This window comes from Bombus vosnesenskii, unplaced genomic scaffold (assembly GCF_011952255.1).
Source record: "Bombus vosnesenskii isolate JDL3184/JDL3185 unplaced genomic scaffold, Bvos_JDL3184-5_v1.1 scf7180000014564, whole genome shotgun sequence".
In the NCBI taxonomy this organism is placed as follows: Eukaryota; Metazoa; Arthropoda; class Insecta; order Hymenoptera; family Apidae; genus Bombus; species Bombus vosnesenskii.
Genome location: NW_022883523.1, coordinates 220,508 through 349,792, shown reverse-complemented (window position 1 = coordinate 349,792; position 129,285 = coordinate 220,508). Strand labels below are relative to the sequence as shown.

Sequence of the window (129,285 nt, the reverse complement as noted above, 5' to 3'; positions counted from 1 at the left end):
GGCAAGTGGGGAAGAGAAAGTTAAGAACGGCTACGCCCATATCTAAATGGTGGAAATCCGTGTCTTCTACTAAGAAGACTATAAGACAAACCTAACATGAAAAAACACATCTCACCGATAAAAATTATTAACAAACACGAACAATAATACATAAATAAAACAACAAACATATCAAAACCAAGCCAACCAACAAACCAAGAACAAGGCTGCTCAGTTACAATCGAAGTTGATATGGAAACCATTGATGTACTAAACAGTACATCAATAACAAATTGTATCATTCGAAATATTTATTAATTGTTTAGGAGTTTCTGGACATTCGTGGAGGAAGTAAAGAAGACACCTGAAAAATTTGTAGAAGAAAAAATACTCGAGATTCAATCGAACGAGGACCCCTTAAGCGACACCGGATCTTGGGGGACCGACTCCGAAGACGAAGCATACGAGGAAAATACCTTAGCAGAAACTCAGAATATTTCTCGATCAAATTATGGAGCCAAAAATAACAACCATAAAGAAAATAACGAGGACCTTAAACAAGAAGATGTCCAAGCAAAGGAAGCAAGGTCTAGGCAAGAGGAAGAAGGAGCTTACGCGAATTGTGGTCCCATGCAGAATGACGAGAGCACGTATGCAAATTGTCAGGAGACAAGCACTGTGCCATTAAAGAATACGTCCAGATTGCATAGCGAAATGGAAAAGTTTCTGGCCGAACAACTTAAAGAATAATTAGAATTTAGAAATACCAAAAAGCCGATGGCGGTACCGAAGTCTGAAGCATTGGAAGGAAAAAACATGCAGGTCACGGTATTTTCTTTTTAATAAAAGTGGAGGAAATCCGCACGGACACCAGGTCGCTTCTGGGGAAAAGCGGCGTGGTAGTGCCAGACTCCAACCGACTAAAACCTCCTCGATGACCGTCCCGGCTGCGATCGAGGAGGGCCCGGGAACCGGTGTGAGCGATACACTCCCCTCCCCCGCGCTCAATACGTCCCCTAATGGAGCGGTGTGCGGCACGTCACACCGCGCCTCGTCACCGGTGTCACGTAAACTTAAGGGTTGGTTGATGAAATAAAATAGCTGAGTCGTAACACAACTATTAATTTTGCTTTAATTAAACTTTATTATGAATTCAGCAATCACAATGTAACACACACTGAATTAACATAAATCACAATTCATTCCAACCACGTTATGTAAAACTTAGTTACACCGATACATTAAGTACGTGACTGTTATAAGGGCAGAGACAGGTAAGGATATGTTGACTATTCTAAGGATACAGAGTAAGTGAGTTTTGCTGACGATACTTTGTCTTAGGAAAGCTAGGGGTGGGTGTGTCTAAGGACACGGGACTATCGGATTTGTTGATGAAAATTTTGGTTAAGGAAGTGAGGGCAGTAGACACCGTCACCGATTGGATAATAAGACGGTTGATGGACCAGGAAGGGTTTTAGCCGCCCTTGTGAGAAAGTTGCTAACGGAACATACCAGACGTGAGGAAAAACTAACTTTCCGTGTTAGCCCGTAGTAAACAATAAACGTTGTGACGGATCGGTATCAACAAGGACGCCGACAGGTCGAGGCGTCAACGCGGTGCAACACCTCCCGGGCGATCCGCGGGTACCAACCGCCAACACCAGAGGACTACGACGACAACGAGTCTGTCTATCTCGCTAGGGGTCGAATATACGGGCGCATGATACAAATATCGCACATAGCGAAACTCCCTCTACGTCTAAGGCAGGGACTACCGGGCATAGCCTTACTGACGAATCCACCGGTAGTCCCGGGATGAAACACAAACTCTTTTCACCTAGCTTCGCCTACACCTCAGCTAAAACGTAAAAGAAAACCTAAGACAAGAGATACTCGCTTGGTCTGAAGGGCCTTAACTATGAAAATTCCAAGACCCCTGGTGGGTATTTAAGACTATCGAGGGTACGAGCCAAGGATGTGCAGATATCTGGGTGCCATCCTGTCCGCGGTGTGTGGCCTGGTCTCTGATGTGAATTGACGTTACAAGAACGTAGATCATAAAAAAGATATGGGAGAATGCAATCAACAGGCACGCGTTGGTTCAACATTGAGCTTCAAAGATGTTGTTACGCCACGAAGCTTACTATAAGCCGTATTTCTAACCGTCGCTCGCGATCCTGCAGTGTCGCAGACGGATCGTCGACGGAGGATATGCAATGTATCGACGAGCGCGTGGTTGTCACCAAGCAGCGAGTTCCAGAAACGTCGATTTCGGTCCGTTATATTTTCCATACAAATAAGGCGGCATACGTGATATCATAGGCGCGAATGGTGGCGTGACCCGAGCGTAGGGGGGGTCGTCCCCCAGAGAAGACGAATACAAAGATCGAAGGGCAATTAGTCCCTTCTGAAGAGTCAAACGTTATATATCGCTTAGTCAAACGCATACATCGAGAGATATAATAAAGTCTGGTCGAATCCTGTATCAAACTAATTATAATTGTTAAACTATTTGTGGCGTGTTCATTACATTATTTTTAAATATTGATAAATATACAAATTTATGTTAACCCTGTTAATTCAGTGTTAAACTTCATTGAACCACCCCTGTTATCGTAACAGAAATCAGGGTATCGATCAGTTCATGGCGTCGATTATCTAATCGTAACGGGAATTTACGACTCCCGTTGACGTGCTTTCTCGCGATCGCGTCTCTCCGTGAACGGTCGAAGAAACATGGTCCTTCCAGCCAGATCACGTGTCAGTGAAAAGTGCACTTACCAGTGACCACACAGTGCCACGTGAATACATCAACCCAGCAGTGGAAGCGTTATCACGACAGTGAAGCCAGTGACATCAGGAGCGTCACCTTCGAAAAAGCATAACCCGTTGGTCAAGGAACGCAACCACGCAGCCTCCCGCCGCGGGACAATCATACGGACAATCACAACGGGAAGGAGCGCCTTCCTTGCTAAGCATACACGCGACCTCACGCCGCACAATAACGAGCAACATTTAAACTCACAACTACAAGGTAAGCTTGTTCATTGTATTGTCTGTACAATCCGCTATACCAATCGAGAACAGAGACAAAATTACCTCCTTGCATCGGAGACGAGACTTTCAAATCGGCCAATTTACTACCTTATCGAAACGACTCGATGAATATAAACAATCCAGCCAACCGAATAAGGCCTCTTTAACAGCCTACACGACACTGCTCCACGACACGTGGAAACAGTACAGACTATTACAGGACGAATTAGAAGATTTAGGCGAGAAAGAAGACGCGCGCGATTCGGAAATAACAAACACATATTACGATCTGGTAATACGTGTGGGAAAGTGTGACGTCAGGGAAGGATGTGGCGTGAGGGGTAATTGTTTATTAGCTTTGTCAAGATATGTTAATGTTGTCAAGGAATGTTGTGAGCGTTACCAAGGTATGTTAAGGGAAAAATGACCATGGAAAATGCTGTCAGAGTTGAATTTATCGTGGTCGTGTGAAGTTCGTTGTGTTGTTGTGTCGTAGAATTAGTGAGAAACGAATACACGAAACGCGGTATTATATTAGATTTCGTGTGAGTGCAACGATATTATATTTATCATACTGATTTCTACAAACTTATAATATAACATTCCTACATGTATATATTAAAAAATAAGATGTTTATTTCTAAAGTAATAAAAACTTCCGAAGAAGAATACTTTCGTTTAGTTATAATTTTCATACATGCATCTCTTCTTTCCCATTCCTTAATGACGTTCCGTAATAAATAAAAAGCCCGAATGATCACTTTTTGACATTATTCAACTGATACTGAATTACCAAATTAGAAAAACATCATTTTTTCATATTTCTTATTACATCATTATGACAGGACTTTAGTCGGATTATCTAGATTCGTACGATAAAATTCGTGGGGTCTGAGAACGTGAACTACCAGTATTCACGAGCAACGGTTATAAAAGCTTGCCGAAAAAGTTTGCTCAAGAACACGTTCGCACATAGTACTCTTGAACACATGACCAGCCTTTGGGGAACGACGTTATCAATAACAGACACAGTAACCTGTATGGACGTTACACTACGTTCCAGGTAATCCAGAACAATCGAGATCTATATAAATAGGACCGATGAAGATTGGATCCACAATAAAACTAAATATAAAGCTCGGGTGTATCTCGCTCGGGCATTCCATTATCGCGTGTTCGCTACTGTAACAGTTCATCTGCGTTTGCTCGTTCGAAGGTTGACAAATCTTGAACAAGTGCTAGACTGGTGAAATTAGTCGTGATGCTTTTACAATTTATCAATTTATCAATTCATTAATTACAATTTATCAATTTGCAATCCGTAGGAAAGAGATAACATGCTCGATATTCTAGTTTGTAGCTGTAGAAAAATAAAACATATATTTTCTATACATCTTCTATATTGCACACCTCATTGAACATATAGAAAATCGCTAGTAGAACATAGATTATGAGAATATATTTAACTCATAAATACGTTGTGAAAATTATAGAGGAAAATATAAATAGAATGTAAGCCGGAGGTAACAAAATTATATGAAACGTTATTTAATATGTGTTGTAGAACGAATATATTATTCGCTATTTATAATATTTCATGTTTTAGTTCCCTTGTAAGATATTTATTATATTTCAATTATATACTTAGTTTTCGAATATCTTTCTGCTAAATTATATTATTTTCCTAGAACTTCATAATTGAATTTAATCTTACTGCTTGAAATGATTGACTTCCTTTTGTGAAAACACTTCTGACTAAATCTATCCGAACACTTTCCGTAATACTCAGATCTGATTAATGTGCGAAACAAATCAGGGTTTGAATATTTTCAGAAAGATAATAGTTTCAGTAAATTTAAGTGTATCGAACATTATCACGTTGAAAGAATCTCTCCATTCAATGTGACTAACATGCTTTTCTTATCTTCCATACATTAAATTGATATATCTATGACTGTTTATAGCACTATATCATTACTAATTCTATTCACTGGTTAAATTAATTAAATTAAATTTTTTTCTGAAAATTGCGTTTTGTTTCATCTCTTACTTGCCACGTTTTCGAATATAAATTTCGTTTAGATTAAACAACGTTTAATTTAACAATGGAGAAGTCATGACACAGGTTCATATATATTCCTGGATAATTTATATCACAGGAAGTTCCTCCTTTCTGAAGTTAAGATCCTGATAAGTATCTGTTCTTGTGTCTGTTCTAATAGAAATAAGTGATCTATGAAATAGTATGCAACGAAATATAATATGGTTAAATACACCAGAATCTGTTACAATATTCTTCAAGGACGGTATAGTTAATCGTCACCCAGCACAGATGAGTGTGATATTTGTGTTCTATCTGTTCCCTCTTCTTTTTCCATCTACTTAGAGCCTCATTTTTGCACTGATTCCCATCGAGCAATCTTGTCCGAACGTGTCGTCACTTTTGCGGAAACTTGTACACGACTTCAATACGTATTCGCCATTCGGTCATTAAAGAGATTGAAGAAATTCTGGTACATTTTCCTTTAAGCATCGTCATCTCAAGAGTATTCCTATTAAAGCGTGCAAATGTTTCATAACGGTAATAAATACATCGAGTTCAGCAGACGTTCATATAGATAAAATTTTGGGCATCTAAATTTACTAGCGTAATGCAATGCAACATTTGTTTAAGTAGTTTCACAAACTGAGTTGAGTTTAAGAAATTGGTAGAACACTTGACAAAAAGCTTCTCGATATTCAGGATAATATGCTCCATATATTATAAGGAAGTTTTTATGAAGCGATTGTTTCAATAGACTCGGATGTTAGAAAGGATATTTTACAGGATCCTTAAATCCAAGCTGAAATTGCACTTATAAGCAGAGTTGTAGTTTTTATATAAGGATTTCATCCTTGAGTGAAAACGCTAAATATGTTTTCACTTAAATGATCTTTTTATTTGTGTTGACTGTGTCAATTTTTTTTTTATTGTTTGTCTTCAAGATTTTCTTTGCATGTTGTCTACTGACAGTCTTGAATGCAGTAATTTCATATTTGCAAATCTCGAAGGATTTGTGAATAAAACTGTCGCCAGAAGCCCGAGAAGAAAGAAGCATTAGATACTTCTATTATTCAATTATAAACTTTTAAAAACTATTTACTTTTTATTTTTATTATTTATATTATTTCTGAAATAATACTGACATTTGCTATAAAATTTGAATGAATTCGACATCTGTGTTTTGGTGAGAAACATAGCTGTTGACAAAGCATCCACTGCATCCGCTGCACTGTATCGTATTGATTGTATTGTCACCTATAATATTATTATAGTTAGTTTCCAACGGTACAAAGATTATTGTATGGAGAAATTACGGAGTGTGTTGTTTGTAATCATAGCGGTGAAATTTTGTGCTCGTGTTCAGCAACTGGAGATCAAATTATGCGAATTGCATTTTTCTATGCAACAAAATGCAAATACGCCTATAGAAAATGTGTCATGAACAACCTACTTCTCGATAAATGTGCGGACATGTTTAAGATATCCAATATTCGAATGTTTTTGAGATGTTCATCAACTTTCTTCCAGAAGCTTTTGCATCTTACAACCTTTTTCCATTGATTGCGATCTCATTGCGTATAGCTTTATTTGTAAGTATTAGGCAAGCAAATGTTTCATTTGTTCATTTATCCAAATTGAAACTTGATATTATTTCTTATTGTTGTTACTATATTACATTGCACAATCCTTGTATCAAGAGAAATATGTTAAAATTCTGGACATATATTTTACAGATAAAGCACAATTCTAGATTCCAAGTATACAAATGTATTCGTTTGTGAAATAATGAAAATCTCCTCTTCATGATTAGAAAATTGATGTGTACTGCATTGTATATCTGACAGCAATAATTGGATCCATTTCCTTCGCGTGTTCTGTTCACGTGGTCATCTGATTTCACATATAATATCGCATGCATCTTCTTTCCGTTTCCGTCTCAAACTTCAAAACGCAAGTTTATCGTTTCTAATCTTTTCACTTTTATGTTTTCTTCGTTTTCTTTTACTAATGATCGTTTTGTACTGCACCATTTATTTTTATTGCCTGATTACTCTGAGTACGAGATCTTCAAACTATTCAAATTCCTCATCGTATAAATAGATATTGCAAGTTCAAAACACGTTGCTGTGTCATTAGCCAATCTGCATAAAGTTCTCGACCAATATCAATATCTTCAGATTTGTTATAGATTTTCCAACATATGTTGATATACGACAAATTACAACATAATATATAGTACATTGTTGGCTAGAAACTTCTTGCATATTCTACAATTCCGTCCATCTAGACGGATTGCTTTTTCATCGCTAAGTACAATTTTTCTTTAATGTTTCCTGCATTGTATACTGTGCACGTATCTTTATGAATTCTATACATTATTCTTTACGTTGAGACGTGAATGATATCTAACGTTGCAGTGTTGCAAATGTTATATCGCTGCAAAATACGTTGAACGGTTTATCGCAAAATCTACTATTTTAGCAAATAAATTTTTGGCAAAGCGATTGCTCTCTGCTCTTGTTTGTGTTATATTTCGTAGAACTTCTAAGCAATTATACTGTTATCTTTCCATTTCTACTAACAAATGAAGGAAGACTTATTTCCAAAATTCATTAAGGAATAAAACAATAAAATATTGAGTAGACTTGTACTTTATTACTCTGCTATCAAAACACGTCAACAGCAATTAATAAGAGATATAACAAGATTCTATTATGTTTCCCTCCATAAATTTCATATAATATTAATCATATAATATTCTACAACATATGACAGCGATCTTCCCAGTGCGTTTAGCATAATATATATAATTTATAAAATATATGTAACATTTCCCCTTGTAGAACATGTTAACATTTCCCCTTGAAGTCCTTAACATGCGTCATGATGTAGTCTGTATCAAATGTAGTGTCAGGTTGCACTATAACGAATAATAATATTACTGGAAAAAATGGAAAATACAAGTAACCAATGTAAAAAAGTAGGATGTCTCTTGTTTGAAGCAACACAACCTCTATACATCATCTGTTGTGTCAGTGCTTTTATATATGAGAATCATCTACAATTAATTACAACCGATCAGAATGAAATAATTACATAACTATCATACAGAATTATTTATAACACTGAGAGTAATTTAAAATTGTACGATACGATGCAAGAAATATTTTTATGTATAAAATATCGCAAATAAAAGTATAAGATAGTTTATATCAATGTAATCAGTAATTGAACGATACTATATGTCGGGTTTACATTAGAATTAGGGTTAGGGGCGTGAAACGAATCTTCGTTTGGGTTACACATTGTCGTTATGCAATAGAGAAGACATTGACTAGTGCAAATACGATTATTATAGAACCGGACAAGTAACCGTGGTAGTTAGGTACTCGAGAAACTAATGACAATGATCCTAGGTTCAATAACGAATCCGCGGTCGACGGGATGATAGATGAACGTACTCACAAAATCTAAGTCGGACGCGTAATGTTCACTGGTCGTAAAGGGTTACTCCTTTCATCAATGAGATCGCGAGCGAGAATGCCTTTCCCGTCCCGATGATGCCACAGAGGAAAACTATAATGGGGTGTGTCTAAGGATACGAGATCATCGGATTCGTCGAGAAAAGCCTTCGTTCAGAAAGTAAGGGAAATTGGCGTTGCCGCTAATTGGTCAATCTCCATACCGGTGGTTAGAAAAAGATGCTAGCCGCCCTCGAGGGAAAGTTGCTAGTGGGAGACGCCGCTCGTTGAAAAATAGGTCTCCCCTATTTTCCCGTAGTTGGGACAAAGACTGTTTGTCTGTTTGAAGGACTTTAGTTGACTAAATCTTAAGATTTATAACGGGCCCTCGAGCTAGCCGAACATGTACTGCGGAGACGCATCGACATCTGGCAATCATCTTACTCGAAGAATAGGGTCTGCGTGTGGCGAGCCACGGGACAGAAACCGTTGGAATGTTTACTGTCGCGTGTCGCCACGAATATTTCTTTTGAGGAGAGCTATAGAATTACTCCATACCTTTGTTAGGCAAAACGTTCATCCCGTGACCGCGGCTACGTTCGGCGACTGACCGTCGCCTCGAGCCCAAGCTCATTATCACAACTCTCGAACAATTACAATCGGATTGAATAACTACAATTGTTCAATTACAGCTATAGTAGACTCTAGGTTACAATGTTGCGGGATTATCCAAAATTCCAAAGGCTCCGGTGTTCTTTCATCTCCGACATATATATATCATTTGTTTTGGCAAAAAATTCTCATACTCATACAAGTCAAAAATGTAGAAAGAACGAGTTCCATCGTCGGAAGATAAGTCAACGATTGCATAATTCTTGGTTTTTTGTAAAGAACTATTGCAATATTTATTGTGAAACTGTTTTTTAAATATATTAGAACACTTGCGCTACTTTCATCGGTATTTATAATCTACCTTGGAATAATAACGGTAATATTTTATTGGTTATGGTAAGCAGTAGAGAACTAAGAGAACTATAGAGATTGAGGATCTCTCAGCGAAGAAAAAAAGGATATTCCTTGTCTGCAATGCCTGGAAAATATAAGCTCTCGAAAATGGGAGTCAGAAAAATGCTTTTTTTATTATTTAATTTGTAGTTTGAGGACTTTCGGTTTGGTATGGGGCTGGAATATGGAAGAAAGACTGGATAGAATACAAAGAAGATATGTGAAATTGATCTTAGGTTTAGATATGACAACACCAAATTCTATCAATATATATTGATAGAAGAATGCAAGCTAACATAAATCAAAGAAAAAGCATTAAAAAGAGCAGCAAGGTATGACGAGAAAGCCTTAGTATCAAAAAAGGAACTAGTAAAGGAGTGCATAAAGGAAAGAGAGAGAAACTGGGGAAATGGCCAAGAAGAGAAAAGAGCAAGAAAGAGAAAGAAGGGACCAGAAGAGGTGAGAAATGGAGGGACACAGATGGAAGCAAGAGAAGAGCAAGAAAGGATGACAGCAGACCAAGTTATAGAGGAAAGAAGAAAGAGAGAAGTAGAAGAGAGGGGGGAAAGGATAAGGAAATCCAAATATAACATACATTACAGAAAAATCGTCAAAGAAGTATTACCAAAGTACTCAGAAGGGAGGATAAAGTGGAAGGACAGAAGAATATTAGCAAGATTCAGATGTGGAAAGCAAAGGAATACTGGAAAGAAGAAGGAGAAAAAAGATGCAAACTATGTAAAAGGAAAGAAGAAGACCTGAAACATGTAACAGAAGAATGTGACATAACGGGAGCACCAAAGGACATAGAAAAAACACTAAATGAGACTAGAGAAGGACTAACAGAACTAAAAGCAATAATAGAGAGGAGAAGGGTAATACAAGAAGGGGCGGAACGACAAGAAGGGAGCACAGCAAGGAGGCAAAGGCGCAAAGTTGCAATAGTTTTTTAGTCATTAGTTTTTAGTTTTTTCTAGTTTTTTAGTTTTTAGAGATAGAATAATTAAGGGAGTGCAATATAATAGAATGGATAAGAGGGGAGGTAGATATATAAGAAGCGAAATAGGTATAAGGGATGTAAAACCGAAAGTTCGTCCAAAGCCGAAAGGCGCGGACTAAGCAATAATAAATAATAAATAATTTGTAGTTTACAATTTGTTCAGCTGGACATTCCGTAAATTTTTCTAGCTTAAAAAAAAAGAATGCCATGTGATTCAGTCAAAGAGAGATGTTTCGCTGAAGATGTGCCAAGAACGGGTAGAAAACGCAAAATGACACTGCGGCAAGATATTCGTATCGTTCGCGAAATAAAGCACAATCCATTAATTACGATTCCTGAAATAAAATGAACAGCGAACTTGAAGAAACGTTCCATTCTTCTGGAGATCGACGGAAAGTGAATTCAAAATTTACGAGAATGCTCCAATGCATTACAGATTTAAGATATCAAACTAAGATAACGAGTGTTTCACAGAAGCACGACCGTCCCTATAGAATAAACTACGTCGCACAATTAGTAAAAAATACAATCATACAAAAGTATAACAATAAACACTGAAGAAAGTTCATTTAATAGAGAAATAAATTACAGTATCGATTAACTTCATAATAATAAATAAACTTCGAAATAAGCTTCAACATCTGAAAGATCGTCTACTAACACATTATTGAACAAAAGGGGTATCGGACGAAATATTGAACATTTATGAAAAATAGTATTGCCATTTTAGTGTTTCTAACATTAATTTATAAGGTGTTCAGATATTTTTATAACACCAAAATTCACATTTTTCAACATTTCTTCTTGTATTTAAAAAACACTTTGTTTTAAATCAAAAGTTTTTTACTCCGAGACCTATACAATATAGTTCAATATACTGCAAAATGTTTTTTTCGCATTTATTTCAAGAACAGGGCAGAGAAATCAAAGTTGTACTAATGTCCGAATATTTTCGGGCCCGACTGTATAACCGGGTATAGTCTTGGTTCTTGAGATATTCGTAAACAATGTCGGTATCGTTACAAAGTATATTTGACTACAGTTATGCCTATTTGGCAATGGGAGCGTCAGTATTAGTTGCAGGTTACCTTTTGTTTATAAAGGCAAGTAAGGCGAGCAAGGGCTTAAAACAATGGCACAACTACATATATGATGCTGCAACATATGCCTGCTATAACTTATCTACTATAACTTATATACTAGCGCAATAAAAACAGAATATCATCATTTATTACGTTTAAATGTGGGTTGGGCAGCAGGAGGCAGGTATGGGTTCTCAGGGCGTAGGACCACGCCCCGAAACCCCGATGGATCTGATATTCTCCTATAGTCGGATGGCGGCTGGTCGGTGCCTTTGGCACCCGTCAGCTCGCTGATCCGGTGCGGAGAATTTCGGAGAAGTTGGTGGGCCCATGCCTGCCAAGACCACTCACCTCACCTTCTCGTGGGGCTCCCCGTCGCCCCGCACCGGCCTTGACCGGGGTAGGGTGCGAAAGAGTGAGTGGCACCAGGATGGAAATATGAGGACGACCTGGCGACAACCAAAAATATACTATCATGGATCTGGCTAAACAAAAGAATAACGTTTACGGTGCAGGGGAGGGAGACCCCAGTACCGGCGCAGTCGTGGGTAGTCAAGTGGGCCCCATTGCGTCGTCATTTCACGACCACGGCCGTTCGAGGGTGGACCGCCAGGCCCCCGGACGTGTTTCTGCGCCTGGCGAGACGGAAAACACTAGGATGGAGATTACGGAGGAATCACCAAGAAGAATGACGAGAGGTTCGCTGAGAACCGCGGACAGGTCGGGGAGCGTTTTTCTCGCTCCGGCCATGGTAGACGATGCCACGTCACCGATCGCAGGAGGACTGCGGACGCGAGCTAAATCCGACGACGAGGAGTCGGTCGTGTCACAGACGAAATTCGAGCAACTGTATATAACAAACCGAAATTCCGAACGCCTTATCGCGTGTGACCGTCCGGTCAGCACCCGTTCTCAGCCGCCTGAGTGGCATTCGATCACTCCAGCCGTTCTCCGAATTTTACACTAAGTATAAACAAAACCTTCTCCCACTCCAACGAATGGAAGAATATAAATGCCCCCTTCAAAATCATCCAGTCAGTCTAATAAAAAAATTCTTAACTAATCCAAGTATCGAAAGTGTATCATCGCGAACCGAAAAAATTGTATAAATTGAGTAAAAAAAATAAAAAGAACTTAATCTCCTTTTCGGAAATTAACAAGTTCCTTATTTTTACCTAAATTTTACACGACATTTTTGGCGATCCTGCCCGGATCTATTCACTTCAGTGCAAACGAAATTACGATTTCGGCGTACGCGCATCATTGAAGATCGAAGGATCAACGGACCCAGTGCGAATCTTTGCTACTACGAGGCCCTGCAGCAACTTTCAACGTTCCACTACGGTGAAACTAGACGAGAGGACTACGGTCAGCGCAGAGCAAGCCTACGAATAAGATTCGGAATCTAGAACCAACCAGAGAGGAAACATCGCTGAGACTCCTCAACGGTCATAGCTACTACGGTAAGCTGAAAAATCTGGATTCATTTTCACGATACCGTGTGAGAAAACCCAGTTTCTCAAGCGCTTCGAGTCCAAATAGCAACAGTAGTTCAGACTCAATAAGCTCAATTAGAATCATGCCCACATCACGAAAAGACAAAGTCGAAACTATTGAAACCGTTTCTACAAACGGAGGTACGGACAATTCGATTCGTGCCATACTCGACGTGATACAAAAACAAATTGAAATTCTTGCGCAACGTGTAGAAGAGACACAACGGACGGCCGACAGTGAAAATAAGAAGCGTGCAGCGAAATAGAACTATTAGGCAAAAATATCTCTAAAATAAAAATAGGACGCGACGCTACTACAGAACTAGGCTCCCTTATTACTATGGACGAATCTGTTGCCGCGAGAGATAGAACTTCCCCACCATGCGTTCCAATTCGAACAGAAGAAGGCAACCATCCCTCTTACGAAGACCGTCCACCGCAATTCGCCTCCCCGAGCTTACGGGCCAAAGACGCGATAGTATGTATTCCGCAATTAAACGGCGAAGACAATATCGGAGTAGAAGAATTCATACGCGAAGTACGCGAATTACGAGCCATGTGTAGCGAACCCACGCTACTATTAAAAATGATCAAAATCGGGAAAATCGCGAGTAAAGCCGCAATGGCCATCTGCAATATACCGATATACGAATACGGACACCTGTACGATGCCCTAAGACGAAACGTAGCCACCCAAGACTCTGTTAGAGAACATCAAGACCAGCTACGCGAAACGAGACAGCGTCACGACGAAAGTGTGCAAAATTATATCATCAGGTTCCGCAGAGCGCTCAATAAGTTACAATACAGTATAACGAACGAATACCGTGACGAAATTACTAGACGAGCTATGAACGACAGGATTTTAAAAGACTCCGTGATCGATTTTATCCGAGGCCTGAAAGGCGAAATAGAACAATTACTACTCGCCAATCCACCATACAATATCCTTGAAGCCGAAAAGAAAGCCACCGACATCGAGCGATTCTTCAGGGAAGATCGAAATCGACGACCAAAACCAATAGAACGATTACGACTTCCTGAGCAGCAACGACTAACAACCAATAATCCTAACCCGATCACTAAAAAACCAACTCCAACACCCAATCCAATGCCAAGAAGCTTCCGACAAACCGAACAAATACCACTTGCCCAAAGGACACAATTAAAATGCTTCAAATGCAACCAAATCGGACATGTCTCCAGTCAATGTAAAAATTTTCGAACACCCAGCCAATTTCCGAGACCACCAGCAGTCCACAATCTCGAGACACACAAGGAAGAAATAGAGGAACCAATAGACCAGACCCACGAATTAACGCCACAACAGGAAGACTACCCACAGTACTTTTACGATCCGACGGACAGCGACATAAATTCCTCATTGACAGCGGAGCAGGAATTAATATACTCAAGCGAAGATGCGTATTACGACCAAGAATAACAAAAGAACGGAAATTCTCGATGGGACACTCTAAATTTAAAACCAACGAACACGCTTTGATAAAACTATTTGGCAAAACTCTAGAATCTTTTGTGGTAGAAGACAACTTTCCTATTATAGAAGACGGCATACTCGGTTTGCCAGCCCCATCTAAATTCAAATTTGAACTCTCGAATCAACAATTAAAACTTGACAATAATATACTTTTATTGCAACAGGAAAACGACGTACCTCCAAAACAAGTAGTGTCAAAAACAGTCTACCTGGAAGGAAAACCAACAACGATATGCTTTATCAATGGTGGTGAGTGCCCAGCCAAAATGACTAATTTTATCGAAAATTCAAATACGTACGATCAAGTCTCCACGTTTAAAGATTTAGTTAGACTTTCGCATATAGAGAAAACCCTCCGTGAACCAATCGAAAAGATATTGCTGTTCTACCTCGACGTATTCAATCTAGAGACCGACTTATTACCATGCACTAATCTTGCTAAACACACAATAACGTTAAAAGAAAATAAAATCATTAACACACAATCTTACCGACCGCCTGAATGCCATAAAGAAGAAATCAAACGACAAATGGACGAAATGCTACAAAAGAACATTATAGAACCATCTGATTCTCCTTACAATTCACCAGTCTGGGTAGTACCAAAAAAGGCAGACGCCTCAGGGAAACAGAAATGGCGAATTGTAATAGACTTCAGAAAAATAAACGAACTAACTGACCAGGACGCATATCCATTACCTGACATAGACGATATACTATCCCAACTAGGCAACGCAAAATTCTTCTCAGCCCTCGATTTATCCTCCGGATTCCACCAAATCCCAATGGACATAGACTCTAAAAAGTACACAGCATTCTCCACACCACAAGGACACTATCATTACAATAGGATGCCATTCGGTTTAAAGAATGCACCTGCAACATTTCAACGCATGATGGATACCGCGCTAAGAGGACTCATAAATAAACATTGCTTCGTATATTTAGACGACATTATAATATTCGGACAGTCGATTGAAGAGCACAATAGCAACCTCGCGATAGTATTGCAACGCCTACGCGAACTCGAACTCAAAATACAGCCGGACAAATGCGAATTTCTCAAACCAGAATTAGAATATATTGGACATATAGTAACCGCCGAAGGTGTAAAGCCAAATCCCAAAAAATTAGAAGCCATTAGCAATTTCAAACAGCCACGTAATCCCACAGACATCAAATCGTTATTAGGACTAGCAGGTTATTACCGTAAGTTCATCAGAAACTTTTTTAAGATCGCGAAACCATTGACCGAACTTACAAAAAAGGAGACACCATTTCATTGGACAGATAAAACCCAGGAAGCATTCCAGACATTAAAAGACAAACCCTGTTCATCACCCGTACTAAAATTCCCAGACATTGCGAAACCATTCACATTAACGACTGACGCCAGTAACGAAGGTACAGGTGCAAGGTATAGGACGGACATCAATGTTGTTATATCTCGCGAACTCTAAACCCACCGGAACGGAATTATTCCACTACAGAAAAAGAACTTTTAGCAATAGTATGGGCCGTGAAACGCCTCCGACAATATCTGTTAGGACGGAAATTCCTCATCCGAACCGATCACCAAGCACTAAAATGGTTACAGAATTGCAAAGACCCCTTATCACGCTTGATGAGATGGCGACTAAAACTAGAAGAATACGAATACGACATAGAATACACGAAAGGAAAAGATAATACTGCAGCCGACGCACTATCTAGAATACATGTTCTGAGCAGACGACGCGAAAATTTGAACATAGAACTCGATAAAAAATATCACGATTGGGAAAAATCTACCGACGCGTTACCCAAAATTCTCAAAATGACTCCGAACCGTAAATCTTTCTATCAATTATCCAAAACAGAGCTGGGAAATTACGACGGAATCGAATGGTTAACTAAATTAAACGAAATTATTCATATAAACGAAAAGATAGGTATAGGCGACGACAGTTTCACAGAGACTGAAAAGAACGCGATCAAACAAATTTTACTATTCCTGAACGACACCGTAAAAGAATTAAATTTTGCATGGGAACCAATTCAAACATATAGCGACGAAGAAATAGACGAATTATTGAAAGAAAATCACTATTTAGTAGGACACTCCGGTATACAAAAGACATACGACCGCATTCGTGAACGGCACAGAGTACCAGATTTGATGAAACGCATACAACAACATATAGAATCATGCGACACCTGCCAAACATCTAAAACTACACGTATCAGACCGCGCGAAGAACCTTGTATCACCGACACACCCCTCGAACCAAACGATAAAATTGCTATGGACTTATTAGGCCCACTGAAAAAGACGAAAAAAGGCAATCAGTACATTCTATCCATACATGACGAATTGACAAAATACTTAATACTCGTACCACTAAAAACTCAGCAAACGGAAACAATTTGGAACGCACTCTTGAATCATTACATTTACATCTTTTCCGCTCCAAAAAAGATATTAACTGACCGCGGACAGAATTTTATATCTAGTTTAATGCAACAGTACGAAGACGCGTTCAAAATCAAACATACCAAAACGACATCCTTCCACCCACAAAGTAACGGATCGTTAGAACGGACGCACGCAGTAATAACGGACATGTTAAAATCGATACAGCGAAATTCGGATGAAGAATGGGACGATCAACTTAACTTTGTATGCCTTGCATATAACACAATGATACACGACTCTACTGGTTACACGCCATTCGAACTCACACTCGGACACCAAGCCAATCTTCCCTCCACAATATCCAAGAATCCCCAACGCATATACGCAGACGAAGTCACGTTCCGCAAAAAGGAATGGGACTCTAGACTCCGACACGCTCGCGAAACATTGATCAAAAGTAAACAGCGATATCAGCGCGATCAAAAACGTAAAATTATAAAACCTCAATCAGTTTTCAAAGAAGGAGGCTCCGTTTTAATACATAACGATCATAAAAGGCATAAACTTGATGTGGAATGGTTAGGACCGTACACGATTGATAAAGTATGTACTCCATACTATCTGATTCAAGACAAAAAGATACACGGTAATCGTTTAAAACCTTACATTCCAGGTCGACGCTCCTCTTTGCCGGAATAGTATCCGCGCAAATAAATATTACACCATTAGAAGGAAACTCTGTATTCGTAGAAAACATAGGAAAAGGATATTTATACAGCGACACTGCCAATGTAATAGTAGGATTAGACACTAGCGACATATACGAACAGATAAGCGCAATAGAATCACATAAATTAACAATAGACTCACGTGCAATCAGCAAACAATACGTCGAAGAGTTAGGCGGATTACAAAATCGCATCAATAACCTAAAACAACTCGCAAAACACTTGAAAGCGTTAACACATACCCGGAGCACACGAGGTTTGCTTAACATCATAGGTTCCGTATCGAAAAGTCTGTTCGGGACTCTCGACGATGATGATCTTACGCTCATAAACAAAAATATGGACAAACTATTCGATGATAATAATAAAATCAAGACCATAATAGCTAATCAAACATCACTTATTAGAAAAATTGTAAACTCAGAAAACCTAAACCACTTAGAGAGATCATATAGTGATATATTAAAATTACAACAGCAGGCAAATATCGATAGATCTATGCTTAAGATGATCATGAAAGTCGACACCGCGATGCAAACTTTACACTTCCAATTAGATGAAATACTTAACGTCATGATATTAGGCAAACAAGGAATAATTAGTCCACAAATACTTGACCCCAATGAATTCATAGAAAATTACGCCAAGACAATAGGTAGCCAGATGTACAACACCGCGATTTCTGCCAAAACCGAACATTTTCAATTCATACTCGACATCAGTGATCTTAAAATCTTCACAATAGATGACAAAATATTTTTCAAGATCATAGTACCTTTAGTCTCCAACACAGAATGGAACATATTACAAGTATATCCTATCCCGAGTAAAAGAAATGGAGTATTTTTGGCTCCAGTAGTCGAACATCAGATATATTTAACTTCAGGTCTTTCATTTATAAACGCTGATATCGAGTATATCAACAAACTTTGTAAGAATCGAGCCGGAACCACTATATGCAAACAAACACTACCTATCCATGACAGAAATTCAAGAACCGATTGTCGCAGCGAAATAATAAATTTCAAACCACACATTGAACATTGTCAAATAACTGTACTTAAGATTGAAGACATTAGCTTTATACCGCTCAAAACTAGCAACTGTTACATTGCGATACCAGCAAATCCGATAGAAATAGACACAATTTGCCAAACGAAACATACCTTACAAAAACTTGACAAGCCTTCCATCATAAGAGCTAACACTTCTTGCGATATATTGTACAAAGACGAACACATGCGTATAGGCGAAACAAAAAGCGAAGTCATATACGAAATCAAAACAAAAACCCTAGCGCTCAAAACAAACGATAGTTTCACTCATCTATTAGATAAACTCGAGCGAGCACCGAAAATAATAGATAATTTACAAGGCTATAAAACAACGATCGATAAAATAGGCGACGAGATAGAAACTCTTAATTTCGAACACAGAATTAAAAATATACAGTATTGGGGACTAACCACGCTCCAGATATTAGGGTACATAGCATTAGGCATACTAGGTATATATGGATTAAACAAAATAGGGGTATTCAAATGCATCAGGAAATGTATACCGAACAAATTATGTATCAATTTATTTTGCTGCCGAAATGAAACTGTAATCAACAGCCACAATGCGACAGCCCCACCAGTACCACTCACCCTGGGCTCAACACCCAACATCTATATTCCAACCAACACATACCACTCAGATGAAGAGGAGGAATCAGCTGTAATTTTCAAGCCACGTCAAGTCCGATTCCACAAAAATCTTCTGAAGAAAACTTGAGGGATCAAGTTCAATCTAAGAAGGGGGGAATGTCACAGACGAAATTCGAGCAACTGTATATAACAAACCGAAATTCCGAACGCCTTATCGCGTGTGACCGTCCGGTCAGCACCCGTTCTCAGCCCCCTGAGTGGCATTCGATTACTCCAGCCGTTCTCCGAATTTTACACTAAGTATAAACAAAACCTTCTCCCACTCCAACGAATGGAAGAATATAAATGCTCCCTTCAAAATCATCCAGTCAGTCTAATAAAAAAATTCTTAACTAATCCAAGTATCGAAAGTGTATCATCGCGAACCGAAAAAATTGTATAAATTGAGTAAAAAAATAAAAAGAACTTAATCTCCTTTTCGGAAATTAACAAGTTCCTTATTTTTACCTTAATTTTACACGACACTCGCGACGCTTCCTCACAGAGTGAATACAGACGGAAGACAAAATGTGTTTTCACTATTTATGGCTCAACGTAGAAGATAACAAGATTAAAATGCGCATAGTTCTTTTCGATCTTTAACTTCATCCCTATGCTTCATCCTTTCACGTTCTGTTACCGTTCTACTACCGTTCAACTATCTACGTACGCAACTGTTCGTTCTCAATCGTTCTTTTCGTTATCAAATTAATTTAGGATACCCGGAGTATCTATACTTACGTTAATCGTTATTAAGAATTACGCAAAGAATATTTGATGACTCTCAATTGTCTTTTTACACAAAATACATTTTTTCTATAAAATGCGATAAGAATAAGACATTTATCAGTAGCTAATGCTTCCACCGATTACTTACTTGCACGCCATTGTCAAAGATATACTTTAAAAACATAGAATTAATATAGGAGAATAAATTATTAAACCATCACTATGTTTTACAAGGGTCGCGATGACAGCAGGTACGCAGTACGCACTTTCGTATTTACAAGCATTGTTCCGATAGATTTCGCATGGTCGAAAGGAAGTGGAAGTGTACAGATCAATTCCTACCACTCAACAAATTTCGGTGTTATTCTTCATATGTCAGTCGTATATACGTCGTGCAATTTTTACGTTATTTTTTATCTTATTATGGACAAAACGACATTGGAAGAAAAGTACATGAAAATAATCAAAACATGCACTACGGTTGCCGGAATTTGACCTGATCAAAATAAATATTCGGAACTGATCATGTCAACAATTATATACATTATTATTATGTTATCATCAACGAGCGATATATAACAACGCAGGTATGTAAATATTAATTTGTAATCGACTGTCCTCTATAGAAATTTTGATTTATTGATACATATATAAGTATCTACTATATTAATGAATAACTGTATTGAATAATCATTCAGTAATCACACACCAGCATTGTGATGTTCGTCGAATTTCTCACAAAATTCCACATTTTTTAAATGTATTCATTACGTACTAATGTGACAATTTCTCTTTTGTTAAATTAATCGGTGGTTGATTGTAGATGGCAAACTTCGTGTGGTTCCTTAGTTTAATTCAAATTATAATTTAATTTAGTTTAAATACCGTAATAGAGCAGGCGTGCTTCTTTAATTAATGCGGCAGCTGGGACATAGATAAAACAAGAGAATTACATAATCAGTGGTGCGAAGGTAAAGAAATCTTTTGTTTCACTTCCCATTTTCTATTACTATTCTATTATATTACGGTCTGCCTAAAATCCACACGGGAAAATATGATAAGTTGATTTTTGTTGAATTTGTGACTTTTACATCACTGAGGGACTACAAAGAAGTATTTTGGTACGACATATTTGAAGAAGTGTATAATATGACAGATTCGAAATTATAAACCTTCTAAAAATAATGGCGATAAATGTTCTGTAAAAAACGAATAACATAATGCAGTATCGTAACTACTATAGTTAGTTTATTAATGATAAGTAGATTGAACAGAAAATAATGTTCATTAAACATGAACTAATCACAGCAAACGTATAATAATTAACACAACTAGGTAATTAATCAACGACCCTTATCAACGCAATCCGCACTCTTTGACATCTTAACTCGTACTGCTGTTAATTCGTTTATTGTCTTCTAGCAACCCCTTGTCTTTTGTCTTAGACTCAGGCTCAGCAACCGCTTGTTTATTATTTGCACCCCCCCCCCCAGGCTCCTCATCAACGATACGTATTATTCTGCATATTCTTAATGTGTATGAAAGATATTGTTGTATCAGGAAAGGAGAAGAGATACGACTTATTGTGCTTTACATACCTTGATGCATAGATTTTGGTTGCATGAGACTAATCAAATTGCAATGTAAGATGCTACTTACCGCCATTTGTGAGGGATTAGTCAAATGATAGACTGAATTATGAAGTTAACATCATGACCGAGTACGCCAAAAGGGTACGGAGTATAGTAAAAACCATGTGAGCAATTCATTTCTTCATTCTGTAATTAATTGTATACATCTTTACAATCAATTTTCGGGATTCGTTTCGTTTGTTCGCAAGATTAAAACCACTAACTGTTATTGAATATAATGAGGGAAAGCGTGGTACAGATTATTCCGACTAAATGGTTTCTTATGCCACCACAATTAGAAATGGAATCAAATGGTACAGAAAACTTGGCATTTAACTTCTTCTGGGAATTTATATTATAAACTCTTTGACGTTTTACAAAATTACAACAAGGAAGGATATAAATATTAGAACATTTAGAGAGTTATTAGCTGCAAAATTATTAGGGTTGTCCGAAAGTATAAGAATCCCCATTTTCGACGGGGACAGCATAGTATCGCCGTCCCGAAAATGACTTCCGGAAGAAACATTAAACGCGCACGCACTTATGTTATGCAAATAAAGGACATCGAATGGATCGAACAAAGGCGCAAAAGAATTCGAAGAAAACAACAACTTATTATCCAAATTGTTCATCGAGAGTAATCAATGCTGTATACTTCCTAGAATTAGGATGAATAGGGATTTGGAGAAACACACCGGCCATGTCCAGAATAATAAAATATCTCGCTTTTGCAATCTCGCGACTTGATCCGCAATAAGGGGTAAAGGATACCGATCCACGACCATATTTTTATTTATTTCTCGAAAATCTACCAATCATCTATCTGAACCATCGTTCGCCTTCAGGAGTAACATAGGGCTCGCCAACGGTGAATTACTATTTTTTGCTCTAACTAATTCACTCATTCTCTCATGTACTGTTCTGCTGTTCTGCGCCCTTCCTCGCCAGGTCTATAAGGACTTCTTTGTACGGTGATGTTAGGATCAATTAATTATATTTCTAACTGGCCTATATTTACGCGAGTACATAGGAAATCCGTAACGAATGAAGCTTTGAATTTTTCGAGAAGAGAAATTAATCGACTTTTATCATTACAATCAGTAACATCAGTGTTACATCGGTACATCAGTGTTAACTTCATTAATATCAATCCCGTTTTCAGCGGTTTTATTACAGACACTAATTATGTTTATTTTACACATAGCGACGCTACTTTGTGTAATATTACGTCAAAACCTTGACTTAATATTTCACGACCAATCACGACATCATATTTTAAACAACTATCAACAAGGACATAAAAATTTATCTCCGATGTAAAACCATTGATACATACAATGGAGAGGATTTGAGCTGTACGTTTAATACAAATATTTCTTATTACTCGCATAACTACTATATCAATCGTTCTTTTGTCGGTTGTTGTCGTTGGTTGACGTGAGTTGCGAGTTGTGAGTTATCATTTAAAAGTTGCCTAATTGTACCGATTTAGTTGTTTTAGTTGTATTATATTAACATATTAAGAAATAGTTCTAGTTAAATAATCATGATTTCCTGTTCCATCGTTGTAATTAAATATATAAAATAAATATGTCGGGTTATCATTAGGATTTAAGGCGCGTAACGATTCTTCGTTTGAATAAGCCATTGTTTTACGAAACAGAGAATATATTTACGCGAATAAACAAGATTTTACAAAATATTATGAATAATGAGTTTAATAAATGATAAGATTAACAAACGATAAGTTTAACTAATAATTAGATTAAAGAATAATAAGTTTAACGAACAATAAGAGGAACGAATAATATGTCTTACGAATAATAAATTTAACGAATAATGAGATTAACGATTGATAGGTTTTACGAATAATGAATTTAATTAACGCTATTAACAATGATCCGGAGTTCAAACGAATCCACGGTCAACGGGATAACTCTTTACTATGCGTAGAATAATTTTAAACACAAAAATACGATTGCTGAGACACTCGGTAAATTGCTCGATGTATCACTTTCCAAGGCGATCACACGAATGATGAAAATCTTTTTCGCTATACGACTGCATTTGTTTGTTATATGCTCTTTGTTGTATACTCTTTGTTGTATACTTTGTTTAAAGTTTGTTAAAAATTTGTTGTATACTCTTTGGAAACATCGAGAAAGATCCAAACGCCGTTGCTAGGCAGTTTCTGTCTGGAGATTGATTCCTAATACAACGTGTGTCCCATTATATCAACATCTCTAAAGTACAATTCTGTGTGATTTCTAGGGAAAACAATACAACCGATCCACACCTTCGTCAGGCAAAACGTTTATCCCGTGACCGTGGCTACGTTCGGCGACCAGTTGTCACCTCGAGCCCACTTTCGCTTTCACAAATATCGAACAATTACAAATGACAATTGCTTAATTACAGTTATGATAAAATCTAGGCTAAAGCATTAGAATGCTTCCTCAAAATTGCAAAGGGAAGGCTCCGGTTTTCCTTTCATCTCCGACACGACCATTCTGACTATCACACGTCCTCGTGTGCAGCTAAAATACAGAGTTTTTTTAACATTAGACTCGGTGTAACTGATATTATTGATGATATACCCGTCGGAGCGTTAGGGCTCAAACGAAGGAGACGCCGTCAGGACAGTCGCCGACGCATATGATAGCGTCCGGTATTCTCTTACGGTCCTGATGGCAGTCATTCTATGAAGCCTCCTCAACAAGAGTGGACTGCGTCGACTTTTCATCAGATCCTCCGCCCACACCGGAGCCCCGTATAGGACCCGCGAGCGGATGACTCCTTCATACAGTCGGCGCACTCCGACTTCTGCCCCACCAATATTCAGCAGCAGTTCACATAGGGCGTTGGCTGTCGTCGTCACTTTGGAAACCAGGAGCTTGAAGTGCGGCCCGAACGTCCATTGACTGTCGATGGTGAAGCCCAAGTATTTCATCTATCGTCCTACCTCAACCTCCTCTCCGCTTATGTCCAGACAGAGGTCGGGCGGTGAAGTCCTTCTACGTCGGTAGGCATAAAACCATATGGCCTTCGACTTGGCTGGAGACACTTTCAGGCTCAGTCTTCGTATAGACCGTATCACGCAAGCGGCGGCAAGCTCTGCGTGGCGCAGCTTCTCGCGCCACCAGCCATGCCTAAGTCTGGGGGCATGGGTTAACGAAGCACCGCGTCGTATCCAATGATCCACAGAATGGGACCCAAAACCGAACTCTGCGGAACCCCGCGTTCAACGGGCCACCAGTCTTCTCCATCTTTGCCGGTGTAGCAGACCCATCTGTCGTTCAGGTAGGCCCGTATGACACGAATGATGTACGGAGGTACCTCGCAAAATTCAAGGACCTCTAATATCCTGTCCCAGGGTATGGTGTTAGATGCATTGACTATGTCTAAAGAGACTGCCAGCGCTACCCCACCCCGGGAAACCATGGCCTGTGACATCTCTCGTATCCGGTTCACCGCATCCATCGTCGAGAGGCTTCGCCGGAAGCTGTACTGGCTTTCGTGCCAACCGAACACTTGCCCTGATATGTGGGCCTCCAGACGGGCGGCAAGAACTCTTTCGAAGAGCTTGCCCACTTCATCCAGTAGGCATATCGCGCAATATGCGGACGGCGAGTCTGTCGGTCGTCCCTCCTTGCGAAGCAGGACTAACCCCGCCATGCGCCATATCCGAGGGTATACCCCCTCCGTCAGACACCTTGTAGATAGATGACGTTGTCTGGAGGCCATGATCGTCATCGTTTCCGCCCATATCCGTCTCGGGACTCCTGCCGGGCCCATCTTCTTCGTCGCATCCACCATCTCCTCCGCCGCAAACCCTAGTTCCTCTTTTCGCTCCACTATCCAAGTCGAGGTGGTGCGCGGTGTCCTGGGCTGTCCTCCAGTGGCGGCAACAGTGTACGAATGACCTCTTCCAACACTGCCGGATCCATCTCTGCCGTCAGTGGTGAGGCCCTTGGACGCAGCTTCTTCATCACCATCCTGTAGGGCCACCCCCACGGGTGGGATTCGACTGACTGGACTAGTGTCCATCCAGGCTTGAGCTTCAGCGCTCTTGATCCACCGCTGTAAGATATGTGACTCTCTATATGTCGGGGCGGGCTCTCTCGAACCGCCTGCGGGCCCGAATGCACCTGGGCCGTAGTTCTGCGATCTCCGGGGTCCACCAGTACACATTTCCGTATTGTCTGGACCCAGGCATGGAGTTACGCATTGACACATCACATGTCGCTCTCATGTCTCGGCGAAGGTTCTCCACCTCCTCGTCCACGCTTGACTCTTCTGTGCGGGCGCCCCAGTTCCAGGCCGGGACAATGGCTGTTGCCTGAAGCATCTCATTGTCTCTATCCTTGAGGCGCCATCTCGATAGCTGGCGGGAGCGCTCCGTTCTCCCAATACCGCGGGCCTCTCTCGCGAGCATTGTCTCCGGGTCGACCTCCACGAATATATACAGGCGGTCTGAGAGAGTCTCAACCGCTTCGGCTACTCCCCAGCCTGAGACCCGCCGGAAGGCATTGGAGGTACCCCATGTAATATCGACGACGGAAGATCCTCTCCATGCCACGCATGTGGTCGAGCCTCTGTTAAGTACGAGGAACCCGAGGCCCGCAGCCCAGTCTGACAACACCTGGGCCCGAGCATATGTCCTTGTGTTCCCCATTGCGAGGAGTGAGCGTTAAAGTCTTCCAGGACGAGGACCTGAGATGAAAGATATCGTCTCACGCAATCGCCAATCCCGCCTAGGAACTCCTCAAACGCGACCAAACCACTGTTCATAAAGACATATACGCCCACCACCACCATGCCAGCCCACTCGATCGCGGCATACACCTTGCCGTGCTCGAGCAGGTTCCTTGCGGCGGGTGTGCCCGGTGCTGACATCCACGTCATAGCGACTAATCCGTGCAGGTCTCCGACCCAATTAGGGGTGTCTGGTATACTGTAGGGTTCGGCTACCACTACCAGGGCAATCCTGCTCCCCCTTATCGTCTGGAAGAACAGGTCTTGTACCCGTTTCGATCGTCCCAAGTTGGTCCGGAGGAGCCGCACGAATCTACTTTACTAAGTCCATATCCATGGCCTCCCCCGGCCATCTGCCCCATTCGTGATTTCTTCCTCTTCTTGCGGTAGACATCTCGCGTTGTCGCCCTGTCTTCTGTCTGCAGCAGGCTACCGAATCCAGCTGGTCCCTTTAGTTTTCGGCGGAAGGCATGCCGCCCCTCCCATTCTGTGTGTGGCGGGCGCATCAAGCGACTCGCAGAGCGGGTACCTGGGCACGGAGGCAGAGCAATTCTTGGCCTGATGACCGATGCCTCCGCATTTGTAGCATAGCTACTACCCCCGGTCTACCGTAAATCCGCAGGTCTCTCTCACGTGTCCCAGATCTAAGCATTTATAGCGTCCTAAGGGCTTCTTTGGGATGGCTTCGACCCTCGCCATTGGTTAGCCCACAAGAACTCTTTCCACTTGGCTTACTTTCCGCGCTGTTACTGTCGGGCATCTTATCCATGCTGACACAAGGCCACCTCTGGAAGTCCTGATGCCTTCTAGTCGAACTTCCAATACCTTGGGTGGCACTGCCCTCAACAGTGGTTATCTTTCCCTGTCCTTCTTCCGGGCTATGACGCCAGTCCTGTAGGCGTTCTTCCAGGGCCCTCATTAGTGAAAGCCCGAGCTCTTCGAATATCCTCTCGAGGGCAGAGAGACGATACTTCTGCCCCCCGTCATCCTTCTTAGGGTGTCCCAGCTCTGAAGTAGAGGCGTGACACCGTGCGTTCTCCTGACGGATACCCCCGACCTTACCTGCTTGCTCTTTCCGGAGGACCTCGATCTTCTTTTCTAATGCTTCTCCCGCATCTCCGCCATCCTGGCAGCTCCAGTGCCGTAGGCGGGCCCCGTTCTCATAGTCAGTTCCACCGTGCCAGCGGCAATGGTGTTTGCTGCCTCCTTTAAGGCCTTGATATACGTATTCTTTAAATTCGACGATGTTGTGGCCAACTTTATTATTTCCTCTACTTGCCGAATTAGTTCGGCTCCTATGTCCGCTGTGAAGGATGTTCTCATCTCCAAGGTCAGTTCCATAGGTATGTCTGGAAATGTGGACATCATTTTTCTTTTTCTTCCCTCTTCCTCCTTCTGCTGAGGATGAGGATGGGACCCCATAGGCCCTCAGCTTTTCGACGTCCGAACTCGCACTTCCCTGCGAGTTTCTTGCCGTGGTGTTTCCCGCATCTGATTCGGCGCTTGGAGCCATTACCAGATCCATGCCTAATCTCCCGTTTTATTAATCTTATTTGCAAGCCTCGTGGATTTTCTGGTTACTTCTGATGCAGACTCCATTCCTTCCTCCATATTCTGCCTTCTACTGTTGGTATTCTCCTCGTCGGACGCGGGGGCTCGTCCGGTGTCCTTTAACGTGGAGGGGCCTTGCGCGCACGTGCTCTCGGGTAGATTCCGAGCTAGCCCGTGTGGCTGCTCTGCTGTTGCGCGTCGCAAAATATCTGCGTCTGCCCACGTGTGCCACAAGGCGTACCCGCAGGGCGGCGCTGCCGGCGCGCGTCCTAACCTGTCTTCCTTATTGCTTCGTCAACAGGGCTGAGTTTTATCTCTTGCTTTCCTGTCCCATCCTGTCCTCCTAATTTTCTCCAGTTCCTCGCTAATTTTCTTGCGCACTTCGCACTCACGCACTGGCACAACACTCTGGTCCACTTTTTTGTCGCCTTTCCCTGTTTTCGCTATGATTTAGTCTGCCGAGTACGGAGCGACGCAAATGCGTCCTCTCTGCATGCCGCCATTTTTCCTTCCAAAACAGATATGACCTTAAATTCGATCAATACGACGTTAACCGATGCCCGTTGCCTTGAGGCCCCCGCTTACATCAGCCCCATCTGGAACTGTCGAGCTAGGTTAGCAGGTCGCCAACCGGCAGTGACGTGGCAGTACATTCACACGATAGTCCCACCAATGATTAAGGTTGGTACCACGGAGTTCGAGTGTAACGCCCGGAGGAAGTTGCGACCCCTCAGCTCGGCTATTTTGGGTTGGACTCGTGGTGGCAGTGGCTGATGGCCAAGTGCTGGCGAGATGGCCGATTTAAGGGGTGTTGGCTCCCCCGAATGGCCGCCCGCGGGTGAGCAGCGTCCCACCTGCTCTGGAACCGTCCTGGAAAGACTGTAGGGCTTGAAAAGCGCACCGTTCGACCTGAGACGAGTAACAGTCCCTGGGTACCTTGTGCGCTGGTTGGGCGCAATCGCAACCCCTATGGCTCTAGGGGCGTCCGAGGCCAGTATAGCGTCAACGCTCAGGAATGAACCTGTTACCAAAGGACACACTAGATGATTTTCTCGTTTCTCGAAAATGCTTGTATCACGTAAAAAAAGTATCGGGCATGAAAATAAGAAAAAGAATTTATTTACTAACACCTTTGTTACAACAATGATAGTTTAGTTCCGAGCTCCAGCCGTGATTTTTCAAGACTGATATTCTTACAACTCGACTTTCGATCGGATTCGGTTCTTTTTGAAGAAGCGTAGGGATATCGATGACTCATTAAGCATGTCGGCCTTACGCTTCAGTGATGCTTTATGTCGCGAAGCCATCGGAAATTTTCGTCGTCGAATGCCGCCACACAGTAAACCAAGAAATGGAAAATTAAAATTAACGCAAAAGTGTCGGTTTTGCAACCTATAAACTAGGTGACGATCAGTCAGGTTGCAACTGTCACGAAGTCATTGAGATCACGAACCTCAGACGATGGAGGTAGAGGCAGGTTAAGTCGGAGTAGGTTAAATTTCTAGTAAGCTTGTGTTTAGTGTGTTTATTTGGACTGTTTAGTATAAATGGAAGAATACGAGCTGTAAATGGCAGAGTTTAAACGTAGGCAAGTGCGTGATGAGTCTCTTTTCTCTTGCAGCGCTTGGTGCTTATATTCTAACTGTCCGTGTAGGGCGTATACTTTCGTCAACGTTTCCTGTGAAGTGGGAATCTGTTTCTGCTCAGTCCTATGACTGTCGAACTGTCGTGGTCGTCCCATATGTGGTGCGTCTTGCGTGTACCTGGTTGAAGGTGGGTAGCGTAACCTCGCATTGATGACATCGTCCTTGGTCTATTGCCGAAACCCGTCGGGCGTCAAGATTTATGGCACTTGATTTATTGTGGAGCAGACCCGTCGAGCGCTTAGAATGGTATTTAACTTCTCGATGTAGTTCGAGTTATAGATCCCACAATATGCACTGTGGGAAATTCCAGCTTTCCAAAAACTAGCAGATATGTTGTCCGTATCATAAACCTTAGGACAACTTAATATCCTAAGCAGTCAGTTCACATTCCTTTCACCACGAGACACGCAATGTACTTAGAAGTACTTAGAAGAGTGAACAAATAAAATTAAATCAGAAAGATCAAATGTCAAATATCTTGGTATGCATCCAGATAAAAAAACTGACATGGAAAAATCACAGATAAACAACGAGGAGACAATTGGATCTAAAATTGACAAGTTTATAGTAGGTATTAGGACACAAGTGTCCGCTTACATTATAAAATAAGACTCTTGTACATATCGCAATCACATGTACAGTTGCAATCATTCCAATATGTACCTATGCCATATAATTATGGTCATGTGCCAAAAAAAGTAATCTGAATGTAATATCGTGGAAAAAAGGCCTGTGGTGGCACTCGATAGCAAATACCACCACTCGACACTAACTAGTGTCGGACGACGGCAGCGCAGTGGTTAGCGCCTTAGGTTGCGAACGTTCGGAACCCGGGTTCGAATCCCGGCGACCGGAGTCCGATTTTTCTTCCACGATACAAAAAATGAGAAGAAGAGCTGCCGTACCCAGCAGCGACATCTGCAGCACTAAGCCCAGCTTACGATACTACAATTTGGGGGCTCGCCCGGGATTTAGAGTGCCAAGTTACAAGTGAAGGGTTTAAATGACTGTATTCGTGAAAGTGATATTTTAGAACAATTGCTGACTACAGTACACGATAATCAGGATTGCCCAACGAGCAGGTGGCTCAGATGCAAATACCTGAGCTGAAAGACGAACTGAGAAGACAGCAGCTGAGACTAGCGGGCAGAAAACGCGAGCTGGTGGCACGATTGCTTGCTGCGTTACGCGTAGAGCGGGAACACGGTGTGCGAGAAGATGATCCAGAGGATGACAACGACGACGATTTAGAAGAAGACGACGACGATGAGATTGGCGTTGTCGGGGACCGTTTAGACGTCAGCGGTCCAGAAAATCGCGATCTCAATCATCAAGACGGCGGAGTTGGGATAACTCCTCCAGTGATAAGACGAGCGAGGCAAGACGAGCCTAGGTGCACGGTATTAACGCTCAGAGACGTAGAGGACTCGCTAGAGAAATTCAGCGGGGATGATCTGATGAGTATAAATCGGTGAATCGAGGACTTTGAAGAAATGGCAGGAGTGTGTGGTTCCACATCCACAGTTTTCGCGAAGAAACTGCTCACAGGCTCCGCTCAATCTTTCGTACGACACGAACAAATAAAAGGAACAAATAGAAAGATTTGCGGTAAAGCATAAAAGCATGAAAAAGAATGGTTCGAACGAATTGACTAACAATTTAAGGCATATACATATATACCGACAATTAGAAGACTAAAGAGATCAAAACCAACCAACTTACAGAATATAAAATAAAATACAACGAATACGTTACTGAGTGTTATTTACTCTCACAACACAATTTCATTGTTCGACCGTTTCGCGGGGAGACGCAATCGCGAAGAAGCGAGCCAACGAGAGTCGTAAATTCTCGTTACGATTTGATAATCGACGTCACGAGTCGATCGATCCCCTATTTCGGTTAGGATAATAGAGGTGGTTGAACAACTTTGTAGCAACAAATTAAATTAATGTCTGGTCAATAAACGGAGAACCAGTCAAGAGGTAGTGACTGATCTAAGGATGAAAAATCAGTGAAGTTCGGTGACGACGCTGTCGCAGAGGAAACTCGATATCTTGTGATGAAACCGACCGTAAGACTTTGTCGATAACCAGAAATGTTAGTTCTGCCGTATAGTCACTAATTCGTGACTGAACCTTCGCTCGAGTCAGTTGACTGATTTGAAATTTCATTTGATTGGCGCCACATAATGGTATGTCTACAATTTGTCAGGTTAGCCCTAGAGGCTCACGTTTTCTCAGTTAAAAGATGTGCTGGAACTCCTTTCGTGTATGCTTGCGTGTCATGCATGCATCCTCCGTGCAATCATAAACATATCTGGCTACGTTAGTGTTGAGATATGTATAATTTTCTGTGCTGGACTAGGTTAAATACGTAGTAGAGATACTTGTATGTGAATATCAGTGTGTGAAAGTATGTGTGTCCGAAGCGTCTCGAAAACAAATGAATGTAAACTCTTCAGTCGGTTAAGATCCGTCGAAGAGTCGGTTAAGAGTCGTCGAAGAGTGGGTTTACAGTCGGATATAGAAGAAAGTGCTGAGACGCGTGCAAGTGTGTATCGATGAATATATAAGGAATCGTCCATGAATTAAATATATCATTGTTTTAATATTAATCCTCAGTATAAATTTAGCGTTCCTATAACATTATTTCGGCCTCAAAGATCCACAATTCTCAACAGTTAGAAATGACGATAATCGCAAAGCACTACACATCCTCTATATCCTTGACGAAATCAAACGATTTTCTAACAAATACAAAAGCAGAGTAAAAAATCTCATGTAACTCCGGTAGTGATAAATTGTTACACCTGTACAATTACAAAAATGAAACGAAAACATTCTTTAGATTTCATACACTTTCTACAATATAATTTTACTCTCATCATATAAACAATACTACTGTAAGTATCAACATTCATATGACTTTTGGAGTACTTGTCGCTTAAGGTACCTAAAACACACGACACTCTATAACTATTTGTAAATATTATGTAAATAATAAATACATATAAATATTAAATTAGTAAAAAAATTAAATAGCATATTGGATATATTGCAATCTTTTTGAAGGCAAAGCAAAATTTAAAATTCGACACTGACATGAAAAATAACGCCGCTTATGATTTGATATCAGTAAAGTAAACCTGGCTATCAATGGGTTGTAAGGAAAAATATGAAACTTTAAAGTTATCACACTCTATTTTTACTTACAATTGCATCACACCCGTAATTGCAACGACTGTATCAGGAGTTAGCCACAAAATTGACGTGTCACATACGTAACTGCACGAATCTGTACATTATTAATACTTAAGCACTAATAGAAGAATTAAAAGAATTAGACCTTTTAACAGAAGAAAATTTTTATTTTTTCATCGCCTCGGAAAAGGTTGCAATATACTTAATATGCTATTTAATATGCTATTTTCTTAAGCGTTGTTACGTATTTGTATAAATGAAATGCACAGTCTTTTACACACTGGAAATGCAATGACTAAGAGCAGTTTCAAAGTAATGTCGAATAGGATTCATGCCTACTCGCAAATTCTATAAGGTTAACGGTTTGATCGAAAGAGAACTTAAATATATCTTACTATACGAGTTCTTAATGAATGCGACCTGAGGTTACAAAGTTACACATTCAGTGTTCAGTTAAAATAAAATCCCAAAATTCTACGATAAGGATAGATTAAGAATTTATTTTATGTATATGGAAAAATTCATCCTTCAAGATTACCGAGGAGGAGATGTCTATCACGAGCAATCGCAGATATGCCACTTTATTGCTTAGATAAATGTTTAGAATAAAGATGTTTCTGTTTCTTATATGCTCTTCAAGGAATGTAAAGGGTGTAGGTGAAGACCGGATGTTCTCAGTTCACTTCCAAAATTTTTATATACCTTGCCGATACAATCTTCGTTTTCATCAATATTAATGCGTGTAACCCATCTTACAATCTAGTGTTAGAAATTCTTCCCTTAAGTGCATCCTTACCCTGTGGAAAGGCCACAGTATAAAAGGGTTCTCATATGTGACCTAAAACACAATTAGTTCCTCATTTTTTGCGTATACACGGACTGTTATGTAAAATCGACTTAGTAAACTCTCTAACGCTGTCAAAATCCAATATAATTTTAACTGACTGTTTTAATAAAATATTATAAAAGAAAATGTCAGTGTTATCTCAATGACAAGATAAATAAAACATGGCGATTATTTTAAAGAACGAACCTTGATTTGCGATCTGTTTATCTCATTAATTCTTTTCAACAGCGTGAAATCATTACCGTACAGCGACCTCCATAAAACTATTTAACTTTCATGGATCGTTTTTCTTTTTTTAATTTGAGGTAATCAAAAATGTTGAAGTTAAGTAAAGCGATAATACATAATTTAATCTCACTTGTGGTGACTATAGTGTTGCAATGTTTTAGTGCTTGTTTTAAAGTTGTTGACTAATTCTTCAACATATGCTGTAAATAAAAATTTCCAAATATAATATATTAACATTTTAGTCTTTTGGATAGATTTTTTCTCATTATAGATGTATTTCCAACACGATTTGCACGTGATGATTTCAATGATCTGTATGAATACGATTGCAATACCCTTTTTGGAAAATTTAATCATTTGTGGGTTCGATGTACTAATATTTAAATGATGACACTAATTTGTTCGATACAATGTATGTAGTTCATAATGTGTAAAGCAAATGCACATTATTACACATAAAATATTATATCGCGCACTTTTGAAAGGACTTTAAATAGGTGTTTTATATTTCATTTAATTTATAGTAAACCGACCAAACATATTTAGAGGAAAACAGAAAAAGTGATTCGTCGTTACATAATATGTGACCTTATCATATCAACCATGACTCGAGAAATCAATAAATTTTATTTATTGATTTGTTGTATCACTGTACTTACTTCTGATCGAGTATATATATCTCAATTTCGTCTGCAACAAGCTTTCTTTAAATGACGACATAGGAAAAGGCCGCCTCATATCTCTTCACGTACTTAAATGACATCAATGAGACCTGCCATAAAAGAAATTTTGTTGCATTTATAAAAATTTGACGCATTTAAACTGACACATTTTTCTTATGTAACTGAATAGGTAACCTAATGTACATACGTAACATTGCAACATTCCTTTTTGAAGTTATTACGTTTATAATCAAATCCTACGGCGGGTTCTACTGACTATTGTCCATCTAACAAGACGAAGTAGCAAATAACAAAACGTTCACGTGTGGCTACCAATCGATTTTCACTTGTCGATATTCAGGGACGAACTGGTACCTTCGTTCTATAGTTCTTTCTAGTAGGTAATTAACTCACATAAAAATATTTGCGAATAATTCTGATTCTGAAGGGAAAAATATTACAAAATCATCAAGTAAAGCACGTATGAAAAAAACATAAATAGCTTCAACAAAAGTACCTTCTTATTTTCTAATACACAAGGGTCTGGAACCTGTGAACCGATAGTATTCTACTCATGCGTCAACCACGTGCACTTATTTATATTTACTGCATCGTTTCGTTGGATCGACTATAGTTCTATTGCGTGATAACTTCCCTTTGCATCCGTCCAATACTATATGTCAGGTCAATATATAATGCAACCAATAATTGCTATCTGCAAGTCAGCTAACAACGCAATAATTACATCGAGGGAAGTTATTAACCGACACATCGGCACGAAGTACTACGCTGGCTAAGTATAATTTATTAAACTTCTCGTGGATACAAAACAATTGTATGCAGCTAACCTCTGTGATTATATAGATGCTTTTAAAGCAGTGTAATTGACTTCCAAGAATCTACTGTATATCGTTCTATCAGTTAGATTCCATGTATTTTATTCAATTCATAAAGCAAAGGAATGACACCAGAGAAAGTCATCTACATTACTTGGCTTAGCGTAGCCTTGTGTTTCTCTTGGCCACTTCCTGTCGGTAGCAGCAGGAATAAAGTCTTTGGTTTCAAAATTCTACAGGTAGCTACCGTTATTAGTGCCATTATGATGCTTCTACCTTTGATGTATTCGATTTATTTACATTTGGACGATATGGTCATTGTCTCTAAATCTTTCTCCGCGGTAACGAGTGTGAGTCAAATTGCTGTTCACACTTTCATATGTTTCATCAAGCACGACTCTTTTCAAGTAAGTTCTTATTCATTTTCTCTTAATATTCAATGTAAAAGAATACAACAACGCAGATACAGTTGCTCACAAGCGTATTTACACATTTGTACAAAATTTTTATGAATATATTATGTCTGTTATACAAAACATTTTGTGTATTGTGATTATATTGGTACAGTTCGAAACAAACTTAAAACAATAATATTACAATTACAAGATATTTAGCGCGGTTATTTCACAAAGATCTTAAACGCATTTAACCGTTACATTAATAAAGTTCACTATTCAATAGGATTATATTGAATACTAACTATACTGTTATAATGAATATTCATGCTGTATATTAATTTATTGCTTAATATACATTTATGATAAATACGTTGTAATATCTATATCTATTTCCAGATTAGTTTCAAATTTTATCTATATAATCATGATAGTAGAAGCTAATAGTACTGGATGGTAGTGCTAATGAAATTTCAAAATGTTTTATATAACATAGATAGTACATAAATATTATACACATACATAAAACGTGACCATAAAAAGTGAAATAACTTTTTACCTACTTCACACAAAAAAGTTATAAATAGAATAAATTTAATTATTCAATTATTAGAAGGAAATTAATGTATTAGATCTTCTTTGACTATTTGCATTGTTTTTCCAATATTGACTTTTGTATGCATTGTTATTCGACGAACAACAATGTTTTTATAAAACAACTTTTTAATTTTTAAATTATCACCAAAAGATTTCCTTCGTAACAGCAAATAATCTCTCAAAGCAATAGCACTGGAAACCTGTTAAAAAGATATTCAGATTTAAAACGCTCACTCCTTTCTGATGTATTCTGTAGGTTACGAATATACGTATTTTCATTATTTTTCTTAAGATATTAACAATTATAACTTAATCTTTATTACATTTTATTCTACATCATTATAGTCTGATTTGTCACAGTTTTTATATTTCAAAAGTATTATTCATATAACTTTTACTCCTATATTATAGATACTGATGCACCCTAAAATCCTTCGAAACGCTCCGAACGCAAAGCGAAAAATTCGAATCACTTCGAATATGATTCGACATCAGTTTAAAACACTTTGATATCTGATAAGTGTAAATCTTGAGCTTTCATAAGCCTTGAGTTTCCAAAATTTCATAAATTTTGGAAATTTCGAAGCTCTTCATAAAATGTAAAACTATAAACAATAAGCGGTGCTAAACAATAATCTAACTATTAATTTTAAACAATCCAACTATTATAATATAACTATAAACAATAATCAATACTTTTATATACTATAAAGTATACAAGGTTATCCACTCAACTCGGAATCTGCGCTCGAGCAACCATTAAGAACGGCAACAGTGTAATATATACTCTTGGTATTACAATCAAATGTCGCTCTTCATTTATAAACTATTGTTCGAAATATAATTAGGTGGGATCACACAACGGCTTGATTGACGCCGAAAAACTTCAAATTTGATACCACAATAAGGAAAAAACGATCACTGAGAAAGCGAGGTCCTCGTGTTTATCCGACGAATTTTGTGCGCTCCCGAGAATCGAAGTAAGGAAGCGCACCTGATTCTATTCTCACATATAGGTCGATTTTTTCTTTTTAATTCCAATCATTTTTAAAATTTGTTATTAAAAATTGCATTCAACTGCCGGAGTTATTAACAAAGTACAATGAAATTATTCGCACTCCTACAAACATTAAGGCCCTTTTCCTATCTCGTTCGGTAATTTCCATTTTCAACGTATTAACATATTCACGCCGGCACTGCTATTTATGTTTCTCGTCGTGGAGCGGCGCTCATATTTATGCTTTATTTCCTCTGGCGGCGCTACTATTGTTTATTCATTATTATATAAACATTGTACTTATTTTGTTAAGGTAAGACTCGCAAAATAAAACGCCGTGTTTTTTCTTCAATTAATATGCGTTAAATTTCCATTATTTAAATTTTCAACTGTATGGAAATTTTGTCTAGTTACTGAATAAACTATATTTTTCGTGGTATGCAGCGTCTGATGGAACATTCAGGTGTGAGCCACCGGTGGAATGCGCCGGCGTGATTTTTTTGTAGAAATTCGCTGTTACTACCTGATTTATTTACCAAATGTCCAGCTGGACAAATTGTAAAGTACAAATTAAATAATAAAAAAAACTACCTGATTTTGGATCGTTCTGCTGTGAATACATGGAATGAAAGAATAAGGAACGAGGAAACTAATTAAGGTACGATAAGGCACTTCACAGAATTCATATTTAGACAAATCAATTTTAAAAAGTAAAAATACACAACTCTCGCACTACAATGGTTGTTTATGTTAGAAGTGAAACTGATCACTCGAAGCAGTTGCCGATGTAACTTGCCTGGCGGTGACGCAATTATCCATAAATCGCCAAAATAAAGAGAATAAAGTTTTTACATTGTTTATTTTATTGTTATAAGATTGTTTTAGTTAAATTGTTGAAATTCTTACAATCTAGATGATATTGAACATGGCACACCCTCGAAAGACGGACGGTTCGATCAACAGCACGGGAGACGACATTTATGTTCGTTCGGACACAATATTTTGAGATTACATTGAATACTGATGTTGATGAACTGATGAGTTCTATCATTTGCCGACAAGTCCGAACACAGTTCTGCCCGAGCAGTCGAGCTAGGCGGATGGAAAATATAGTGCCTCCGACATTGTGCGACAAAAGTAGAGCAACAGAACCAATCAAGGATGGAAAAAATACCATCAATAATAATACTAAACAAAGGAGAAACATACACTATAAACAGGGCAGTAGACCAACAGAGCCCAATTAAAACAACAAGTGAAGTACAGGACTGCTCAAATACAAAAGAAACAGAAATGGAAATAATACAAAAAGACGACGTAAAGAGCAATACCAACAAGGATCTACCACAACATAACGAAAGCTGGAAGACTGTAACTCCCAGCAAAAAAGGAAAAATAAACTCAAACACAAACGATAGGAGGACCACAGAAACAGAAAGACAACAATGGCTACAAGAAATTCCTACACAAAGCTCCTTCAGCTCACTGACAGAAGAGATGGACACAGACCCTACAGAAAAACCAAGAACACACACTCCTAAGCCACCGCCAATCTACATAGACGCAAAAATAACAGACTCCCTCATTGATCTGCTAAACAGCACGGCAGGAAAAGAAAACTACACTATCAAACAGCTCAAACTGGAACAGGTAAAAGTACAAACTAATTAACAGAAACCTACAGAAAAGTAACTAAAGCGCTAAAGGAAAAAAACGCTGGGTATCACACTTACCAACCCAAATCCGACAAGAGCTACGAAGCAGTAATCAGAGGTCTACACCCAAAAATAAATACAAACAAAATATGCAAGGAATTGGCCAAGATCGGACACCAGGTAAGAACGATCAACAATATAACCAGATTTGACACTAAGCAACCACTACCGCTATTCCTAATAGAGCTAGAACCGAAAAGCAACAACGACGAAATATTTGAAATTAAAAAAATCTCAAACACAATAATCACAGTCGAACCACCCAGACATAAAAGAGACATACTACAATGCATGCGGTGTCAACAATACGGACACACAAAAAACTACTGCAACAGAAACCCGGCGTGCGTCAAATGCGCAGGGAAGCACCTAACAGTGAACTGCCCACACACGGGAAAAATAAACGACGTAAAATGACACAATTGCGGTGGAAATCACCCAGCCAGCTACAAAGGCTGCGTAGTCAGAAATCAACTACAAAGCAAACTTTTCCCGCCAATTCGAAACAGGACATACAACAATTTCCACACGCAACAGGACAACACAGAGTCTAAGTCAACACCAAATACACAGTATGTAACGAACAATAACCACATTAACACCAACACCGTTAGAAATCGAAGCTACGCGCAAGTAATCAACCGGTCGTCACCCTTAGATAATCAAGAACAGAACAACCACAGCAACGACGCTACAGAAATCAAAGAGTTAATAAAACACTCAATGAAAAATACCGAAATACTCACAAAAATGATAAGCGACCAAAACGAACTCCTCAGACAGCAAACACAGCAGATAACAGTCATGTTACAATTACTTACTAACATGATGAGCAAAAAATAAAAATAGACACGCTTAAAATAGCAGCCTGGAACTCTAACGGCCTACAACAAAGGGCCCTAGAAACTAAAACATTCCTGTATAGCAATAACATCGATATACTACACGTCTCAGAAACACACCTCACAATAAAAAGCTACATAAAAATACCGCACTACACCATATACAACACCAAGGAGGGCCGCGCACACGGAGGGACGGCAGTAGTAATAAAAAACGAAATTAAACATCACTTACACAGCCAGGTCAGTAAGGAACATATACAAGTAACCACCGTTACCGTACAGACTAACAGCAAACAACTGCAGTTGTCAGCAGTATACGTACCGCCGCGACACAAAATCACAACGCAAATGTGGGAAGACTACTTCCGACACTTAGGTGACAAATAGGGTATATTGCAGCGGGAGACTATAACTCAAAGCACACATTATGGGGATCAAGAATCACCATACCTCGAGGCATAACATTGGAAAAATACATTAGAAATAATAAGCTCAATATATTATCCACAGGAAGACCGACATACTGGCCGACAGACCCGAGCAAAATACCTGACCTGCTAGACTTTGCAGTTACAAAGGGACTAAACGCAAATAAACTAAACATAGCACCCAGCCTCGAGCTTACCTCCGACCATACGCCCTTAATAATTACATACAGAAACAAACCAATACTTTACAGCAACACAGAGAAGCTATGCAGTAGAACCAGCAAATGGCAAATATTCAAAGAAATAATAAAGAGCAAAATCAACTGCATCATCCCATTGAAAACACCTGAACACATCGATCAAGCAATAACAACATTCACAGAAACTATCCAAGAAGCCGCAAAGGCAACCACTATACCTGAAATAACCAACAGACAAACAAAAACAGTACCACTAGACATCCTCGAAAAAATTAGAGAAAAAAGAAAAGCAAAAGCAAAATGGCAAAAACACAGAACGAAAGAAAACAAAGAACAGCTAAACAAACTCGCAAAAGAAATAAAAAACAAAATAAAAGAGCACAACAACAACGAGTTCACAAAGTTCATCGAGTCACTATCTGCTCACGAGAACTACAACTACTCCCCATGGAAAGCACCAAAAAAAATAAAGAAGATAATAAAAATGGTACCAGCAATCAGAAGAGCAGATAACAAATGGGCAAGAAGCAACGAAGAGTAAACTGAAGAATTTTCCAACCACCTATGCAACACATTCACCCCACATAACATCAACAACAGCAACCACAATAGTCATACGGACGAGGATGCGCTAACTACTAGTACACCAACTGGCAATCACTACACCATACCCAAAGCAACAGCACAAGAAATTAGAAACATAATCGAGAAAACAAAAAATAATAATGCACCAGGAATCGACCTAATCAATGTTAAAATCTTGAAAAACGTTCCGCCAAAAGCGATAAGACAAATCACAATAATAGTTAACGCAAGACTAAGAATACAATACTTCCCAAAAACTTAGAAACTGGCACAAATCATAATGATACCCAAACCAGGCAAGGACTCACACGAAACCAAATCCTACCGACCAATCTCACTACTTCCGATGTTCTCTAAGATAATAGAGAAAATAATTTACGACCGAATAAAACCCATAATAGAGAAGAATCAACTAATACCAGATCACCAATTCGGATTGAGAAACAAACACGCCACAATAGAACAAACGCACAGACTCGCCAATGAAATCTTACAGGCGCTGGAAACAAAACAATACTGCACGGCACTCTTCATGGACATCGAAAAAGCATTCGATAAAATAAACCACACTAGCCTACTTCAATCAATCAGGAAACAGTTCCCGGGGCAGATATACCAAGTAATCAAATCATACTTAAGCAGCAGAACCTTCATAGTAAAAATCAAAGACACATACTCTGAAGTTAAAGAAATCAAGGCAGGAGTTCCGCAAGGAAGCTTCCTAGGATCAATTTTATACACATTATACACGGCCAACATACCAACAACTAACAATAGCAAAATACTGACTTTCGCGGATGATACAGTTGTACTAGTCAGGCACACTAACCCTGCAACGGCAGTTACATTACTACAAGAACATATCACAAAAATAGAAAAGTGGCTTCAAGTTAAACAAATTAAAGCAAACCCCGATAAATGCAAACACATCACATTTACACCGCGAAAACAGATACCACCAAACATTACACTAAACGGCACACACATAATACAAGCAAGACAAGTCAAATACCTAGGACTCCACTTAGATATACGACTCACGTGGAAACAGCATATTAAATCAATAATAGACAAAATACAGATGGCAAGAAGACAAATGTACTGGCTAACAAGTCGAAAATCCAAACTAAGCATAGAAAACAAACTAAAAATATATAAAATGGTCATAAAACCAATCTGGACGTACGGAATAGCACTATGGGGAAACAGCAGTAATGAGCCATATAACCAAAATAGAGGCAACGCAATCTAAAATACTCAGAGCAATAGTAAACGCGCCATGGTACGTTAGAAACGAGGACATTCGGAAAGACCTGGGAATACCAACGGTCAAGGAGGAGATTAGCAGAAGTGCAAGAAGGTACGGAGAAGGAATAGCAACGCACCCAAACCGGCTGGCAGCGGAAACGGTCGACACGTCAAGCATAGAAAGAAGATTAAAAAGGAAACACCCAACAGATCTCACAAAGGACATAACCTAACAAACACGATGATGGTACCCCGCTGGGGGTAGCCACCCACATGCTATACTATGATACCGATATAATATTTTACCAAATGTCCTACCGGACAAATTATAAAATTTAAATAAAAAAAAAAAAAAAAAAGAAAAAATCCGAACAGACTCTGAGCACTGCCGTGCGAAAGTTACACTAATTTCTATTTTTTTCATTGGTATTCCTAAATATGAATTCTGCGAAGTGTCGGGTATCTTAATTGCTTTCTTTATTTCCCATCCTTACACTCGACTTATTTACGGCAAAGCGATCTAAAATTAGGTAACAGTGATCAATTTGTAGAAAATGAATGTGAATAAATTTTTATGTACAATGTACGATGTACGAACGAAATATTATAGAAGAAGGACCTCGATATTTGTATGAATATAAACAATTTCATTGTAATTAACAAAGAACTCTGGCAGTTTAATGCGATTTTAAATAAAACAAATTACATTGTAATTACATTTTAGGTAATCATAATCCAAAATATCATTTACTTAAAAAATAAAATTGAGCTACATGTGGCAACAGAATCGAGTGTGCTTGCTTGCTTCGAAGCTTCGGTAGCGTGCAGTAACATGAAATTGTCGGGCGAAACCGCGAGGATCGCTTTCTTAGCTTTTTGTCTCCTCCTTATTTTGGCGTAAAATTTGAAGTTCTTCGGCGAAACCAAACTGCTCTGTGTTCTCGCCTAATTATACTTCTAGCAATAGCTCGTAGCTCGCGACATTTGATTCTAGTACTAAGCGTACATGTAACAAGTTCTGACTTAAATGGATAATTCTACATATGTAACTTTGCCAGGTTTAAGTCTTTAAAGTTTCAATAAATTTCGAAAGCCCTGATAGATTTCAAAGTCTTGAATGTTAGATGAGTATCTAATATTGTATACTAATGTATATACAGGCAGTTCGACTACAGTTACAAAGATATTTGAGGGACGAAAAGCTAAAATAAAACAAAAATCAAGAATAAAAGAGTTGCGTTTTCGGTATTGCTTTTCAATTATTAACAATTCAAAATCGGCTGAAATGTCTCTGTGCGCTGGCAAACCTCCGCACACAAACGAAAATAGGTTAACTCGAACAGTAAGGTGCACAGCAATCCTCAAATTGAACGATACATGGGCAGCAGCTCAGTACAAGTCGTAGAGAAGAAGACTATCATGCAGTGATGTAAACCAGCCTGCGCGATGTTTCATAAAGGCAATCGAAGATTAAACATAAAACATATTTATGCATAGAAATCCATAGTGGCATAACGGAAACCACTCTATCGAATTTCCGAATAGAGGAATAAATAATTAATAAATGAAGCACATATTAATAATGTTTATACTATGTTCATACATGCACCACAGAAGAATTAGAGTGTCCAGACCGTTCACAGAGAAATCGTAACGAAAATATCAATCTACGGAAAGATAGGAGAAGTTTTTTTCTCATGTACGATGTTTTACACTAGCAACTTTCTCTCGGGGCGGTTAACACCCTTCCTCCATTCTTCCACACCAATCCAGAAAATTAACCTATTACCAGAGAAGTCCTTCCCTCACTCTCCCAACAAGAACTTGGTCTTAACAAATCAGCTTTTCTCGCATCATTAGACCCACCCATCGCAAGTGTCCTCCGCTGCATCATCGTTACAGAAAGTCAGTCTTTATACGTTTTTTGAACCTTCAACATCTAAGCGTGTGTTGCGTACAACACCTTGTTATTCTAGCTATCAATCGAATTAATTATACATTTCTAGTTAAGAATTTGTTGGAATAAACATTAATTGTATTCGTTAAGTCAGTGTAAAATCAATTTAACCACCCCTATTATCGCAAACGAAATCAGGGGATCGATCACTTCGTGGCGTCGATTATCCAATCGTAACGAGAATTTACGACTCCCGTTGACGTGCTTCCTCGCGATCGCGTCTCCCCTCGAATGGTCGAAACAACAGTAAATGCTCAATACAACTTCTGTTTCTTTGTAAACATTGTACACAATAAGTACGACATATACAACGCGCACTGTACACACTACACTCTGCACTGCCAAATCACTCGCGTTGGAATCAAGCAAAAGACATTAAAAAAATAACAAAGAATAGAAAAGTAACGGAAATAAAAAAGGTCAAAATACTAAAAATAGGTAGGCCCCAAAAAATCTACAACAGAATGACTTAAAACTATATTAAAAATATAATTAACTCCAACTTTATATTTATACAGTTCTCCTAACGTTTCTCTTTGGTTATTGAAATGATTCTTCCTTCCAGAATTGTTTTACCTTCTTACCAAATTTCTGAAATCCATGAAACATAACAAACTAGTAAAACATCGTGATGAATCGTAGAAACATAATAAGTAGTGGTGAATGCATTCAGGAAGAAAAAATTACGATACTTTTCGCCAACGCTGTCATTTTCTTTGTATAATTTTCTCGAAATTAGCCAAGGACAATCACGATATCTGAGGTGTTTCCTTTAAAAGCGACTTTCGCTAAAAGCGAACGACTTTCAAGGATAGTATCATTTGGACAACAAAAACGAAAACTTGCAAGAGCTATTCAATGCGATAAATATAATTTTTCATGTGATTGTACATTAATGTATATTATTACACATTAGTCCATAAAACGATGCCTTAATTAATCCTTCGAACATATGTTTAAATAACATTTTTGGTTTTGTTTACTTCATATTTTAATTCATATGTATGTATGTGAATTTCGTAATATGTAATGATCAATAATTTGTGTTGGAAAATGTGCGTGGTTCATGCAAGACAACATACAACCACATTCAATAGCACCCCAAGAATATTTAATACGTATGTGATTTTTCTGTGAACATTTACCGACAGGAAAGTTGTAGTGCATATGTAAACTTTGTGTAAACATTGTTTATATGTACTCTTGTTCATTAAGTATCTATGAAATAAAAACTTAGAGGAAAGACTATCTTCTCTAGTTAAAAATTCCATCAGACAGTTTTCGATATGCTGTTATGGATTTCAATGAGTAATTATAATTACTTGCCATACTTACTACATCATATAATGAGTAATTGGTTATTTCGGCCAATCTTAAGTTGTCAATAACTAAAAAACAGCCGTAGGCGCAATTTTTCACCTTCAAATCAACCCTAAAAAATCACCCCTTATAATTTTTAGTACCTATAGCCGAACACTGTTAGTATACAGTTAGTGTAATACATACAAGGTGTTCGGCTACAGATGCAACAAAACTTACAGGGCGATTGTTGAAATCAAAATAAGATAAAAATCTAGGATAAAAAATTGTGTTCTGGTTTTGTTTTTTTAGTCATTAATAATTAAAACTCGACAAAAATATGCCTTTGCATGAATAAACTTCCTTAACCTAGATCGCAGCTGTATGACGCGCAACCGATAAATCATGCGATCTATCACGACACGAAACAAACACACTATTCTCAATAACCGCATTCTAGGAGATACCTGTGCGATCCAAGAACGTCGTACTTATCGCTCAGGTTTTCTGAAATTTGATCTTTGTTGCATCACACGCATACCCCGTATACTACCACGCAAGACATTGAACAGATCCCCGGCCGTTTGAGAAGAATGGAGAAAATATCTGTTTCGACCACTCGCGGAGAGACGCGATCGCGAAGAAGCACGCCAACGGGAGTCGTAAATTCCCGTCACGATTAGATAATGGACGCCATGAAATGATCGATCCCCTATTTCGATTAGGATAATAGAGGTGGTTAATTGAATATGACACTGATGTAACAAGGTATGAATGACAGTTTATTCCAACAACTTTGTGAGGAAGATAGTTACGCTGGTGCGTATGTATAAGATAAGTGAGTGACTGATCTTCGGGTGTAGACCCGGTCGAAGGATGTTATATATTTGACGGTTGAAGAATCAGTGATGTTCGGTGACGATGCTGTAGCGGAGGAAAACTAAGGATGGGTGTGTCTAGCGCACGGAACCATCGGATTTGTTGTTAATTAGTTAAACGAATGTTGGTGGACTAGGAAGGGTCTTAGCTGCCCTTGATAAAAAGTTGCTATTAGGAAGCATCGTACGTGGGAAAACCCAACTTTCCCTTGTCCAGCCATGGTAGACAATAGTCCTTAGAAAGTGTTTTAGCAAAAGATATTTGTTCGGTCTGAAGGGCCTTAACAAGCAAATTATTGGGATTTATGACGGGGTCTGTCTAGCCCGCGGTGTATGGCCGGGTCCAGGTAGAGTGTTGCACGACGCAACAATATCCGTTTTCTCCATTGCGCTGTACTTTTATTCATCCATTGCTATCGGCAAAATATAAAGAACATGTAAAATATGTTCTCTAAATATTCACGACATTATTAAATAATTTTTTGTTTAACTTTTGATAAACCTATAGAAACGTTATGCCCTCTCCGATTTTGATGATTTTTGAGTATGTTATGAAGCTCAATACCTTGGACAATTTTTTTCTATATAGTTTCTCTATATAGTCAAAATCATTACAGTGTATTTTTGTCTTCTCCGTCAGTATTTTTTGACGGTCGCAGGCTGCTTATCTTCTGTTTATAAACTAACTGTATATGCGAGGCTGTAAAAAATATCTGTTATTTACACAGGGGATATATACAGTTATGTATATAGGGAAAAGCCGTGCAATACCGCCAAAAGTAGTTCTGACTGTTTTCACTAGATATTAGCATTTTGTTTGAATAAATAAATAAATATAACAATTTTGTGTGACATATTTCGGTACCATATTGTTTATTCCACTGTTTTCGTTGTTCTGATACGTTAAGCGTTACGTTGATATTCTGAGTATTAAAAGTTATTTTCTCAAAATTAATTTCTCTCCTTTTATTAAATTTCATTTATATTACAACTCATTTTTGAAATTTTTCTTTTTACCGACTCTAGCCCAAGGGATAACAAAAAGAATTTTGAATGGTCGCTACTACATAACTCTCCCCTATATAGTATAATGCAAAAGCGACTGATTGACTGATCGTCAATACCCAGCTGAAACTACTGTAAAACCCGTGAAAATTAGAGAGTGTACGTCTTTTAAGACGTAGACATGGAATAAGAAATGATTTTTGGAAATACGGACCTTACAAGGGGAGATTGCCACTAGCGACTAAAAGAGATGTAAACACTGCCAGAGATGCTCAATTCCACGTAGAATTATTTGCAGTGGTTGTGTTTATTCGATCGTTTACGGAGAAACGCGATCTCAAGAAGCGCGTTAACGGGAGTCGTAAATTCCCGTTACGATACACAATCGACGCCACGAAACTGATCGATTCCCCATTTCGTTTAGGATAATAGAGATAGTTGAATTAATTATAACGCTGAGGTAACAGGTTATAATGTACTCTTTATTCCAACAATTTGTAGACAAAATGCTTACGCTCGTTACGTATATATATGTAGGGTTAAGATCGGAATTTTGGGCGCGTAACAACTCTTCGCGTGGATTAGCCATCGTTTCACAAAGCCGAGATTATATTTACACGTATATACAAAACTATCATAAAGCTTAACAAATAATAAGTCTAATGAATAATAAGTTTGATGAACAATGAAGTTAGTGAATAATAAATTGTACGAATAATTAAGTTTAACAGATAATAAGTCTAATGAATAATAAGCTTAACGAGTAGTAAGTTTAATGAATAACATGATTTACGAATAATAAATTTAATCAACACTATTAACAATGTTCCTGGGTTCAAACGAATCCACGGTCAACGAGATAGCTCTTTACTAAGCGTAAAATACGATTGACGAAAATGCTCGATGTGTCACTCTCCAAGGCAATCGCACAAATGCACGCCTCGTGGAGATTTTTCCTCGCTGTACGATTGCATTTTGTTTTCTATACTCGTTTGGAAGCATTGAGAAGGTTCCAAACGCCCGTTGCTAGGCAGCCTCTGCCTGAAGTTTGATACACACTCGTTGGAAGTGTAACGTCAATCCACATCAGAGACCAGGCCGCTGTCACGACCGGCTCACTTTAAAATCGGAGATAAAGATGTGGCGACACTCGGTGACAATGTATATCGCCGAAGTGCCTAATGAGCCATCAATATCCCAACGATCCTTCCGTCGAATATTCGAGGAGAAGGCGTGCGTGGCGGCGATCGCGGATGCCTAACAAACTCAAGGATAGTGGGGATATTGAGGGTGACAAAAGACAAATAACCGAATCTGATCGGAAGTCGAGTTGTAAGAATCAATGTTAAAAGGTTACGCCTAGAGCTCGGAAGAAAAATTGTGAATTGTGTTGGAAGAAAAATAAAGTTTTTTTTCTATTTTCTTTTTTTTTTGTAGTTTTTCTCTTGTGTTATTTTACGTGACAGAAGCATCGAGAAAGTTCCAAACGCCGTTGCTAGGCAGTTTCTGCCTGGAGTTTGATTATTGATACAATGTATGTCCCATTGTATCGGCACCTCTGAGGCAACCTCACACGTGGCTAGGCCCGCTCTTGAGGCCGCATGCCGCCACAACCACACTTCTTGGAAAACCCATACAACCACTCCAGACCTCCGTTAGGCAAAACGTCTATCCCGTGACCGTGTCTACGTTCGGCGGCCAATTGTCATCTCGAACCCAATCTCGCTATCACAAGTCTTGAACAATTACAGCTATGATAAAATCTAAGCTAAAGTACTAGAGGATGTTCCCAAAATTTCCAAGGAAAGGCTTCGGCTTTCCTTTCATCTCCGACATATATATGTCGGAGATGAAAAGACCACCGGAGCCTTTGGAATTTTGGATACTCGCCACACGCAGACCCTATTCTTCGAGTAAGATGATTGCCAGATGTTGATGCGTCTCCGCAGTACATGTTCAGCTAGCCTGAGGGCCCGTTATAAATCTTAAGATTTAGGATAGATAGGAGAGACCTATTTTTCAACGAATGGCGTCTCCCACTAGCAACTTTCCCTCGAGGGCGACTAGCATCTTTTTCTAACCACCGATACGGAGATTCACCAATTAGCAGCAACGCCAATTTCCCCCACCTTCTGAACGAAGGTTGTCTTCGACGAACCCGATGATCTTGTCACGACCGGCATACTTCAAATCCGACGGACTGACGATAGAGATAAAGATGTGGCGGCACTCGGCGACAATGTATATCGCTGAAGTGCCTAATGAACCATCAACATCCCAACGGTCCTTCCACCGAAGGTTCTAGAAGAAAGAGCACGTAGCAACGATAGCGGACGCCTAGCAAATGCATGGACGGTGGGGATGTTGAGGGATGACAAAAGAAAGTAATCGGATCCGATCGAAAGTAAAATCATAAGAGTCAGTCTTAAAAAGTCACGCCTAGAGTTCGGAAGTAGATTGTAAAGTGTATTGATGTTAGAAAAAAAATAAAGTTTTCTTTTTTTATTTTTTACCTCAAATTCCTTTTTTATTTTGTTATTTTACGTGACAATCTCGTGTCCTTAGACACACCCCATCATAGTTTTCCTCTGCAGCATCATCGGAGACGGAGAATTCGTATTAACGTCTCTCTCGTCATTCTCTCGTGAGGTCGTATTAGCGAGTTACTTAGCGTCCTTACGCTCGGTGGATGTTCCACGTTTTAACAAAGAGTCCGACTTAGATTTTGTGCGCACGTACATCTATCATCCCGTTGACCGCGGATTCGTTATTGAACTTGGGATCATTGTCATTAGCTTCTCGAGTATCTAACTACCACGGTTACTTGTCAAATTCTGTAATAATCGTTTTTACACTAGTCAATGTCTTCTCTGTTGCATAACGACAATGTGTAATCCAAATGAAGATTCGTTTCACGCCTCTAATCTTAATCATAATCTGAACCGAACATATATATAAAATACAAAAGTTTCTGATTCACTCATGAAAGTCCAGTCCAAATCGTTGTAACTAAAAAAGCGAGATTTGAAGAGCATACTTCTTCTATAACGTAGACATAAAATGAGACAGGACTTTTGGAAATATTTGTCCTAAAAAGGTAAAACGGGGTAGGTTTTTTTAAAGCATACCCATATCCCATGAATTTCTAAAGTTAGGGCGTAAAATTCAACATATGAACTCCTCATCAGAGATAGATAAATATGTATTCCGAAATTCAATTTCTAAATGCTGTTCAAACAGAAGGTAATAGACATATATTACCATAAAAATAAATACTGTGCGGGCGAGTAGCTAGTGTAACATAAAATGAACAATCCAAAAATTGCATTTGAGGATTCGTTTATTGGTTATTGCCATTTAAAAATTTACCACAATATCCTTCATTTGAGGATTACTGTGTTCTTCATCGCTTAGATTCTATTAAATTTTTCCATATAGACTTGTTCTTCCTGGCCTTAAGACCATTTTAGAAGATTTTCAAAAGTAAATAAGTAATTATTCGTAAGTTTGTGTCCCTAAAAAATGACATTAAAGTTATTTGCTGTTGTATTATTAATATTTAAGTTAATTGAAAGATACTGATTGAAAATTCTAAATCTATAGTTTCGTTAATATACAGGATCCGTCAGAATGACATGTAGAAGCTTATGACATGTCAGAAAAAAACATAGAATAAATTTGTTTTATTCTCAATTTAGTTTTCAAGAAAATCAAGTTTAGAAGTTCGCGGCGTTTCCACGCTGTTATGGCAAAATTACGATCCGTCGAGTGACATATAATTCGTAACCTATGCCGATCAGTTTTCGTTCAAATACACGATGATGAGTTACAAGACTAGATAAATTGCGTCAACGTGATCTGTTCTTTAAGAACTTGTAACTGTTCTAACTCGTACTGTTCACTACTACAGAGAGCGATATCCTAATCGGCGTGTTCCAGGTATAGGAACTATTCAAGGAATATGGCAAAGTCGTCTAGAACTTGAATCTTTCGTATCTTAGCGTCGAAATTGCGGTCGTGTCTGTCGACGAACACTTATCGAAGACAATGTTTTGGAAAATATTGACAACAGTTCTGCAATTAGTGTAACTTCATTGTGTCATAATTATGACGTCATTGAAAAGACCATCCGTTGCATATTACATGATAATAGAATGTACCTGTATCATGCAACACGAGTGTATGCATTGTGCATGCACGAGTGATGACGTACCACGAATGGAATTTTCGCATTGGTTTATTTGAACAACATAATAGTAATCCACAATTTATGTCGTACATTTTATGGACAAATGACATATGCATATGTCCACAATTCTATAGAGATGGTGCTTTTAAGGTCCATAATACAAATCTATAGTCCTTCACAATTTCTTATGAAACACGAGAAACTCATTTCCAGGAAAGTTGAGTGTTAACATTTGGATTGGAATAGTCGGTAATCGCATAATCGGACCGTACATTTTGCTATATTCTCTAACGGAATAGATTTACTGAAATTTTCTTCGTGAGGACTTGTCAACATTGTTAGACGATGTGCCTTATCGTATTCGATAACGACTGATCTTCCACCATGATAGTGCTGATAGTGCGTGATAGTGCAATGTACTAAGAAGACTTCTGAACGATAATTATCGTTGTTGAATAGGCGATGAAGGAACAATCGTCTGGCCTTCAAAGTTTCCACATCTAATACGCCTTCTAATACGTCTAAGACTTTTATTTGTAAAGACACATTACAGAAAAAGTGCATAGTGCAGATATCGGAAGTCGGAATCAGTTAGTATGAGTAATTAATCACGCATTTGAGGAATTGTAAATGAAATACGTTGTCTAAGGTTCATGCTGCGACAATTAGACAGGCACAGCTATGTATCCGACAACAAGGATAACATTTTCAACGATTTTGTACTTAATAAAATAGAATCTTTTTCATTTATAAATTTTATTTATTTCATTTATAAAAACACGACACGCGTTATACGCCAGTCGAAGGAACGTAACGTTACAAAAATTTTATTCTATATCTTTTTCTTATATTTTCATAAGGAATTATGTTGTATCCGCTTTTATATGTTATTCCTTTTATCGGACCGATCCTTGTTATGTCCTATCTTGTACAGACCCTGTATGTTCGTCACTACACGAGTATATATTTTCACTATGGGTTACAGCGTGTAATCGGAGAAATGGTGACCTATGTCAAAGAGGCGCAACAATACGAAAGAGAAATTTTCTGCAAGTATATTGCAAAATGTAGCATCCTTTACGGAAGTTGCATGTTATTCGCATACGTGACTGTGACTACCTTTTTGCTAGGACCAGTAATCTTGTCAACTTCTTTTCCATTAGATGCAGAATATCCATTTAACGTTAATTATACGCCTGTAAATGCTATAATATATTTGCATCAATCTCTTGTTTGCTGTCAATGCGCTGCAAATATATGTCTATGCATATCTGGTGCGCTTTTACTTTGGTTTACGGCTGCAAGATTCGAATGTTTGGCTGTGGAATTCAAAAAAAGTTCAAATATTGATATGGTGATCACTTGCGTAAAGAAACAATTACTTTTAAGAAGGTAAGTGTTATATTTTCCACGACATATAGGCTAAACAGTACATTTTCATTTATCGTAAATGGATTTTTATTATAGATATGCAAACGAAGTGATCAATTCTTTTCGTTTCCTAATACTTTATACTACAATAGTAACAACATTTACTATAACTTTGTCTTGTATTATAGTATTCATGGTAAGTCATACTTACGATATTAAACATACAACGTAGCTATATTATAATGCAATTTACAAGCAGAACCCACCATTAATTGTAAAAATGCAATTCATGGCCGCATGTCTCACTGTACTCACGGAAGTTTATATGTACGCGTGGCCAGCCGATCACATGAAGGATATGGTAAATCATGTTTTATAATATCATTTATACAGTCAATCACAAAAGTTTACATACACACCTTAAATATGAAATATTATACTAAAAACGTTCTGTATGAATTTTTTAACAGATTAAAACATATTGTAAAACTGTAACACACTTTATTTGGTTTCATCTTTAATAAGAAAAAAGAAATAAAAATCCTATAAAATACAACGTTGCAGAATTACATACATCTGTTATATTTACATGTAATAATAAAAATAGGCTTAATATTATACTAATATCTTGTAGGTCCAATAGATCCCTGACATAAACATCCATAATGTACCACTGCCTTCTTTGACATTGAAAAAGTTAAAAGTTTTATAATTTCTGATGTAGATTTAACGCAAGATTTTTATGAGTTAAATGTTTTGGCCTTTAAAATTCTTTTTAAAAATACGTTAATAATAGATTGTATTAATAGCTAAATACAAATAATTTTGTGACAAAGTACATTTTCAACTTTTTTAGTAAGTCAGATGTACAAAATTCGAGGTATATGTAAACTTCCGTAACTGACTGTATGTATTCTATGGGTTATATTTTCCTAAACTCAGTCAATCTTCCATGATATTTAGAGCGCAAACGTATCACAGAGTGTGTACGACATAGCTTGGTATGAACAGACTTTAGAAATGCAAAAGGATCTACTAAACGTATTGGTATATAAAAAACCAGTGATTATTTCCATCACTTATCTAGTGCCAGAACTTTCTTTGCGTTATTATTGTTCGGTAAAGCAAGTTAAAATTCGAATGTCAATAATTATACTGAATGAATTACTCAAAGATAACAAATACTAAATTCGTATTATTTCAGTACCTGTCCAATGCTTTCTCCATCTTCACCTCTTTGCGCATCTTATTGTCAGTAAATAATTCAGCACAATAAATATCATCTTCTAATAATATGGAGAAGCCTTTATTGTAATAATCATGGTTGAAAAAGAGGAGCTAATTCCGCTACCAATAACATATCAACAAAGATGAACATATATCAAGATTATAATTTCTTTTTATTTAAGAGAAATCGATGTTCATATCATTATCGGTTTAAAACAAAAGGTTTTGCAATACTTCCTTTGACCCGCTTCATTATTTCTAATATTGTGAACTTACTACGTATTTTGAGATGCATTTAGGAATGTATAAAGTGTATGTTGGAATAATAATATTTTTATGAAAAAAAGCGTGTAGCAACTGCCGAGGTTTGCTAATCATCTTTTAATTAAGAATCTGAGGAACAATGAAATTAAGTCACGTCGATATTTTACTGTTTATTAGCAATGTTATATTTCAAATTTCGGATGAAAAGGGTTTATTGTTAACAATTTGATTGTAGGATACTTAGTGTGGGGTGCTCTTCGCATTGTCTACTCTGCCTATATCTAAGTATACGTTACTCCTATACCTCTGTTATGTTGGTCGGAGCCAGTCAAGCATAAGTTATGTTACGTCCCGTTACCCTCTACATAAACCAGAATCCATCCATCAAGCAAGACGGCCACCAACTGTACAAATATAATTAGTCGGACAGCAATAATCCTAAAGAACGGCCATGAAATTAAACATTTTTTACTTTACCGTCAAGACCCTTAATTACTACAAAACATTTTTCAAGTCGAGAAGTTCCTTAGAGTTATTGTTCCATCTGGTAAAAAATGGGAAAAGCGAGTTTCTCCTATGTTCAACGGTCATCTCCACAAGCCAAGTACCGTTGGTGGGCGACCAGCACCCATCGTTAGTTGAGTATAAATACCGCCTTCGCGAACAAAACATAACTTCATACATTTCAAATTGTTAATCATCTCTTCACCTTGTATGCTTCGAGGAAAGGTTGTTGGAATAAAGTGCATATTTAACCACTTAACTCAGTGTTATAATCATTCCAACCACTCCTATTATCTTAATCGAAATAGAAGATCGGCGGATTCGTGGCATCGTCATCGTATCGTAACGAGAATTTACAACTCTCGTTGGCGTGCTCTATCGCGTCCGCGTCTCTCTGCGAGGGGTCGAACACGGTGCGACACGCGACGTGATTTTTTAACGAGATTTCACGGCATAATAATTAATAATACTGTCATAACTTCTTTAATTTTACTTGTTTCTGTGTGAATGTTTTTTAAACATACTGGTGAGATCTTTCCGATTAATAAAACATGATATAATGTGGACCGCGCTCACTTCTTTAATGCTTATTATAAAATTTATTTTACTTCATTATCGCCTTGATTACATTAGAAAAATGGATTGTTAGTTACATTTGAAATAATAATAATAATGTTATAGTATCTCTAATATAATACTATAAATTAGAGAAGTACAATAGTACACAATATTCTACATTAAATTATCTTTACAATGAGATGATATGTATATAAATATGTAATAGACTTGACACACAAAACGTTTTAAATCATTTAACGTGATCGAAAAATTTTTCAAATCTTGTATTCATTAAAAACGAATAATATGCAACAATTATTTTATGAGTAATCCATATTTAGAAGATTACAAATGTTTATTAGCATAAGAATATGTACTTACCAACTTTTTATTCAAAATTTATTACTCAAGAAACATATTGTAAGAACTTGATCATACACCGAATACAGGTTGCATTATAAAATATTAATCTTTCGAACGTTCCCTTCATGCAGAAAAAGTTAAAAAGAAAGAAATTTAAGCGTGGTATTTATTATAGCAATTAATTTTAGATTTTAAATTTAGATTTAGATTAAATGTAGATATTAAATTTAGATTTTAATCTGTATATTGAGAGATGATTTATCAGGTTCTCGGAATTCAATTATGCAATTAAGTACTACAAGTACGTTGAAAGAAACGAAGTAGTGGACAAGCTGAGTAGAAATTCGGTCGAAGCAAATCAGACAGTAGATGTTGTAGCATCGTCAGTTTAGGATAGCACCCCACTAAGGTGGAAAATCAAGGAAAGGGACGACGATCTGCATCGAGCGGCCGCAATAGTGGCTGCCTGGAACTGGGAGGCCTCGATGACTCCGACGGAAACAAGCGTGGAGGAGGAGGCTGAGAACCTCCGCCGAGTCATGACGGCCATATGTGACACGTCCATGCCGCGAACCACGCTGGACACCGGGCGAAGCAGAGCCATGTGTTGGTGGACTCCCGACATCGCGGAGCTGGGGGCGAGATGTGTCCGAACCCGAAGACGGTACCTGAGGGCCCGATGCTGGTGTGACATCAATCACATTTCAACCTACATCAGTGATAAGACATCGACTGCCGACCTTCGGACACTTTTGGACACATCACCACCTTATCATCATAGCATACACCAAGGCTGTGACGCACCTTAGTCCACATCAGAGATAGGATATGGACCTCCGACCTTCGGACACTTTTCCACATCATAACCTACACCTAGCCCCTCAACATCCTGAAACCAAAACGTATATAAACCGAGACTTCGCCCAGCTCGGGCAGTTCTTGTACTTCTTTTAGTACTGCTGTACTCATACAACCCCTTTTCTCCGGTTCGGTATTATTTTGTAAGTGTTAACATTTATAATAAAGTTTTATAAAGGAAAATTAGTAGTTGGGTTACGACTCAGCCTTCTTACTACAATCCAAGTACCAACTTTACGTGACACTGGCAACGACGCGACGAAGAAGAAGTCTCCGTGCGCAACCAAGCGTACCGCGTGCTACGGCGCTCGCTACAAAAGGAGACCAGGAACGAGAAGGACCGTGCCTGGTCCGAAGTAGTTGAAGCAGTCGAGTCTGACCCTTTTTTTTTCTTTTTCTGTACGTGGAGAAATCCTCATGGACACTTCGCTGCTGCAATAATCGCGTAACAGCAGAATAGTGTCGGACTCCTACCGACTAAAACTCCACGATGACCATCTTATGCCTGTGACAGGCGTGCTCCAGGAACCTCTTATGAATTAACTTCAGTTGCACTCCCTTCTCGCATTCTCTTGTTCGAGCCGGCTATTGAGTAGGCGTTAGGGGGAGGTCGTTGCCCCTAGCGCTGTCACTTCTTCTGGTCGTAGTCAGATGGGGTGATGGCGGGGCGGCTCTGGGTCGTCTGACTGCCATTCTTCTCCATCGTCTTATCCTGCAGGAGTGAGAGTTTTTCTTTCTCTCCCTTTCCGCTCGCTCCTTCGCGAGCATAACTCGTTCGCAGAAGAGGCGGACGGCCTCGTATTCCTGTGCCCCTCTCATTATCGCTTCCACGATAGCTGAGGGGGTCAGTATTTCGCCTATGGCGTGTCGCAGGGTGTAGCGGGGCAGCTCCCACGCCGGGCAGAGCTCCAGGGTGTGTTGGGCTGTGTCCCTGCCCTCCCCGCAGTGGTGACAGATGTCCGTTGCCTCCCATCCGATCTTCTTCAGGAACTCGCCGAACACGCCGTGTCCGGTGAGCACTTGTGTCATCCTGAATGTGAGTGGGAGGCCGTGGCGGCTCCTCCATGCCTCCCAGTTTGGTAGGACCGCTTCCGCGCCTCGAGGTCATTCTTCTGGTTGCCTCCCATATCTCTTCCTCCGTGACTTCCCAGTCGTCCCTCCATTCCAGCGGTCGTGTCGTTTCCCGTGGCTGTTCCGCCGCTCTGTTTTCTTGTGGGGGAAAGAGCGTTCCGGTGATCCGCGTCAGCAGCGCAGGTTCCATTTCTGTCGTTGCCAGGGGGCCCTTCGCGCGTAGTTTCTGTGTCACCGTCCTGTATGGCCTTCCCCATGGGTCCGACTCGACTGTTTCGACCAGGTCGGACCAGACACGGTCCTTCGCTTTTTTAATTTTCCTTTGTAGCGAGCGCCGTAGCGCGCGGTACGCCCGGTAGCGCAAGGAGACTTCTTCTTCGTCGCGTCGTCGCCAGCGGAGGGCCCTTAGGTACTGTCTTCGGGCCCGGACACATCTCGTCCTCAGTTCTGCGATGTCGGGGTTCCACCAGTAGACTGCTCTGCTTCGCACCGTGCCCGGTGTGGCCCGTGGCATGGATGCGTCGCAGATTGCTATCATGGCTTGGCGGAGGTTCTCGGCCTCCTCTTCCACGTCTGTTTCGGTCGTCGTTGTCGAGACCTCCCAGCTCCAAGCTGTTGCTATAGCAGCCGCCTGGAGTAGATCTTCATTCCTTTCCTTTATTTTCCATCTAGGTCTCGGCTCGTCTTTTTCTCGGCGGGCCGCGCCCGTCGTTTGTCGTCGGCATTCCAGGTCCAGGTGCGTCCATCTCCATGAATATGTAGAGGTGATCCGACAGCGTCTCGACCCCTTCGGCCACTCTCCAGCCTGAGATCCGCCTGAATGCCTCGGGGGAGGCCCATGTTATGTCAACAATGGAGTTCCCTCTGCACGTCACACAGGTACTGGTCGAGCCCCTGTTCACCAACAGAAGTCCAAGTCCCGCGGCCCAGTTTGATAGCGTGCGGCCGCGCGCGTTGGTCCTGGCGTTCCCCCATTCCGTGGAGTGCGTGTTGAAGTCTTCCAGGACGAGCACTTGTCGGGGGAGTTGTCGCCTGACGCAGTCGCCAACTCCGTCTAGGAATTCCTCGAACGCTGCCCGTCTGCTGTTAGGTGACACGTACACCCCCATCACCATCATCCCTGCCCACTCGACCGCGGCGTACCCGTTGCCGCGTTCCAGCAGGGCTCCGTCGGCGAACGCCCCGGGCGTTGATGTCCAGGTGACGGCAACCATTCTATCCGTGTCTCCGACCCACTCCGGGGCATCCGGAACTCTGTATGGTTCCGCCACCACCGCTAGGGCGACCGTGCTCTCCCGGATGGTTTGGCAGAGCAGGTCTTGTGCTCGCCTTGACCTTCCCAGGTTAGTCTGGAGGATGCGCATTCTCAGTTCCTTGGTGTTCTTTCCTTGTTTGTGGCTTCCTCCGTGCCTACCTCCTTGTTCGCGGGCTTAGGGTCGCTTTGCGACGGGGAGCCTTTCTCGCTGCCTCTTGCAGCCGTGGATCCGCGGGCGGCTCCTTTCGTTCCTTTCCTCGAGGGGGCGCAGGCCGGTCCCCCCATCCTGTGCACCGACGGTGCTCCAAACGTCTCGCAGAGCAGGCATTTCGGGCTCGCAGTAGTGCATGCTCTCGCCTGGTGCCCTGGTTCGCCGCATCTGAAGCACAGGTGCCCCTTGTCCTCCTTGGCGGTGCAGGTCTTCCCCGTGTGTCCTATCCCAAGGCACCTGTAACACTGCAACGGTCTCCGTTCGATGGCTTCGACCTTCGCCGTCGACCTATGGCGACCTTTCCAGCCTGGGCCAGTTTCCTCACTGCACTGGCAGGGCCTCGTATCCACACGGTGCCAAGTCCGTTCCGGGCGGGGCGGAGTTCTCCCAGCCGGATGTCCTCCGGCTTGCAGCCGCTCTCCTTCGCCAGGGTGTTCTGGATTTCCGCCTTGGTGGCCGCTATGTCTATCAGGGACACCCTTGCCTCCGCGGCTCGGAAGGGGGTCGCCACGCGGACCTCGTTCGGGTCCAGAGCCCGCGTCAGCTGTGCTGCGAGCGCTGCGGCCTTCTCCCTTCCCTGGTCCTCAGGGACCTCTAAGATGACGCCTCCGGTGATGGTCTTCCGCATCCTAATCGTATTGATGCCGAGCTCGGTCAGGGAGACACTGTCCTTGGCCGCAGCCAGCACCTCCGCGTAGGATTGGCTCGATTTGTCCGTCAGGGTAATTGTTACCACTGACGTTCGCGGTGCGCGCGGGAGGGGCCCCCTGCCTCCCCCTCTTCGTGCGTTCTCCAATCCACTCTCCGGAGTTTTCCTCTAGCTCTCCGCCCCTGTCTCGAGGATCAGCTTCGTCGGCTGCTTCTTCCCTGCCTCCTTCTTCTTTCCGTTTCTTTTTCTTTCGATGGTCTGCCATTCGGTGACAACCGTTCGGCCTCCCTTGGGCGCTGGGGCGCTTGGGGCTCCAGGCTCCATCCCTCTCGTGTTCGCGGCAGGGGCGACCTCCTTTCCTTCTCCTTTTTCTGTTCCCTGCAGTTGTTCCTCCAGTCGGTGCAGCAAGGATCTCATCTCCTCTACATGGTGCTCGACTGCAGCGAGACGCGCTCTATAGCTGCTCTCATCCGCGGTGGGGCGCGAGGCCGGCTCTTTTCGGAGTGCCTCTACCGCCGCCTCCAGTGTTGCTATGCGTCCTTGCGCTATAGCGAGTGCGTCGGTGACAGGGTCCGTTCTCCTCACTAACTCTGTCACGCCCGCGGTGATGGTTCTCGCCGCCTCCTTCAGGGTTTCCCCTGCGTGCCCTTGTGGCCGCGGGGTGCTTCGGCAGCCTTGGCCACCTCGGCGGCCCGGCGAATCAGTTCGGCTCCTATGTCCGCCGTTGTGGCTGTTCTCATTTCTTCAGTCGGGTCCGCGGGGAGTTCGGGGGATTCGTTGGCCTTCTTTCTCTTCGCTCGGGGTGCTTCTCTGGCGTGGGTTTCCTCCTCCTCTGTTGTTTCCTCAGTCCATATTCCCTCCTTGTCCAGCGTGAAGCGGGAGGGTCCCTCCTTTGGCGGCATCGCCTTCGTCATGGTCCTGGTGCTAACGTGCGGCGGCTCCACAGCCAGTTCCGTTTCCCTCCGTCCCCTAGCGTTTTCCTCTACCTCCTTCTCTTTCCCCATGGTTGCGTCCGTTTCCCCGTTGGGCGGGAAATGTCGCTCGGTCAGCACTTGCCACTCTGCCAGTCGCTGTCACTTTCAAGTGGCCCGCGCGCCAATATGGCTGCGTCTGGGTAGTTCCTCGAATAGCCCGTGCAGCGGCGCTGTTGTCACGCGTCCTAATATGGCTACTCCACCGTCCTAACCTCACACTTGTTGGTTTGGTTTAACTCCTCCTTGTCCAAGCCGGACTTCCCGTATCCACACCCGTTTTGCGCTCACAGGTACTAGTCCTCCACTCTGGTTACCTCCCTTGCCCAGGCTCTCCAGTTTTCCGGAGATTTCGATTACGCTCGCAGCTCCGTCCTCTCTGTGTTTGCCACCCATGTATCCCCACGCGCAGAAAAGCACCTAACAGCGAACTGCCCACACACGGGAAAAATAAACGACGTAAATTGTTACAATTGCGGTGGAAATCACCCAGCGAGTTACAAAGGCTGTCTAGTAAGAAAGCAACTTCAAGACAAACGTTTTCCGCCGCTACGTAACAGGACACATAACAATCTTCACACGCCAGAGGACAACACAGAACCTACGTCAACACTAAAAACACAGCACGCAAGGAACAATAACCACACTAACACCAACACCGCTAGAAACCGAAGCTACGCGCAAGTAGTCAACCGGTCGTCACAGTTAGACAATCAAGAACAGAACAACCACAGCAACGACGCTACAGAAATCAAAGAGTTAATAAAACATTCCATAAGAAACACCGAAATACTCACAAAAATGATAAGCGACCAAAACGAACTCCTCAGACAGCAAACACAGCAGATAACAGTCATGTTACAATTACTTACTAACATGATGAGCAAAAAATAAAAATAGACACGCTTGATATAGCAGCCTGGAGCTCTAACGGTCTACAACAAAGGGCCCTAGAAACTAAAACATTCCTGTATAGCAATAACATCGATATACTACACTTCTCAGAAACACACCTCACAATAAAAAGCTACATAAAAATACCGTACTACACCATATACGACATCAACGAGGGCCGCGCACACGGAGGGACGGCAGTAGTAATAAAAAACGACATTAAACATCACCTACACAGCCAGATCAGTAAGGAACATATACAAGCAACCACCGTTACCGTACAGACTAACAGCAACCAACTGCAGTTGTCAGCAGTATACGTACCGCCGCGACATAAAATCACAATGCAAATGTGGGAAGACTACTCCCGACTCTTAGGTGACAAGTATATTGCAGCGGGGACTATAACTCAAAGTACACATTATGGGGATCAAGAATCACCACACCTCGAGGCAGAACCTTGGAAAAGTACATTAGAAATAATAACCTCACTATATTATCCACAGGAAGACATACTGGCCGACAGACCTGAGCAAAATACCTGACCTACTTGATTTTGCAGTTACAAAGGGACTAAACTCAAATAAACTAAACATAGCACTCAGCCCCGAGCTTACCCGACCATACCCCCATAATTATTACATACAGAAACAAACCAATATTTTACAGCAGCACAGAGACGCTATGCAATAAAACCACCAAATGGCAAATACTTAAAGAAATAATTGAGAGCAAAAGCAGCTGCAACATCCCACTGAAAACACCTGAACACATCGATCAAGCACTAACAACACTCACAGAAACTATCCACGAAGCAGCAAGGGCAACCACTATACCTGAAACAACCAACAGACAAACAAAAAGAGTACCACTAGACATCCTCGAAAAAATTAGAGAAAAAAGAAAAGCAAAAGCAAAATGGCAAAAACACAGAACGAAAGAAAACAAAGAACAGCTAAACAAACTCGCAAAAGAAATAAAAAACAAAATAAAAGAGCACAACAACAACGAGTTCACAAAGTTCATAAAGTCACTCTCTGGACACGAGAACTCCAACTATTCCCTATGGAAAGCCACGAAAAAAATAAAAAACCAATAAAACTAGTCCCAGCAATCAGAAAAGCAGACAACACATGGGCAAGAAGCAACGAAGAGCTAGCTGAAGAATTTTCCAACCACCTTTACGACGCATTTACACCACATAATATCAACAATAGCAACCCCAAATGCCATACGGACGAGGATGCGCTAACCATTAGTACACCAACTGACAATCACTACACCGTACCCATAGCAACAGTACAAGAAATCAGAAACATAATGGAGAAAACAAAAAATGATAATGCAACAGGAATCGACCCAACCAATGGTAAAATCTTGAAAAACCTTCCGTCAAAAGCGATAAGACAAATCACAATAATAGTTAACGCAATACTAAGAATACAATAGTTTCCAAAAACTTGGAAACTGACACAAATCATAATGATACTCAAACCAGGCAAGGACCCACACGACACCAAATCCTACCGACCAATCTCAGTACTTTCGGTGTTCTCTAAGTTTCTAGAGAAAGTAATTTACGATCGAATAAAACCTATAATAGAGAAGAATCAACTAATACCGGATCACCAATTCGGATTCAGAAACAGACACTCCACAATAGAACAAACGCACAGACTCATCAATGAAATCTTACAGGCGCTGGAAACAAAACAATACTGCACGGCACTCTTTGTGGACATCGAAAAAGCATTGGATAAAGTAAATCACACTAGCTTACTTCAATCAATTAGGAAACAGTTCCCGGGGCAGATATACCAATTAATCAAATCATACTTAAGCAGCAGAACCTTCATAGTAAAAATCAAAGACACACACTCGGAAGTTAAAGAAATCAAGGCAGGAGTTCCGCAAGGAAGCATCCTAGTACCAATTTTATACACATTATACACGGCCAACATACCAACAACTAACAAGAGCAAAATACTGACTTTCGCGGATGATACAGTTGTACTAGTCAGGCACACTAACCCTGCAACGGCAGTTACATTACTACAAGAACATATCACAAAAATAGAAAAGTGGCTTCAAGTTAAACAAATTAAAGCAAACCCCGATAAATGCAAACACATCACATTTACACCGCGAAAACAGATACCACCAAACATTATACTAAACGGCACACACATAATACAAGCAAGACAAGTCAAATACCTAGGACTCCACTTAGATATACGACTCACGTGGAAACAGCATATTAAATCAATAATAGACAAAATACAGATAGTAAGGAGACAAATGTATTGGCTAACAAGTTGAAAATCCAAACTAAGTATAGAAAATAAACTAAAAATATATAGCATGATCATAAAACCAATCTGGACATACGGAATACCACTATTGGGGAACAGCAGCAATGAGCCATATAACCAAAATAGAGGCAATGCAAGCTAAAATTCTTAGAACAATAGTAAACGTGCCATGGCACGTTAGAAATGAGGACATTCGGAAGGACCTAGGAATACCAACGGTCAAGGAGGAGATTAGCAGATGTGCAAGAAGGTACAGAGAAAGAATAGCAACGCACCCAAACCAGCTGGCAGCAGAAACGGTCGATACATCAAGCACAAAAAGAAGATTAAAAAGGAAACACCCAACAGATCTCACAAAGGACATAACCTAACAAACACGATGATGGTACCCCGCTGGGGGTAGCCACGCACATGTTATATTGGTATACAGCTACAACATTTTACCAAATGTCCTACTGGACAAATTGTAAAATTCAAATAAATAAATAATAAAAAAAATACTTTGACACGTTTCACTAGACAAAATTCGAAATGATGTAATTTTATTATTTAATCGCCAGCACTCATTTTGAAGTATGTTATGAAAACAGATATTCATCGATGTCTTCTCTTTAACCAGAACTTTCTTAATGTATGGGGATCCGTCTCTCGTATCGCGATAACCAGCATTGGCATTACCACTGGCCACAGGTTTGGCATAATAGGCAATAGACGCGTTAATAATTAAATGTTTGATAACTTCAGAAACTCGAAGTTAAGAATTTCTCACAGCACAGCAAGGACCGATCTTGCAAATGATGAATCCTCGTGATGAACTAGCATGCATCCCAGCATGGATCGCTATACATCGAAATATTCTAGTAACCTATGTGAAAGTACACTAGATCCGCGTTAAGGAGATTTCTCATATAACAATAATAAAAGTAAGTGATTTTTATGAATTTTTTTTTAGACTAACTATTGATTATATGAGACTAGACCTTTTTAGGATGTAAATGGGTAATCTTAAAGTTCAGATATAATTTCTGTAGTATCGTGGAACAAAGGCCTAAGAGATATCGGGCGAACTATAAACAATGTCGCGAGAAAGTCGAAGCACCGACAGGCCCAACGATGTATCGTCGGTCTTTCGGTCGAATAGGTTACGCAAAATAGTTTGAAAAATTAATAAGCAATAAGAAATAATTCAAATGAAAATAATTACATTTGTAGTTCAAGATTATATTTACATCCCAAAAACTCATATAACTAGTAGTTAGTCTAAACGTAAAAATCGTAAAAATCAATTGGTTGTAATATTGTTACGAGGGAGTTTCATCTTAAGGAATATTTTGAATTTTCTGCTGAATTAATTTAAACAATAGTTAACCATGTTTATTTGAAACGTGGTTATTGTGTTACCTTCACAAGAGATTCTATTACTAGATATTGGTACAACTCATAGCAAAATGAGAACATATTCAATATTAGACAATATTACATAGATTTGATGAGTTTACGCTTTATAAATTGCGTATCCTATTATGCTTAAACACGCGGGAAATTGGTTTCATGAATTATTGTAATATCGAAAAATAAGGATAGAAATTTTTTTTTCGATTACTTACAATTTATTAATATTAAATTGAATATACAAATATAAATTGGACAGAGAACGATATTTAACGGAAACTAAATGCAATACTCGTATATATCAAATAACTTACAGTTATTTGATCACTCTCGTCACAACGAATCTAACACACACACTCTCTCTCTCTAACAACTCTATCAATTCTCACGACTCTACTCTTCGACGACTCGAAACCTCTAACGACTCTACTCTTCGACAACTCGAAACCTCTAACGACTCTACTCTTCAACGACTCAATTAGCTCTGATCTCCGCCAATACACTCCTGCCCGGTCGTGCTCGTTCTTGCTCTCGTCCTCTCACACACATACACACTTTTCGGCTCACATACTCTGGCCTCTCGATTGCCACTCCTTGAAATATGAAACCGTACCTCTGTTTTGACGCTGCTTATCCTTTCTCGCGTCGCTGTTACTAGGCGCTCTTGGATGTAAACAAACCACGAAAGATGACGTACATGGTTTTTTCTATTTTCAACCGACCTCTAATTCAAATCTATTCTACGATATTACATTATGAAAGTAAAGAAGAGAATCTAAATAAAATCTTGTTACATGTCTTATTAGTTACTATCGAGATGTTGTCAAATCAGAGTAAGGCATAGTACATGGTTACCCAATGTTGCATTATTTTCTACTAAACTTTGAAAATAAATCAGGGAAATGATTTTTAAATAATGAAATTTATTGAACTTTGTTACTATAACGAACAAATAATTATATTGTCATAGACAAAGAAATTAGAAGAGTTTAGGTATTAGTAGGAGTCAAAAAATAGTTCGTAATTTTTAAGAAATTCTGCAACATATGACATCCAGCCACAAAGACACATATACAGAATTTATGGAAATACCTGTAAAGCGTAGGAAATGTGACAGATGGATAAATGTGTAAAATATCCAGACGCTTATATACAATAATGTACTATGTATTACATCGTAATTTGTCTTGCATCAGTACATGGTGAAAATATCTCTTATAAATCTAAATATCAGCTTTGATCATTATATTGTCAAAAACTTCATACAGGATGATCATTGAAACAACAACATTTCGAATTTTCATTATTTATCCACGCGATTGGCAATTTAAATAATTGGAGGAAGACATGCTTGCGATCAAATAAAAGAGCGCACGGTGCACTACAAAATCATTACTAATAAAGAAACACAGGAAAGGTAAAAAGGAAGTGGGGGCATCAGAACTTGTGCTACAAAATTTGAGACGAAAACACGAAGATACACGTGATATGCTCAAAACGTGCAATGATGAAAAAATGACAGTGTCACGTTGGAGACACGGGGAGTGGCAAAATTAAGAAATTATTGATGGTTCCCTCGGGTCATTCGAATGATTTCGGGTAAGTTTAAACGTTTCAAGAGCGAGGTAAGAGAAAATGAAGACTTTGGATATTCTGGTGAATCCCATAGAGTGACAGTTAAGAATGTTAGAACAGTGTTTCTTGAGAGTTGATTTTGGGAAGGTTTATGGAAAGAGTGTCGCCGGGGGTATCGCCGGGCCCCAAGTCAAAGGTGGCCATGTTGTTAGTGTTTTCTAACACTGGAACACTCTACGTTGTTGTTTCGACCTCCAGGATGTTCTTTAGATCCCCCCGGTTTTTTCTATACCTAATTTATGGCTTGTGAGAATAGCAAAGTTAGATGCCTGATTGATGCATAGTTCTAATCTCGTCATTCGAAGAAATAAATCTAATTATTTTTTTGCGATTTGTAACACAACACATCAATTTTCCAATTCTGAAGAAGTCTTTTCTTGAACATATGGAAACCTTCATTACATTAATATAGTTCATTATATTGGTACGTACATTATTTATGTATTTGGAAAGTAGGATCATATCTTATTTGTGAAGAAATCCACAAGATTTCATTATTGGAATTAAAGACTGGATTATGGTGAAATAGCAATAATATATGATATATACATCAAAATATTAAGTATCACTTCGAGTGTATATATGAATGGAACAAAGTAGCGGTCTTAGTATTGATCCATGAGGACCACCTGCGTACAAGTTTCTCCTAACAGTTCCTTCCGTCGTTCTGATTATAATCCTTCTGTTCTCGAAATGATTTTCGAGGAATGTCAACAGTTTCTTGGGTACCCCTCTAACATCCGTTTCCCGCAAGATCACGCTCCAATTGAGGGTATTAAACGCATTCTTCTCATTAACTGCTGCCAACACGGTTATTCTGTTTCTTCTTTTGACTCAGTTGGCAAGATCAACCACAGTGCAGGGCGTCAACAGTGCTCCTCCTCCTTCTGAACCCATATTGGTCTTCATGGAATGGGTCCAGTCCCAGGCTTTCCTTGATCAGACCCTTAAACGTGTGTTCCAACACTTTACTCAGTGCTGGGAGCACGCTGATCGACCGGAATGATGATGTCAATGCTAACCTAACCCCAACCTAACCCCAACCTAACCCCAACCTACCCGGTTTGAGAATGAGGACCACCCTCGCCTCCTTCCATTTTGTCAGAATCTTGCCCTTGCCGCTCACCGCGTTCAATCCCCTCAGTACTTTCTCCGCTCTTTGTTCTATGAATACTCTGACCGCCTACACCGACCGCCTTCTTCGGATTAATCTTCTTGCCTGCGCCCCGCAAGTCTTTCACCATAATCCTGCAGCCATCGTCATCTACATCAGTACCTTCGTTCAGATGCCTAGACCTAGCGTCACTACCTCCAGTTGGCCTTGTCAGGAAGAACTCGTCAACTATGTCACGGACCCTATCCACGTGAAGGCCTTCCATACTCGTTCTCCGAGCCATTCTGGACATGATAGCCTTATACGGCCTCCCCCATGAGTCCCGATCCAGCGTCGCACAGAAATTCTTCCAACACCTCTCCTTAGAGTTCTCAATCATCCTCGCCAATTTCTTCTTGTTCGCCTTAAATTCTTCGCTCAATCGAGCCACGTCGTTTGTGCCTCTCATCCAGGCTCTCTGCGCCTTTCTCTTGCTCTTCATTGTCATTATTCTAAAGTTGCCGATTTTGTCACTCCACCAATAGTTGATACATATCTTCCCTATCGGTGGATAAGCCTTTCTCAATTCCGAGGCACATGTCATCTCCAGTGCCTTCTGCAAACGATCACCATGTGCCTTGTCGTCGTCCGTATTGTCTTCCAGTAAATTATTGTAGTTATTGTCAAATGTTAAAAGAAATTTTGTCATGTCAGTGTCCTTTGTTGAGTATTTAAAATTCTCGGCATTATGCCTGGTCCTTGCAGTGTTAAAATTATGTAGGACGTAGTGGTGGTCCGATCCTGACCAGACATTCGGCATCTTCCCACCAACATAACTCCCCGCCAGTCCCTTGCTCACGCTGATCACGTCAATGAAACTTGTTCCTCCGTTTCCAGAAAACGTCTAATCTGCGCGTGTCATCCTAATTGGTACAATTCCATTCTTCATTATCATATCCAGGAGACAAGTTCTCTTGCGGTCATTTACACTGCCACCCCACGCGGTGGCCTTTGAATTGAAGTCGCCATCGCTGTGTAACTCTTCTTAGCCGCACGTATCAATGTGTCCAGTTCATAGACGTAGAAATTGAACTGTTCCATGCTCACATTGGGGTGCAATAACCCCCAATGCAGAATATATCGTTTAGCGACCAATATAGTGTCTTCAGCTTATTTTCCGTTGAAGAGGGTCAGCAATAGCGACGCGTCATCGTTGTCATCGTTATACCAGTATGTCTGCTGCCGATATGGCTCCGTGATGAACACTATGTCAACTCTGGATTCGCAGAGTGTCTGTACCTGTTCAAATTAATTATTAGTACTTTTACCTTGCACGTACTATGTCGTTCCCCCTTCCATCCTTCACGACCAGGCATGCCTGGGATCCGGCGACATGCCTCAGGTTACTTCTATTTTCATTGGCGCAAACAATGCACCTAGACTCTTTGGTGCTCTGTTTAATGGTGTGGTCCCTATCACGACACCGCCTGTACAGCCCCTTATCTAGGCTCATCGCCGTACACCTGGCAGCATTATGTCCCAACATGTTACATCTATGACATATCATTATGTCGGGCAGAATCCTAGCCGTCGCTATTGTCAGCCCTGTTTTAATCCTGAGTGGCCTATCTTTGGGTACGGTGCTCGGCGGCAGCACAAGCCTTTGCGCTTAGCGGACTGATCAAACTCAGTCTGGCTTGCCACCGATATCCTTCGTCGAGTGACCTCATGCTGCTCCGTTGGAGTCATCTGCGTCGCGACTGTTCTACTATCACGACATTCACCACCCGTCTCTGCGTTGGAGTCGATCCACTCGCTCACTTTCTTGATCTCCTGCACGCTTTCACAGCTTAATTTCTTAAGTGTGGTATCCCCCTTGCTCAAGGGCGTAATTCTCTTATCATTCTTTCCATATTGAGAGTTAGTGTTTCCAGACTCTTCATCAGCCCTCTCAAATCTCGGAGTCCGATTATCGGTCCTCTTCCCTCGTTAGCGGACGACTCTTCCTCCTCCTCACGATCTCTTCTGCGTCTAGCCTCTGACTTCTTACGAGAATCGACCATCCCAACACCACTTCAGGCAGAGTGCGGGTGAATCATTATCTCCTTCAGTGTCCTATCGACACCATCCCCCTCTAACACTTTTAATTGGTCCCCGGTCGCACTTATCGTAAGAGAGGCGGCCCTGGGGCCGACCATCCTCTCCTTGTTCCTCGCCCTGTCTCTGAATGACCGTCAGACGAGCCTGGCAGGCACCACCCGCAACACCGACGGGGCCTGAGGGCTCCACTAAATTTACTATTTAGCAATCCGTTATATTAGTAATTTCGTGTACCAAATATAATAGTTCGTTATATCTTGTTTGATGTTTTGAGGGGCCAACGTGTAACAATCATCTAAATAATTTTTCTCTACGTTTATTCATCTTATATGTGAATATGGATATTTGTTATCTGCGTATTTTGTAAGGAACAGTTGCATTCTTCTGTTTTACGAGACGCTGCGCACGCACATACTCCCCCACACACTCATACTCATATATGTGTGTCACTACTACGCGGTTAATCTAGTGTAGCACACAAAATTACACATATCTCAATAATTAAAAAGAATAAAAGAGATGTGTGCTATGATGAATTTGCAAGACTTGAAAAACAACAGGGGAATGATATCCACTCCAGAACCTTTATTACCGTCAAGGAAGTTAATATAAGTAAAGAAGTTGCTGATTGACAGTTTAGTGTTGGAAATATCAACAGTGCTAGTGTAGAAGAAGGAGGGGTGGTAGAGAGCTAGAGGAGAAAATGGAAAGAAAGTAATTCGCGAAAGTATCAGCGATCGATTGATCAGGACTGACATTCTCTTTTGACTGACTACTGAGACGAGTTTGCGAGAAAACCAGTTAGGGTAGGAAGAAATATTGGAGGAACAGACGGTACAAAGGTCTCAACAATAGAGTTGCAATGAAAATAGAGGATATCTCATTACCTCATCTACGCGCAAGAAGGAAAACAGGAGATCCCAGTCAATAGAGGACTAGTAATCATTAATACCGACATAATCAGCCGATTTAAATACGATGTATCATTTGGTAAGTATAAAATGATGAGATAATTTTCAGGAAGGAAGGAATCGGGCAGATTCCTTATATAATATATTATATTATTTATATTATTTATTTTTTCCATTTTGATATCATTATTTTTACATTATTTAACAGATCGGTAAAACAAAATTTGGAAAGCGGAAATATGCAGAGGGATGGAAAGGAACTGGATGTTAGGAATGGTGGATATCACAAACAACAACTGTAAAATGGTGGTTATATTTTCAACCGATCGTGGGGAGACGCGATTGCGAGGAAGCGCGTCAACGGGAGTCGTAAACTCCCGTTACGATTCTAAGAATCGACACCACGAGTTGATCGATCCCCTGATTTCCGTTAAGATAATAGAGGTGGTTGTCGTGGTATAAAGCTGCGATTAACAGTGTTATAAAATATATATTTCCAACAACTTTTTACAATAACACAAGTTCGTAATTCTGCTGCTTAAGGTATAGGTGACGAAGAAATGGATTGCTCTGATATTAGAGAATCCGGGTAGAGATGTAGTCTGATCTGAAGACCGAAATTGAGAACGGGTAATTATGTGATCTTCGAAGAAGTCTTGATAGTTAAGCGTATTCAGGCTGAACTGAACTCGTATTGGTACTGTTACTGGTCTGGAACTGAACTTTTCTCGTACTGTTTTAGGATTCGAACTGTTCGCTCTTATATACTTACGGAGGAAAGCTCGGTATGTGTGTAATTATTGAACGAAGGAAGCTGAAGGAAGCATTGTTCACACTTGTTGTTATGAAAAGTGTGATTGCCATAGGTTGATGAGTGAAGATAGGAGGAATAGGCATCTTACCCACGTAGCTCATGGGTGACCTTGTTTATGGGAAAATCCAGACATTTACATTAGGTAAATGACCGGTTTTCCCATTATATAATTACCAGTTGTTCCGTAATTTCTAAGAGCGAACAATAAACCTAAGGACATTTTAAGTATCGGCTATAAACCGAAAATATTTGCAGGATTAATGGTTTCTGCAAGCTAATAAGATTAAGTTTATGGCGGGGCCTTAGGTTTGTTGAGGGTGTACATAGTGGTCAGCGAGGCGACAACGTTCGTTTTTCGTGTACAGGGACTGTTGCCGTCGGCAGCGTGATCCACACAGACTATTTTCGAAGTTACATGGGTCTCGGTGCAGAAGGATTTATTTATAAAGGAATAAATCACAGTGTGGAATTTGCAGATAAATAACGTTGAGTTTGGATATGTAATCACTACACTGAAATTTGAATTAGATTTAAGTTACATTTATCTAACTACAGCCAGTGATGGTACCCGCACCCAGAAGATAGAATGTAACACTTAACCAACCGCGCGCGCCACAGCAAAATATATGTTTCTCACCGCTCTCGGCAAGCCAACACTACTAAATTGGTGTATTTTATTATATAACGTACTTTATAAAAGCAGAAAAAGTCCGCAATTAATTCCAGATAAACAATAACTGATAATAAAAAAATAAAAAAAAGAAAATGCGTTGCTAAGGTCAAAATGGGAGGTGTTCCCAATCGATTATGCAACGATTTACTTTAAAGTAGAAGAATCTCCCCGATCGGCCATGTAGCGATTCACTTTAAAGTGGGGAGATCTCCCCATTCGGATGGCTAAGTATTAATTGGCTGCCGACAAACGGTTGAATGCGAGGCAAAGGATGCTTTCATGATGATGGTTCTGTCGACCGCCTATGCGAATTTCTGTGGCAGCGGTATTACAAAACATATCAAGTCGGCAGCATGCAATCTTTGATAAAAGCAGAAGAAGAGCATGTTTGAATGCTCATTTATGTCGAGCAATCAGGGTGTGGCTAGAAGCCAATATGGCGTGAGAGTAACCTGCAAAATATACTAAAAACGCACGATTTTATATACACATAACTTTTGAATCAGAGCAATTTGCACCTTAAAATTTGATTTTGTCGGAACACATCGAAATAAGATTACAAAAAAATAAGATGTCAAGAATTTCGCACTCCCTAAAGTATTAGTTTATCCTAGAAACACGTTCGACTTTTTATCCCTGTAACATTAACAACTTCCCTCGTTTGCTGACTATTTACAACGGATTAAACCACAAGAGTTAAATTAACTTTTATTTTTTTAAAATGGTCTCTCGAAATATGAATTCTGTGAGATATCTTACTGTATCTCATTTACTTTCTTTATTCCTTATTCTTATATTCGACGTATTGACAACAGGGTGATTGGGAAGCAAGTAATATCGATGAATTTGTAGAAATCAATCTTAAATTCGGAATCGTATTAAAATGTTCAATTTAAACATGTAAGTTTTCTCGATCTTCGTCGCTTTCATTGATTTCCGCGGATTGATTTCTCAAACTTTCAACAACACATAAATTTTCTCGAACGATCCTTATTGCCTTCATCGATCTGCGCAGGTTAATTTCTCAAACTTTTAATTAATTTCGAGCCGTTTTATTGCATAGTATGACCTTCCTCAATCAACGTAAAATGCGACGTGTTCTTCTTATGACAACTGCCGTGCTACGCTTCTAGACAAGAGCTACCGTTTCTATTGGTTGATTGATTTTAATGGGTCTATTCCATTTGAAGGATCTAACAAACAATAATTTTTTCGTTAAATAACGTTTTCGTTTTCGGGAGCTTTGGTTGCTGTCCACTGTACACTGCACATACTATCTACACGTCGCATTATAGCAGAGAATATGTAATACTTGAATGAGAGACCACGATATTTCGAAGAAAGAAATTCATTATAAATGTTATACAATTAAATCGTGTGGCCAAATAGGAAAATTATGTACGTCAAAGACCGTAATTCTTTTTAACAGTATTTTTCCGAGTTGCTAGGTATATCGAAGAGAATTTCAGGCTAACAGGAAAGGAAAAATAATAAAATTTTGAAAAAGTTTTGTTCCGAACATAACATCTGTAAAAGAAAACGTATTACGTTATAATAAGCCCAAGTTTTAAGTTGCAAAGTAGTGAAAGATGCGAAAAAGCGCGCTTTTCTTATACTGTTATGAACAATTTTAGTTAAAATTATCATACAATATTATGGTTTTGTAATAAGTACTAGTCATATCAAAATGTGGTATGTAGTTTCAAAGTGATTCGTTTGTTATATTTTACATCAGAATATGTTCATCGGGACGACAGCGATGCACCAGAAGTGTTTACAATAGTTTTAAACTAAGCAAAGAACGAATAGGAAACGTACTGTAACACCGTTAAACTTTATTCAAACAAAAAATTTAACAAATGAGACACAATATACTGCACGAAAATTTAATCTGATCTTACACATTAGATAATTATGTAAGTCGAGAGCTGCTATGAAGGCTGAATATCGCGATTATGACACAAGATCGCGACAGTGGGTATACCCGAACCGAGCGCGACACGTGATACGAACAGCAGCAGTGAGGCGAGCGCAGCGCACGGAGCTAATTACGAGAGCGAGTTTGACAATGAGTAGATAAAAAGTACTTATGCTATGCACATATTTTTAGTCGACTGCGGCTTGCCTTATTATTTATATCCCTGCGTGCTCTTCGCCCATTAGTTTCTTTCGATTTTCTGGAACACGTAGGGGTCTAAGTCATATCGGCGGTTGAAAGAGAAAAATTCAATGGCAGACGTGTCATCGTAAACAATTACAGTACATCGTTTATCGCTCTGCTGAGTTCCCGACCTTTTGATGAACTATGACAGCCCGAAATTTACAGATCTGGTCGGAGCGGCGGCGCCAATGTTATCAGAAATTTCCGAACGAGACCATTGATTTTCAAGTGATAGAAAAACAAACACGATGAACTATTCGGCCGAGATATAGGAATTTCTTTTATTATTTAATTTGTACTTTACAATTTGTCCAACTAGACATTTGATAAATTTTTCTAGCTTAATTGCTAAATAACACGTGGACGGCTACCTCCAGTGGAATACCATCTTCGAGTTTGTCTACTTTATTTCTTTAGTGAGGACAGTAGGGTGATTTCTCTTTAGCCTTCTTTTTATGCGAGTTTTGTTTGCTTCAGCAGCCAGCTGGTTTGGACAGGTTGCTGTTCTTCGCGTATATCATCGTTTCTGACATACCATGGAATGTTGACTATTGTTCTCAGTATCTTCTATTGTAGCGACTCTAGTTTATTTATGTGGCTCATTGCTGCTGTTCCCCACAGTGGTATTCCGTACGTCCAAATTGGTTTTATTATCGTTTTGTAGATTTTTAGTTTATTTTCCATGCTGAGTTTAGAGTTTCGACTAGTTAGCCAGTACATCTGTCTTCTTTTTATTCGTATTTTGTCTATAATTGATTTAGTATGAGATATAGGAAATGAGGCAAAAACTACGGTCCTCGCCCTACTGCTAAAAAATACTAAAAAGGAAACTTCTGTGCGTTTCTTGTTCTTAACAGCATGAGAGAGTTATATTTTGATATGCAACCGTTAAAAAATATAATCTTATATCTTTTTCAATATTATGTGTGTTCTATTCAGTTTTGCATTAAATTACGAAGTTTCATATAAATGCATAAAACTCCGAAGTATATACATATAATTACTAATTAGAATATAGATATAATAAAAAACCGAAATTGATGCCATTATGATACATTTAAAGTTTATACTTAAAAGTTCTTTTAAATAACATTATATATTTTAGATAAGATTATTCTAAATATCTATAATAGTTTACGAAAAAATTGTGCAGGAATTGTAAATTTTATAGATTTATATAAAACATTATAGGAAAATCTGGTCAGTGGTCAATACCTATATTTGTTACGGAATGCCTATCCTTAAATGAATTTTTCTCCTATAAAATACAGAAAATTTGGTAAAATTTGAAGGAAGTAAGAATAGTTTAAATCGACAACTTTCGTAACAAGTTCCTCAAATCGTTTAGTGTTTAGTGCTGTAGTTGCTAAAGCTTTTTTTCGGAAAGCTTTCGGAAATGTACAGATATTTTGGCACGTTTTCTATACAAATGCTAAAATTTATAAATTTAAAAGAAGAAGAAGAAGAAGAAGAGAAAAAGAACACTTTTATTCCGGAGCGTTCCCTTCGAGAACCACTGGCTTAATATTTACATCCACTACAAAAAATGTGTAAATACATAGCATAACAGTTTCTTAAAGATGGCTTTTTCTGGATATTTATAGAATGTAGCTCTGGCTATGACAAAACTAAATATTTACAGAAACAAAGTTCGAGAAAATTCTCGTTGCTAAGCCAAGTAACTCATACTTTACCACCTCTATTTACATTAATCGTTCTCATAAAAATATAAACAAAGTTCTTAATAATTGTTCTACAATATATTAACAAATTTATACAATATATTAAGAAAACAACCAGTACATATATTAAGAAATTTAAAATGTGAAATTACGAAAAACTGTGCAGAATACAATTGGTGATAGGAATATCATTTTTCAAGAAGGTCGAGGACCTAAGTACATAGTAAAATTGTGTACTTAGCAACAATGGTTGTAATTGCGCGATTTTCAATCGGATTCAAGTTTTGAACTTCTTGAGATATATGTAATTTTCTGTGCTGGACTGAGTTAAGTGCGTAGTAGAAATACTTATATGTATGTCGGAGATAAGAGGACACCCTCTGAAACCTCGGGAAAATCCATAAAAACGTTGTAATTAAAATCTACAGTTGTAACTAAACGATTTGCCGTCATTCTAACCAATTGTATTTGTTTGAGACTTGTGACAATGAGCTTGGGCTCAAGGCGACAATTAGTCGCCGAACGTGGCCGCGGTCAACGGGACGAACTCTCCATCTAACAAAGGCATTGAGTAATCCTATAGCTCTCCTTAAAAGAAAGATTTGTAACGGCACGTGGCAGTAAACATTCCAACGGTTTCTGTCCCGTAGCTTGCCACACGCAGATCCTATTCTCCGGGCAGGATGTTTACCAGATGTCGACGCGTCTCCACAGTACGTGATCGGCTAGCCCGAGGACCGTCATAAACACTAATATCTAGTTACCTAAAATCCTTCAACAGATACACAGTCTTTTTTTACTTTACAACACAATACTTTACAGTCTTTACAACAGATACACAGACCTATTTTTCCACGAACGACGTCTCCCACTAGCAACCCTCCCTCAAGGGCAGCTAGCATCCTTTTCTAACTACCGATATGGAGATTGGCCAATTAGCAGCAACGTCACGTCTTTCCGAACGTAGGATGTCCCCGACGAATCCGATGATCTCGTGTCCTTAGACACACCCCGTCATAGTTTTCCTCTGGGGTATCACCGGGACGGAAAGTCATTCTCTCTTGCGGTCTCATCGACAAAAAAAAAGGATTAACTCCTTACGGTCAGCGAATATTAACACAGAATCCGACTTAGATTTTTGCGAGTGCGTACGACTACCGTCCCGTTGTCCGCGGATTCGTTATTGAACCTAGGATCATTGTCATTAGTCTCTCGAGTATCTAATCACCACGGTTACTTGTCCGGTTCTATGGTAATCGTATTTGCACTAGCCAATGTCTTCTCTATTGCATAACGACGACGTGTAATCCAAACGAAGATTCGCTTTACGCCCCTAACCCTAATTCTAATGTTAAGCCGACATGTATATATCAGTGTGTGGAAGTATGTGTGTGTGCGCAGCGTCTCGAAACAAAGGAATGTAAACAGTCAGTCGGTTAAGAGTCGTCGATGAAGAGTCGGGTGTAGAAGGTGCTGAGACGCGTGCAAGTGTGTATCGATAAATATATAAAGAATCGTCCATGTAATAAATATATCATTATTTTAGTAATAACTGTCAATATAAATTTAATGTTCCTATAACATTATTTCGGCTTCAAAGATCCACAATTCTCAACAGAACTGCTTAGCCCAAAGTTCAAACTTGAATCCGATTGAAAATCTATGGACGATATTGAATAAAAACAGTTACAAGATGCATATGATTCCTTATTATATATTGTCAATGAATGATAGGAAACAGTTGAAGAACAAAGATGTAAAATCCCTCAAGCAGTATAGACAAATTTGATTAGATGCCAATATGGATTGCAGTGACAGATTGTTATTTACAAAATATTAAATTCGTTCAAAGCTGTCATTCTGTATCTCCGCTTTACGCGCATATCTATATAGCTAACAAACTAAATCGAATTCAATAAAATTTTTATATGCTTAGTATAGTAAAATAAGTATAAATTAATATGTGTGCCAAGTTTCTTTTATTTCCTATCATGATATGTAAATAAAGTATTTTCAGCAAAAAATACTATATTGGTTCAATTGAGCTTCTCACTGTATTTTATATATTTTGAAATATGATATCTATATAAAAATTCGCAGTATAAACATGATAATTACCAGGATATTAAAATCGTTGCGAAATATTTATTTAGAATAATTAATCTTAAAATTGAAATCAAATGCGTTTGCGCATTGGTTGTGCGCAGGATCCGCTTATAATTCTGAAGCGTAGCCAATCAACAAACAGTACTAGTCCATTGTCATAAGCTTAAGTGTGCCTTTCGTATTTGTATTCGATACATGTAGTACAGTATACATGGCATGTAGTTATGTCCACTAAGAATTAATTATTATTAGTTATAAGTGGTAAGTGAAGAATAAAATTTGATTATTAGAAATTGGACTTCCGAATTATTCTAATCGAAGATCTTTGTTTTCTTTATATGATGTATGTAAAAGTAAGTCATAAAAACGAATTCAGTTTTCTTATTTTGTCTCATTACTTTTATTACATTCTGGTCTTTATTGTATTTGCATAAATTACAAAATTTTGCAATTACTTTCCTTAAGGGGGTATTCTAGTCTAGAGGCATGAATTTTGGGCGGTTTCTGAAGCTCTGTACAAACGAAACAAAAAATATTTTTACTATCCATTTTTTTATCATTTGTTTATTGATATTTTAAGATTACATAAAAAATTAACCGAAAAAAGCTAAAAATTCACAAAGTTATGAACTGGCAAAGTGGGTGGTCCAAAAAAAGGGTGTCCTGGCGTGCATGATTTCACCCCTTCTTGTCATCTGAAACAAAAAAGCCGAACGGATTCTTAATTAGTATAGGTGCCGCTTGGAAAAGTAAAAAAAAAATTTTTTTCACAAAATGGCGGCCGTTTGAAAAAAAATTGTTTTTCGTTTGTACAGAGCTTCAAAAACCGCCAGAAATTCATGCTTCTAGACTAGAATATCCCCTTAATGATGTTTTCTATGGTTGTTTATACATTTATGTTCATGTAAAAGTGGTGATAGTTATATTTATATTCTAAGTTCAATTAATTGGTTCGAATTAAATGTTATAGCGTTCTATATACAAAAGTTATATCGTTCTTTCCATGAACTGGTTTTCTTCTGTAGAGAAATGTTTTCATTTCTAAATGATATGTATCCAAAAAACAAATTGTGTTATTGATAATGTTTGTTAATAACTGAACAAAATAATTTATAATAGTTACTCATAACTGAACACTTAAAAATCAATATTTTTAAATAAGAGTAACATAATCATATTTTCTTTTTATAGGTTGCCTTTTATTTTATTTAGGAAGAAATAGAACAAAACTTTATTTATCGGACTAATGATACGTGTGTTAAAAATATACTACATGTAGAATGTTTTTATACTTAAATTCTATGTTTTAGAAAATAATCATGCGTACGTTAATAGCAATTGCTTTTTGTTCCTTTTATTTCATTTATCTGATCGACTATAATATTTCAGGGAACTTTCTCAAAAGCCTTCGTTGCCAGAAAATGATACACACATTTCGTGATTTTGAAGAAAACTTATTACTCGGTAAAACAAATGTTCATAAATTCTTTTCTATGCTCCTATGGTAAGTCTTTATCTGTAATTATTATTTTTTTATCAATTTCCATAATGTCTCACGTATTGCCTGTTTTTAATTATGAAATGCATTATTTCATGTAAAAAAAATAAAAAATTCATTTATTTGTTATTTTTTCTATCTGTTATCCAAAATTTATGAATAGAAGGATAGATGTTATTTCTATTTAGTTTTGTTGAGGTTATTCGATGTATAAACAGAGGAAACACGTGGATAAATTGTAAGGCAGAAAATATATTTAAATAGAAGTGTAATTATAAGTAAGAATACAATTTGAGCTGGTCCAGATCCGCACGCTAGCTGTGTTACCCAATAACTAAAAACCCCGAAGCCAACGTCGCCTGTCTACCGTTTATGGCTTGACTTCGTCGCAGTCTTTTGTCTACGCGCTGCCGATAACTCTGTAACGCCAATTCACATCGGAGACCAGGCCACACACCACGGACAGGATGGCATCCAGATGTCTGCACATTCTTGGTGCGCACCCTCAATAGTCTTAAGTACCCACCAGGGGTCTTGGCATTTTCATAGTTAAGGTCCTTCGGACCAAGCGAGTATTTCCTGTCTTAGATTTCCCTTTACGTTTATTGTCTACCACGTGTTAGCTTAGAAAGTTCGCTTTCTTCACATCTGGTATGTTCCGTTAGTAACATTCTTGCGAGGGCGGCTAAAACCCTTCCTGGTCCACCAACCGTCTTATTATCCAATCGGAGACGGTGTCTACTGCCCTCACCAAAATTGTCATCAACAAATCCGATAGTCCCGTGTCCTTAGACACACCCACCCTAGCCTTCCTCAGACATGATATCGCCAGAAAGACCCACTTATTCTGTATCCTTAGAATAGTCAACATATCCATACCGGTCTCTACAGTCGCGTACTTAACGTATCGTTGTAACTAAGTCTTACATAACGTGGTTGGAGTGAATTGTGATTTATGTTAATTCAGTGTGTGTTACATTGTGATTGCTGAATTCATAATAAAGTTTAATGAAAGCAAAATTAATAGTTGTGTTACGGCTCAGCTACTTTTTATTCTCATCAACTAACCCCAAAAATTACGTGACAGCTTCAGTGCTTGAGAAAACTAAAAAGACCAGATGTGGAGTTTTCTTAGAAGTGGTGACCACTTCAACACCCTCCCTAAAACTCTACATCCCAACAAATTTCTCAAATTTACAAATTATCTCTTAATATTTTTGTAACTCTTGTCGTAAATATCTGAAAATTAATTTGTCAATGCCTTCACAAGTACATTTGCCAGCCACCTTTCTCTTTTCCATACAAATTAATTTATTACAAAATACTAGAAGACTAAACAGATCATGTAGAGTTTTTCCCTTTTTTTTTAAGAAGTAATAATCACTTCGACACCCTCCCTAAAAACTCTACATGTCTACAAACAATTACCTCTTAATATCTTTTTTATCTTTCAAACCTAACTTTTGTCTTAAGTACTCAAATCTTGGTTTTGGCAACGCCTTTGTACATATATCTGCCAGTTGCTCTTCGCTTGTTACATACGTTACATCAATTTCGCCTCTATTGTATAAATCTCGCAAGTAATGATATCTTACGTCAATATGCTTACTTCTTTGATGGAATTCTGGATTCTTAATTAATTTCACGGCACTAGTATTGTCTACACATAGCATATACTTAAGGATCTTTATTTTACATTCACGAAATATTTTCTTTAGCCACATAATTTCTTTCGCTCCTGAGGCTGCACTGACATACTCAGTTTCGGTCGTAGATAGAGCTATACATTGTTGTCGCTTACATTGCCATGTGATGGCCGCATTGGCATACTTACATACAACGCCTGATGTCGACTTTCTTGTTTCTTTGTCGCCTGCATAGTCAGCATCGCTAAAGGTTTCGAGACTGCCTGCTTTTGTATATAAGAGTTCCATGTCTGCGGTCCCTTTTATGTCGCGCAAAATTCGTTTGACTAATTTCCACTTATCTTTTGGTTTTTCTACAAGAATCCATGTCTTATTTTCATGGTGCGATTTCATTTCATCATTCATAGCCGTTTCCCATAACTCTTTCCTTTCGGAACTCATCGCTTCGTTAAAATCTACCGGTAATTTTTCCGCTACGTACGTTACTAGATTACGATAAAAATCGGTTCGTTTGATCTTATCTCTATCTCTCAATTGTCTCACGTTGCTGCTAGTTCCATGAGGTTGTTTTTCATGTTCACTCTCTGCACTTTTATACATACATGCTCTATCGCTCTGCGCACTCACATCTTCGCGCTCGACAATTTTCGGTAAACTTAAATTAATAAATTTCGCACTTTCTAGTTCGGGCTTAAATATTACGTCACGGCTTAATATTACATTTCTTACTGTTGGCACGTACATTCGATACCCTCGTCCGTCATCTAGATAGCCTACCAAATATCCCTTGTTAGCCTTTTTGTCAAGTTTTGTTCTCTTCTCCGCAGGTATGTGTGCAAAGCACTCAGTACCGAAAACCCTAAACTTTTCTAAATTTGGCCATTTCCCGTACCACAGTTCATACGCTGTTTTCTTGTCTTGTCTTGTCGGCCCGGTGTTATTTATGACATGTGCTGCTGTGTTCATTGCTTCGGCCAATAAAAACAGCGGTAGATTTGATTTCGAATATAGCATCGACCGACCTGCCTCTACTATTGTTCTATTTTCCCTTTTTGCGACACCATTCTGTTCAGGAGTGTATGGAACGTTAATTGTGTGCCTAATTCCCTGACTTCTTAAAAATTCTTTGACTTCTTTATTATTGAAATCTTTCCGTCCATCACTATGAATTTCTTTAATCTTATCGTTAAATTGATTCTCAACTTCTAGGCAAAAAGTTTTTAATTTTTCAATTACTTCTGACTTACTTTGTAAGAAGTAAATCTTTGTGAATTTGGAAAAAGCATCTTTAAATGTAAGAAAATACAGTTTCCTGCCTAATGACTGGACTTCCATAGGTCCACATACATCCGCATAAATAATTTCGCGAGGTTTAGTAGCCCGATTGATTTTCTCGTGAAAATTCGATCTATGCTGTTTCCCGTACGCGCAACCTTCACAGAAAAAGTTCCTATCCTCCACAACTTTCATATTCGAATTCTTTAAGAACTTTTTAACGTGTCTGATGTTTTGATGACATAGCCGTTCGTGCCATAACTGCAATGTGTCCGCGTTTGACTCTGCTCTATTGCTAAAATTACAAACTGGCGGTATGATAATTCGCATATCTACTTTATACAAATTTCCGATAACAGAACCTCTTGCTATTATTTTCTGACTTTGTAAAAATATGCAATTGGTCCCTTCCTTTGAAACACAGAAATCTATGCCCCTTCTTGCGACGGATCTAGTCGAAAATAAATTTGTTTTCATACCTGGCACGTACAGAACATCGTTCATTGTATATGTTATCCATTTGCCGTCCACAAAAGTCTCTACTCTGATTTTTCCTTTACCGCACGCATCAATGAACGTACCATCGCCGATCTCTATCTTCACCGTGTTATCGAATTCTTTGAAGACGCTGAATCATTCCCGTCGTCCTGTCATGTGATCCGTAGCTCCTGAATCGATTATCCAAACATCAGGGTTTGTCGCTTGTATCGCTGAGGTGCTTCCTAATAGACCAATTCCGCTATGATCTCGATTTTGATTTCTAGGTTCCTGGTTGTCTCTACTGTTGCTTCTTTTGTTATTATTAAAACAATTTTTACTGGTGTGGCCTTTCCTTTTGCATATAAAGCATCTAAAGTAATCCTTCTTTAGATGGCCAACTTTTCCACAGTTAAAGCAGCTTGGTCCTTGTTTCTCGTATTCACGTTTACTTGACTGCTTCTGCTGTTCCCTTTTATAATTATTACTTTTTGTTACCAGTGCCACCGATGTTTCCTGGTCGTCTTTCTTCCATCTGATTTCTTCCGTCATCAGCCTGGTACTAAGCCTGTCTAAGGTCTTCTTTCCTTCTTCCACGGAATCCCACGCACTGTGAAAATGATCAAATTTGTTTGGTAACACCGATAAAATGCGTGTTATCAGCATTTTCTCGCCAGTTTCGCTCCCAAGGGCTTTCATCTTTGCCGCTATCAGTTCCAACTTTGATAGGTTGTAAGAGACATTTTCAGATTCTTCCCATTTAAAATTGAAGAACTGCTTCTGGACCATATTTAAATTCTCATCCGACTTCATGTCATATACTGTATTCAACTTTCTCCACATTTCATGTGCTGTTGTGCAACATAACGAAGATCCAACGGTTTCCTTTCTACTGAAGTCAAGATTAATTTTCTCGCTAACCGATCTCCCTTCAAAAATCTTTCATCACCAAAGACACCGAGGGTAACTTCATAATAACTAAAACAACAGAAAAACTAGACATTATCGGCACCCACTTTTCCAAAATACACACACAAAACGAACACATGGGCCGAGATCAACTAAACAGAATTATCATCGCAGAAACAAACAAACTCAAAAATGAAATGGAACAAGACAAAACGCTAAACAAAATAGTCTGCAGATTCTCAAACGAAAACACCGCAGACAACCCCAAACAACCTGATCCAGAAATAAACTACTTCACAAATTACAATCAACTAAACACAAACTAAACTTCTCCAAACTAAACAACAAAAAATCCTCCAGCTTCGACGGCATCCCGAAACATTTTACTCAAGCGCCTACCGAACAAAATAAAATGGTACTACACAGTACTCTTCAACAATGCTCTAAACAACACATATTTCCCCAGAAAATGGAAAAAAAGCCAAATTGATAGCTATTACAAAAAAAGATAAAGACGGCTCATCACCCGCAAACCTTCGACGCATAAGTCTACTCCCCAACATAAGCAAAGTATTTGAAATAATCATAAACAACCTCCTAACCTCCTTCTGCACAAAAAATGACATAATCCCAGAGAATCAATTCGGCTTCCGGCACGAACACTCCACAATTCACGCAATAAACAAACTCACGTGGGACATCTGCTGGGCTCTAAACGCAAAACAACGAGTAGCCGCCTGCTTAATAGACCTCGAAAAAGCTTTTGACACAGTCTGGATCCCAGGTCTCATATACAAATTTATCAAGATAAACCTTCCTAAACACCTAATTAAAATAGTCTGGGACATGATCATAAGCAGAACATTCGTAATGACCGACGGCTCAAACACATCAAGCAAAGAATTCTCCATAACAAACTGTCTGCAACAAGGTACAGTAAATTCCCTGCTACTTTTCAGTATTTACAACAGTGCCTTACTAAACCTCTTTAATCTCAATACATCCACCCACAAATGCTCCATAGCCTTCGTAGATGACCTAATCATCTACGTAACAGGCCGCAAAACTAAGACAATAAAAACTGAACTGCAAGAACTTTTCGAAAAAATAAACGACTATTACCACGCATAGAAACTAAAAATCAACACAAGCAAATGCGAAACCATACTGTTCAGATCCAAGTTAAGTGAAATCGGCCCAACAGAAAGAGAAAACTGCAGAAAATTCCAAGTATGAGAAAAAGCAAACAAAGGGGCACTCATACCACACAAAACTGCGTAAAATACCTAGGAATAAACATAGACGACAAATTAAACTACAAGCAGCGCACCAAAATCCAACTTGCTAAGGCCAATAAAGCATTCTGGAAAATAAAAAGACTATTCTACTCCAAACATCTCGACAGCAAAGTAAAAATACTATGCTACCAAGCACTAATCAGACCGATCATTACCTGCGGCTGCCCAATCTGGTACAACATATCAGCCTCCCAGATGATAAAAATCCGCATATTCGAAAGAAAATGCATCAGGGCTGAATACAAACAGGTCCGAACACAGCGGATTCAAAAAATATGTAAAAAACAAAACAATATACGACCTAGCCAACATTCACCGCATCGGCTGTCACATCCTAAAGCTAATAAGAAACCACATCGCGCAAGCGGCAAAAATACAAGAAAACAGCTTAATTTTCAGCTGCCTATTGTCTAACAACACATGTTACAAAAACACCCTCACAACAGGCCACATCCCCCCAGAAACTTTCCTGTACCTAGACGAAAAAAACTACCACCAGGACCAAAACAACATCCCAATAATATATCACATAAAAAGAAAAATAGGGATCAAAACCATACTTTACGAAGAAAACATAAATGGACAGACGGCAGACTCCAGATGGAGATACAACCTGGCCCTCCCCCGGAAAGACAGCAAAGACAAACACAGAAAAAACACAAAAAAATACTTTTTTTTTTATTACTGTGCAGGAAATCCGCACGGACACCAGGTCGCTTCTGGGGAAAAACGGCGTGGCAGTGCCGGACTCCAACCAACTAAAACCTCCACGATGACCGTCCCGGCTGCGATCGAAAGAGGACCGGGAACAGGTGTGAGCGATACACCGCCCACTCCCCCACGCCCCGCGTGCCTAATAGCACCGCTTGATGGAGCGGTGTGTGGCCATTGTCACACCGCGCCTCGTCGCCGGAGCCGCCGTGCCAGGCAGCCAGGCTCCCCTACCGGGCCGCTTTGCGGCCCCGGGGCGCTGAGCTATTGCCAGCGCCTAAGTTTGCACTCCACCGGGGGGCGCGGCGGACCTAGCGCGCCTCACGGAAGCGCGTTCATGGCCTCTGCCGCGCCCTCGCCGGTCAATCCCCTCAGGGTGAGAGTTCCGTACCCTCACCCTCTCCACGCCTTCTTTTCGAAGCATAACTTACTCACAGAAGGAGGTCACGGCCTTCCTCCTTCTCTCGCTTACCAACAATGCCTCGAGGATCGTCGGCGGCGAGAGGTCCCATCCGATTTCCGCGATGAGGTCGTGGCGCGGCCGCGCCCACGCCGGGCAGTATTCCAGCGTGTGCTGGGCCGAATCCACGCTCGCATCGCAGTGGTGGCAGCGAGCGGTCGCCTCCTTCCCGATTCGGTGCAGATACTCACCGAAGCAACCGTGTCCGGTGAGCACCTGCGTCACCCTGTACGTCAGAGGAGGTCCGCCGCCGTCCAACCAAACGTCCCAGTTTGGATGGACGGCCCCGAGGACCCTTATCCCCGGTGCACCCGCTCTCGTGTCGAGGCTGGCGTGCCATCTGTCAAGCAAAGCTCGCTGAGCCCGAACCCTGACGTCGGCGCCCGCCGGGCCCACCCCGCCCGACACACTCCGAGTGTGGAGGTAAATCTCGCGACACCTCAGGGCTTGCAATTCGAACGGGGGAATCCCGGCGAGCATCGCCGCTGCCGCCGCCGAAATGGTGCGGAAGCCCCTCACTACCCAGATGGCCACCGTCCTGTGCAGCCTCCTGATCGCTAAGAGCTTGCGACGGTTGGTCATCTGGTCCTCTGCCCAGATCGGAGCTCCGTAGAGGAGCTTCGATCTCACCATGCCGGCGTACAGCCGGCGCACTCCGACGTCGGGCCCGCCCAGCCGAGGCAGCAAACGTCCTAAGGCGTTCGCAGTCGCCTCAACAGACGGCGCCAGGCGCTCGAAGTGAGCGCTGAAAGTCCAGTGGTTGTTGAGGGTTAGGCCCAGATACTTCGTGCTGGTTCCGACCCTGATCTCAGCCCCCTCCAACCTCAGGCGATAACCCGCTGGAGGTATCTCGTGATCGGCCTTGCGGCAAAACCACATTGCCTCGGACTTCTCTCCGGACACCCTCAGTCCCAATTCCTTGATCTCGGCGACCACGCAGGCCACCGCCAACTCCGCTAGGCGGACGGTTCTACCCCATGCCGTGCCCCAGACCAGCACCAACGTGTCGTCTGCGTAGCACGTCAGTGTCGAGTTCGGAGGCATCGGCTTCCGAAGCGATGTTCCACAGCAATGGACCCAAAACCGAACCTTGCGGGACCCCGCGGGGTCAATAAAATAGCAATAAAAATCTTTCGTTTGAGGCTTTGTTTTCGAAAAAATCGACTTTGAATTTTCGCTCGGTACACGTGCGGTACGTTATAACGGATCTCACTTTAGATCGTTGTCTCGATGGAAAAAAAAAATAAAAAAAAGTTTATTCTATATTTTCGACTTCTTTTTTCGCGTAGAATCGCCCCCTTTCCGCTTGTACCACCAGTTACCAACCACCTTGTATACCTGTCTCTACGAGGACTCGTCAAATTGACGGGTAAATGAAAATACGCATTTTCTTAAAAAAAAAAAATCGATTTATGCAAATTAAGTCTGAATTGAACAATATTTTGCTTGACGTTTAAATAAATTATTAATAAGTAAAAAGTTTTTTTTAAATTATCGCGGAAATGATAACAATAATATTAACGGTATAGGGAAATCATATTTATTGAGCACATTGTTTACAAATATAGTGAATTTTGTTTGTGCATCTTCCGCATAGGACCTTTTTTGCAATATATACAACAATTATTGCTTGTATTCTTCTTTGCAGTAGGCTTCTTGACAACTTTTTCGCACTTCTGACTTTAAAGGTGACAGAAATGAAGCGTCTGATCTTTAGCAAAATATGAACTCCTTTCTGGATATTTTCGATCTGGTGCACTCTTTACATAATATCCACGCATTTATCGCTGCCAAATCTAAAATATTGAAAAAAACTCGAAGGGGCCATCGGAAACTCCCTGCTTTCATACTATATTTGCGTGCCATCTAGTCAACGACGTCTACACCAAACTTTGATTTATTATAAAAAGCAATGGTTTCCTGAACACGTTTATAATTGTCTTCTACTTGTATACCTGTATGTTTGGTACTTAGAAGGAGGACCTTTACGTTAGGTTTACTTTTATACACAGTAAGCGTAAAGTTTTCTGATTTGTATAAATTTGAGGAAAACAAAGTCATCTTGTCCTTTTTTCCCTTGAAACCATTCAAAATATATTTTTTTGGACGTCAACTGCTAACCAAAACTTAATGCCAAATTTATGAGGCTTATTCGGCATATATTGCGTAAACCTGCATCGAGCTTTCGTTGGAAATAATTGTTCATCTATTGAGATATTTTCATATGGCTTGTAGCAAGCCACGTTATTGCCTATAAATCTGTTCCATATTTCGAATATCAGCGCAAATTTATTTGTTTGTAATCTTCTGGAGGCTTTCAATGATCTCGCTTCATATACGCCCATATGGCATATAGAATTCCTAGAAAACTCAGCAACTGTGATTGTCCAGTCTTTTTTCAAAACTCGATACACCTCCGTTTCAGTGCAATCTTTTATGTGTTCCATTATGTGTCTGGAAATTATCAATTCGAAAGCACTAGTTACACAACCAGACATAATATTTCTCTTAACATAGCCAGTAAACCCTGCGATATCCTTGAATATCATGCGAACAGGCGTCCTACCCCTAGATCCAGGTTTTAGTCTTTGAGTTTTATCCACTGTGTCCGTCAATTGCAATTTCAATTTCGCCCATTACATTTTGGGACGTTCTTGGAATGCTCGTCCTTTCATCCTCGGAGTCAGAACTGGAAAAAAATACGCATCCTGTTCTTGTTACGACACACTTTCAAGAAATTTTCTTCTTCGCTATCCGAAGATCCTTCTATCTCTCCACTTTCAGTGTATTCAGAACTTTTACTGTCAGCTTCGCTTTGGCTTCATTCATACTATTCTTATTCGAAGGTATCCTTACAACAATCTTCATTGATGTCAACAATTTTGTTCAATATCTTATTATATTTCCTGGATTTACTCACGATTGCTGGAAAAGGGGGACTAGTCAAAAAAAGAAAATAATGTGCCCAAATTCAATTATCCTATTGTAAATACTTACAATAAGCGGAGACAATCATTGGAAATGTCTACAATAACTGAAACTTTGCACACTGTCTTTGAAAAACGGATTGTTTATAAAATCAGGTAGCCTGTCAATTTGATGGGTTTCCTAGAGATAGGTATACTACATACAGATTTCAAAAATTAGAAAATAGGAAAAAATAATTGTGTGTATAAATTCTTTAGATGAAATGATTAGTTTACGATGCAAAATGGTTAAAATTAATGCTATTTGGGATATGCTGTTTTTGGGATATTTCATTTCGAAGTTTGAAATTCGTCAAATTGACGGGTTCTGTAAACCTAGTGTTAAATATGTTACACGGGAACTAAACACCGACACGAGTTGCATGGGTTAGGCCTTTATAACGAAATGTCGTCTTTAGAATGTAACTTACAATAAGGGCAGGTGATGAAACAACTATGTGATAAAGCAAATGGACTTAGGATAATGTTAGCGTAGAGAATCCAATGTAAAAAGATAGGATTGTAATGCCGACATCGGTAGACTCAATGGAATAATACTATAACGACCTTGGCAACGAAAATGATTATGCCCACGGACTATCTTAACTTATCAACAATTATGGATAGAACGATCAGAAAAAATAAAGTTACGGCTCAGGGTGTTTCGAAGCCCTCAAGCCCCGTCGGTTCGGCGAGTGTGCCGTCCCAGGCTCGCCCCGACGGTCATCACACGACTGGACGAGAAGCGAAGAGAGGTCGGTCCGTCCCAGGGCCGCCTCTTGTTCGTAAAAACGACCGAGGATCATTTAGTGGAAGAGAGTGACACTGAGAAGAGGTTGAAAGAGACTTTGATTCTGATCTTGAAGAAAGGGAGTAATAAGGAGACGGATCCCTTTAAAACAAGGGTTGAAGGCTTGATAGGAGACCGATATGTAAAGAAATGTTGGGGCAGAATAGCGAAATGGAGCTCGCTCTCAAGCAGAGTTGACTGACCAAAGCATTCATCTAACACCGGACACCAACAAAATGAGAAGGGGACCGAGATAGACAGAGGCGGAGAAGATCACGACGAGGAAGAAGATAATAGAAGTCAGAAGAGACGACGCTCGTGAGATGGAAAACGGGTCTTCCACTGACGAAGGAAGAGAGCCGAAAACAAGACTGCGAAATGTGAAGGGCCTGATGAGGAATTTTGAAATTTTAACACTGAATATGGAGAGAATAATGAGGAGAATCACACTCTCGAGCAAGGGAGACCCCATGTTGGAGAAATTAAAGGACGAAAGCATATTAGAGATCAAAAGAGTAAGGGAGTAGATTGATTCCAACGCGGAAGCGAACAGTGGACGTCGTGACAGAAAATCGGTCGTTACTGAGATCACCCCAAGGGACCAATGGTCGTGCCGCAGAGTGTAGCGGGGCAGCTCCCACGCCGGACAGAGCTCCAGCGTGTGCTGCGCTGTGTCCCTGCCTTCTCGTAGTGGTGACAGATGTCCGTCGTCTCCCATCCGATTTTCCGCAGGTACTCGTCGAACACGGCGTGTCCCGTGAGCACATGGGTCATCCTGTAGGTGAGCTGAAGGCCATGGCAACTGCTCCATGTCTCCCAGTTTGGGAGGAACGCCTCCGCGCCTCCATGTTCGCCTCCCTCGTTGATCAGCTGGGATCCCCGCTGGTCCCGCGCGTCCTCCTCGGTGGTTCTTAGGTCGTTTGGGACCGCCTGCTCGGTCGATTCTTCTCCCGGGTCCCATACTCTCATGTGGGTGTATCTTCTCTTGAGCGCCAGTGCCCGAAGCTCCCACGGGGGGACGCGTCTAGTGTCACAGACGAAATTCGAGCAGCTGTATATAACAAACCGAAATTCCGAACGCCTTATCGCGTGTGACCGTCCGGTCAGCATCCGTTCTCAGCCGCCTGAGTGGCATTCGATCACTCCAGCCGTTCTCCGAATTTTACACTAAGCATAAACAAAACCTTCTCCCACTCCAACGAATGGAAGAATATAAATGCTCCCTTCAAAATCATCCAGTCAGTCTAAAAAATTCTTAACTAATTCAAGTATCGAAAGTGTATCATCGCGAACCGAAAAATTTGTATAAATTGAGTAAAAAATAAAAAGAACTTTATCTCCTTTTCGGAAATTAACAAGTTCCTTATTTTTACCTTAATTTTACACGACACTAGAACGGTCGCCGACTCGTGGGACACCGTTCGGTATCCCCTGACGATTCTGATGGCGGTTACCCTGTGGAGACTCCTGAGGAGCACGATGCTGCGACGACTCGCCATCAGAACGTCTATCCATACCGGGGCCCCGTAGATCATTCGGGAGCGAACGGACGCCCTCGTATAGTCGGCGCAACGCGATTCCCGCCCCGCCGATGTTTGGCAGCAGGCCGCACAAGGCATTGGCAGCCGCCGAGACCAGCGGAGTCCACACCATAAGGGAGTCGAACGGCGGCTTGAATGTCCACTGGCTGTCGATGACGAGACCCAGGTATTTCATCCGCGATCCCATCCCGACGGTTACGCCTGCCATGTTTATGCTCAGGCCGGGCGGAGGAATCCCTCGCATTTTCTTGTCGTACAACCAGATGGCCTTCGACCTCGGAGGGGAGACCCTCAGGCCCAGTCCGCGCACAGCGCGAATCGTGTAGGTCGTTGCGATTTCGCCTATGCGCAACGTCTCGTGCCATCCGCGACCTCCGACCAGGACCAGAGTGCCGTCCGCGTAACACACCGTGGCGGCGTTCCAGGGCCGCCACAATCTTGTCCCTCGGCATGGAGTTGAACGTGTTGACGATGTGCAAAGAGACGCCCAGCGCCACGGCCTGAACTGGCTTTTGTGCCAACCTGGCAGGCTCCCCGCTGTGTGTCGCTCCAGGCGGGCGACAAACACTCTCTCGAGGAGCTTGGCGACCTCGTGCAGCAGGCATATCGGTCGGTACGCCGACGGCGAAGTCGTGTGTCGGCCCTCTTTACAGAACAAGACCAGCCTCGCCGTCCGTCATGCCCGGGGGTAAACTCCCTCTCTCAGGCATCTTCTGTCGAGGAGCGCAGTTTGCGAGCCATGAACCCCATTATTTCCCCTAGATCCGGCCCGGGATTCCGTTCGGGCCCGGTGCCACGTCGCGGGAGACCATTCTTCAGGTCATCTTCCACATCTCTTCCTCCGTGACTTCCCAGTCATCTCTCCATTCTACCGCCCATGTTGTTTCCCGCAACTGTTCTGCCGCACCGTCCGCTTGCGACGGGAAAAACGTCCTGATGATTTGCCGCAGTAGCTCCGCTTCTACCTCCGTCGTTGCCAGAGGCCCTGCGTGCGAAGTTTTAGTGTCACCGTCCTGTATGGCCTTCCCCATGGGTCGGTCTCGACTGCTTCGACTAGGTCGGACATGGCACGGTCCATCGCGATCTTGATCTCCTTTTGTACCGAGCGTCGTAGTACGCGGTATGCTCCGTAGCGCAGGGAGACTTCTTCCTCGTCGCGTTGTCGCCGGCGGCGGGCCCTCAGGTACCATCTTCGGGCCCGGGCGCTTCTCGCCCTCAATTCCACGACGTCGGGATTCCACCAGTAAACTTCTCTGCTTCGCACCGTGACCGGTGTGGTTCGCGGCATGGATGCGTCACAAATTGTCGTCATGGCTCGGCGAAGGTTCTCGGCCTCCTCTTCCACGCCTGTTTCGGTCGTCGTCGTCGAGTCCTCCCGGCTCCAACCTGTCACTGTAGCGGCCCCCCGGAGTAGATCTTGGTTCCTCTCCTTTACCTTCCATCTTGGCGGTGGGCGCGCGCGTCTTCTTCTCGGCGGGCAGCGACCATCGCCCGCGGTCGTTGTTACAGGTTTAGGTGTCTCCTTCACCTCCATGAATATGTATAGGTGGTCCGAAAGTGTCTCGACTCCCTCGGCCACTCTTCAACCTGAAATCCGCTTCAATGCATCGAGGGAGGCCGATGTGATGTCGACGATGGAGCTTCCTCTCCATGCCACTCAGGTGCTGCCAGAGCACCTGTTCACCAACGGGAGTCCAAGTCCCACGGCCCAGTCTGACAGCGCGCGGCCGTTGGTTCTGGGGTTTCTCCATTCCGAGGAGTGTGCGTTGAAGTCTCCCAGGACGAGCACCTGCCGGAGAAGGCGCCATCTGACACCGTCGCCAAACCCGAACGCTGTCCATCCGCTGTTGTGTGACACGTACACGCCCATCCCTGTCCACTCGATCGCGACGCATCCATTGCCGCGCTCCAGCGGGACTCCGTTGGCAAACGCCCCGGGCGTTGATGTCCAGGTTTCGTCTGTATCTCCCATCTAGCCCGGAGCATCCAGAACTCTGTATGGTGCTCCCCCGAATGATTTGGTAGGGCAGGTCTTGCGCTCGTCTCGTCTGTACCAAGTTGGTCTGAAGGATGCGCATTTTTTCAATCACCTAAGGTCATTGCTTCCATGACTTCCTCCGTGCAAGCTTCCTTGTTCGCAGGCTTAGGGTCGGGGGTTCCCTGTGTCGCCGAGCCTTTTTCGTTGGCACTTGCGACCGTGGATCTGCGGGTGGTTCCTCTTGTTTCCTTCTTCGGGGGGGGGGGGGCGAGGGCCGGTCCCCTCATCCTGTGTACAGGTGGTGCTCCGAGCACCTCGCCGCTTCTTTCAGCGTTTTCCCATGTGTACCCTTGAGGTAGTGGTATGTGTCGGCAACCTTGGACACCTCAGAAGCTCGACGGATCAGTTCCGTTCCTAGGTCTGCCGTAGTAGATATTTTCATATGTTCGGCCAAGTCCGTGTGGAGCTGGGGAGGCCTTCCTTTTCTTCGGGCGGGGCACTTCGACGGCGGGGGTCTCGTCTTCGTCCGTCGTTTCCTCCGTCCGTATGTTCTCCGTATTCAGTGTGGAGTAGAAGAACCCGTCCTTAAGAGGGACTGCCTTCCTCATACTTCTGGTGCTGACGTGTGTCGGCTCAGCAGCCAACTACGCTTCACCCCCTCCTCTCATGGTTTCATCCACCTCTTTATCTTTCCCCGCAGTTGTGTCCTTTTCCCCCATTTGGCGCACAAAATGGCCACTTACCCCCGCACCGAATAACCTCAACAAGGTAGAACACTAGAAAAACATGTTAGAACTAGTAATCTCAAAATATTATCAACTATACACGACCAACATACCAACAACCACACGGCTGTACTAGTCAGGCACACTAATCGAGAAACAGCCGCCACATTACTACAAGAGCATATCACCAAATATCCAATACGTTTCAGCTATCTGGTCGGGTAGGATATACAGTTTATAGTCTTCGTCCTTTGTCTTTTCTGGGAGACGACCCTCACTACGCTCGGGTATCGCAACAGTTCGCGCCTATGACCACGTATGCCACCTTTTTTGTGTAGATAAAATAACGGACCGAAGGCCTGTGTTTCTAGAACTCGTTGCTTGAAGACAACTATGCGTTTATCGCTACTTTGTGTATATCTCGACGGTCATGTAAGACGATCTGTCTACGACACTGTAGTACCAACGGAGATGGTTAGGAACACGGCCTATAGTGAGACTCGGAACGTAACACCTATGATAAGCTGTTCGTCGCCTATGACAACATTTTTAGCATGCCTATTTTTCTTTCAACCGTCACACGTTTCGAAAGCGGCTGGTGATCTATTTTCCAAAAAAAAACAATGTATTAAGGTGATACCAGTCCTAAAGCGCGAGATAAAAGGAACTGAAGCAGTTGATATGCTAAAAGAAGCACATGGAAAAAGTACTATGAAGCCATCAGCCCTTTACAGTAGGCTGAAAAGGGTTCAAAAAGGAACAGGAAACGAATGGAAGATGAAACTCATGAGGATTGACCTTTTACCTTGCAGACCGATGAGAACATTCTATGGGTTCGAAAGCTTGTGTTATCCAATTGGCGAATCACTGTCTGGATGATCGCCGAAGAGCTTAGTATCATTTTCGGAGGCGCACATACTATTTCAAAAAATGATCTAACAATGCGAAAACTTGATGCTAGAATTGCTGATCCCACGGTTTTCTGATGTAATTCTATAAACGTTTTGTACAGAATGTGAATACCCTTAAACTTGCAACGATGTTAATAATTTATAATAGCATGAGATGCAAATATTTTCAGTTCATCTTATTGTAAACATTCGTTAAGAGGGGTTGAAAATAGCTAAAGTCAAAGAGTACTTAGTGCTTAGTCGTTTTACGCAGAGTGCTCATACAGTTACAGATCAATACTTTTACTGTAAATACTAAGTATATGAGAAAAAAGAATTAACGTGGGAACCATATTTTACAACCAGCATGATAGCATATATTTTAATTTTTCATGCTTACAATATTTTCCGGGAAATGATGAATTCTAATTTTTTAAACAGAATGTGACATATTTTTTTGTATTATACATTATTGTTTCATACATTAATATAATTTTAATCATGTGTAGGATATACATCATTTCTTTCAAGATCTCAAGGTTATACAAGACTGCAAACAAAAGAAATGTTTAAATGTTGCGTACCGTTTTACATTTATCAGTATTTCTTATTCATGAAGTTTAAGGAGCATGTTCAATACGACTATTACTGTCTACTGTTCAAGAAATAGATTAGTATGTATATTTTCAAGTGAATAAGTTCCATTCTTATAATTACAAAGCAGCGAACAATTTCCTACAAAATGTGTTTAAGTTTCAAATAAACGGATTTCAACTTAGGAAGTGGGGAAGTGATTTTCAAGGCAGCAAGTTAAAAAATTAACATACACCTCAAATTCTAATTGTATTACGACGCTAATACGTAATATTTATTGAAAAACGTTTTCGGAGCGAGAAATTTGGGCTCTAGTACTAGTAGTACTCCTGGTCGATGATGTACCATATTACGTTGATTATAAAAAAAGTAAAATTGTCTATCCTTTCATTTTCCGCATATATTTACCATTTATGAGAAAAAAAAACTGGCTAATATTTAGACCCTATATATTTAACTTGCGCACGTTTAAATTACAAGAAAGGAATTAATCACTACGAGAAAAAGATGAACCAAAACGTCTAAAATGAGTCAAACTAACATTAGTAGTAATCATTTTATGTGGAAAGTATGAAACTCTATGTTCGACGAATTCATATTTCATAGATATGTTTTACGTTGAATTTTCTACAGAAAAAGACTTTTCAAATTACTCGATATTGACAATAAAGCACGATGACAAAATTACAATTCATTTTTAAGTCGTTTATCTTTGTAGTTAAAATTATTATTTTAAAAATATTCGAAGAATAAATCCATGAAAAGAACGTTTGGGATATTCGTAGAATCCATGACTTTTTAGTCTTCTTAAAAAATTTACCGTTTATAGGATGATTGATTTATAAACTGTTTGCATTACAATTGTTCTTATTCTCATAATAATCTCATACTAAATTCTTATTTTCGTGCTGCCGGCTTAATGTCACCTCTCGGTCGAATACCATTTGTTATTTTGATATACAACGTAACCTCGATTATACATTACGTACATACATCATCCGAACGTTCTATCATCAGAATATTGTATAATTCTCTATTGTGTATTTCATATACGTATATACGTATATACCTATATACATGTTTAATACACATAGTATTTATTTCCCCCTATCAAAATTGTCGATGACAACAACTGTCGAAATAAAATCTCGTCTGAACATTTCTAGTTCTAGAAATTAATGATAAATTAAACGGACATCCTAGTTTTAGAGCCAGTTCCTCTTAGTTGCTAGGCTTTAAAGAACGTTACAGTATTATTAATGCGGATATCAGGGAAGATGTGCCAACCGCAACTGATTTCTCTGTAGCGGAAGCCTTTACAGCTGATTTTAACAGATTACTGTAAGAACATGGGTTCACATTGAAGAACGTTTACAATGTCGTTTACACAACAATAATGTGGAAAGCAGTACTAGAAAAAACTTGTATTTTGAATCGTGCGAAATCGACAGAAAACCTAGAAATGTGCGAAGACTACGTTACTGTACTTTTTTGTGCAAATGCTACCGGATGTCACAAGTTGCCGGTACTAATAATCGGCACCGTTCCGGAAATTCACAGTTTATTCAATTTCAGTACAGAAGCCTTCATAACTATCTACAGATCAAACTGTTGAGAAACGTTACATTGGTATGATCGCTAGTACCTACAAGCTAAGTTGGTACGACTTCTAACAACGCTCTTTTGTCTTAGGAGTCGACCAGATGTTAATTATCTAAGTGTATCCGGTGTGATCAGACGTTTTGTACGAGGTGGTGAAATAGAGAAAGTAAAATTCAATCTGTGTGATTCTATTAAATATCATTCCAAACATATATTTAATAATAGGTTATGGTCCCAGGGCAGTAAACTGCGACAGTAAAGACAATTATTTGTTGAGTTTTTGTGTTTTTTCTGAAATTATCCGAGAAGAGACCACGGCATCGTCGGCCAGAAGAAGTTGGGTGATGTGGACAAAGATATGAACCCGATCCTGAATGAGGCCAGTTACGAATACTAGAAGACGATGACGGATGCTTCGATGGTTTTCCTGGGCTGCTGGGATGCAATAAAGCCAGGATTAATGGCAGCAGAAAGGTTGAGGCCAGACTGTATAAAAATGGATAACAAAGCACATGCGTACATTTTCCGGCATGTTCGCCCCGAGTATCTCGGGGATACCAGAGCCTTGAAAACAGCGAGGGAGTGCTGGAAAGCATTGGAGGATGTCCATGGGAGATCTACATCGATGGACATTGCTTTATGCATGCAGAAACTGGGCACGATCGAGAAGACCCCTAAAATGGATATCTCTGCGTACTGTGGAAGGATCCAAGACCTGTGTGATAAGTTATCCAATGCCGGTATAAAAATTGAGGACCACGTTGTAGCATGTTTCCTTTTGACCGGCCTCGTGGCGAATCCAAATTACTCGACGTACCTTAGAGCAACGAGGATTGATAAGGATCTGACCGCGAGGGCCGTGAAATCCGACCTTCTACTCGAAGAAAGAAGGATCGATGCGGCTGTGGACTCGTCCGAGAAAGGCAGCGCAATGGCGACCAGGAGACAATGGAAGCCCAAGCCACAACAGAACGAAGATGGCGCGAAACCAAAAAATAGATACCTACATGACCAGAGGTACTATAAATGTGGAAAATGGGGCAACATATCGTACCAGTGTCAAGAGGAGAAAGGAGATAAAGAGGAGAAAACCAAAGGGAGAAGAAGAAATCAGAAGACAAACCGAGGTCCAAGAGACTCATCTCGACATTGGCTTTATCGTCCATCAGCCACATGGATAGAGGGAGGATCTGTTACCTTGAGTCAGGTGCCACAAATCATATGACTCCGGACAGGCATCGCTTTGTGGACTTCGCACTTGCAACCGGACAAATCAGAATTGGCAAGGGACATCTGGAAATTAAGGGAGAGGGAACGATCGCTGTGAAAATGGCTGAGTTCTGTGGTGGTTGGACCCTATTATTGTCGAACGCTGAGTGGGTGCCTGAGTTAAATGTAAATCTAACTACTAGATGTTACTAACGAGATGTTACTACAATGTGTACAAGGGATGAGGTCGTTGGAATACATGATGATGTGTGAGACGTCGTATTCAACTCAAAGCTAGGAGACGATGTATGGAGATTAAAAACGCGAAGGACCGTGCCTGGTCCGAACTGATCGGAAGAGTCGAGGCCAATCCATGGGGAAAGACGTATGGGACGGTGACGCGGAAACTGCGAGCGAAGCGCTCCCTGGCAACGACGGAAATGGAACCTGCGCTGCTGCGGCGGATCATAGCGACACTGTTACCCTCGCAAGAAGACAGGGCGACAGAACGGCCGCGGGAACCGACACGGACGTTGGAGTGGAGGGATGACTGGGAAGTCACGGAGGAAGAACGGCCTCCTGCGACGGCGACCAGAAGAATGGCCTCCTGCAACGTGGCGCCGGGCCCAGACGGAATCTCGGGTCGGACCTGGGGGGAAGTGATGGGAGTCATGGCCCCCAGACTTCGGCGCTTCTACACAAGATGCCTGAAAGAGGGAGCCTACCCCCGGGCATGGCGGACTGCGAGGCTGGTCTTGCTCCATAAAGAGGGCCGACCGACGACCGCGCCGTCAGCGTACCGGCCGATATGCCCGCTAGACGAGGTCGGCAAACTGCTGGAGAGGGTTGCCACTCGCTTGGAGCGACACATAGCGGGCCAGGTGCCAGGTTGGCAGGAAAGCCAGTACGGCTTCCGGAAGGGACGCTCGACGATTGATGCGGTCAGACGCGTGCGGACACTGGCAGAGGACAGAGTTTCCCGGAACGACGTGGCGCTGGCGGTTTCCCTGGACATCGTCAACGCGTTTAACTCCATGCCGGGGGCAGGATACTGACGGTCCTGGAGCACTTCGAGGTTCCCAGCTACCTCGTCCGGCTGATCCAGGCCTACCTCGACGAAAGGTGGATTTGCTACAGCAGCAAGGAGGGAGAGGAAAGGCGATCTGTCGAACGCGGAGTCCCGCAGGGCTCGGTGCTGGGACCGATACTATGGAACATTGCGTACGACGAGGTACTGCGATGCCCGCTGCCCCCAGGCGCGGCCATGGTGTGCTACGCGGACGACACCCTGGTCCTGGTCGAGGGTCGTGGCTGGCACGATACACTGCGCATCGGCGAAATCGCAACGGTCTGCGCAATCCGCGCCGTGCGCGGACTGGGCCTGAGGGTCTCCCCTGCGAAGTCAGAGGCCATCTGGTTCTATGTCAAGAAGCGGCGAGGGACCCCACCGCCCGGCCTATGCATAAACATGGCAGGCGAAACCGTCCAGGTGGGATCGCAAATGAAATACCTGGGTCTCGTCATCGACAGCCAGTGGACGAGCCACACTTCGATTGCCTGATTCCGAAAGTGTCGGTGGCCGCTAATACCCTATGCGGCCTGCTACCGAACATCGGCGGGCCGGGAGACGCAGTTCGCCGACTTTACGAGGGCGTCATTCTGTCCCGAGTGATGTACGGGGCCTCGGTATGGGCGGACGACCTGATGGCGAGCCGCCGCAGCGTCCTGCTCCTGAGGAGGCTACACAGGGTAACCGCCATCAGAATCATTAGGGGATACCGGACGGTGTCTCACGCGTCGGCGACCGCCCCAGCCATCGTCCCCCAGTGGGATACCGCCGGGCGCTAGCGCTCAAAAGGAGATACGGCCGCTGGAAAGTATGGGATCCGGAAGAAGATCCGACCGAGCAGGCTGCTCCGAATGGCATAGGAACCGCTGAGGAGGACACGTGGGACCAGCGGGGATCCCAGCTGATCAACGAGGGAGGCGAACATGGAGGCGCGGAGGCGGTCCTCCCAAACTGGGAGGCATGGAGAAGCCGCCACGGCCTCCCGCTCACATTCAGAATGACCCAGATGCTTACCGGACACGGCGTGTTCGGTGAGTTCCTGAAGAGAATTGGACGGGAGACGACAGACATCTGCCACCACTGCGGAGAGGACAGGGACACGGCGCAGCACACCCTGGGGCTCTGCCCGGTGTGGGAGCTGCCCCGACACTCCCTGCGGCACGCCACAGGAGGAACACTGACCCCCAGCGATTACGGAGGCGATGCAGAGAGGGCAACAGGAAGACGAGGCCGTCCGCCACTTCTGCGAGGGAGTTATGCTCGCGAAGGAGTTATTGATTAAGAAGTTATTGAGGCAAAGGTATTCAAGAGTGCCGCATCGTGGCACGAGAGATTGGGTCACTTGCATGGAAGTGCAATGAGGAAGATAACTATAAGGAGCGTGAAAGAGGAGACTCCAAGAAACATGATGAACTATGTGGAGTCTGTGTAAAAGGAAAAATAACAAAGGTGTCATTCCCAAGGACAGCTCATCACATGTTTCAACGTCTTGTGGAAATCGTTCACAGCAATGTCAGTGGCAGAACTCAGTGCAAGTCATTAGGTGGATGTAACTACTTCGTAACTTTCATTGATGATTTGTGTCGTTTCATGCACGTTAGGATCATCAGCAGGAAGAACGAAGTATTCAAGTGCTTCAAAGAATATCAGATGGAAGTGGAGACCCTACATCAGTCCAAGATAAGTGCCCTCCAAACTGACAATGGCGGTGAGTATACAGGGACCAATTTTGAGAAATAACAGAAGGAGAAAGGTATTCTGCACAGGAAGACCGTCCCTAGGAATCCTGAGCAAAATGACGTTTCAGAACGATCCAATAGGACCTTGGCTGAGATGTCCAGGTGTTTGCTTATACAGTCAGGGCTCCCTGACTATCTGTGGGCAGAAGCTGTGAACACTGCGTGTCACATAAAGAACTTATGCCCATCCGCTGCTATCGGAGACAAAATTCCATTGGAATTATGGAAAAGTAAGGGATGCGACATCTAAGTGCAGATCAAAAGGCTACGGGTATTTTGACGCAAAGTTTGGTACCTGAGAAGCCGAAGTGGAGGAAAATTTGATGAAAGTGAAGTGGCCAGATGAAAGGATATTTGTAGGTTACGACCGACAGGTCAAGGGTTATAGGATCTACCTACCGAAGACCAAGAAAGTAATAATCTGTTGTCATGTCAAGTTCGAGGAAAATGTGTTTCCCTACAAGAATATTAAAGTGGACACGAGTAACATCGAAAGGAAACTCTCTGAATGGATATGGGATGTTGAAGATTTTGAACTTGAAAGGGGAGTTGATCCAATTGATGTTGAAACTCAAAGTGATGGTGAAAACGATGAAGGGGAAAGTGATTAATTTCCTTGTAAAAAGGGATCCTCACAGATATAAGGTTAGACTTGTAGCTCGGGGATTCCGGACCTGGAGTAGACTATTCAGAAACCTTTAGTCCAATCGTAAAGCGTAGAACTCTAAGACTTTTGCTTGCTCCGTATGGGGAGAATGAGTGGAGTCACGAACATATTGATGTAGAGTGTGCATACTTCAACAGTCCTTTGGATGAGGATATATTCATGGAGCAACCAGAATTCTTTAATGTTCCAGGAAAAACAGGACTCCATATGTGTGTAAATTTAAAAAGAGCCTGTATGGACTGAAGCAAGCAGGGAGAATGTGGTTTAGATACATTAACAGTATTTTGAAAGGTATGAGTCCGAACCCATGTATGAGTGATCCGTGTGTGTATGTGAATGCATCCAAAGATCTGATGGTAACTGTGTATGTGGATGACATTCTTTCGTTTGAAACGAAGACTATGATTGATGTGTTTAAAACTAGGATTAAGGAGAAATTAAATGTTAGCATGCTGGGTACTGATACTCAATTTCTATCCATCCACTTGAGTAAGCCAAACAGTACCACTGTAGTGTTTGATCAATCCGTACAGATAAGTCTAATGCTGGATCTGTTTGACATTACTCATGAGGCTGGAGTGTCAACATCGCTAGCTAAGGAGTGCGAAGCTGATGTTGACATTGAATGTAACGACATTGAGTGAGACATTGAATTTCATAATAAGTTGTGTGAACAGACTGCGTAGCATATAATGTATGTCGTCACTGTAAACCGTTCTGATGTCGCGTGTGCAATAGGAAAGTAAGCCAAAAATGTGCAAATCCGACTGTATCTGATTGGAAAGCAGTGAAGCGGATTTTTATACTGATAACGGATATGTTATAGTCAAGAAACTCGATGGAATTGCTTCTATTAAAACGCTTATATTAAAAAATATATTAAGAAATATAATATGATTTAGCAATAAGAAATTGTGGAACCCGTATGATTTTATGTAGCGTTCAATTGTTTGCTTGTGCCACTTGGTTTGAAGTACAGAAAAAACTGTTGTTCTATAATTCAAACACATTTATCATTATTAGTTCCAATAATCAAGATTCAACTATATATGGAAAACAAGGAAAGGCGCGCAATGGTATTCTTGCATTTACGTTGTCTTTGTACTTTAATACTTTGAATTTGGCAAATTAAAGTTAAAGTAATTGTTAAATTAAATGTTTATTGGGAATATAGAAATGGGTCGATGAATGTATTAAACAAATGTATTGTCGCATAAATAAATGATGATGACCTTAAAATCATATTTAAAAAATGTCTTCTGGAAAAAACATTATTTACTAAATAGTATAACCTTGCCCTGCGTTCTTCTTTTCATAATATTAATAACGAAGTGTTACTTAGGTGCCCGATTTATGTGAGGTGTATAGTATGTCCGTGCTAATTGTAGCACGTTGGCTGTGGATGTCGCTGCTGGGGTAATGCTATTTTGCTTCTAAATTTCTAATGCGTGGATGAAAAATCGGACTACGGGCGCCGGGATTCGAACCCACTTCCCGAACGTTCGTAACCTAAGGCACTAACCACTGCGATGCCGTCGTCCGGTGTTAGTTAATGTCGAGTGGCAGTATTTGTTGTCGAGTGTCGCCACATATGTATCCCATTCTGTATATTAGCGGATATTTATCAGTGCGAGAACCTACCAAAACCGGTAGATACGCGACTAATCAGTGCAAAACTTGAATTGCAACTATTCTTTTACGAAATTTCACTGTCTATTTAAAGTACCATTTTATTTGAATCGTAGAACAGCGATTATTTAAAGTAGCATTTGAAATACTTTTTCTTCAAATTTTTCGCAGCTCTGATTTCAACTATATTAAACTGAAAATGAGACAATAATAGATTAAATTCTTCGAGCTATATAGATTTGTATGTCCGCGACCTATTATCCGATCGGCGCGAGTTTGAAGTGTATGATATTGATCCCGCGCATTCAAAGAGAAGCGATGTTGATTACGTCAGTAATCAATGGTCAAAACCAAACCTTTTTTCTTATTTGGGTTAGCTCATCGAAGTATTGACAAATTTCTAGTTTAATTTTTCACTTTTATTCCATGATAACCGTAATCACAATATTTCTTTAATGAAAATAAATATTAATTTACAAATATATAACAGTATAGAAATTAAGATCAATATAAATAGTACATATATTAATAACAATATAAAAATGAATATTTACGAATAGGTAACAATATTGAAATAAATATTTACGAATAATTAATATCTGAGGTGGATAGTAGTAGTTAGGTGTGGTGATAGTGTTACTGCTGGTGTAGACGCCGAAATAAGTTCTGCTGCGGGTCTAGATGTCACTGCTGGGGTACTGCTGTTTTTCTTCTAATTTAGATGTCGTGGAAAGAAAAAGCGGACTCCGGTTGCCGGGATCTGAACCCGGGTTCCAAACATTCGCAACCTAAGGCGCTAACCACTGCGCTGCTATAACATCAATCCACATCAGAGATCAGGCCACACACCACGGGCAAGATGGTAGCCAGATATCTACACATCCTCAATAGTCTTAAGGACCCACCATTGGTCTTGGCATTTTTCATAGTTAAGGTCCTTCAGACCATACAAGTATCTTTTATTTTAAGTGCCCCTTTTATACTTATTGTTTACTACGGGCTAACACGGGAAAGTTGGTATTCCTCACGTTCGGTATCTCGAGTTTGCTGTTGAGTGCCGAAGCGTGCAGACGTGTATCTAGTGCTCTGTGTAGTTCACAATACAACACGTGACGCCCATCCGTCGAAAGTGAATCGAAACAGACATAAACCAAGTGTTTCTAAACTTACTAGTGGAAAATCCAACGCTCCTAATCTCTAACCCGAATCATAGTCTCTCGACTAGTTATTTAAAATTGAATTAACTAACTCGAAGATGGCCCAAGTATCTCGTTCAGGCTCTGTTGAGCAAAACCATAACTGCACCGCTTTACCTCCTCTGTGGCAAAAGGACAATATATCCCTCCTTTCAAACGACACTAACAAAATAAAAAAAAACGTAAGCTAGAAACAGTTAAAATAAACGCAAACACTAGCCAGAACGAACCGTCAACAAGCCGTGTAACCACTTACAATAAATTCGCAATATTAGAGTCCACAAACGACTCCATGGACGTAGCTGAAACACTAACTAACCAACATACACAAAAAATCCCCCTCACCCACCTATCTTCATTGATGATGTTATCGACATTCAAACAATGATAAAGTCCATTCAGAAAGATATCAATAAAGAGGATTACAAACTAAAAATAAATAATAAACAACTTAAAATTCTGCCGACTAACCCAGACTCCTATAAAACCTTGAACGCAAACTTCCACACATATCACCTCAAACAAGAAAGACCTTTTCGTGTGGTAGTACGCAATATCCACCACTCAGCTAACTTAGACCAACTGAAGTTCGAACTCCTCAAACATGGTTATGAAGTAACAAACATTAACAACATAAGGCATAGAATCTCGGAAAACCTGTTATCCTTATTCTTCATTGACCTAAAACAGAAGCCTAACAATAAACAAATTTACGCCAATCGACTAATGAACTCAGTAGTAAAATTCGAACCTCCTTCTATAAAAAAAAGAAGATGGCGCAATGTAAAAGCTGACAAAGTTACGGTTACACGCAGAAATATTGCAACCATAATTTCCACTGTGTTAAATGTGCAGGTATTCACCCCACTGATCAGTACACTAAATCTCCAGAAATCCCTGCGAAATGCATCCTCTGTCAAGGAGAGCATCCTGCGAACTATAAAGGTTGCACAGCCTACAAGACCTTATACAAAAATAGGTATCCTAAACCCAGAGTCAAGAAGATAACCAATCAAGTACCCAGTCCTCACAAATTCTCTACTCCTTCAATCTCCTATGCCCAGGCAGTTCAAAGAAACCAAAACAATCCGAAAATCCACAGCGACCATTCTCAAAATAGTGTTCCCAGTTCACAAAACACAGATAACTTCTCTAGACTCGTAAAATTAATCGAGATACAATCAGAACAAATTAATAACTTACTATTATTATTAACACTCATCATGGATAAATTAATACGCCCCGACGCAAAATAAAACCAAGACACATAGCTCTTTGGAATGCAAACGATCCAGCTCAACACAAATACGAACTAGAACTCTTCTTAAAACAACAGCAAATCGACGTAATGCTCATATCTGAAACTCACTTCACCTACAAAAATTACCTGAAAATAAACGGTTATACCTTCTACCATACCCAACATTCCAGTGGAAAGGCCCACGGCGGCACTAGAATTATTATCAAAACCAGCATTAAGCATTATGAGCTTCCATCGTTCCAGAAGAACTACCTCCAAGCTTCAAACGTAGTGATAGAAGATTGCCATGGTACAATCACCACTTCAGCAGTATATTGTCCTTCTAGACACTCCACTTCTAAAGAAGACTTTGATAACTTCCTTGATGCTCTGGGTAATAGATTCAGAGCTAGAGGAGTCAAACATACCCAATGGAGTAGCAGACTTATCACAGTAAGAGGCAAAAATCTCCTGAATAGCATAAACACCAACAGACTCAACTACCTCACCACATATGAATCCACATACTGGCCCACTGACACTAACAAAATATCTCATTTACTTGACTTCTTTATAGCTAAAAATATCTTGCCAAGATATGTCCAAATCAACTCCTCGGCGGAATTCTCTTCAGATCATTTCCTCGTTATTGCAACAATTAGCTCAACAATTATCGATAATCCGCATAATGGCTTTATTCATAACCAACTCACCAACTGGCAGCTCTTTAGAGAAGTCTTTAATCACTCAACATCAGCCTTAATTTACCTAAAGACAAATGAAGATATTGAAACACACACGGGATACTTACACACCAGCATAATAAACGCTATCCGCTCCTCCATACCTACTAAGAGTTCTATCAATGGAAGAGTATGGCAGAGTCATAGAACACCTGACGACAAACGCAAACTAAATAACGCAACTAGGAATTTAACCAAAATCATTAAAAATTATAAAAATGACTGTTTCCAAAAATATGTTGCCGATCTGTCTCCTACAGCTGACTCCAACTACTCACTATGGAAGGCTTCCAGGAAACTCACGCGTACCCCACAAATAACCCCCCAATTCGCTGTCCGCAAGGTGGATGGGCGCGTAGCCCTACAGAAAAAGCCAACCTGTTTGCAAATCACCTATCTATCGTATTTAAACCTCATTCCTCTAATATTGTCGCGGAAATAACGGAATACCTGCACTCTCCCTTCCAAATGTCTCCTCCTATTGAACCCTTTCATTTCTCTAGAAATTACAGAATTAATCCGTCGTCTAAATCCCAGGAAAGCATCGGGGCATCCCCAAATACGTAATAAAGTAATCAAGGAACTTCCCATAAAAGGGATTGCACTCATCACATCAATTTTTGATCATTCTCATCCCTAAGCCTGGAAAACCAATACACGAAACTAGCTCCTATCGCCCAATTAGTGTTCTACCTACTTTGTCAAAACTATTCGAGAAGATGCTAACGAATCGACTCCTTCCACTCTTAGATGATTTGAAAACACTGCCAGATCATCAATTCGGTTTTCGGAAGCAACATTCTACAATAGAGCAAATCCATCGTATAACACATAATATCAGCCAAAACGTAGAAAGGAAAAAGTATTGCTTTGCGGTATTCCTAGACATTCAATAGGCATTCGACAAAGTATGGCATGAAGGACATTTGTTCAAACTTAAGAAAATCCTACCACGCACCTACTACTCCATCCTAAAGTACTGCCTAACCAATAAACAATTCATGTTTAAATACTTAGACGCCACAATCACAACATTTCCAATAGAAGCTGGCATATCCTAAGGTAGTGTCCTCGGACCCCTGCTGATCTCCATATATACTGCCGATTTACCAATTTTAACAAAGATAACCATAGCGATATTTGCTGATGACACAGACGCTATTAGCATCCCACGAAGACCCGATAATTACATCTTCCGCTCTCCAGCGATGTCTCGACTCTATGAAAAAGTGGTTTCACAAATGGGGCTTCAAAATTAACGAAAATAAATCCACACGTGTAACCTTCACGCTACGAAATCGAACCTGCCCTCAGGTGATCATTAACAACATGACAATTCCTAACAAGGATTCATTCAGATATTTGGGCATGACTCTGGACAGGGGACTAACCGGGGAAAACCACATCACAGACAAAACGAAGCAACTAAAGGACAAACTAAAAAAATTCTATTGGCTCACGGGCCGACGTTCCAACTTATGCACGCAGAGCAAAATTACGCTCTATAAGACCATAATAAAACCTGTCTGGACCTACGGAATCCAACTATGGGGAATAGCAAGTAATTCCAACATTGAAATACTTCAACGTTTCCAATCGAAAATTCTAAGATCCCTAATAGATGCACCCTGGTATGTTACCAACGAAACAATACATCGCGACCTCAAGATACCCACAGTCAAAGAAGAAATAACAAAATGTAGTAATAGTATATCATAAGAGTTAACAAACATCGAAACCCTCTAATTACTATATTACTGAATACGTCGGACCAGATCCGCAGGCTAAGAAAACATTATCCGTTACACCTAAGCACTAGATTCAGCTAGAAATAAACTTATTCTAAATAATTGGTCATGTCACTGCGCCACGCGAGAGAAACTTACTCAAAATTCTCAATGCGAGAATTGATTGTGAAGTACTTGTAAATGAAAAGAAAAAAAACGTTCCATATCTTCCATTAACAACTTTCTCAAGAGGGCGGCTAAAACCCTTCCTGGTCCACCAACCGTCTTATTATCCAATCGGAGACGGTGTCTACTGCCCTCATTTCCCTAACCAAAATTGTCATCAACAAATCCGATAATCCCGTGTCCTTAGACACACCCACCCCTAGCTTTCCTCAGACACAGTATCGACACTAAAACTCACTCAATCTCTATTTTTAGAATAGTCAACACATATTTACCGAGTTTCTACCCTTAGACCGTACTTAACGTATCAGTGTAACTAGGTTTTACATAAAGTTGTTGGAGTGAGTAGTGATTTATGTGTGTTCATTTCAGTGTATATTCCATTGTGATTGCTGAATTCATAATAAAGTTTAATAAACGCAAAGTTGATAGTTGTGTTACGGCTCGACCTTTTTATTTTATCATCCAACCCTCAAGTTTATGTGAGACTGCCGTCGTCCGACTCTAATTGTTGCCGGTAATATTTGCTGCCGAGTGCCGCCAAATATCTAATAATAAATAACAACACAAAGATTAAGTTTATCTCAATACTTACAAATTAAATATTTATATTTATATATAAGCTATTCAAATTTACAACTCTTACTAACAGTACAATGTTCATTATCTACAATTTCCTAAACTTTTTGCTCCGCTATCACTTCTGCTACATCTACAAATGATCCCTTCGCCATGGCAGTCAAAGTAAAAAAGAGAGTTGTACAGACCATGTTTCTTGCATTTGCATTGTTTTTCATTGATTTCATTAATATTTGTTCCATTGTTATATCTGACCATATGTCAGGTCAAAATTTCTCAGAGAGCTTCATTGTGAAAAATTCCTCGTTTGAAAACCTATCATATTCGAATATATGTATTCACAATCATTTTCAGTTGAAGCATATCTAAGTACAATTGTTTATATTTTGCGTACAAGTTATGTCCGCGTGCATAACACTATGAAAGCATCCACTGTAATGAACTCAAATGTAACTTTCTATTACCAGAGCGTTTCAGTTTCAACGAATCTTTTTACGAAGTCTAGCCGTTGGTCCATTTTTTTTAAATTTTTAGATGAAATAATAATTTAGTTTTGATTTATACAAATTTAACTTGTCTCGCTTACCTTCAAAATGTTATTCCCCAACTGTGGTTAATAACTCATTTAATAGTTGACCTTCGGGTTTAAATGAAGGTAAAGGAAAAAGAAAAATACTGGATAAAGCCTTCTAATCTCCGTTGAAAAAGCATCGCTAAAGATTACTTACGTTTCGACATATATTTCGAAAAATATTCCCTTCAATCATTTATTTCCATTACAAATCCTACTGAACCAAGAAAGAACATTGATGTGTGCTCAGCTGAAAAATAATAATGTTTGTATTATATTCGTCATTAGCGTTAAGACAACCTAAAATTACACGAGCTTTTAAATAAGTAATAGACGGCTATTCAAACGTCACGAAACAACAGGTTTGTTTATATGCTTAGCATCAGTTGACACCTTCAATTAAAACTATCAAAATGGTAAATGGTAACCATAAATACTTGGTGGAGTTTCGATGAAGGACAGAAGTATAATTTTAAATGTAAAGAAATTTCGTGATTATCTCGTGATCATCCTCCATAAATCCATTCCAGCCTATAGTTTTTGATGGATTAGATCTTTTGCCGTAAAACCACAAAATATTAATCTACGTATTTCAATCTTTTGTAGAAGGGATTTTCCATATTTAACTCTTTGATAATTACACGTTTTTTAGACTATGAGAGTCACCTGTTCCGAAATTTTTAAATCTAATAAAACCAAATTTTCTAAGTATTTCTGATGTCTTTTACTTAATCTTACAATGTTGTTTTTGTAATATAGCTGAAAATGGAGTAATGCACATTATATTGCCCATCACGTGAAAGCTATTGGAAACATCTATGCTATTTATGTTATGATCGGCATTATCTACGATAAATTGAATAAGATAATAATATGATAATTTGTAATTTCGAAGATCGATTTAATGATTGAACAATTTGACGATTTGATAAATTTTTAACGATTGAGGCTTCAAGAAGTAAAACTCGGTTATAATATGGACAAAGCTCTAAGTATGATAGAGAATTTACCAAACTTTTCGATGCATGCTTTTTCATTATTATAGAAGATCCCAATAAAATTGGAGATAAGAATAATTACATCTTTCAGATGACATGATACGATGTGCGAAAGTGGCGACACTTCTATTTCATTTGAGATTTGCACACTTTTACTTCCTGTCTTTGTTTTAACGACAGTAACTGGACGAAATAGTATTTTTGTGCAAAATTATGTATGCAATCAGTGGAAGATTTCAGAGTATAATATTCACTTAGACGATGATTACTAACTTCATGTGTAGTAATTAAGATCCGCATAATTCGATAGCTTCTTCAAAACTGTTTTTAAGACTCCAATGGAAAATAAGTTTCACTGGAGGATTTAATTTTTGCACACGTGCTAGAAAACGCAAAAATCTTCCAGAACATTCCAGAATGGGCCTATCGATTTCCCGATGGGCGTCTTGAATATTCGAACGACTATATTGCTGATTCAATAAACATTGTTATAACCTAGCCAAAATTGTTATCCCAGTATGTATATTAACAAATGTATTGACAACCACATTTGTGGTCCCCATATTGTTCCGGAGCCTAACAATTATATTATCATTAGCATCAAGGTAAATCCTCCCCTACCAAAACTTAATATATTTATTTGTCGAGTTTGCATTATGATTAGGATTAGGGGCGTGAAACGAATCTTTATTTGGATTAGACATTGTTGTTCTGCAATAGAGAAGATACTGAGTAATGCAAATATGATTATTACAGAATTTGACAAGTAACCGTTGTAATTAGTTACTCGAGATGCTAATGACAATGGTCTTAGGTTCGATAACGAATCCGCGGTCAACGGGATAACAAAATGCGCTTTCTTTCAATGTCCAAGTTGTACCCAACTTCCTTGTCTGCGGTACAAGTATTACTAAACTAGCTCTTTGTTAAAACGTGAACTATTCACGGATCGTAAAGACATTACTTAACTCGTTGATGAGATCTTACGCGAGAGAGTGTCTCTCCGTCACGGTGACGCTGCAGAGGAAAACTATAATGGGGTGTGTCTAAAGACACGAGATCATCAGATTCGTCGAGGAAAGCCTTCGTTTGGAAAGTGAGGAAAATGGACGTTCCTGTTTGCTGGTTAATTTCTATGTTGGTGGTTGAAGAAGGATGCTAATCGCCCTTGAGAGAAAATGGCTAACGGGAAGCGCCCTTCGTGAGATAAGCAGATTCCCCGTATTTTCCCGCAGTAGGTGGTAGATTTGGGGACTGTTAGGATACAGACAGTTTGTCCCTTTGAAGGACCTCAGTTAACAAAATCCTAAGATTTATAGCAGGTCCTCAGGCTATCTGAACATGTACTGTGAAGATACATCGACATCTGGTAATCATCTTACCCGAAGAATAGAGAGTGTGTATGGCGAGCCACGAGACAGAAGACGTTGGAATGTTTACTGTCGAGTGCCGCTACAACTATCTCTTTTTAAAGAGAGCTATAGAACTACTCCATACCTCTGTTAGGTAAAAATGTTCATCCTTTGACCCCGGCTACTTTCGACGACTGATTGTCGCCTCGAGCCCAAGTTCACTATCACAAATCCCGAACAAATACAATTGGATTGAATGACGACAATTGCTTAATTACTGTAGAATTAATTATGGTAGAATCTAGATTAAAGCGTTAAGGTACTTTCCCAAAAATTCCAAAGGGAAGGCTCCGGTGTCCTTTCATTTCCGACATATTTATAATTGGGCTATAACATATTTTTTCACTGCCTCGCAGCCCAGATCGCTCCAACCAATAAACAAAAGATTTCAACTATGTCATTTTATCCGGTAGTTGGCAAGTAATACAGAAACTGAATACTTTGCACTCGAGAGGTGATTTTGCCGTCGCCACCGCGTTCCGTGTGGCAACTGGAAAGGTGAATGAGGGGCACTAGTCCCTCTTTATGCTAGATTTCAACCTCTCCAATTGATGAGAGCGCAGTATTGGTTCGGAAATCTTCATAGGACGATCGCCATCAGGACCGTAAGGGGATACCAGACGGTGTCATATGGTGTCGGCGACTGTCCTGGCGGCGTCTCCTCTGTTCAAGCTCCAGGCCCTAGCCCTCCGACGGGTGTACCATCAACTGCAGGGCCTGGGCTCGGGCGGCGATACGCCCTCTGCCGGCCAGTCGGTTGTCACGTAAAATTGATACTTGGATTGTAAGAGAAAAGAAGGCTGAGTCGTAACTCAACTATTAATCTAATTTTATCAAACTTTGAACCGGAGGAAGGGGTTGTACGAGAACAGCGACTAGAACAAGAACTGCCCGAGCTGGGTGAAGTCTCGGTTTATATACGTTTTGGTATCAGGAAGTTGAGAGGGCTCGGTGTTGGTTATGATGTGGAAAAGTGTCCGAAGGTCAGGGGTCGATATCCTATCTCTGATGTGGACTAAGGTGCGTCACAGCCTTGGTGTAGGCCATGATGATAAGGTGGTGATGTGTCCAAAGAAGTCCGAAGCTCGGAGGTTGATGTCTTATCACTGATGTACGCGGTCATTGTTAGTAAGTTGTTAGTAATAACCAATTAGTGAGTGAGAGCTTACTTTAAAATTTCAACTCAACCACATGCAACTTTTCAGTTTTGCAACTCCTTGTAATAGAAAGGCAGCAGATGTATAAAATCTTTAATGTTCCTCAAAGAAATAAGCGATTTCTGTGTTTGACCATGATCATATGGATCTTGCAATAAAAAATTCTGTCTAGGGATTATTCGATATCACATGTATTTATCGGAAGTAGGACGGATCCACGTCGACTTCAACATTCTTAATTGTGATCTTTACGGGAGCCACCTTGTTCGTCTCCGCCGTTTATCCCGTAAGGATCCGTGATAACTTTCATTGCAATATCAAATTTCTTAGTTGTTGATGAGTGCATTACGGTATACACTACCCGTTTCAACAACACTACCTACTTGTTTCTCCTTGTATGTCGGTTCTACACGAACTTCATACAACCTTTATACGACCGAGGATATTTACGTGTTTTCCGTTGGTGTTACTCTCCTTTTCGACTTTACGACACGCCTCGCGAAGTAGCGGCTCTTTTCTTGATCGTCACCACCTGCCACTCCTCTTTGTCTTACCGACAGTCCTCGTTGCCGGGCGTCGACCGCGGCCTTGGTCCTCTAAATGTGCTTAATGGGTGATCAAGAGTTACCGGTTCGCGTCGACATGTCGGCGAGAGCGCTCATGAACGCGTATAACGCGTTCTGATTTTCGTGCTGCGGCGAACACACGGTATGGACAAGGGCGTCATTCCAGGTACCGCCGATAATTATATCCTTCTGACACTTGTTAGGTATGCCAATATCTAACTTGCACAACTTGCCGCAGCTTGCACACTGTCTGGAAGTAGTAATCTGGCAGATTTTATCCAGACAGCGGTCTCATACAGAGCCTTGAACAAACGGCTAATAGTAACGATCCACACATAAAACCTTCGTCTCTACCTAGGTGTTGGTGATACGTTGGCGGGTGTGGTACCATTGTCTGGCGTGGCTTCGTAATGGGATGGCTATCAAACTCATTACTGACAGGTCGTCACAATCATGAAGTTTGACAAGTTCGTCTAGGTGCCTCATCCAGTGTTCGATCACAAGCTGGTCCATTGTGGGATCGAAAACCGGATTAATAGTTTATCGCCAGATCATGAGCCAGACACACGTCGATGTGCGTGCCCGCGAGTGTGAGTGGTTATTCACATACCTCAGCATTCGTTTCAGGCAGTCCAGCTGGTCGTTTCTGGCCATAATCCTACGAGATACACGTAGCGAATGCGAGCGAGGCTCTCGTCGACCATATACTCCAATCGTACCAGTCACACTTCTCGATTCTCGTTTCCGGATCTTCACGTCGTAATAATGAAAAGTCCGGGGAGAAATCGTATCGCCTCCTCGAACTCGTAACGTAATGTATCGACCCACCCTTTCTCCCTTTCCTCTCTTCCTTCTGTGTTCTTCTCTTTCACACACTCACTTTGCACAGCACACAGCCACTATTAAATGTTACGCACTAACGCACGTAAGCATACCCCTTTTTTGATATGCAGATTAATACTACTACTAGGAATCTGAACGCAGATGGTGACGCCGGCAAGAAACTTAATCCGAAGAAGGCGGTCGGTGTAGATGGTATACCAGGGACGGCGGTCAGAGTATTGATAGACGAAAGAGCGGAGGTATTGAACGCGGTGAACGCCGAGGGCAAAATTCCGGCAAAATGGAAGGAGGCAAGGGTGGTCCTCATTCCCAAACCGGGTAGGGACCCAGCACTGACATCATCATTCCAGCCGATCAGCGTGCTCCCAGCACTGAGTAAAGTCTGGGAGCACACGCTTAAGGGTCTATCGAGAAAAGCCTGGGGCTGAACCCATTTCATGAAGACCAATACGAGTTCAGAAGGAGAATGGGCACAGTTGACGCCCTGCGCTGTATGGTTGATCTTGCCGACTGGGCCAAAAGAAGAAACAGAATAACTGTGTTGGGAGCAGTCGATGTGAAGAACTCGTTTAATACCCTCAGTTGGAGTGTGATCTTGAGGGAAGTGGATGTTAGAAGGATACTCAACTGTTAACGCTCCTCGAAAATGATTTCGAGGACAGAATATTATAGTGAGAACGACGGGTGGAACAGTTAGAAGGAACGTGTACGCGGGTGTTCCTCGGGGATCAATACTGGGGCCGCTACTTTGGAACTTGGTGTACTACGGGCAATTAAAGGAGTTAAAGACGATTACTCGCCTGGACGCGGTGGCATTTGCTGACGACTTAGCTGTCATACTTGACGTGGCTAAGCAGGAAGAGGTGATCAAGTTATCTGAAGTTATCCGATGCGTTGGGCATGATTTCGCGATGGTGTGCCGATTGTGGATTAAGGATTGTTCGTGAGAAGACGGAGGTGATATTCTTGACGGGCAAACGGATCCCCAAGGTAATCGAAACGAACGTCGAGGGATACCTCCTAACGACGAGACAGGAAGTTAAATACCTTGGGGTCCAACTGGATTGCAATAGAAGGTTCGGAGCTCACTTGGAAAAGGTGTGCGGGAAGGCCGACACCCTTACGGGAGCATTTAGATCTTTGCTCCCCAATATCGACGGGCCCACTGGCTCTGTTAGAAAACTCAATTGTAGGGTCTGGGAGTCGATGGTGTTATATGCAACGCTTGTATGGGGCAAGGTAGTAGAAATTAAGAAGAATAGGAACATCTTGAAAAGGGCCCCAAGGGCTGCATTGACAAGAGTTTCTATGGCCTACCGTACAGCTTCCCATGCAGCACTGTGCGTGCTTATGGGCATTATGCCCATTTATTTCACAGCTGCGCTTCGGACCGAAAAATATCGCATTGGAGTGTAAGTGTTGTCCGTGATAATTGTAGCTGCTGACTGTAGATGTCGCTGCTGGGGTACTGCTGTATTTTCTTCCTAGTTAAGAGTCGTGGAAGAAAAATCGGACTACGACCACCGGGATTTGAACCCGGGTCCCGAACGTTCGGACCCTAAGGCGCTAACCACTGCGCTGCCGTTGTCCGGTGTTAGTTAGTGACGGGTGATGGTATTTGACCTGTCGAGTGCCGCCACAGCATTACGGAGGAGGATTATCAGGAGCGGTATAACACCCGTTCAAGAGCTGGTGCCGCTTCGATCTATTAAGAGAGGATTATGGCAGTGAAGGAGCGCATCGTGGAGAAATGGAAGGAGGAGTGGGGATTTTACAGAGAAGACAATTGGACGAAGCGACTGGTAGTGGATGTATGTTTATTTAGAAGATATATGAGGAATATTGATCACTTCACCATACAGATCCTGACAGGATATGGGATTTTTAATATTTATCGTAAAATGATTAATAAGGAGGACCACTCCAGACGTTGGGACTGCAATGGTGAAGGCGATGACGCTGAACATGCGCTTTTCCACTGCCCAAGGTGGATACGTGAGAGGACGAAGCTAGAAAATTACATCGGCCCACCACTAACAACGGAAAATTTAATGGAGCTAGTGGTGAAGAAGGAGGTCGACTGGGTAAGGTTTCGGGGCTTGTGCATAAAAATCATGGTATCAGGAATGACGCAGGGAAAATTCGAGGAGAGGAGAAGAACAAGAGAAACAACAGAATGTAATGGAACTCAAGTATGAGGGAACGGTGCGTGGTTAAGCCCAACGCTGAAGTAATGCCGTAAGGTGGTTCCGTGGTTGATGCTTGCTCAGAAGAGAAGCGGAGAGAGGAAGGGTTTTTAGTGGGTATGACAAATCCATCGCTCGAGTCCCACAGAGTTCAGTCTGTGCACGCGTAACAGCACTTTCCCCTCCTCGCGCAAAGAAAAGGTCCCGTCCTTGAAGAATCGAGTAGCCTAACAGGCTCGACCCGATGGTTGTCTCACGACTGGAGGACCGACGAGAGGAGCGTCGGTCCCAGGGCCACCTTCGATTGGTAACAGCGACCGAGGATTCTGAAGATGAGGAAGCGGTCAGCATAGTAGACACAGCTGATGAAGTGGACACCCCAAAAGGGAGGACTAAAGAAAAAAACAAAGTGAGAATAATCTTACATATAAAACTATCGGCTGGGAAAACTTTGCCCTTTTTTGGTAAAGGATTGAAAGAGGAAGTGGACTATTTAGTACAAAACCGGAGTTTCCGACAAAAGAAATTTACTATAGAAATGACAATGACGAAATAAATATCGATTTGAATAATAGTAAAGATGACATAATAGAAACAGCTAACAAAATAACATCTAAGAAAACGGTCGGGTGAGATAGAGTCCCAAGGGATATTGTTACACTGATCACTCAAAAGAGAACGAACGAAGTATGTCGAATGTTTAATGATATCACAGAGGATGGGAGAATTCCGAGAATTTGGAAGACAGCCAGGGTAATACTACTACCAAAACCGGGGAAGGATCCCGTACATCCCAGCGCTTATAGACCGATTAGCATTTTACCGGTACTGAGTAAGATGTGGGAAAATATATTAAAGAAATTGATAAAAAGATGTATTGGAGTGGATCTATTCGACAATAACCAGCATGGATTCAGGAAGAAGCATAGCACGGTAGATGCTGCTTGTCGGTTAATGAAAATAGCGGACTCCTGTAAAAATAAAAAAAATTAATAAATACCAGTGCTGGTTACTATAGATACTAAAAACGCTTGTAACACAATAAAATGGACAAATATACTCGCTGAAATCAGGAAAAGGAGAATAATTTTTAAAATGGTGAGGCTCATAGATAATTATTTATCCAAAAGGAAAATAGTTGTCACTAATACGTTCGAAACGATAGAAAGATACGTATATGCAGAGTCCTACAATGCATCGAACCGTGCTAGAAGACTATACTGTAATATCTAGGAGTTTGTGTTAATGTACGCCATACCGATATGGACTAGAGTGCTAAAAATGAGTAAAAATACACAATAAAGCGCGAATGAGAGCAGAGATTTATAAAATAAAAAGAAGAAATTGAAAACACGATTGAAAAAGCTATAAAAACCTGGAAAGAAGAATGGAGACACCATAACAAAGATAACTGGACAAGAAAAATAAATGATGCGCAGCAATATTTGCTAGTAAGAAAATAGAGTGAGACTAAATAAAAAAAACACTAACCAATATTGGAATTCCAGAGAACAGCCCGATGGTGCGGAACATGCATCATACAACTTTTCAAGATGAATCACTCAATGTACAGCCCTTGAAAACCTTATCGGTGAAAACATAAACATGGGGAATATAATTAAGTTTGTAATGGCTGACGATAATATATGGAAGAAATTCCAAATATTTTCTGACTCCATAATGAAGGCCGAAGAAAAACAATATGAGCTCTTCATAAGACGTAGACATAAGGCATAACCTAGAAAATAAAACTATTTAAACAAGTAAGGAAATTAATTATCCGACAACTTCTCTTATGTATTCTGTTGTATCCATCTATTTAAGCAATTAATGTAATTATTTATTTATCTATCTTGAATACTTGCGTTGTGGAATTATTTATTTATTTATTTACTTATAAATTGAATTATGTAATGTGATATGCATTTTTACGATATTTATATAAACTTCATTGATAATTGCTTGATGGTTGAGTATTAATACGGAATATCATGTTTCTTGACTTAAACTGTACACAACGGAATGGTTACACAGTTCCGAAAACTGAAAGATTATTAAATTGCTTATAGACACAACACTCTCGCACGATTGACGATGGTATGTTGTAAAAAAGCAACCACTTAATTGATCTAGTAAAATTTAATTATAAATATTATATATGATTTAAACTTGACATGGTAAGTAGAAATTTGAGTGCACACATATATGAATTTTCTGATCAACACTGTCTAAATGAAACCACATTATTAGATGTATATACTGGATTAACTCTGTATGTAAATGAGATTAAGAATGTCTAAATAACAAACAATTGTTTTACTTATGTTATAATTTTGATCTTGAAAATTTATCTGTTTTTTAAAAATATAATTATATTTACTTTTTAGTATTAAATAAACTTTATTTATTACATACAAAAAACCACCTTTTGTAGCAAAACAATTACACAAAAATCATCCATCTTATGACACTCTTAGGTGGTGGTATGACCGTCGGACACAACGAGGCAAATTAAACCAATCCGTCATAGTGTACCGTTCTCCTCCGTCTTATGAAGATCAGTGGTCGTGATCTAATTGTCGGACAGAGCATAACAATGACCACTCTATATCATATCTAGAAGGTACAGTCCCTTAACACCCTGGAGACCGGCTATTCTGACACGCACATAGCCTGAATTCCTGGCTGTTTATGGAGCAATTGAAAAGATACAAATCAACGCTCGGCATGTTCGTTCGGATTTACATTTCGATTAGATATACATTTATTGAATTATATAGGTACGATATTTTGTTCCAGAACCTTTTACATTCTTCACGTAGCTTCAATATTCCATCTTTCCAGGACCTCAGGCTTTTCGGCGAAAAACTTCAACACGATTTTTTTATGTTGATCAAATTCCTTATATTTGTTAAGGTGGAACAAACTTTCTGGACGAACCAATATCATTTAAAACAAGTGTAATATTTTATTAAAAATCGGAGACGAATTTTCCGAGCGACCTAATAGCATTTAACAAGTATATTTTATTAAAAATCAGTGAGCATATTTGAAGATACTTCTAGTACCATTTTTTAGTGTGATATGCTTGGAAACAATTTCCCCGATGGAGAGGTACTAAGCAAAATTTACCAATATATCGCCTGTCGCCCCTTCTGTTTGCAGTACATACGCCGCATTTTCTCCCTGGATACTTTTATTTTCCAGTGCCAACAATTTGTTCTAAAAGAAGCTGGCGCATAATGCCAGATTATCTTCCTGGCGGATCCCTATAAGAAGCATGTCTGGTACATGTTGACGACAATCTTAACTACATCTTCTTCTGCTGCTTCAGAATCATTACTTGCCCAATCATTCATCAATCTAAGTAAAAAAAATGTATATTGTAATTTATTCGTAGCGTTTAACTTTTTACATACTACGAATGAACCGAATAATGCACAATTAATTACCCAAACCGCCACTTTTTTTCACCACTTCATTTTTTTACTAAGTATTGAATAGTATGACAAATATTGATTTGCTCTATCCACTCGTTTCATGTCAGTATCATATATTTATCGATACAAGTAGGCTTCGTTTTTATGTTACGATTTCGACATATTTTACGAAATGTGATAGCATCATAAATTGTCGAAATCATATGTACTAGTCGAGTATCTTTCCATGAAAGAAAGAGAATTTCACCATTTCATCTAAAGGTCGTTTCATATTGGCTCAACTTTAGTTCTTATGGTTTGAAATCTGATGCAAGGCCCCTGTTTTTCTCATAGTTCCGCATATTCCTACTTTAATCTTGAGTGAAATTGCAATAATTATTACACTATTATAGTAATTATTTTGGTAGACGTGGTACCTGATCGAGATACGGTTCTAAAAGAGACAAAATTGTTCCCTTTAATCTTTCAACTCTTCGTCTATAAATTTTAATATTCCCAATATATCCTGTAATAGCTTCACATATTACTCGAACAAGGACAGCATATTTTATGATCTTTGCCGGGTTACATGATCGAAATTTTAGTCTTCCTTTCCATGGTATCTCATAGTTTCAGCCAAAGATATTTCTTGATTTGGCTTATATATGAGTTGACATTTTTTTACAAAGTAATCTCATATTGGTTTTATTTTGAAGAGTCTATCTGTAGTATTACCTTGCAAATTATTATTATTAAAATGGAGCAATTATAAAATTTGTCGAAATCTGTTCCGAGTCATTACTTTTACGAAAATCGGAGTTTCTAAGTATGGATCAGTAGACCAATAATCTTTAATGCGATCCTTTCTTACATATCCCATAAGAAAAACAAGAGCAAGAAATTTTTTTTTCCTTTATTTCTACGACTGCCCACGTTAGTATTTTATGGTCTTTTTTCCATCTGTATTCATTTTGATGGTAATATAGGTTGGTTTCACGGCAAAGCATTTTAAAGAAATAATTTCCAAAGAATGAACTTACGATCTCATTAATGCTAATATGATCGGATGGAATTTGCTTTAGGCCAGGATTTCCTATAAAATTTTCCAGAACAGGAATTTTGTTTTGCTTGGTCCATGAACTTGTTTCGTAAGATATAGAAAGGTCTTCATCAACTTCACTATTGTCTGAATCGCTCGGCAAAGGACGAGTACTTCTATTTCTAGTAAAATCAATTTCATTGTCACTATCACTAATATTATCTTCACTTTCGGCATTAATTGGTACATCTGACAACACATCTGCACAAAGTTTTGCGCCATATTCAACAAACTGATCTCCCATTGTTTGACTGCCTTCTCATTACTAACTAAAAGCGTCGAGTCCTCTATAGAGGAAACGCAGCGATGTCTAAAAATCGTGGTTTTCTGTTTACGAATGAACATCAACACTTAAAGGTGCCATGAATAGCACTATGGGGAACAGCAGCAATGAGCCATATAACCAAAATAGAGGCAATGCAATCTAAAATACTCAGAACAATAGCAAACGCGCCATGGTACGTTAGAAACGAGGACATTCGGAAAGACCTGGGAATACCAACGGTCAAGGAGGAGATTAACAGAAGTGCAAGAAGATATAGAGAAAGAATAGCAACGCACCCGAACCGGCTGGCAGCGGAAACAGTCGGCGCAAGAAACATAAAAAGAAGACTAAAAAAGAAACACCCAACAGATCTCACAAAGGACATAACCTAACATACAAACACTCACCACACTAAAGAAATAAATCAATCAAATTCGAAGATGGTATCCCCCTGGGGGTAACCATCCACATGTTATATTACATCACTAAGCTATAATATTTTACCAAATGTCCTACTGGACAAATTGTAAAATGTAAATAAATAAATAAAAAAAGTGCCATAATTTCCTCATTCGCATGGTATGTGGGCCAACGGTCCCGATGACTTGCGATGCGATGCTTAAAAACACGAGTCTAGGAAGAGATAGTGAAGCCACTTGAAGTAGTCGAAATCTATGTCCTCTCTCATTAGAGTACAGGCTAAAAGGACTTTGCATGAGGTTGGCATGATAAACGTGACTGTTGCATTCGCTTTTAGTATTTCTTACATAAAGTAGGAAATCGGAATGAACTTTCCGGACAACCAATATTATATCAATATATCGATAACGATCTCATATTATTCAAGTATGTGATGTAAAAACACTTTCATAACATTTCGTTTATAGCATCCACTGCATTTTCTTTCCTCTTTTGTTTAACAGTAGTTAGATTCTTTATAAGATACCGCATGAAGTATGAAAGATGCGAATTCGCGTCTCCAGTCCCCAGAGTGTTAATAGTCACGCATCCAATAAAACCAAAGTCATGCGAGTATTCGGGCTCGTACAAAAGAAATCCTTTATTTTGGAAAAAACCGACGAGCTATAATTTCTTTCGCGAGAAAGCACTTGAATTGGACACAAGAGCAGTGATCTAAGGTAATTTTCATAGACGAATCGAAATATAATAGAATCAGAGCCGATGGAAAAACATATGTTAGATGTTACATCGGAAAGAAATACTGAAAATATTTTGTGACAAAGTCAACGATCGAAAAAGGCGTGTGTACCCTTCCTCGAATCAGAGAATTATGGGCCATTATATTTATTTAAATATAGTAAAAGAGGTATTGCTATGATATAGAGAAAAATGCATGACAGATAATTGAATTTATCAAACAGATAATAATTCGAAACATATCACACGCGTCATTAAGATGATTTTATCAGATCAAAATATTAATTGTTTGAAATAACAGACATAATCTCCCGACCTGAATTTCATAGAAATGTTATGAATCAACGTAGAAAAAAATATGTAGAAAATACAACAAAAGTCGCAAAATTTGGAAGAATTTCACACTTTAGTAGAAGAAGCGTGGAGTTCAATACCTCCGGATAGAAGTATGAGTCTGATTGATTTCATGCCACGGAAATGTGCAGCTGTGATACGACCAAGAAGAACTAGCTACTAGGTATTAAGAATTTACAATTGTAAGTAAACATTTGGTACAAAAATATATTAATTTTTCATTTATATGCAAGCAATGGTCGTTCCCATAACTACTATTGAACATAAAATACAAATTTGTAGAATTTTTGGAATAAATAAAGACTTTTCTAATATGTGATAAAAGGAGGTTCAAATTTTACAAAAACATGATTTCTACACCATTGTACATTTTCCAAAAGATTACAGGTAATTTAAAAATTAAAATGCAACCTGAACGTAAATATATGATCGCTATTATACACGGATTTATTATGAATCAATAAAATATTACTTGGATGACAACAAATTCATAACAAGCGAAAAATATTGAAAAGAATTATCAATGCAATCACAGTTATCGGTAAATGAGGATTAAGTTACAGAGAGTGTAAATCTGAAGCATCTTATAACAGAAAATGAAACAGAAGATTATGATAACATTTTACATGGTACATTTGCTTAGTAAATATGACACTCTTTTAAAGGGACACAAAAATAAAACCACTAAGAAACTTGAGAGACCCCAGATAAAAGTAGGGAATCTTCGATAATGTGGATTTCTAAGATTGCAATTAGTTACTTCATTAAAGTAGTCAGTGCGCTACTTCAAGAGACAATTGCAAAGTAAGTGATTGAATCAAAAATGTTTTCAGTACAAATCGACTCCATGCAAGATATATTATATCAACAAAAGAAAAATGTTGAATTACTATACGTTATATTTCTAACTTTACTTACAAAAGGCTTGTAGCTATCGTAAACCGAAAATCTACAACAGGAGAAATTGAGTTTGAGTTTGTAAAACAAATATTGATTGCTAATAATATTCATGTTAAAATATGTGTAAGTAATTTAACAGAGACGGTGTGGTAAATATGCAATGTTAGTATAATGGTTATTTTTCGTGGCTCGTAAACGAATATGTAGTGTTTATTCGTGACTCTTACCAAAAAATGAATATATGGGAAATTGTATGTAGAGATTCGTGACATTGCAAATTGTTAACTATAGGAAAAACATGATAGTATTTGGTTTGTTTGCAAATTCTGCTTTATATATTGTCATCATAATTAAATTATTAAAAATTGAAGAGTTTTTAATATGCAAACCTGAAATATGTGCTAAAGCAAAGAAATTTTGCAGATTTACTATTAAGATATGAAAATATACTTATAGCAGAAATATTTGTATTAACAACATCCTCATCAAAATATCTCCAAACAAGTGGGATAGATCTATCTAAAACCTGTAACATGGCAAGCGAAACATATGAAAATTTGAAATCATATAGCAATTTTGGAAATATGATAAGAACTGCTGATATTTTTGCAACGAGCCTAAAGGTAAAGTTACATATTCTAAAGAATATAATCTAGAAATTCACGAATCACTGCCTGTTACCAGAATAAAACGGAAAAACGGTGCAATAGGAGAAGGAGCTCCAGATAACAATATAATTAATGTAGAATTCAAAATTATTGAATTGATATGTAATATAATATTTGATGTTGTGTGTGAACGTATTTATCGTCGTTTTCTAATCAGTAAACCATTATATGCTGATTTTGCCTATCCTGATCTCAAACCTTTTTCCTATGGTAAAAAAAAAGTGAAACACATATAGATGCAGTCATATAAGTTTTGAAAATTTTAAAGATGAGTACGATAATTTCATTATTCATTATTATCATTATTCATTATCAGTAGAATAATTTGAAGAGAATACCAAAACAAGCATTTGCTATAAGCATCACGGAAGAAAGTGATGTATATGAATATGAAAATGAAGAAATTAATAAAATACTTAAACAACGCCAATCGTGCAACGATTGTGCCTTTTGTTCTTACGAAATATTTAATTGTGGCGGATCGGTATCAACAGGACGCCGACAGGTCGAAGCATCAACGCAGCGCAACACCTCCCGGGCGATCCGCGGGTACCAACAGCCAACACCAGAGGGCTACGACGACAACGAGGCTGTCTATCTCGCTAGCGGTCGAATATACGGGCGAATGATACAAATACCGCACCTAGCGAGACTCAGTAAAGAATTCAGTAAATCACTACTTTCGGCAAAGTTACTGTTGTTGTCTTGCTTCGGAGTATCAAAACCGTTAGGTCACAAGTATTGCAAGGAGTAATGAACTCTGAGCAAAACAATGTCGCCGCTACTTACAACCGTCAAACGCAGTCGAGTTCAAATTTTCTGGCTGTCCCCTGACCAGTATAAATAAGCAGATGCAATCACGAGCGTGAGAGTTCATCGAACAGAGTTGAAACATTTTGACGCTTAAACAAACATCGCACTGATCTACGAAGTTTCTTTGAGCGTTTAACGGGTATTTATTCCGTGACTCAAAATTATACCAGTGGACGCGTAATTTGTCTGTAATTAACTATTTGATTGAAAGTATATTTAACGGATTGCGACGACAATAAATCGTCTACGTTATTTCGCTACATCAGAACAGATCTATCCTCCACAATTCTGTAAATGTAAAAATTATGCAACACATGCCAAAGTGATCGACAAATAAATCTATATGTATCATAAAATGGAATTTTCCCTTTTGTTATATGTATACTATTATTATCTACTGCTTGTTTAAAAATTTATATGAATTATAGTTATCAAACTTGGTACGTGATTTATATATTGCTTCTTTTGTACTATGAAAACCACGTGACGGTTTTCTTATTAACTAAACAGATTTGCCAAAGGAGGGCTGCTCATATCGGTGATCTGCCGGTAAAAATTTAATTTACAGAAAATTATTTTCAATGAATCTAATGATGTATGGAATGTTGCACCTTACTCTGATCTTCACTTGATCAATAATGTACCAAATACCTAGCGTCCTTAAAAAATTGTTTATAGGACAATAGAATAAACCGTTAAATAGTGCATATAGTACTAAACATTAATTATTTGAAACTTGAAAACTAAAGCCAAGCGGCAGTTATATATGATAATAGACTCATAAAGGTATTCGTACATTTGTGGATACATTTTATGAGCAATGTGAGCATATTACGTATATTACGTATGTTATACGACATTTTAGAATTTCATTGGCGCTATAATGAAATCTAATTATCGTAGTATATAATATATTGGAGAAATTTTAAACAATTTTGAAAATCTATACTGAAGTTGTAAGATATTTAGTATAAATACATACATATATTTTAAAAATCACTAAAGTATTTAAACGGACAACCATCCACAATAATATTAATATTAGTATTGAGTGGGACTATATTACTATATACTATTAAATATTTATTATGTATATACTTAAGATAATTGTCTATAATGTATATTAATTTTTTAATAAATATAAGTTTGCATTAAATATTTTGTAGCTTCTATATATATTTTCAGACTGGGATCAAATTTTGTAACATGGCACTAATAATATTTCAAAACGTTTCTTACAACAAGCACAATGTATGTATATGTCGGAGATGAAAGGAAAACCGGAGCCTTCCCTTTGCAATTTTGAGGAAGCCTTCTAATGCTTTAGCCTAGATTTTATCATAACTGTAATTAAGCAATTGTCATTTGTAATTGCTTGATATTTGTGAAAGCGAAAGTGGGTTCGAGGTGACAACTGGTTGCCGAACGTAGCCACGGTCATGGGATAAACGTTTTCCCTGTCGAAGGTGTGGATCGGTTGTATTGTTCTCCCTAGAAATCACATAGAATTGTACTTTAGAGATGTCGATATAATGGGACACACGTTGTATTAGGAATCAATCTCCAGACAGAAACTGCCTAGTAACGGCGTTTGGATCTTTCTCGATGTTTCCAAAGAGTATACAACAAACTTTTGACAGAAATTGCCTAGCAACAACGATTGGAACCTTCTCGATGTCTCCAGCGAGCATATAACAAACAAATGTAGTCGTATAACGAAAAAGATTTTCATCAGGTATACATTCGTGTGATCGCCTTGGAAAGTGATACATCGAGCAATTTACCGAGTGTCTCAGCAATCGTATTTTTGTGTTTAAAATTATTCTACGCATAGTAAAGAGTTATCCCGTTGACCGTGGATTCGTTTGAACCCCGGATCATTGTTAATAGCGTTAATTAAATTCATTATTCGTAAAACCTATCAATCGTTAATCTCATTATTCGTTAAATTTATTATTCGTAAGACATATTATTCGTTCCTCTTATTGTTCGTTAAACTTATTATTCTTTAATCTAATTATTAGTTAAACTTATCGTTTGTTAATCTTATCATTTATTAAACTCATTATTCATAATATTTTGTAAAATCTTGTTTATTCACGTAAATATATTCTCTGTTTCGTAAAACAATGGCTAATTCAAACGAAGAATCGTTACGCGCCTTAAATCCTAATGATAACCCGACATATATATAAAAGTTTCCTATGATAAATATTTTGGAAACCGTCATATAGGATAAAGCTGAGAATGACCTTGGCAATATACTTTAAGATAACTGGAATTGATCAGGTGTGCCCTAATCGATATAATTAATACAGTTTTCGCTATTGTATCAGATATTAGTACTGTAATATCGTAGAATAGCTTTGATTGGAGATCAGCGGAAATTAGAAAACACCGTGTACGTCGTCTTTTTGTGGTTTGTGTACATCCAAGAGCGTGTCGTGTAAAATTAAGGTAAAAATAAGGAACTTGTTAATTTCCGAAAAGGAGATAAAATTCTTTTTATTTTTTACTCAATTTATACAATTTTTTCGGTTCCCGATGATACACTTTCGATACTTGGATTAGTTAAGAATTTTTTTTAGACTGACTGACTGGGTGATTTTGAAGGGA

General features: G+C 40.1%; 7 protein-coding genes and 1 pseudogene across 7 annotated transcripts; 2 read left to right on the top strand and 6 right to left on the bottom strand.

Moving 5' to 3' along the window:
- Nucleotides 1-25,121: 25,121 nt before the first annotated feature.
- Nucleotides 25,122-26,011, bottom strand: LOC117240129 (annotated as a pseudogene).
- A 9,574-nt stretch (nt 26,012-35,585) lies between these two features.
- Nucleotides 35,586-54,512, top strand: LOC117240113 (odorant receptor 22c-like). The gene is made up of 6 exons (XM_033505988.1): nt 35,586-35,910; nt 52,827-53,233; nt 53,309-53,408; nt 53,472-53,573; nt 54,176-54,331; nt 54,417-54,512. Exons 1-6 carry the CDS (start codon nt 35,629-35,631, stop codon nt 54,486-54,488), a joined length of 1,119 nt encoding a protein of 372 aa, XP_033361879.1. The 5' UTR covers nt 35,586-35,628; the 3' UTR covers nt 54,489-54,512.
- A 3,059-nt stretch (nt 54,513-57,571) lies between these two features.
- On the bottom strand, nt 57,572-58,015 carry LOC117240128. The gene has a single exon (XM_033506004.1). The coding sequence runs from the start codon at nt 58,013-58,015 to the stop codon at nt 57,572-57,574; it is 444 nt and encodes a 147-aa protein (XP_033361895.1).
- A 710-nt stretch (nt 58,016-58,725) lies between these two features.
- On the bottom strand, nt 58,726-59,421 carry LOC117240127. The gene has a single exon (XM_033506003.1). The coding sequence runs from the start codon at nt 59,419-59,421 to the stop codon at nt 58,726-58,728; it is 696 nt and encodes a 231-aa protein (XP_033361894.1).
- A 2-nt stretch (nt 59,422-59,423) lies between these two features.
- Nucleotides 59,424-60,151, bottom strand: LOC117240126. The gene is made up of 2 exons (XM_033506001.1): nt 59,849-60,151; nt 59,424-59,768 (listed from the first exon to the last, which is right to left on the bottom strand). The coding sequence occupies exons 1-2, from the start codon at nt 60,149-60,151 to the stop codon at nt 59,424-59,426; spliced, it is 648 nt and encodes a 215-aa protein (XP_033361892.1).
- An 8,072-nt stretch (nt 60,152-68,223) lies between these two features.
- Nucleotides 68,224-69,289, bottom strand: LOC117240125. The gene is made up of 2 exons (XM_033506000.1): nt 68,436-69,289; nt 68,224-68,365 (listed from the first exon to the last, which is right to left on the bottom strand). Exons 1-2 carry the CDS (start codon nt 69,287-69,289, stop codon nt 68,224-68,226), a joined length of 996 nt encoding a protein of 331 aa, XP_033361891.1.
- A 15,350-nt stretch (nt 69,290-84,639) lies between these two features.
- LOC117240123 lies at nt 84,640-88,234 on the bottom strand. The gene is made up of 3 exons (XM_033505998.1): nt 87,203-88,234; nt 85,688-85,767; nt 84,640-84,790 (listed from the first exon to the last, which is right to left on the bottom strand). Exons 1-3 carry the CDS (start codon nt 88,232-88,234, stop codon nt 84,640-84,642), a joined length of 1,263 nt encoding a protein of 420 aa, XP_033361889.1.
- Nucleotides 88,235-116,707: 28,473 nt separating this feature from the next.
- On the top strand, nt 116,708-117,223 carry LOC117240122. The gene has a single exon (XM_033505997.1). The coding sequence runs from the start codon at nt 116,708-116,710 to the stop codon at nt 117,221-117,223; it is 516 nt and encodes a 171-aa protein (XP_033361888.1).
- Nucleotides 117,224-129,285: the final 12,062 nt, after the last annotated feature.

Coding starts and splice junctions, on each gene's coding strand:
- LOC117240127 (XM_033506003.1), bottom strand. CDS start 59,421: ATGCGCATCCTCCAGACTAACCTGGGAAGGTCAAGGCGAGCACAAGAC.
- LOC117240122 (XM_033505997.1), top strand. CDS start 116,708: ATGATTTCGCGATGGTGTGCCGATTGTGGATTAAGGATTGTTCGTGAG.
- LOC117240113 (XM_033505988.1), top strand. CDS start 35,629: ATGACACCAGAGAAAGTCATCTACATTACTTGGCTTAGCGTAGCCTTG. Junction 35,911..52,826: donor TCAAGCACGACTCTTTTCAA/GTAAGTTCTTAT, acceptor TATGGGTTACAG/CGTGTAATCGGAGAAATGGT. Junction 53,574..54,175: donor CCGATCACATGAAGGATATG/GTAAATCATGTT, acceptor CATGATATTTAG/AGCGCAAACGTATCACAGAG.
- LOC117240125 (XM_033506000.1), bottom strand. CDS start 69,289: ATGCCGAATGTCTGGTCAGGATCGGACCACCACTACGTCCTACATAAT. Junction 68,366..68,435: donor GGTCCTCATTCTCAAACCGG/GTAGGTTGGGGT, acceptor CCGGTCGATCAG/CGTGCTCCCAGCACTGAGTA.
- LOC117240126 (XM_033506001.1), bottom strand. CDS start 60,151: ATGCGGAAGACCATCACCGGAGGCGTCATCTTAGAGGTCCCTGAGGAC. Junction 59,769..59,848: donor TACGAGGCCCTGCCAGTGCA/GTGAGGAAACTG, acceptor AGACCGTTGCAG/TGTTACAGGTGCCTTGGGAT.
- LOC117240123 (XM_033505998.1), bottom strand. CDS start 88,234: ATGCCTCCGAACTCGACACTGACGTGCTACGCAGACGACACGTTGGTG. Junction 85,768..87,202: donor CGATCCTCGAGGCATTGTTG/GTAAGCGAGAGA, acceptor CCTGTTACGTAG/ATGATTAGGTCATCTACGAA. Junction 84,791..85,687: donor AGGTTTAGTAAGGCACTGTT/GTAAATACTGAA, acceptor CTGTTGTTTTAG/TTATTATGAAGTTACCCTCG.
- LOC117240128 (XM_033506004.1), bottom strand. CDS start 58,015: ATGACACAAGTGCTCACCGGACACGGCGTGTTCGGCGAGTTCCTGAAG.